The sequence below is a fragment of the Phoca vitulina genome, unplaced genomic scaffold (assembly GCF_004348235.1).
Source record: "Phoca vitulina isolate PV1807 unplaced genomic scaffold, GSC_HSeal_1.0 scaffold19, whole genome shotgun sequence".
In the NCBI taxonomy this organism is placed as follows: Eukaryota; Metazoa; Chordata; class Mammalia; order Carnivora; family Phocidae; genus Phoca; species Phoca vitulina.
The window spans coordinates 4094875-4239053 of record NW_022589722.1 but is presented as its reverse complement, the minus strand read 5'-3'; the positions used below and the strand labels follow the sequence as shown (position 1 = coordinate 4239053).

The 144179-nt window shown below is 37.8% G+C and overlaps 1 protein-coding gene across 6 annotated transcripts; it reads left to right on the top strand.

Moving 5' to 3' along the window:
• The first annotated feature begins 24081 nt into the window (after window positions 1-24081).
• KITLG (KIT ligand) lies at window positions 24082-106151 on the top strand. 6 transcript variants are annotated; one of them, XM_032416238.1, is made up of 13 exons: window positions 24082-24680; window positions 29992-30047; window positions 35568-35694; window positions 53321-53367; window positions 57845-57958; window positions 69384-69446; window positions 83714-83884; window positions 86259-86418; window positions 87119-87202; window positions 96557-96666; window positions 97354-97421; window positions 98484-98560; window positions 105463-106151. In XM_032416238.1, exons 4-12 carry the CDS (start codon window positions 53338-53340, stop codon window positions 98521-98523), a joined length of 840 nt encoding a protein of 279 aa, XP_032272129.1. In that variant the 5' UTR covers window positions 24082-24680; window positions 29992-30047; window positions 35568-35694; window positions 53321-53337; the 3' UTR covers window positions 98524-98560; window positions 105463-106151. The 6 variants fall into 6 exon arrangements, with proteins under 6 accessions (XP_032272129.1, XP_032272130.1, XP_032272133.1 ...); XM_032416240.1 differs by lacking the exon at window positions 24082-24680 and adding an exon at window positions 25261-29643; XM_032416239.1 differs by lacking the exon at window positions 29992-30047.
• The last annotated feature ends 38028 nt before the right edge of the window (window positions 106152-144179 follow it).

The following is a 144179-nucleotide window of genomic DNA, read 5'->3' as shown; positions in this document are numbered from 1 at the left end:
TTACACAAAGACAGGAGGTGAGAAAGATCATACCCACACTAAAGGAAACTTAGAATTTCAATAACCTCCAACATTGAGAAAATAAACTTCTTTACATTTACAGCACTCCCTTCATTACTTGTGCTTCCCCAGCCAACCCCATCGTCTGCCCCAGTCACTTTACAGACATTTTACATCTAAATATTTACAAATCAGGACGAATAATAGAAATTTTAATGACTGCTGTATTATCACATTGGCAAGGATTCCTCCCATGACTGACACCCGTGACCACTAGCAGCAGGAATTCCTAATCTGTCCCAGATAAGCATCTGAAGGTTTGATAATCTCAGATTTTAAAAATTTGAAACAATAAACACAATTTCACTAAAAGCATCTTCCTTGGTAGGACCAGGCACAAATATAAACATGGTAACAAAAAGATTTATTTATAGGTAAGTTTCTCCTTCACAGCCTCATGTCATGCTTACAATCAGACATATCACAGAATCCCAGAACTGGGAGGGAATGCCAATTGTCAGAAGAGAAAGTGAATATCAAAGAAGACAAACCATTTGTGCAAGGCCACCTAAATGGTAACTATTAGGACTAAAACTTGGGCCCACAGATTCCCAAGTTAGTACTCTTCTTTATGTACCAATGATCCTCAAATGTCGGTATACATGAGAACTGCCAAAAGTGTTCTTTAAAAATGCAAGCTCCCAGGTTTGACCCTCAGAGCATCCTATCTGGTAGATCAAGAGCAGGACTTGGGAATCTGTATTTCTACTGCGTACCCCCTTGTGATTCACATGCAAGAGGACTACACTCTGGGAAAGTATATTGTACCATTTGGCTGCTGAAAAGAACACCAAAATTTGGCTAACTATATCTATCTATCTATCTATCTGTCTGTCTGTCTATTATCTATCTAGCTACCTGTCAATTACCTATCTATCTATCTATCTATCTATCTATCTATCTATCTATCTATATTACCCTTGGTTAGCCTTGCTCACATTTTTCCCTTCACCAATAAGCTCATGATTATGACTAACCTGTCAAACAAGTAGATGTTTAAACCCTCAATGCGTTATATACTCTGTTTAGTATTTTGTGTGTGGTAGTTGTGGAAGAGAGTCTTCACACAAGGAGATACTACTTCTTTTAAAGAACTGTACAAGTAATGCCTCTGGGTGTTGTATGTAAGTGATGAATCACTGAATTTTACTCCAGAAACTGCACGGTATGTTAACTAAAATTTAAATTAAAAAAAAAAGAATTGTGTAAGTAATGCATGAATAGATGTTGATTGAAAATTTTATATAGTGCAAGAGAATATAAAGTAAAAAGTACAGTTCTACCTTTGTCCCTTCTTTAATCTCACTCCCCTACCCAAAGTTACTCACTAATAACTACTGGTTGCATACTCTTCAGATTTTTCTATGCATTTACACACACAGATACCTAGGTATGTGTGTTCTTTCTGTCCTTTTGTTTTTGGACAAAAATTCTGCTTATAAAATGATCTCAGCAATTTTTTTCATGACATAGGTGACTGAGGCTACTATCATCAGCTCAGAAGCAATTAAATGTACATCAAGGACACCTCAGATAGGTTACTGCTATTGGTAATCAGAGCATCTACCCTTGATTTTTTCAGAAATGAAGACTTCCTCACTCACTTCCTCAAACACATTTTGTTCAGTAAGTGGTATTCCTCAGTCATAAAAAGTATCTGTGAGGGTGCTAAAGGAAAAGGAAAGGATTCCCAGTTACATTGTATAACTTGTGAATACTATTATAGAGTTCTCATGTGAGTACAAGGTACTAAATTAATTCAATTGTTTTTTTTTTTTTTTTAAGATTTTATTTATTTATTTGACAGACACAGACACAGAGAGAGAGGGAACACAAGCATGGGGAGCGGGAGTGGGAGAAGCAGGCTTCCCACAGAGCAGGGAGCCTGACGCGGGGCTCGATCCCAGGACCCTGGGATCATGACCTGAGCCTGAAGGCAGACACTTAAGGACTGAGCCACCCAGGTGCCCCTAAATTAATTCAGTTGTAAGCCCTTCATGACAGCGAATCTGTTTTTGTGGAAAGCGTTACATGGAGAGGGGCCAAGGGTGCAATAGGGGATGCTGCTATGCATTCATATAAAACGCAGAGCATTCACATTGCTTTCTCACCTTCTAGACCTCACAACCCAGCTGTCACCTCCAGCACCCAACTGAAATGTCTCTTTTTAAGGCCGCCCAAAACTCTTAATTGTTCATTCTCTTGACTTTTGCAGCAGTTTTTGGTTGATGATTCTTCCTTCTGCAAAGATTTCCCCTCCCTTCTCTTTCCTCTGGTTCTGGTGAAACCGAGTATTTATTTTCCATCTTTACCAGTTCCTCTTAAATACTCATGTACCTCAGAATTCCATCCAAGGAGTGCTTTTATTCTTGCTTTGTAACTTCTATCTGATGGCATTCATAAAATCCTATAGCCTCAGCAATGACACCCAAATCTTCCTCTACAGCCCCATTTTACACTGAGCCCAGGGGTCATCTTCCTAATAGCATCTGGCAACTCAAACATGACAAGTCTAATAGCAAACTGGTGTCTCCCTCCCCAACTTCCCACCAAGCCTGTTCCCTCTACTCCATGTATTAATCATGAGTTAAAGATAAAACAATATATAAGTTCCCTGAATTAGAAACTTTGCCATCCCTTATTCTGCTCTTCAAATCCTATGGATTCCACCTCCAAAATATTTATGTACTCTAATACCTCCTCTCTGCTCCCATTGCTATCACCCCATCATCTTCACTTGGACCAAAGTCATGGCTCCCTACCAGGCATCATCTCTATATGCAATCTCCTTCCTCCTCCATTCCCAAACATTTTGCACCAAAACTGTTCCTGTTTCTGAAACATATAAAATACATGTCACTCCTCACCTAATAACATTAAGTAGTTTCCCATTACCTAGAGGATACAAATTTAAAATTCTTAAGATACTTTCTAATCCTGCCCCAACCTACATTCCCAATCTCTGGTCACAAATAACTTGGCAATTCTCCCGGAAATGATTTATTCTTCCTCATTCATATTTTTGACCATTTAGTTCCCTCAGTTCAGAGTGACCACTGCCAACAACTCCTTTGGTATATAAAATAAATGATTTTTCCTCAGTAAATCCATGTCTGCTGAGATCTCTTCACAACCTCCTTAAAGGCACTCACAGCTTCTTTGCCCCCTGCTTTACACATACCTCTATCAGGATGCTTATTCTAGCATTCATTCATATATTCCTTCAGCCAGCATGAAGTAAGCATCCATGCAGTATATCATAATAACACACATCATTTCTGAACCCTACTTACCCTAGCAAACCTATTAACCTGGAACTCTGCACCAACTTCCAGCATATAGAAAAATGCCTTTATGCAAAATGTTCTCAACAAATGTTTGTTCTTAAGTGAACAGATGAATGAATGAAGCATATATTTACCATAAATAATAGCCACGCTTGGAAATTATGTTCATCTTATTTCTTATGAAGCTGGCCACTAGAAAGCCACAGTTTTGACCCTATTACCAGCTCTGAACCCTACCTTCCAGAGTTTATTCATTCATTCTTGTATTTATTCATGCATTCAAGAACTGTCTAGTACCTACTTGTGCACAGGCATGGCCCTAGGTGCCAGGGATACAACAGTAAACAACACAGAAATAACCCCTGATCTTCTGAAATTTACATTCTAGTGGAATAAAAAAAACAAATTATAGACAAATATAGAAGTAGAATATAAGGCATTCCAGTCAGTGATGAATATTAGGGAGGGAAATAGAGCAGGAAAGGGGATAGGGAGTATATGGAGCATGGTTAAAGGTTTGAGGGAAGGCAATTCTTAACAGAAAAGCCAAGAAATGGCTTAGGGTAACATAATACTAGTTTATACTCCAGGGGCGGCTTCTCACAAAATTCAAGGGAAATGGGATACCAAACCTACCTCCCAAGCTCTTCTCAGGAAAAAGAAAAGGGGGGGTGGGATAAACAGTATATAATGCTGTGGTAAACAAAGAACCTTACAACTCACAATGAGGCCTATAGCATGCCACCATAGTCTGCGGATTCATAAGGAGCAGGATAGAAATGTTGTTGACCAGGCCTACAGCTGTAAATTCATACTTCTCTTGGAAGAGCCTCTGGACTTTACAAGGGGGAGAAAGCTTGAAGCCCTAGTGCCTTGGGAAGGACTTTGGAGAAGCGGCTCAGGTACATTATCAGAGACAGGCTTGGACTTGAACTCTTCAGCCAGGTGGAGAAAGGCTTGGTAGCATGGAAAAGCAGTAACGCAGGGTTAAGAGTTATGGAACGAAAAATGAAATGGGCAGTAGGCTTGGGCAGGGTGCCTTTTAAATTAATATTTTAAAATTTTGTTTATTTATCTCTTTTTTTCCTTCACAGGAGACAGAGAACCCAACCACAAACTACTTCCAATTCCACAACTTCTAATGATTTTACATAATTAATTGTATATATACCATTTCTTTAAATTGAGTCAAAAATTTTTATGGTATAAGGCGGATGTGTATCTTTGGAAAACACTATTTCCACAACTATTTGCATAATAATATTTAGTTCAACTAACAAAAAACATTTGAAAGGAAAAGGGAATATTCTAATTAAGAAATTTTTAGTTTTAATCTTTAACAAAATTTGGATCCTTTAAATACCATATTTAATTGTTTTATTGACATTCTGGAAGGCTTCTCTGGGCTTCCCTAAACTTCTAACAAATTGGCAGACATTATCAATGGGAATACTATTACTAAAACTGTATGCAAAGGCCAAACTCATAAAAAATATTGGTATGTTAAGGACAGTTATTTTTAAAACACTTACAGAGTGATGAAAACTATAGTCACCAGGTCATTTCAGAATTCTTTTTATTATTATTTAGGTTGTAAATTTCTTCTGGAAATAAAACAATGTCACAGATTTAAACCCTGAAACCTCCCATTCTAGAATGTGAGCTAAAGAATACTCTTGTAATACCGTATTTGTGAATGGTGTCACTTGGAATGATAGCTTGCTTTAAGCAAGGCAGAACATTTAGAGAGAGAGAGGCAGGCTGAAAGACTTTTGTACAAATTATCTCATTTATCTCATTTTAAAAAACTGGCTAGAAGCAGGCAACTCACTACCAAATGGAGAAATACTTATAGGCTTAAGAATGAAGCCTCTAATCAAAAGGAGGACCCTACTAATGATCCAGAAACCCATCGTAACTATCCAGGAGAAAGAAGACCGTGACTGCCGTAAGATGCTTCCTAGGCCCCTGCTCACAACTCAGGCAGATATTCCAATTTGCCTCCACCCACCTCTGACCTACCCCCACAGAGATTGAAGAAAAGAACAGGAGGCCATGGTTCATATAATTTTCAGGAATATAGTCAGCTTTTTCCTGCTGATGATATTGGTATATACAACCCAGGTGCCTTGCCTGGATTCAGACAACGTCTTGCCCAGTCTGTTTGCCTACTTCCCCGATCTCTGGTCCCTTACCCCTGCCTGAGTTATAAATCTCTGTGGCAGTACTGTAGAGGGCGGGAGCTGGCCCATGCTGGCTCACAAAAATGGACTGTCTCAATTTCAAAAATTTTGTGTGCCTGTTGATCCCACTTCGGTAGCTTCAAACTGATTGTGGTAGGAGTATTTACACCAGGGAAATTGGCACATGCTAAAAATTCTCTCTTCTCCCAATCCCGCACCCCCCTCACCACCCCTCATGACTCCTTCTAATCCACTGCCTAGTTTAAATTTGCATGCTGATCCCAATTTTACCTAATTTCCACAGATGTATCATCATGCCTACCTGATCCTTTCTGTCTGCCAGGTTCATAGTCCTGTCTCTTAATTGACCCTGTCTTAGCATGGGAGTTATAATTAGCCAAAAGCTGCCCTAGTAGGGGAGATAAATATCCTTCTCATCCAGAGTATGACCTGGTATGCCAGTATGATCAGAGTATAAGTAAATCAGAGTCTACAGGTGGATTGTATAGTCACTAGCTATTCAACCTATCCTATTTCTAATAACTAACTCCTCTTTCTTGGCACCCCTAATAAAGGCAATATGTTATCTGCGTAAGAAAGTATCTTTTGGCAACATAGGTGACAACTTCAAAAATGAAAAACTACTTAGAGCAGAAAATTTTTTTTCCTCTTTCCTACAACTTCTCCTATGCTCTGTTGCCATATCATTTGCCTAAAATATAGATCTTATCATGACATGAAAATGCTCAACAACTTCGATGGTTCACTGTAGCTTACCAACTCAAGTCTAACCAAATAAGCAGTGTTTTAGATATGATCTAATCTCAATTTACCTCTCCAACTATACTCCAAGCACTGGCCCTCGTGCAGAAATATTCAAGCCAACCTGAACCAGTCAAAATTTTTTACAGGCATCTGGCATTTTTAGCCATCTGTTTTTGCATACATAGTTCCCTTCATTTGAAATATTCTTTCTCCAAACCAAATCCTAATGTTCAGATTCTATCTTGCCTTCAAATGCCAACTCAAACAACCTTTCTTCCATTGGACATCCCTGGTCTTTTCAGACATAAGTGATCTATAGGAATGTAATACCTATCCATTGAAAATGATGAGTTGCCCCAGGAATTAATCTGGGGGGTTTTTTGTTTTTGTTTTGGTAATTCTTCATTTTTTTAAATAATTATTTTTGTAATTATTTTTCTGTAATTCTTTAAAAGTATTTAGCCCTTTCTGTTATAGTTACATGAGTCTTCACCCCTTTATCTGATTTCAAACTTTCTCTGATTCTTTAAATTATCTCACTACCCACAACCTGTATCACAATGTGGTTCAAATATTTATGCTGAGTAATCAACTGGCATTAAATCAGGTTAGAAAACCACAGTTTTCAGCAAGACAGCAAACTGAATATTGCTGTAGCAATAAATTAACACTGGTTACACTTGAATTTTTAAATTATATATTATTACTCATTATGAGCATAGATGTATATTAATTGTTCAGATATACAGTTCAAATTAATGTAAAGTCATTATTTAAAAAACTCAAAAACTACATAATTATTAAAACTAGAAACTGAAATATTCATCGTGCCATTCAGTAGAGGCATAAAAATTGTGCCAAGAATTTAATAAAATGTCCACAGATACTGTACATATATTTTAAGTCTTAAAATTTTCTTTACATAGCTCTCGCAACCTTTTGTTTATTTTAAAGATTTTTATATTATTTTTAAAGCTATTTTGAGGTATATTTAGCACACAAAAAAGGACATATTTAATGTGTACATTTTGATAGGTATTAATATATGCGTATACTGATGGATCTATCAGACTAGTCAAGAATGAACATACTCATCACATCAAAAGTTTCCCATATACTTTTGTATCCCTCTCATCCACTCTCCACTTGTCCCTAGGCAAAAACTGATCTGGTTTTTGTCACTATAGATTATTTTGCACTTGTTAGAATTTTGATTAATGGAATCATATAGTGTGTACTCCTTTATTTGGTCTGACTTCTTTCACTCCATATGATATTTTAATAATAGAGACCCATCCATTTTTTTGTGTGTATCACTAGTTGGTTTTTATTGATTATTGAGCAGTATTTCATTGTATATATGTAAAATGGTTTATCCATTTACTTATTGGAAATTTGGGTTGTTTCATTGTTTGGCTACTACAAATAAAGAAGCTGTGAACATTTGTATCTAAGTCTTTGTATGGACATATGCCTTCATCTCTCTGAGGAGTGGAATGACTACATCATATGAAAAGTATATCCTTTTAAAAAATTTTGATGGGACTATATGTGGTTGATAAGGATCTTATAATTAATACTAAACTTTAGATCTCAATGGGAAAGAATAATTAGGACTATATAACAATAGACAAAATAATGCAAAACTCATTTGAAATCCAAAAGTACAAAATCTGGAGATTATTCACCCCTTTTAATTATTATTATCTTGTTCCCATTATTGATGATGATTGAGAATTAAATGTAATTCTACTGAGTTTGAAATCTTCCTACATTAAGGAATTGAACAACTAGAAATTACTCCAAAAACTTTCTTAACCATAGAGTCATATCAGGATCTTGTTAAAAAAGATTTTTTAACAAGGTAATTTCATGGTCATATACTGACTTGGTATAACCTCCCATTTTTTAATAAATGAAGTAACTGATCTAGAAAAGTAAAATATTCATAATTCATAACAGCCAACATATTAATGAACTTTTCGGTATGCTGTGCTGGCTTATGTCATACTTCAAGACAGTAAACAGATTCAAGATTCATAAGATATTACCTCCACAATAAAAACAGATGGCTATTCTCTACAGAATAGCAAACAAATGTATCAGATGAGAACATCAATATTTATCATATGGATCATTAAAAAGAAATTAAGCAAAATTTTGAACTACATGCAGCATTAAAAAATCAAACATATTTGAAGAACTTACCTAAAAATAGTCAAATAAGCAAATAAAAATAACTGTTATGTTGCCTTTGGGACCTGTTCTCAGCAGTCCCATAGTATCCCTTCTGCTATTTACTGAGGCAGGCATAAAGGCCCACCAAGTTTTAAAGATGAAGGTGGGAGACAGGCAGAGACACAGACTTCACCTCTTGACAGAACTGGCAAGAGTGTGGAATTGGAAACGTTGTCACAGCCACGTTTGGAAAATTCAATCCACAACAGCAAGGCTCTTGCTGAATGTACTTGAGATAACTTTTAACTGAGTACAACTGCATTTAATTTATTTTAGTCTATATAAATATATCCAAAAACCAGGCTTAATGTAACATGAATTTGTAAATTAATCTAAAAGAGAAACTTAGTCAAATGCATTTTTAAAAAAGAACGCATCTAGCATGGTGAAAATGTGTGATTTGGGTTATTCATTTGGTTACATCTAATTGGTTAATAAATGGATGCATACTTTTGGTTGTAAATGTGTGAGTGAATAAAAGGCAGCTATAACCATAGCTGTCTCTCTACCTGCCTGTGTATATGATATATGCACACACAGATATAATATATATTACTAAAGCTAATTCAGGAATGTCATTTTTTTTTTTGAAACTGTTTCTTTTTCATCAACCTCATTTCCATTTTCTGTTTAAGAGTGTGTGGAAGAAGGGCGCCTGGATGGCAGTCTATTAAGGGACCGACTCTTTGTTTCAGCTCGGGTCATGATCTCAGGGTCCTGATACTGAGCCTCACCACCGGCTCTGAGCTCAGCAAGGAGTCAGCTTGAGATTCTTCCTCTCCATCTGCCCCTCCCCCACCGTCTCAAATAAATAAAAACGTCTTTAAAAAAACAAAAACAATTTTAAATTAGCATTTAAAAAATAAGGAGTGCGTGTGGAAGAATAGCTTTAAGACCACTCGGTGGTTGTTCCTACCCGTTCAGTCGCTGGAACGGTGGTGCTGTGGTCCAGTGTTCCCGGGCAGGTTGGTCACTCCACTCCAGCAGAGAACCATGGAAGAGATGCAGAGGACACCTGCACGCCCTCACACCCGTCTGGGCCCTCAGGTTGAGTAAGAGTCAATTTGGGAGCCGGAGCAGTCCATTCACCCTGAAATTCTTCCTTGGTCCCAGCCATTTCGGCAGGGGTCTGCTCCTCCTTTCCAGTCCCTTCGGGTTCTGCGTAGAAGCAGAGACCAGGTGGGACCTCCCACGGGGGTTCACGGAAACGGTGCCCCGCATGCGCAGAACTTCCGGGGCATCCACCCCATCAGACCCTCTGAGGGAGATGACAGTGTCCGCCCCGTGCACAGGAGAGTCTGTGTTCTGCCGCCCCACGACGGCGCGTTAATCTACGAGGCCTCCGTGAGCGCCTGGCGCCCCGCCCTGGGATCGGGAACCACCGGAGGTCGTGGCTGAGGGAAGGTTCCAGGAGCCGAGTGGCTCCAGCAGCTGCGGCAAACTTCAGCTCGCTGGTCAGTGTTCCCCGGGGATATGGCACTGACTTCAGCTGGGTTTTCAGTGGCAACAAGGGCATGAGCTGCCAACAGAAGCTTCTCCCAGGTTCTCCTCACATTTATGAGATCATGCCATCGTTTTGTTTTGTTTTGTTTTTTTCTTTCGTAATGTACTGCGCTGTTTGGAAGTCAAGGTTGGTGCCGCCTCAGTGGGTTCCTGCTGCGAGGAAATTGAGCACGTCCTCCTCCTTCATTTGCAGGACATCTGGGGCTCCAGACATTGTGGAAATTTCACTTTAATTTATGAGGGGAACCCAGACACCGTAATAGGAACCCCACTCTGCATAGCAGAGAAAAGAAGGAATATAATTTTTAATAACTAAAGAAAAGCATATTAGTAAATTAGATTGTGCTCAATGTAGCTACAGTGAACATTTTGTAAAAGAGACATGAAATTCTAGATCTGTAAGAACTCAGCTCTTTGCAGCTAAAGGTCACTGTTAGGGGCTGACTTGTGTCTCCCCTCAAAATTCATATGTTGAAGCCCTGATCCCCAGTAGCTTGAATGTGATTTTATTTGAAGAGAGGACCTTTAAAGAGGTAATTAAGCAGGGGCGCCTGAGTGGCTCAGTCATTAAGCATCTGCCTTCCACTCAGGTCATGATCCCAGAGTCCTGGGATCCAGCCTCGCATTGGGCTCCCTGCTCAGTGGGGAACCTGCTTCTCCCTCTCCTCCCCACCTGTGCACTCTCTGTCACTCTCTCTCTCTCAAATAAATAAAATCTTAAAAAAAAAAAGAGGTAATTAAGCTAAAATGAGGCCAATAGAATGGACCCTAGTCCAATATGAGTGCTGTCCTTATAATAAGAAATTTGGACATGCAAAGAGATACCAGGGCATGCATGCACAGAGGGACAACCATGGGAAGACACACAACCAAGGAGAGGCCACAGAAGCAGCCAACTCTTCCAGCCTCCACAACTGTGAGCAAATAAATTTGTGTTGTTTAAGCCACCTAATCAGTGGTAGTTTGTTACGGCAGCCTAATAAACTAATACAGTCACTCAATCCCCTATTTGGAATTAGATATCTCTGTTTTTCTAAATATTCTATTAAGAGTTTTCTATCTGAAAACTAAATAAAATGGGGGCGGGGGTGGGGGGAGTCTATTCTTTTTAAAACTTCATGTTTCCCTCCTACCCTTTTGCCCCTCATGCACTCATGTCTGAGGCTCTCCGGCCTTGTGTGTTTGGGATCCTTTTATAAAAGACAGTTCTGAGTATATTCAAAGCATGCTATTACCACAATTCCCTAGGAAAAGCACAACGATGGTTTAAGAGGAGAAGTTTTATTACGAAGTCAACCTAAAATTTAAATATCATTTTGGTTAAATTTATCATACAAAGTGATCAAAGTGTAGTGATAGGGCTGGAGCATTTAAGACTTGAGTTAATGGCCATGAAAGGCGTTTGCAGTCCTCTGTGATCACCAACAGCATTGCCCTTTCCGTACAACAACGATGCTACCATCACACAGTCATTATTTAAGCACAAGCTGTTAGGAGAAACAACAGTAACAGCAAACACCTGTGTTTCAGTTAAAGAGGGGAAAATATATTCAGTTTTTCTTTTTAAGTTGCAATTGTTTGTGTCTACTTGCATAAGTAAGTTGTTTGTGTCTGCATATTTGTGTTAATATATGAATTAGGTGAATAAATTAAACCATTTAGGAACTGTGTATACCTGGATATATTCGTTAATCTAAGCCACTGTTCCCTTACCTATAAAATGGGGTTAATATATCTCCAAACGATGTTGTGGGGGGTATTAAATAAGAAAATATGTGCAAAACTCTTGGTGGAGTGGCTGATGCATGCAAGAGATCAATAAAAGTTAGTAACTATACGATTTTATTGTCATAAAGCTCAGACATTGAATTCTTCAGAGACCTTAGTTATCTTAGGGCCAGAATTATGCCCTAGAGAGTGGACTCTTTGAGTATTATAGGTTGAATTAAATTATTGTAGGTTGAACTGAACTAAAATAGATAGTATATTACATTTACCATTGCTTTTTATTTCTGATACTTTCTAGAAGTATTCTAATAATGCAAAGAAAAAAACTATCAAGTAGTAAAGTATTTGGCAGGGCAAAATAAACTACCTTAAGGAATCTAACTCAGTTTAGCCTTGATTCTTATAAGCCCAGTGCTTTTAAACAATATGTATTCAGTAACCATGTACTATAAGCAGACGTGTTTCAAAGAAAATTAAATAACTTTGTTGATACTCTAATTTTCTCTGTTGATCAAAATATTTTTCCTTAGCTATCTAAAGTTGATGAATTTGATTTGTGATCTTAAAAGCTTCAATCTTTGTTTCTGAAAAATGGCAAAACATTTTGCTAATTTTCAACTTTCAAGGGTCTGAAATCAGGTCAAGGCTCAAAATTGATAGTGGCACGAGTCCACTCAATTTAGCAAAAGTGTGTTCTCTCTGTTCCTCTCTAAATGTTACAGAGAATTCATTATCTCTTTTTTTACATTTAAAAAACAGTAAGCCAAGGATATCAACACATCATGAACTCATAATAGGAAAGCCTATTTTAATTATTTTTTTCTTGCTCTTACAGTTTACCATAACAGAGGATTTCTAGAAAGGTGTGCCAGACCCACAGAACGAAGAGAATGCAGTGTAGTGAGGAGATCACTAGGATGGAATTCAGGAATCCAGAATCCAAGTCTGACTTCCTACTTAAAGTTGTATCATCTCTGGTAAATATCACTAAATTTCTCTGGGAAGACAGGGAGTATGATGTATGTGTGCCCTTCTCTATGAGGATATGATTATGCTTTGGAAAAAATGGAGAACCCAATTTAAATATGAGCCTTCTTTTCTGGAAGATAGGGAGTATAATGTATGTGTGCCCTTCTCTATGAGGATATGATTATGCTTTGGAAAAAAATGGAGAACACAATTTAAATATGAGAACACAATTTAAATATGAGAAATTTAAACCATCTACTATGGCATATATATTTTTTTTTATGAAAGCAAGTATTGAGTAAGCCAATGCCACCTATGGATCTTGTGTGAATTTAATAATGTAGTTCTAATATTTACTGCATGCATATTATGCACTATCTAGTGCCTGGCTACCATAAACTAGGGATCTGAAATACATTACTATCTAATCTTTAAAGTGCCACTACTAGGTAGTCATTATTATTCTCGTTTGATGGAACAAAAGCTACCAAGAGTATCATTCCTATATGTTTGGTCCATATGTGCAGGGGAAAAGGTCTCAATTAGAGCCAGAAAACATTATTATTCCCATTTTAAAGATGGAGCTTCTGACGTTCAGGAGGGTGAGTTGACCAAAGTCAAAAATGGAAGATTAGTGACAGATACAGACTCCAACACTGCTGGGAGACAGATACTGGAAGCTCCATTTAACCTCTGGGAAAACTGAGGCTCGGAGAGATTAAAGAATCTGCTGTAAATTTCCCAGGTGGAAAATGGTGAAGCCAGGCTTTAAAGCCAGGTCTGTTTATTGAAAAGTTTATCTTCTTTCCACTAAAAAAATGAAGCACATTAGATAAGTAAAATATGCCTCCTCCTTTCATCTAACAAACAGCTGTAAATAAATCATTTTGTGTTTTACAGCTCCCTTGTTCACTTTCTTCTCCCTCCTTAGCTACAAAGCCTCTCTCTGCTCTTCCACCTGATTTAGCTGGTCTCCAAAAGTGAAACCTGTTCTATTTTCTTTCCAGAGAGAAAAGCTTGTGTAGCATTACACATTCTATTTTTTTCTTTTTTTTTTTTTTTGCTAGCATTGCTTATATTGCTAAGAGTTCTTAGGATTATCTTCCTTAATGATGACAGATCTTTGATATATTAGATTTAGGAGAACAGCTTCAGCATAAGCATGAACTGACAAAAACTCTTTATTGAAGTTCAGATAGGAAAACTTTGTACCACTGCAAATCAAGATTTTAGTCAACCCTCTTTGTTCGCAGTGTCCTATGGTGCCAATATTCTTTAGTGAGCCTTCTCCCTAGGAAGCCTTCCTTCTTCAACTACCTCCTTTAGATTCACTGTCAGGTGCTTTAATACTTTTACTACTTTATTTCTGCTCAATGCAAACTTTTTAGTTTCTCCTTTTCTAGTTAGCACCATTGGAAACCAGATGAAAGGCAGCTTCCCACTTTGCACTGATAGTTGATCAAGATAAACCGAGAAACACAAACGTTACAGAGATGATATTGTACAAACTATACTAAGGTCAGGTAACCAGAAACCCAATAACAAGGATTAGGGTAAAAATCAGCACAGATAATCTTCAGCTTCCAATGTTTGCCCTGAAAAGACTCAATGCTAGACTATTTCCTTTGCTCTACATAAAAGAACCTTGTTCTGCTTTCAGAGTCCTTCATTGTCATGAAATCAGTCATTTGAATCAGAGTCCTTAAGGACATTTTCCATGCTGAGAATACTCCTTTGAAAGGTGTCTAATTATCCTATGGTCCTGACAGCTACCCAGCATGCCCTAGGACTTGACAAGTTATTTTCCACCTTTTGACCACACAAGAAACTCTACAATGTAAATACTGCATTATCAGAAATATTTAACTCACTTCTTAGCTCATAAATTCTTCTATTTAACAAGAAAGAGTCATTAATGGATGCAGTAAGACATCATGATTAGAAGGATAGGTTTTTAGAGTCACTCAGGAACAAATTAAATCCAAGATTGGTCACTTTCTAGCTTTGTTACCTTCAGTAATCACTTAACTCCCTATGGCTCAATTTCCTAATCTGTAAAACAGGGTAATTGTACCCACCTTACAGGTGAATTTGATCATCTTGCTTCTCTTTATCCAAATAATGGCAATGATTAACAGCACCCTATACATAGATGGTTTACCAAATCCAAAAAGTAACAGTTGTGTTAGGAGTATTGCAAGGATTATTGTATAGATCACTATAAAGATTAAATAATATATGCAAAGTACTTAGCATTTGGTGAGTATTATAAACAATTATGAACTGACCTCAAGCCAATTTATTATGCACAACTTTTAGGTTATTTGTGGTATGTTATGTGGCCACCAGATCACACTGAATGCAAATCACAGACCAAATTCTGTAACACATATAGACCAGTATATTGACAAATAGATACAACTCGGGTCATACAACATATTCTTTTTTTTTTTTTTAAGATTTTATTTATTTATTTGACAGAGAGACAGTGAGAGAGGGAACACAAGCAGGGGGAGTGGGAGAGGGAGAAGCAGGCTTCCCGCGGAGCAGGGAGCCCGATGTGGGGCTCGATCCCAGGACTCTGGGATCATGACCTGAGCCGAAGGCAGATGCTTAACGACTGAGCCACCCAGGCTCAACATATTCTTTAAAGCTTGATAAAGTCCCAGCTTTTTGTACAGCTAAGTGCTCTCATTAACATCTTGCATGAAATAATTACTCAAGACAGACACATCATTAGAAATCCTCCCACACCAGTGACTAGAATCAGTCTCTTTATGGCTCAGGTGATGAGTATCATTACTTCCTTGAATTCTTATACCCTATTCCTGTCTATGCCTCTAAAACAGTTTTATCCAATCCATATATCCTGAAGAGCTTTAATATTACCAATGAGCTAAGCAACCCTTGTCCTGCCTAAAAAAAATTATTTTGCCATATAGTGTGCTGTTTATGAGTGCTATCTAACATCTTTATTTCTAACATATTTTCAACATCTATAAATAAGGTAGATTTGTATGGTATAGATATGGATAACAGAAGTAGTGGCATTAGTATTCTCTAGAGCATGGAACTTCTAGTTAGAAAGCTAGCCCTGGACTGAAATTCTTCAACAGAATGCTTACGGCACCTGGGGGATGTACCTTCAATTAAATCACACACACACACACACACACACACACACATACACACACGATACCATCCTATATATTTTAAGGTAAATGAAAGGTATCACAGCAATAATCAATCCAATTTAAGCATGCATTCTTTATAAGTGAAAAAGAAAGTACATATTTAAAAATTAATTGTTCTGACAGCAATGACTTTACTTTTATTTACTGTCTCACACTGTCTCACCTGGAGTGTGGTCTTCAGAATAAGAAAGTGGTATCTCCAATTTGCTGTAAGAGCCTTTATAGCATGGAATGGCAGCTTTGAATGGAAACCGAATAAAGAAAAGGAAGGTAGGTGAGGGTGGCTGGTGTATGTGGCTAATGATGACAATGTCCAGGGCTTAGTAGCCATTTTAAAGTTGGATCTCTAGATTCTGAAAGCCCTCTCTTTCCTCAAGGCCTCTGGAGAATAGGTTGAAAACTGGTCAAGATCCCCATAACCTCTAAAGATGGGGTCATTACAAACAGTCAGTTTCTAGCTAAGGGAAAACACAGACAATGAGGTACATTGTGAACAAATGTCTTTTATCCAAATTTGATAAGTGGTCTGATGACGCTGAGAGAGACATGAAAAATCTGCTACTTGTCTAATTAAGTTGCACATCCACCAAAAAAAAAAAAAAAAAAAAAAGTATCTACACTGCTTATTTCAGACTGTGGAACCCACAATAGTAAAGTTATCTGCTGCCTAGCCACCTTAATGTCAAACCCATTCTTTATCACCTAAAGACACTCCCCAAAAAAAGAAAGGAAAAAAATTCCAAATATGTGACAGCTTCTCTGACATTCCCTGTTTATAGTTCTTATAGAAAGAGATAACCAAGGGAGGTGCATTATATCTTGTCATAGAGCTTTACAAAGTAGTATATTTATCTATGTCTCTACACTCTTTATTAACAATGCCATTCAAAAGTTGTACAGAGGGGCGCCTGGGTGGCTCAGTCAGTTAAGCGTCTGCCTTCGGCTCAGGTCATGATCCTAGGGTCCTGGGACCGAGCCCCACATCGGGCTCTCTGCTTGGCGGGGAGTCTGTTTCTCCCTCTGCCCCTCACCCCACTTGTGCTCTCTCTCACTTTCTCTGTCTCTCTCTCAAATAAATAAAAATGTTAAAAAAAAAAGAATACTTTTTTCAGAAGTTGTACAGAACAAACTTGTCCATTAGGAAATAAGCCATGCTCTAGAAACTTCTCATTTAAGTGATTCATTAGAAAACACATTTCAAAAGAAGAATATAGAAAAGAACATTGCCACAGTTGGAGCCACAAATCTCTTTTAAAATCAGATAACTGAAGAGGGTAACATCACTGCCAAAAACAGCAACATAAATTAATTAATTTATCTAAGACACATAAAAGTTATGAGACATACATGAAAGTCATAACCAGGAAAATTATGCAAAAATGTACAATTAGACAATATATTTTTAAAATGTCATGGAGCAAAGGGACCTCTGGTAAAATATATAAAATTTGTAACATTTCATGGTATTTGAACATCTAAAATATATATATGTTCAATAGTGTCCAATATTCTGGGAATACAGACTATAGAGAAGCATATTCCCAGAATATACATATCATTTAGAAAATCAATTTCAACTTTTCTTCTTTGCTAGAAATCCTTTTCTGAATAATCTTTAAATCATTTTCTTATTAATAATAAATCACTCTTTACTATAAACAAGGGTGGAATATTTACTCTTGGATCTTGATTCCTTAGAGGTAGTGCTTCTGGACTAGTGTTTCATAAGTCAGTTCCGGAGATGTGGATTCTGCCCTTCATTCAAATTATCCATTTGTGGCCTCAGTTTCTTCATCTGTGGATTAACTATGAAAACTACATTTATCAAAATTGTCTTCTAGTTTTAAAAACTACATGTTGGGGCGCCTGGGTGGCTCAGTCGGTTAAGCGTCTGCCTTCAGCTCAGGTCATGATCCCTGGGTCCTGGGATAGAGCCCTACATGGGGCTCAGCAGGGAGTTTGCTTCTCCCTCTGCCTTCCACTCCCCCTGCTTGTGCTTGCTCTCTCCCTCTCTCTCTGTCACATAAATAAAATCTTAAAAAATAAAAACTACATGTTCATGAAATAAGTTTCTGAAATCTCAAAGGATTAGAAAAAGACAAGTAAAATGTTTATATAAGTTAATCAAAATACCTTCTTTATTATAAAATAAATTTGAGTCAAAAAATATTTGTTAAACTTTTAGTAGCAAACATAATGACATGAAAACATAGTTGTTTTATGAAGCCCTATTTCCTGTTCTCTCTCTAGAATGTTCCCATCAAATTCCCACAGCTCACTTTACTCTTTTACTCATCACATTTTGAACAATATCCTTTTCTCCTTCACTGAGGATTCATGTATTATAAATTAATTTTCCCATTAATTATAAACCTAATTAAGGTTATAAAGAATGAACAGACACTCTGCTTCAAAGAGGAAGTGTTATTTGAACCAGGATTTGAATGATGAAAAGGAGATTTCAGGCAGAAAATAGAGAAAAAGCTATTGCATGCTAAAGGAACAATGTGAACACAAGAACAAAGGCGTCAAAGAGAAAATGTTAAGAGGTCTGATATGGCTAGTTGGATGGAAGTGGCTGGTATAGCAAATGAACGTAGGGAGCTACAAATATTGTGGCCAAATTGTGAGGAACTTTGGATTTCATTCTCTAGGTACTGAGAATCAAAATACATTTATAGACAGTGAGGTGCTGTGACTAGATTTTTACAGATGCTACTGAAATGTTGGCAGTGAAGTTGAAATGGACTGGAATAAAAAAAGACCAGGGACAGGAGGACCACTGGTGGATCTGATGAAATAGTTTAAGTGAGATTCATAAGCCTCTGAAGTAGGGCAGTGGATAATGGAAATGGATATTGTCTTTTAAAGGAAATTATTAGTCATCTGGAGGTATTCAAAAATATTTGTCAAATTGATTAATGAATAAATGATATGAATTATTTCTATAAGGTTAAATTAATAATTTTAAATATGCCAAGAAATTCCTTCATGAAGATCCTTTGGATTTCTTTTCTCTCATATTCCTACTAGAATATTTAAATAAGTTTATTCCTTTAGAATTTCTTGATAATATCACTTTTTCTTTGGGCCATAATAGCTAATATCTTCTTGACTATTTGATAGATATAGATAGATCTATCTTGATATGGATAGATCATTTTCTATCTGTATTACAATTATCTCCATGAAACACTAATTCTTTTATTTTGTCAATCAAACTCCATTTGATATATGATCAATATTTATTGATAACACTAAATAGAACATTCTGAGCTAATATTACTAACATTTCTAGAATTTCACAAAAGAGTTTAAACAATTTTTTTTAAAAATCCCTCTGATTTGGTATTATCCAGGTTCAACTTTTTTCAGAAATGTTAATTATTTACTGTTGGTTTTTAAATTGGGCCTATGGTTAATTTTTAGCCACAAAAGAAAAAGAAGGCCAACTACCAATAATTTAAGTATTTAGTATCCAATAATTTAAGTATTTGCTAATCTTTTTTCCATAACCAAGAAAAAAATGAACTAAACAAATGGGTTTGATGATACTCTCTGAATATGGGTTATTCAAAGAATACTCCATAAACTGATGTTTTTTTCATCATTTTTAAGGCTGGTAAAATCACACACCTATAAGGATAAAGGAAGATTCACATTTTTGTAGTTTGGCAACTCCACAGGAAAGAGGTAATCTTTCCAATTAACTTTAGCAGATAAGTCCCACAGTGGATTCTGATGGGTCCATCTTGGGTGATGTACTCCAACCTCACCAACTCCTACGTGGGGCTGCAGGGGGGTGGGGGGGGAGGGCCCACGAAGAGCCTTGTGAATTACAATCCCTCATGAAATACATGAAATCCACTGTGAATTCTACTGGAAGGAAGTGGGGGTGCTGATAGCAGAGAAGAAGAATAAGAAAGTGTGTTGGGCAGATAATAAATGCTTACCATAGTCTATATGCCTGGATTAAAGCAATGCTCTTTCTACTTACTGTTTGAAGGACATTTAAAAAACTACTTTATCTTGTTGGTTCTCAGTTTCCTTATTTATCAAATAGAAAAATTATCTCTCTCACATAATTGTTGTGAGAAGTTAGTGACATAGTATAAACTAAGGGCCTAGCACAATCCCTGCCTCATGTCTGGCATCAGTAACTTAGAGCAGTATTAAGAGATTCACTATGGGGTTCTAGAGGGGAGGGGGGTGGGAGGATGGGTTAGCCTGGTGATGGGTATTAAAGAGGGCACATTCTGCATGGAGCACTGGGTGTTATGCACAAACAATGAATCATGGAACACTACATCAGAAACTAATGATGTAATGTATGGTGACTAACATAACAATAAAAAATTTAAAAAAAAAGATTCACTATGTTCTGCTCACTGGACTTGACACTGATGATAAAATAATGAGTGAGGACAGTCATAGTCAATGACTTTAATCAAATACTCACCCAGACAAATGTTAAACTGTAGCTGCTTTGTTAAGTGCTACACAAGAGAAGGAATTCATACTTGAGTTTATATTAAGAAGGGAGTTGACCGAATCAGAGGTTAGAGAAAGCCTGCCTAAGGAAGAGAATATAGAGAATATTGAGTTGAGAGCTAATGAGGATGAGAAGATATTTACTAGTCAAAGAGAAAAGGGTTGAGCAAAGTGGTGTAAGTGGAGGCAAAAGGAAGGAGATATGCAAAGGCTCTGAAATGGGAAGAAATTATGAGGAACAGAAAGAAGGCCCTTGTCTGAGCAGGGGAGCACAAAATGAATTGACTTGGAAAGGCAGCAAGAGGCCAGACCCTGGAAGCTGTGAAGCCTTTGCTAAAGTATCTATTTCTTTATCCCAAGAGCAAATGACAAGCCACCAAAGAGTTTTCAGCAGAGGAAGTTACATAATCAAAATGTGATTCTCCATTTCCATCTCTCCCAAAGATGGGAATGGATGGCAACCCTCTGGTGTGGCCTGGTCAGACAATAACAGTTTTAGTTTGGGGTGCCTGTTTTTTAAAGAAAGGTATTGAAAACAACATGTGTGTCTAACACAGGGCAGTCACAAAATGGTAAATAAACAAGAGATGTTTCACATGCATGAGACAAGACTTACAAGACTTATTTACTAAATTAGACCTGTCTCGTAACAACAACAAATACTAAACTAAAAAACATAAACTGTTTCCAACAATTAATCAAAACAGCATGATGGACAAAGTAGCATTGAAAGAATGCAAGTAAAGATGAGATTATCATGGAGAGACTTTAAAAAATGTACCAAATGTTGAACTCCCTGAACCCTATAATGGGAGCCTACTATTTTTGCAAGAAAACATTCCCCATGTCCCCTATCCACTTGGGGCATAGCCCTGATACTTGTTCACTTTTAAGTAGCTCCTGGTTTTCTTCTGCTAAGGGACTGGATACTGGCCTGTGTCTCCTCCAAAGGTCTGCCTTCAAGGGAGATCTCAGTCTTTCTGACCCACTTTTGACCTCCCATGAGCTTGCTGGAGAATCTTTGAATTGCATATTAGCTCTTTCTAATCTCTTTGATATCTGCTTTTTATTCTCTTGACTTGATTTCAAATAATATGATTATGCAGCAAAACTGTGGTGAGCAATATGAAGGAAACAAAGGATATAGTTATGGATAAGAAAGTCAGTGATGATTTAAATGTAGCTAGAGCCATTGAGCTATGCAGGTGGGAGGAGGAGACAGAATTGAGAAGGGAAAAGGAGGGAGGAGGGGGGAGAGAGGGTGAGAGCACACTGTAGAAGATGAATATATTTGAGTACTGAGATGAATGACTTAGTTGAATAAAAAGAAATTCACCTGAATTTCTGAGAGGTTCACCTCCTGGTTTCTTTAAACCTGGCCTAATTTATTAGCCCTTCCTTTCTATTAGTTTCATAAAATTAGTATGGTTAGATTGATGTTTGCCAAGTTTTTGTAATTCTACCAACTTCATGATTTTTGTCACATATGCCTTCCCTTAGTACTAGTTATTATTTAATATTATACACTAAACTGTCTTTAAATTGACCCTTTAATTTTTTTTCTAAGAAACAACTTGGAATCATCTGTTTGATGTGATATATATGCATATTATATAAAAATATATACATTTTAATTCATACTCATTTGATAAAATAAACAAAAATATTAATCTGTGCACCACCTAAAATCATCCTGGGAACCTTTACAGCTATGCATGTCACACTGCTATACCCATGATTTGAGGCAACGTCATAGAGCCTGCAGCAGAATCTGAAACAATCTTTTTCATACTCATTTCCCTTTCTATTATAGTAATACATTTCAGGAGTGTAGATCCTTTATGCATTATATATATATATAATGTGATATACACACACACACACACACACACACACACATATATATATATATATATATATATATATATAAAGTGTTTGGAAGATTTTGGCATAGCAAAATTACCCCCAAGGGCTGGTTAAAATTGGGATTACCTGGGTGGAGTCATTAATTAAATGATTTTCTAATGCTGTCATACTTACTTCTGTTTTCAGGCTTCTTTCCACTTCTGCTTAAAGTGGTTTGCAGCACCATTCTGATTGAAAGTAAAAACAATCGTTTAATACTGTGAACTTTTCTTGTGGTTCTTTTTTTCAAACATTTATTTTCATTAACTATGGACAGGGAAGTGGTCTTCTAGTTGGGAGCTCCAGCCACGTGGAGCAAAGCACTTGCTGAAGGATGCACAGTGACATACCAAGTCCCCAAATTTGTTTGCTATTAAGTGAATGTGGCAAAAAGAATAATGACCCTCCAAAGATGTCAACATCCTAATCCCTGGAACCTGTGAATATGCTATGTTACATGGCAAAGGGGAATTAAGATTGCAGATGGAGTTATTATTGTAAACCAGCTAACTTTAAAATAGGCAGATTTTCCCAGATTATCCGCAAGGCCCTTAGAAGTAGAAGAGGGAGATGGAAAGGAAAGTCAGAGTGGTTTGAGGCCAGAAGAACTCAACTCACCTTTACCAACTTTGAAGATGAAGGAGGCCATGAGCCAAAGAATGTGGACAGCTTCTAGAAGCTGAAACAGGCAAGACAAGGAAGTCTCCCCTAGAGCTTCTATAAGGCATGCAGCACTACCACCAACACTTAGCCCAGTGAAATCCATCTTGGACTCCCAATCTCCAAACTGTAAGATAATACAGTTGTGTTGTTTTAAGCCATTAAATTTGTGGTTATTTGTTACAGCAGCCATAGAAAACTAACCCAGTGAACTTCAAATTTTACCTAGTTTCTGCTCTCATGGTTATAAGTTGGGCATATTTATTTTTTAACAAAGGCACACTGAACTAATTAATGCAAATTTGGAATCCTACTCTCATTAAAATACCTAATTCCTAAATTTATACATTATTCTTGTTCCCAAAAATTATTGATGTTATGTCTGGTTAACATTTTCTTTTAAAAAATTAACACAATTCTTTTTAATGGTCTCCAGTTACAAGAACGAAAATAGAAGGGTTTTGGAGAGGCAATAAAATACTTGTTCTAAGTATTTTTTTAAAGGCTATATAGCCAGAGGGCTCCGAATTCAAATTAAGTTGTACCATTTACTAGCTGTGGTTTGGGAAAATTGACCTAAGCCTCTGTTTCATCATCCATAAAAATGGGAATAAAAATGATAGGACCTATGCAATAGATTTGAGGAAAAGATTTACTAAAAGAATCTACCAAAAGTCCTATGCATGACACCTGGTATGTAATTAAGTGCATCACATAATGGTGTTAGCTATTATCACTGTTTTTTCATTATCTTTCTAATTTCGAATATATCTCTAACAAAAAAGTACAACTTTCAAACACTTGCTGTTATGACCTGCACATTTAATAATCTATGGCTTCTCTTTTAATGTTAATTTCTAAAGAAGCAGCAGTAAACCATTCTGAAAATAGCATCTCCCTTAGCAATACTTAACCCCGAGTCAACAATTTTTTAATTATAAATATTCATTGACTAAATTATTAAAAAAGAAAATAGAGGAGATAAGACAATGGCCTAACTACAGATTCAGATTCCAGTTAAGCTCCCCCACCCCACCCCCGCCCCCAAGGCGGGGCGGGCTGAATTCTTTGCTAGGCACCCAGTGAACTCTTCTAGCGAACCGCCCCAGTGTAAAAGGGGGGAGCTCCCAGCTCTCGCTAGCGCGCGTCTGTCCCCGGGCGGTGCCAGGTGAACCCCGGCGGAGCTGAGAGGCCGAGCTGGGACTCGCTGCACCCGGCACGCGGCGCTAGAGGCGGCTGCAGGTTAAGCTTCACCCTCGGCGCCCCCGTGGCTTCTCTCTGGTGTGCGCCCGCGGCAGCCAGGCGAGGGGAAGCGCTTGGCCTGATTTGTTCAACTTCGGGGGCATTGGCCGCGCTCTGGCTGCCCTCTCGGGTCTCCCCCCCCGCGCCCCTGCCCCGTCTCGCTTCCCAGGGCTCCGGAAGGGAAGGAGGCGTGTCCGGAGCAGGCGGGAGGGACCGGTATAAAAGTGTTGGCGGCGCGCCGGCCCAGGCTTCACTTGCCGCCTTGTGCCGGGACGAGGAGCGCCGCGGGCAGCACGGGCCGTGGAGAGGGCGCTGCGCTCGGGCTACCCAATGCGTGGACTAGCTGCAGCCGCTGCTCGTGCAATATGCTGGAGCTCCAGAACATCTAAACGGAGTCGCCACACCGCTGCCTGGGCTGGATCACCGCGCTGCCTTTCCTTATGAAGAAGACACAAGTGAGTAGGGCGCGCCGGGAGCTTGCCGCCTCTCCTAGAAAATCGCGCCCGGAGCCTGGGAGAGGCCGGCTGGTCTCGGCACCGGCTGCCGGGGCGTGTGGGGCTGTGCCCGCGGGACGAGCCAAGAGGTTGAGAGGGAGGCGGGCGTGGCGTGCGAGTCGGAGCCGCCCTGGCCGGTGAGCCAGAGAGAAGGAGTGGGAGCGATGAGAGGGAGCTGGTGTCAAGTTTGGAGCCGCTGCCGTTAAGTTTGGAGCTGTCAGTCGGGAACCGCAGTTCCTGTAAAATGGAAGGATCTGCTCTTTGGCCGGAGAGTTAAGTTACCACGAGAAGGCATTTCTTTGCACGGGAGATATTTTCCCGTGCATTCCGGGAGATTACAAAACAGCTCCCAGCGCACCACGCTCGCTCACTCTCGAACCCAGGTTTTTGTGCAGCCCCGAGGTGGGCGCGGGGCTCGTGCGGACTCGGGTGCAGTCGCTCCTTAGCAGCGGCGCTCCGCAGGGCGGAGAACCTGCCCGGCCAGCCCGGGAAACTTGGCTCTGCGCCGTCTTTGCCAGGTTTGCGGCTGTGGGTGAGTTTCCAGGGAGCCATAGATGGGGGGTAATACCACCACATTGCACCCACCTTCTTCCAGTACAGAAGAGAAAAAAGTTTGTTGTGATTTTGTTTTGTTTTTTTAAATAGGCACCTCTAATGATAGTTATTGAGGTAATTTCCCAGGGCAGCTAAATTGTGCATTATACGTAAACACTGTGAGTAAAGCACCGCCCAGGGGTACAATTAGAATTTTTTTTTCCCCCTTGAAGCAGATATCTGGCTTACAGTTTGGAAAGGGCTGCCATGGTACTCCCACTCAGAGTTCCTTTCTCCATGGCAGTTCTTACCTCTTCCCACTTCTCCCCTTAGGAATTTATCTGTGTATCTGCCCCGAGTTGGGTAAAGCTGCCCTTTCACCCCCCAAGAGGATCTATCAGAGATTGCAATTCCGAGGGGCTGGAAGTGGTGGGGATAAAAGGAAATTGAGAATTTGTCCAAATCGTCTGTTTAGAATGAAGGTATCCATGTGCTGAAAATGCTTTACTGAATGAATTGGTTCCTATCCTATTTTAAATTGATGTGTGGGCCTGGGAAATGTACACATTCAGAAGGAAGTAGGAAGAATGGAGCCCAATGCACAGGTGGAAAGGGCAGGGGGAAGGGACGTTTCCTGGCAGAAAGGTTTGTGCAGTCTGGAGGGCAGCTGCCCAAGACTAAGGAGGGGAGCACATGTTCCTGGGGCAAGCAGGTTAGTTTATAGGCAAAGCATTGAACACCACACCCAGGATCACCACACTGTGCTGTTGAAATGTGAATGTTAGAGACTGGCACCAAAAGAAAAAGTTGTAATGTAATTATTTGACTTGTACAAGCTTTTTGCTTTGTGGAATAATAAGGGCAGGGGACCAATTCTTGTTACAGTAGCATCTCACCTGAATGGTAGTGGTGAGAGCCGGTGGAGAAACCGCTACCTTCTAGTTCAGGAAAAAAAAAAAAGCCTAAACCTTCTTATTTAAACAAGAACACAGGAGACAGATCAGGTTAATGTCCAACACTCCAAAGGGAGACGATGTACTACCATGTCACTTTGAGAGTCAGGAGGATTGATGATCCTTGCACCCTTGCTTTGCAAAACAAATGTGAGCTCTGTAATCTCCTTTCTCGCTTTGATTAAATGGCTGTGTAAATCGGATTACATGGAATAATTCCATTGAAAACTAGAAAGAGGTTGATCTAGCCTGAAACGCTGTGGCGTTAGTGACTCAGTGCTGCCGACCAGGGACATTTGAGACTAAGTATTTTAGAAATGTGACCTGCTCCAACCAAGTTAAAGTGCAAGCCCTTGGGGGATCTTGCTGATGTTAAAGGATTTGCAGGCAAAGGAGGGCAGTGCCCTTGTTGAATGAAGGCATTCATTGCCTGGGATCTAATGACCTTCAAGGTTTCCTTTAAGGATACTTCTAGCAATTCCACATTCTTGCCACTGCAAAGGAAGACACTTGGAAATAGTAGGAAATAAATAAAATCATGGAAATAGGGGAGGGGGATTAGATCCTCCTTCAAATTGTTAAATTTCCTAATCCAAAAGTTAGAAAGAAATTTTCTGTGCAATTTCTATGTGGATGGAGAATAGCATAAGGAAATTAGACATTAGTAAGTAAGGTCATTTGTTCTACTGCATCTAATGTTATCCTTGCCAGGGAGGAATGTCTATTAATGTTCAACAGTTTAAGTAATCATTTATGAATATGGCATCAATACCAGAGTTCTATCATAAGGCAATGATTCTGTACGTTTCCGTTACCCAAGATACAAAATGAGAATTTAATAATAGCAATATGAATAATAAGTTTTAACTTGAATTGTAATTTCTCCAAGAATCCCAGAGACACACAGGCATTCTGGCTTTTCACTCAAGCCAAGTAGGTGTGGAAATTCCATCAACAACCACTTGGGGTTTGATAAATGATTCTGTCATTTATTTAGCTTGGGTGATGGACTTTAGTATTTGGAAAAGAATTAAACGGGCAATAGTCCTTAGGAGCAATTGTAACAATAAATTGAGTCAGGAGCCTACAGAAATGAATGTGCTTTGCATCTTTCTGATTGTATTTTATTCATATTGTGTGGTTTTACAGTTTCTGAAGAGAATTGTGGCACTGGTTTAGAGAGAACATCTATTTCAGTATGTAGTTGTTTTTTTCAATGTAATGCTCTGATATACTGGTATATTAAATAACAATTGTGCAGCATATTTGGCAAGACCAATTAGAAAAGAGCTGTCAGTTTAATGGGCCTCACGCCATGTTTATCAATGTTGTACTTATATTTTAGTTTTGAGATGGTTTGTGAGAGTTTTCATGACTGCTGTCAGTTTTAGAAATACTAAAACAGGAAAAATTCATCTTGCAAACAGTGTAGAAAGGCCATTTTAGGCACACATTAATTCTCAGAAGAGAAACAAATAGAATGCTTGTTAGTTTATGTTATTCCAAAGAAAATTGGAATATGTCTTTTTTTGTCTTCATGAAATTTGTCATCTATGTGATGATGCAAGTTTTTAGAAAAAAATTAACATTTATGAAAAGAGCATTTTTAAATTTTGTCCTTAAAGTCACTCAATTTGGAATGCATGCTTTGAATAATTCTAATTTATATACTTTTAATTGATACATTCTGCCAAGACTTTAAAAGTGCTAAGTCAGTTACATTTAATAGAAAACAAGGAAAGTAACCATATGGAAATCTGAGGGCCTGAGCCAAACCAGTTAAAATTGCTAAATTTTATTTATGTCTAACTACCAATTTGAAGATAGCAATTGTGTCACATTTTTTTCTTTAATTATAAATGACTGAAATTCTTCCATCACTATAAATAACATAAAAAAAAAAAAATTCCTGCCTAAATAGCTAGTCAGAATATTGGAGGAAAGTTTCTTGCATGGTCCATTGAACCCCATTGCATGTGCCTTCCCCATCCGTGTCTAGGGAGTACCTAAGCTATAATGGAAAGATCCTAGGCTCTTGCTTTTGAAGACTTAAATTCTGATTTCTGTTTTACCACTGGTAAAACAAATGACCCTCAGGCAAATGGTTAAACTTCTTAGGATTTACAGTTTATAATCTGTATGATGATTATCAAGTAGTTATAAAGATTCTTCTCATGTGATGATTGTAAAGAATTAAACAAAATTTTATATAGGTCTTTATCCCAGCACAGTGGCTTACTGTAGTTACAATCAGAATTTATTGCCCCTGAGAAGAGAATCGCCTTGCCGGCAACTTAATAAGCCAGTGAAAAACTGGCTATTGCGTCTAAATGATGCTTAACCAGCAAAGCAGAGAGACCAAGTTTTTATAAAATCTGGACCTATGGATTCAGTGCCTCCCATTATAGGTTGTTATCTGTTTACAGACTGTGATTAACACACATCAAACTAGGATTGTGTGAAAACAAAGGCACTATGTGGCATGAGCGATGTTTAACCTTTCAAGTTTTTCTTTAAAGGTAAAACTAAATAAGAGCATTAGAATTGAAAATAAAAGTAGAAACTGGAAATATTGTTACCATATCTGATTCAGTTCCATACTTCCAGACTCTTGCTTTCTAAGTTGCCTCCGTATGATTCTGAGAGTTTATTGTAGACTAAAGATACTTGCTTTCCTGAGGGAGGCCACGCATTCATTTCTGCAGGGTGTCCTTAACCTGGCAACATGCAGTAACTTTTTTTTTTTCATTATGCAAGTTTGTAAGATTTTTTTTTTGCCTTTCTCGATTACCTTAATGCTCCCCTTTGTAAATTAGGGTGTAAAGCATTTGGATATAAATCTGAGGACTGATCTTTTGTTTTCCAGTACATGAATCATGAGCAGCTGCAAGAGACTCTTGGTGTTAGTCACCTGTGTAATCAGAACAGTTTATAAAACAAATTGAGGGAACACCAGGATGCTTTTATAATCTATGCTGTTTTCAGAGTTATTTTGTATAGACTTCATTTCATAGAAACCATTGACTATAGCCTTACCAATTTATAGATGCAGCAAGATGTTTTTGCCTTTTCACTTAAGTATGTGTATACTAAAAACTGTTTACAAAGGTTAAGAGTTTGAGAAAATTGTCATTATTTCATCTCTACCTATTTCCTTCCGTCCAGAAAAAAGGAGATGGGTGGGGGTGGGTGATTTTCTTATAATTAGGCCTCATGGTTCTTTTTTTAAAATCACAATGTATGTCATCTAAAGAAAGACTGTTCTTTATGTAGCTCTCTTTCTCTTTTGGCTACATTTTACTATTTTTCTAGGTTGCCACATTGACTTGGATATTAGGGGATGGAGTTCTTTTACTAGCCCAGATACTAAGTTGTATGACTTGGGAAGGCCTTTTAATCTCTTCCAACTTGGATTTCCTCAACTGTAATGTGAGAAGGTAGGAGTAGGTGATTTCTAAGCACCTTCCAGTTCTAAAATTTTCGATTTCTAAGATACTAGTAAAAGAGGTTTGAACCACATGGCATTTAAGCTTCCTTTGATTTGGAGATTTATGTAGCCATTGCTTTGGTTTGGTGTGAATGCAAATTATAACCATTGTTTTATAATTATGAACCGGTCAATGGGGAGAAATGAAAGAGATTTAAGTTATAGGACGTTGTACTTTTAGCCATTTCACCTACTACTTGATAATTCTCTATAATAAGAATGATATTTATACTTCCTATTTTAGCAATATCCATAGTTGAAGAGGATCTTTCTCTCTTCTTACCTTTAAATTCTCTAGGGGAAGAAGAATCCTAAGGCAAGGTCAGACAGCCAGAGGAGGTACGCTTACAAAAGGTAATGAATGCCTCCCAGTATTTGCTTCTCTTTGCTGCCCCTGCAGTCTCCAGCATCTATGTGCAGGGAGTGGAAAATGGAGAGAATCTGGTCATGCAGGAGAAGTTTTAGTGGGCAGAATCAGAGGAATGGGTCCTATTCAGTGCAGATCTGGCTCCAGTCTTGCCCAAGTCTTGGGCAAGTCTTGGGCAAGTCATGGGCAAGTCACAGGCAAGTCTCTGAGTGGTAGTAGTATTACTGTGAATCGCACCCTAGAGTTAATCCTGAGAAGATAGTGAAGAGGAGGCGTCTGTAACTGGATGCACAGAAGCTGAAAAAAGAGGGAGTAGCCCTTTTGCTTGAGGGAAAAGACAGTTTCCGTGGATGACCCTTGGCCGAGTCTTTCCTTGCCCTGGCTTTTTGCAGATCTACTACAGTCTTTGGAACACCTCTCGCCTGCCCGCCTGCCTTCTTTCCTTAGCTTCTCTCTAAAACTGACATTAGCTGAGGTTTGGGGCAAACCTAGTAGCCAGCAAGAGGTTTTCCTTAGCAGTCAGGAGCCATGACAGTCCTTTTCTTGTTGTTGACATGAGAATATTAGAAGATCAGTTGGACCTCTCCTCCAGACAACGGACCATGGATTCCTCAGAAAATATGGTCATGACAATGACAGTAGGCTCTTCTACTCTAAATGCCTGCAGAGTCAAGTGAGCTCTACCTACTAAAACAGACAAAACAAAAGGCAGAGATCCAGAGAGTTAAACATATAGCAGTAGCTATATACCAGCAACCTGGATGCAGTAATTCAGCACTTGACTTTGTAGGTGTAGCTATTGCTTTGGGGCTTTGAGTGCTGAGGATTAGAATGCGGTCTTGATGGGGGCAGTTAGGGTTCCTTTTCTTTGTTCCTGGTGCCCAGACCGGCAGCTCAAAAATCCAGCAGTCGCCTTGCAAAGAATGCCTTGCTCCTGTGGAAAAGGGCAAGAACAAGAGCAAACCCACTGCCAGTGCTCACTTGAAAAAGCAAGCCTTGGTCTCTTTCACCTTTACAGAAAGGGCGGTCCCCACTGCATAATGTGCCTCCCCCTGCAGACTTGGGAGGCAAGAGCACAGCCCAGAGGGGGCCCTTGTGTTTGTCTTGTATACACACACTCTGTCGCCCTTTCCGGAGCAAAAGTTCATCTTCTGAACAAAAGCCCCGTAGGTGCTGAGAATTTTTCCCTCTTTTTTTTTTTTTTTTTTTTACCTTGACATAAAATCTCTGAAGCCAATGACCTTTCCATTTTAAGTGCCTTGACTAAACTCCAGGACGGAGACTCCTCTCATAATTGGCTTGTTTCTCCTCATGTAAGCGTTTGAACGGTATAGTAACCAGCTCACCTATAGAAATGACAATTTAATAGTGGCTGTCTATCGTAAGGGTCCCTCTTGTGCAGTTTTCCACTGCTTCTTGGGGTCCCTTTCTCAATGCCCTCCTAAGCAACTGCCTTGTGAAAACACACAGATTCCTTGATTTCCAAGAAGAGTGTTGAAGAGAAAGTGGGTTGTGTTATAAAGGCCTTGCGCCCCTCCTGGGATGTGTTGTCCATGTGGATGGCTATCAAAATTTATATTCACTGCAGACCTTCAGATGAGAGCAGAGGGAGGAAGGGTGGCAAGGTTTCATATGAAATGGTTTCTAATGTGATCTCGAAAACCCAAGGATTACAAAACAAGCCTTGGCAGTCACACATCATTATTTAGGGTTCTGTGTCAACCTACATTTTAATGCTTCTGAAATAGTCAACACATTAGGGATTTACGTTTTTGATGATCAACTAAAGCTTCCTGTGATTGCTTTAGTTTGGATCTTCTGGTGATTTTAGAAAACTGCTCTATTTATTTGGCCCTGCCCAGACATCTCTGATGTGTTGTTCCATTAAGTAGAGGACGGACCAACACGTTATTTGACTGCTTGTTAGAAAGATAAATTATCATAGTAGAGGAGGGTGGCTGGTGCTTTCTGCCTCCAGGTGGTCTAAAATGGGCACTTAACTGCAGGAATAAAAAGGGAGCTTGAAAACATTCGCAAAAAATGAAAAGCAGGTTATTAGCATGTTTTTAATATTAGATGAAATAAATTCTATGTAGAAAAGCCACAGGGCCACAAAACAGGGTTTCTATAATTCTTGTTTTGGCAATAATTGTAACAGGTTTTTTTTTTTTTTTTAAGTTTTAAAATTTTTCATTTTTTTAACCCCTGCCCAGGAAAATATTTTTAAGATTTTAGTACATTTGTTTATAATGTTCCATGACCATAGTACTATGTCTTAACAATATTTAGAAAATAGTAGACATCCCCCCACTATTTGAAACTTGGATCTTTTTTACTCCTAAACATTTCAATACACTTTTAAATCCCAAACTGATTTGACCATTATTTGTACTTCTGTACAAATGTCACACACAAATGATTCAGCCTGAAGAAAGGAAATTTACTGTAGTTCTGTGTCAAGTGTTTGACATTTAAATGTGTGGCTGTTTTAAATAGTTTCCGTCACTGTTTTATAAAATCAAATCACCCTCATACTAAGTTCATGCCAAATGGCACTTAGTAGAAAACTGTTCCAAGATCAATTAATTCATAGAACTTTTCTTCTGGGAGGTAGGTACTATTTTTTCAAATCCCATTTCACAGATGAGGAAACTGAGATAAGGTCTTTCTTCTGCCAACTCCAAGTGGTTATTGCCAAGACTAACACCCAAAGAGATTCAGCTGGCCCAACCACAGTGAATCCATGAGGCTTATTCAGTACCCCAAAGATATACATTCTGTTTATAGAAACATTGAATCAAAAAAGAAAAGCAGTTCAGATATTAAAACAGCTGCCAATGATATTAATTTGGACAACAGGGGCGCCCGGGTGGCTCGGTCATTAAGCGTCTGCCTTCGGCTCAGGTCATGATCCCAGGGTCCTGGGATCGAGCCCCGCATCGGGCTCCCTGCTCAGCGGAAGCCTGCTTCTCCCTCTCCCACTTCCCCTGCTTGTGTTCCTGCTCTCACTATCTGTCAAATAAATAAATAAAATCTTTAAAAAAAAAATTTGGACAACAAAAATTTCATGATTCTAGTTGCCTAGCAGAGTGGCTTATATATAGTAGATGCTTAGTAAATACATATTGAATGTTGTGGAATGAGTAGATACCTGATTCAGGTTGTTCAGTGCTGATATATTTTTAAGAAGCTTTTTTTTTTTTTTAACAGAAGGCAAATTTTAATTACCATACTGAGTCTATTATACAAACATGTGTTTGGTTGATGATTGGAAGGGCTAGTTGGTTCACCATTTGCAGCATTAATTTTCAGTGAATATGCAATATCATTTACTAACCAAAACAGGAGACCATGCAAGAAAATAGAAAACATTGGATTGAGTTCTACATCAAATATATTCTTGGTTCTGCCACTTATTATCTGTATGACTTGTAGTAAGTGTTTTTCTCTGAACTTTACTTTCCTGATCTTTAAAATGGGTGCAGAAATAACTACCTATCATAGTATTGATGTGATGATTAAGTAAGATAGTGTCTAACAGTACAATGACTTGCACTTAGTAAATAATCATTTCATTCTCTGCTAGATTAGTGAATCATGGAGCATTACCGCAAATCCACATGCTATAGGGAATAAATTCATTATTAGTAATACCTGGCTTTGGCTATAAGACTTGCATTCTGAATAAATGAATTAAAATAATCCTTAGAGATTAATGCCTTAACTGCCTTATTTATATATTATCTACTTTATTTATTTAACACTCATAAGCACTCTTAGTAAATTCAACAAAATTTTCCCCCAATTTGATCTCCTTTACCTTTCTTCCCTTTCTGAGAAAGGAAACAGTTGTACAAAATAGGCCAAAAGACAAGTTGCTTAACAAGAGAAAGAATAGCTTATTGAATAAGGAAATGATATGACTAGTTAATAAGTTAGTATCTGGCTGCTCACCATGGATGAGGCACCATGCCACAGACGGCACAGGTATCTCATTTGATTCTAGTAAAAAGAAAAAAAAAGAAAGAAAATGTTAAGAAGGAGATATTGATTTTTTTAAACAAATACAGAAACTAAAGTTCAGAGATATTAAGAAAATTTGCCCAAGATTAAAAGGAAAAAAAATGCAAGTAAGTGGAAGAGCTTGGTTTACAAACCAAGCCTGTCTAATTCTAAAGACTAGATTACTCCTAACCACTGCAATAGAATGCACCCATATTTAAGTGTAAATGTACGTATCCATGCGATCTGAAAGACCTGAGCTTGTGTGTGTGTAGATGATGTCTTTTAATCTTATATGGGCAAGACTGAGAACAGGCAAAGTTGAGTGTCTGCATGAGGGACCAGTGCTTCTGACCACCACCTCCTCAGCACTACCCAGGAGCGTAAATGGTTGTGATGAGCAACAAGACTCCCACAAGTCAGGGAGCCTGGGCTTGGTCACCAGCCTCTTCCACCCCTGTGTCCTTAGCCATCAAATGCAGGCCTCATCTGTTGTGAGGGAGGCCCCCCCTTAGAAACTTTAAAAATGCCTTTTACTTTATGGAATTAAGAATTACTGCCAAATCCTTCGTGTCTTTCAAAGAAAATGATACTGTTTTTGGCAGAGGGCAGATTTTAAAATATTTTAAAATTGTGTTTCAAAAAATTTCTTGGGGGGAAAAAAGTGATGCATCAGGGATTACTTTAATCAGTTTGCTCTGACCCTCTTTCATGCTATTTTTGAAGACAATTTTAAGTGGCTGTGATCATATTAGAAAACTATTTAATAATAATGTCCTTATGCTTATGTCTGGCTTTTAAAACCATCAGCCATCTAAGTTGTGACCTTTGCTTTGTAATTCCTTGTCAGTTCAGTCCAAGTGCATGAACAGTAAAAATCATTTTCTACCCTGATGTTTTGATTGTTTAAACAAATGACTGTCTGAGTACCCTTATGAGCGGTATCACTATGTAACTTAGTAATACTCTATTGGAAATGAAAGTGTTAGCTAGAAGGAATCATTTGAGAGCAGGTGAAGGAGACAACAGAACAGAGGTGTGATGGACCAAACAGACACCAGTTAGATGGCCTGCTTTGGTTGGCTAAGCACGTAATCCTGAGCCTCAGTTTCCCCAACTGCTGAACAGGCAGACCAATAGTACCTTTCTCAAAGGTGGTTATGAAGATTAAATGAAATAATCCACAAAAATCCCTTAGTCCAGTGCCTGGCACATTGGAAATACTAAATCAAACATTTGCTATTATAATGAGCATTAAACAAATGGTAAGTTTATCAATATCAATGACTTCTCTTAATTGCAAAGTCTCCACTGTCAGCATGAAAGGGAAAGTTGAAGCCGTTCATCCAGATAAGTCAGGCTTCAGATTCACTTTAGTCCTGAATAATTTGATTGTTTTCATTCCCTACTTTAACAAAAATGGAAAAAGAGCTAAATGTGCATAATTATAATTGCAAGATAGTTTACCTAAGAGCAAAGTTACTTCTTTCTATCATGTGCCCAAGGTCACAGAGCTAATACGAGGTAGAGCTGCTTTATGAACCAGGCGGTCTGGAACCAGAGTCTGCATTCCTAAACTCTGTGCTACACCTGGAACTGGAGGGACAGAACATGAGTCCTTTCCATGAATTGGTGAGTGATTTCCTATTTTCCCTATCTGGGAGGAGAAGTCATTTTCAGCATCAGCAGAAATACAGCCACTTGTCAAGGGAAAGTGAAAAGAGTTTTTGTGTCAGAGCTCCTAAAGCTTTCCCTCTGGCTTTTGATTCTAGCTTGCTGAGGGATCTTAGGTAAATTATTCAACTTTGCTTTACCTTTTCTTACCCAGACTTTTCTCTTCCATAAAATAATAATTCTTAGCAGCTTTCCTTCCTGCCTCTCTCGTCTCTTTTCCTCCCTCCAACCCCATCCTTTCCTTGTTTTCCCCCTTCCTTACTTTTTTAACTTAGAAATAGTATGTTGTGTACCTGCTTTGTGATTGTCACTCGCAGAATTACACTATTATAAATAATTTTCAGGCTTAACACATTTTCCTACTATATTGTTAAGCACAAAATTATATGTTTGTGCAAAAGTGCTTGACTCATTGGCCTCAAAGATACTTGAAAGAGCACAGACTTTGGGGTTAGAAGAAGGCCCAAGTCCTAGCTCTGTTATTCACCAAGATTGTGTGCATGTTATTAACATTCTTTCTTTAGGTCTTGATGTTCTCATATGTATAATGGAGTATTATGGGTAATAGTATGCAGTTGGAAGAATACAAAGATTAAATGAGATAATATATGGAAGTTCGCTGACCCAGAACTGATGTTTGATAGGTGGTATCCGTAATCTTTTGGGCTGTATTTTACCAGCAAAAGATTAGTATACATCAGACTATGTACTGTTTTGGTTTGTTCCATTTGTGTGGTGGCTATAATAATTTAAAAATCTGTTGTCATTGAAAAGCAGAGATTATGGGTGATTATGGGAAATGGGATTATGAAATGGTAAACTGAGATTAGTAAGGGGTCTGGATCAGGGTCAGCACCCTCCTTTGTAACTACGGATGCTGACATAGGTCTTGACTACCTCACAAGCTTGTGTGTGTGTGAGAGAGAGGTAATTACTAGAGTAGTGCTCTGTAGACTGTGCTGTTTTACTCAGGGGCTTAGGGTCATATTATTATTCTAAGCCTTGAGTGATAAAAAAAATTCAAACTTTCCAAATCCTTAAAAGCTTTGTGTTTATTAATGTCTTCCAGAATAAGCCTGAAACAACTTTATGTATAGTGTGTAGTGATAGCTTTGGAGACTCCTGGATCTGCAGTCACCTTTTCAGATTGGATGACTTTGAGTCACTTAATTCTTGTAACATTCTGATTATCTCATTTGTAAAATGAAGTTTATAATAGTGTCTAATTCCTCAGATGGTTGTGAGGATTAAATGAGCCAAATACCCAGGCAAATGCTAGTTGCTTTCAAGCAAAATGCATTTTTGCGTTCAAAACATTTTTTTCCTGTGTTTAATTTAATACTGTGTCAGAATCAACAGTTTGGGAGTGTTTTCAGTATGAATTCAGGTTTTATTTTCTTGTAGGTAATTGTGTTTCAAGAGTAAGGGCTTGATTGTCCAGGTTAATCTTCAAGTAAGTTTTGTGTCAATCAAGACAGATCTTCAGGTAAACAAGCATTACATTCTTTGACAGAACATGAAACCATTATGTTCCTTTGATGGAGTGCTGACTTGTTTAAGCATTTGTGAAAGACTAAAAACAGCTCCTGTTTTCTGACAGTGTATAATTTTAAGGCAGTTTCTAGAGGTTTCTTGACTGAATCTTTGATCATCGCTACCTCTGTGATTAAATAACCAATCTAGAAATGTGTGAAGTAATTTTGGGTTCAGTTCAGAGTAGATCTAACACAGAAACTTGAACCAAGACTGTGAAACCAAGGAGCAAAATTTCTTTTAAATGCTAATATATACAACGTCCATTATTTTCAAACTCAAAGGAGAACAGGATGGAATCACTGACATACATTATTTTTGTTAAGTGATTTAGGAGGAGAGCTGGAGTACAAGGGATCTTGTACTTGCATCTTTCTCTGAAAATCTGTGTCCTGGCATTTGAGGGGTTCTGCAGGAACATCAGAACAAGAATTTGCTAACACTGAAGATCATGTCTTGGTTTTAACTATGTGGCATTGGTGTTTTAGTCCCTCCAAGGGTGTCCATTTCATTATCTAACAAAACAAATGGTGATTTCTGTCATTTCAAAAGTTCTAATGCACACAATCTAGAGTGATTAGAGGAAGTCTCACTATGTAACTACTCTGGTTAAAATCCTCCCCTGACTTTTCATTATGAGCAGGATAAAGTCCAAACCCTCAATGCACTACACAGAGTTCTCTGATTTGGTTGTTGCTTATTTCCACCGCTCTGAGTGGTGCATTTTATTACAGTGTCATCTAATAACGTACAGTGGTACGGTGATGTACCTACCACACTGCACTTGGTCTTGAAGGTGCTGTGGGCCCTTCCTCATCCATCTGCCGTTTGTCTAGCTGAGACAATCTCTCTTCTCAGAAGCCCTCTGTGATGTTTGTTTGCCCTTATTCTTCACTCCCACTTCCCTTGTGTTTAGTGATCTTACCCTGTACTTCCATAGCATTAAAAAAAAAAAATGGGGGCGCCTATGTGGCTCAGTTGGTTAAGCATCTGACTCTTGGTTTCGGCTTAGGTTGTGATCTCAGGGTCATGAGATCAAACCCCGCATCCTGCTCTATGTGAAGCAGGGAGTCTGCTTGAAATTCTTTCTCTCCCTCTCCCTTTGCCCCTCCCCCCAACTCACATGCTTGCGCACTCTCTCTCTCTCTCTCTAAAATAAATAAATCTTCTAAAAAAATCATACTGGACACCTGGGTGGCTCAGTCAGTTAAGTGTCTGCCTTTGGCTCAGGTCATGATCTCAGGGTCCTGGATTAAGCCCCACATTGGGCTCCCTGCTTGGTGAGGAGTCTGTTTCTCCCTCTGCCCACCCCCACTTGTACTTTCTTTCTCTCTCTCTCTGTCTCAAATAAATAAATAAAAAATCTTTAAAAAAATAAATAAAATCATATAGTGTGAAAACACTGTACTGAAATTATCTTCTTACTTACCTGTCTACCTGGCTAAATTGCCTCATAATTGGTATCTCCAGTTAGTGGCTCAGCACCAAAATCTTGGTAAAGATTTTCTGAACCAAAGTGTGATTAGATGTAGCATTCCGAACACCTATCAGTATTCTAAGAGTGGATCTGGGTATTTATCATCTTTATGCCTGCTGACCTCAGTTGATGTCTGACCTCAGTTGATATAAGGAGAGTGATTTGGAAGGTAGGAAGAACTTTAGAACATTACTATTATGCATTGATGTCAATAAGAAATACATATAATGTACCCTCAGCACTGGCCCACACAAACATACATTGTTCAAACCTAATTCTGTTTGGAGAGAGAAATGGGCCACTTAGGTTTGTTAGAAGAGCATGGAGACCATGGATTTAAAAAAAAAAAAAAAAAAAGGAGGGTGGGCAAGTTGCTGGCCATCTTTAAGGAAATAATACAATAGGTTGAATGGCAAGTGCCAGTGAGTGTCTGCTAATTCAAGATGTATAGAAGGTTTAAGAGCCAGAAAAGATGTTAGACGTAATGCTGTTGCTGATGAAGAAAATACACACTTTATCTTCCCCCAATTCTCGCCATCTATGAGAGTGGTAGTGTGGATATTCCTCTTTGCAGAAGAAGAATATGAGCTTGGGGAGATTGAGCAACTTACTCCACATCTTAACATCTCGTCAGTCTTCAGACCTGGTGTGTTCGCTCCTAAGCCTTTGCTTCATACTGGTCTTTGTCATCTTGTATTGCCTAGATAGGGTGTTTTTCTTGATATATAATAATAGTAAGACTGTTGTAAATAGAGTAAACAGATTCTTCTTCCACAGCTTACCCGCATTCAAGATGCTTCCTTTTAGATTTTCTTTTCATAGTCTGTGCTAGTTAATAGTCAGTGCAGTAGACAAGGACAGGGTGTCCTATAGATTCAGACACTGATGTGTATAATCTCTATCTAGGAAAGTGAGGGAAGACAAATATGACAATAGAAGCTTTAGATGGTTCAATTTGAGTAGTTAAGAATTTAAGATGGGGTGGTTAAGGAATTTAGCAAAAAATGATGTTTCAGTACTTAAGATCAAAGATCTATTTACGTGTGGAGGAAGGTCGGAGAAGGAGTAATAAAAAGTGATGTTTTCACGTTTTTTCTGTGACGAGAATCCACCATGTTAGTGACCCAGAGAGGTAATATAACTGCTGTACAGTGCTGGAGTAGCAATATATAGTGTACTTTAAAAACTTCCTAAAACTCTTTTGATGCCAAGTTTTCCAAGTTCTGAAGTTTGAAAGGTGGGTAAACTTGTAGCGTGGTCTATTTCTTTTTCTTTTTTTCTTTTAATCAGGTTAGCTCAGTTTGGGGCATAGAACGAAAAAGTTAACAGTTCTGGACCCTATAAAACTTCTCAGATTTTAAGTAATTACTATATCACAAAGAGCAAAGTCTACCTCCTGCCCTAATTTGCAAGTGAAAGCTCCAAAAAGTACCCTAAATGAGAGCTAACACACAAAAATTAAACAATGAAGTAGATGTGCAAAATTATTTGTGCAGATTTGGCACTTAAATCCTACAGCAGCTGAAGCATATCTTTTAAATTTCACTTAGCTGGATGCACTGCTCACACAGGCCTCTCTTCACTTCCTGAGGAAGTAGATCCCCATTTTCCCCCCTATGGTGAGAGAGTCTCTGTGCTACCCAAGCAGTCCCCCTGTTTACATTTATTCCCCCATCCTCCTTTGATTCCCCAGCAAAGCAGCTGCTTTGAAAAGAAGCCCAAAGGATTATCTTGCAATTGGCTACCCACTCACCCTCTTTCCTGACCCAAGAAAAAGTTCCTTTTTTTTTTTTCTCCCGGCATTATTTAGAGTAAGAACTTGAGGGTTTAAAGAATATTTTTTCATATTCTTTTTTTTTTTTTAACTAGGGAATATTATCAAGTAAGCTTCCAAATCCAACTTGAGGGAGAATTTTAGAACACAAAATAGTTTACAGTTTACATTTCTTTTGAAGATGAACTCAGAATCCTTTTAAAAATTTTAAAAATCTGTGATGCCAATACTTACATCCTGTTACATTGGAAAAGATCTTCTTTTTAATTTCTGTTGTACATCTTCCTTTCTCTACTGGATTTGGAGTCTCCTTCTACATAGTGGTATTATGGAAAATGCTAAGTATAATTTCATGAACATCATGGTGAAAAATCACAATAAAAGAGCCTGCCACTTATTATTGCATTTTCACACTAATAGGTACACCTAAAGCCTGTTTGGGGGGGGGGGGGCAGAGAGTGTCATTTGAGTCAGCTGATGAGTCCTCTGGCATGCAACTTTCTGTTTCTTACATCCAGGTCATGTGAGAGAGGAGCAGTAATAGTATGCCTCAGTTACTCTGAAGAAAGGTACCATTTTTACTCTTAAGTCAAACTAGGAATGGATCTGGATGACAAAAAAAAACCACATTCAGTTCTATGAAGTTTTTTTGGCCTGCTTTAGTAGGTATAAGTCAACCATTGCTTTGGGAAGCCATAAGATTAGCATTTAAAAGCTGAACCTAATGTCATCACTTCTGAACATGTCTTCTCCCAAGTGAAGTCCTTTTCTCCGCATGTGTTCCCAGTGCAGAATCCCCATGAATATATATATATATATATTTTATTGGCTGCTTTAGAAATTTTGATCCATTGCAACTCATTGGGGAGACAGGGAGAAATTTATAGTTACCATATTCTGAATTCTAACTGAAGTACAGAGTTGTAGAATTCTCAGAGACTTCCATTGAACTTACTACAGCAAAGTACCTACATTCCAGATCTGTGGGGAGTTTTTTGTTGTGGTTTCGTTTTAATACCTGTTGGGTCAATAAGGGAAAGTAACTCCAAAATTGAACTTACCTAGTTCCTTTAGAGGGGGGATTCTGGGGACTTTACAGGAAGGTCAGCACTTTGGTCTATTATCCTACTTTGGCCACATCTGCTGGGAAAGGCATTTTTCTACTAGTTGTTCATTAAAAATTGTTTATTTAGCCCACATTGGGCTCTATGCTCAGCAGGGAGTCTGCTGGAGATTCACTCCCTCTGCCCCTCTCCCGCTTTGTGTGTGAGCTCTCTCTCTCTCTCTCAATTTTTTTTAAAGATTTATTTAGTATTTTTACTGCAAGACACTGTGCTAGAGGCTAGAAATATAATAGCAAAAATTATCTTGTTGCTGGGCTTCATGGAGCTTACAGTCTACCTTTGGTTTTATATCCTAATTTACCATTTTCATGGAGCTAGAGAAGTATTTAAAGGCACAGAGAAAATGACTTGAAGTTCAAACCAAAAAGCCTTTAGCTGATGTCCCATTTTGAATAATTAAGACAATGTCACAACATTACTCAAACTTGTCGTTATGATTTAGCAGTTATTGGACCCTAGAGGGAGAAGTGCAGCAGTGGTTTATGGCCAACTGATGAGTAAAACTCTTCTGTTTATCCTGTACTCATTCAACTAAAAAATATTTATGAGAGTCTTCTCTGTACTCAGCCCTGCTCTACCCACTCTGGACAAAACAGTGAGGCACTGAAAAGTACTGGCCTTATCGTGCTCCAACTCAAGTGCAGGAGACAAATTATAAGCAAAACTGGTGGGTGATGTTGCAATTCTGTTGTGTGAATGTGGACACCATCTGCTGAGAATTGAATCCTACATTATCCAGACCTCATCTGTGCCCCAGTTCCTAAACCCAAGCTTGTACTGTAACCATCATGGCCTGTTCTATAGAAGAGAGGATTTGAACTTTGTGGGTACTTCAGTGGCAATTTGCACTGCATGCAATCCACAAATGTGAAGGAGCATGCACTATGAGTGAGGGGCAGCTCAAGGTACTGGAGATAAAAGTGAAGAACAAGAATAATACAATTCTCATCCTCACACCATTGACATTCTTTTCAGTAGGGACAGGTGATCAAAAAGTCCACTAATTGGATAATGAAGATAATGTCCGATGAAAAGTGCTTCAGTGGAAATAAAACTGTGATATGAGAACGTTTGGGGCTACTTAAGATAGGTCACCTGGGAAGGTTTCTCTGAGCAGGTGGTGTTCACACTGAATCCTGAATGATGAGAAGGACTTGCCTTTGCAGAGCCCAAGAGGAGAAAGCTCACAGCAGCAAGTGCAAAGGGCCTATGGCAGGAATATATTTCAGGTGTTTCAGGGACAGAAAGGAGGCCGGTGTGGCTGTTGGGTCTGGTGGGGAGAGAAAGGGTTGTGTGCTAAGATATGAGCACGGAGGTAGGCAAGTTTACGTTAAATAGGGCCTGATAGGCCTTGATCAGCAGCTTGCATGTTGCTGTAAATGGAATAGAAGGGTATTCCGAGATTTTAAGCAGGCAGCAAGTGCTGTTTTATATTCCCAGAGAACCACGCTATTGTTAAGTAGCAAGCATGCAAGCAAAGGAGGCTAATTTAGCAGCCTTTGAAAGCCTCCTGGGCAGGAGTGGAGCTCGTACTCTAGCAGTACAGGAGGAGATGGAGAAAGGTGAATGTTGCAAGATTTATTTTGCTGGTAGAACTAGGACGTAACAGCCTGGCTGTGGAAATAGGGGAACAGGAAGAATCAAGGATGGGGCCCAGGGTTTTGGCTTGAACCACCGTGCTTCGTGCTTCGAGTTTGGGGATGCTTGTGCTAAGTGTGGTTGGAAAGATTGCAACAATAATAACCATGGAAGAATGGATAGGGGTGTACAATTTGTCTGGTACTATACCAAGTGCTTTCCAACTAGAACTCCTTTTTGCCCTCAACAAGCCTGGGAAGTAGGTTCTACGATTAGGCCCATCTTGCCGGTGAGGAAACCAAAGCAGAGAAAGATGAAGTGACTTTTCAGGGGCCACAAGGCTGGTCAGTAGCAGAGTAGAGATTCAAAGTTGGGCTTCTCTGTGCATAAGTAAACACGAATGTTTTCTAAAACTGTCTTGAATTTATTACTGAAGCTCTAGTTGACTTTTGAAACTCTGCTGTTTAGGTTAACATTCACCCATTACCCAAACAGTTCAGCCTCACTTTTATACCGGGTCAAGATGGGCCTGCGTGCTTTGGGAGAGCTGATCCAAATCCAAGCCCTGGGGGAATTTCACAACCTCTTTATCCTCTTCCTGTGCTGATCTTTAATCTACAGGGAGCAGAACATACATGGAATGTGACCTTCACTATTAATACAACTTTTAGTTTTGACTTCAACATCTAAAGGATTAGTAATAATGATTAAATAACTATGGCAGTCATGTCATGATCTGTCAGTACCAGGCATCTTGTGGGTGCTTTACATAACACTGTCTTATTTAATCGTTTCAAAAACCCAAAGAAATGCTATCCCTAAGAGAAGACTGAGGCTCACAGAGCTTACAGCATGTCAGTGATGGAATTAGGATTAGAATCCATGTCTTTGCTGATGTTCTTCTGCTCTAAACATCAGCTCCATCAACAATGAACTTTCAGTTGGAATTGTCTTGTTACCAAAGGAACATGTCCTGGGCATGTCAAGGATAAATGCTTTGTTGTGCTTTAGGTAGCAGAATTACATTAACATTCTCATGGATTGCCAATCAAAAAATTGCTTTTTTTTTTTTTAAAGTTTAAAATGATGCTTATCTTACAATTTGAATTTTGGAACACTAATGCAAAATTCCTAAGGAAAGTTTAGACTAAGCTTTATGAGAAATAATTGCTTAATAACTTGGGTTCTTTTCTCCTAGTATTACTTAGGGTTTAGGTACATGTGGTATAATCCATTCTAGCTAAACAGAAGGGGAGATATAATGAAATGTATTTGATGGCTTATAAAACCACTGGAGGGGCCAGAAGAGGAGGCTGAGCTTCCAGAATCCTTTGGTCACCTAGAACCCAGTTAAGTCCACTGCTTCCTTTAAAACTGTTACAGCTAGTGCAGGAAGCTGTTACTGCTCCTGACTGAAGGGACTCTTTGCTCCCACTACCATCCGAGTGAGCAAAATGCATGCCCAGCATCCAGCTCTTTTCTCAAAAATATCCTTCCCATATCAGTCTTGCAGGGTTGTACCTGATTGGCCGAGTCACCTCTGCAACTGTAGCTAATTGCAAAGGAGCAGAAGTGGAGAATATGCTAGGAGAGGGTTGGAGTGGAATTTGAAAGAGCCAATCCACAGTATCCTCTACACTCACTACTCCTATACTGTTCATTACATTTCACTTTTCTTCTTTCAAGTTGATCTAAATCAGGAGCTTCTAATATGTAGCCCTTGAACCAAATGCAACTTTGTATACCTTATTAGACCTTTCTGTTTTCCCTAATGATACAGTACCCCTGAGCTAGGACAGCCTAAAATAGCCTGTTTCAGACTTTAGAGGATACCTAAAAATCACATGGAGGGCTTGTTAAAAGTGTACATTCCTGAGATGTACAGAAATTTAGATTCTGTATGATGCTCAGGAATCTACAATCTCAGTAAACACCCCCAGATGATTACACACTTTCATCTAAAGGAAAGACAGCTGACTCCCTGTTTCAGTTAGAGCACTTTGAGTGAAAGTGGGGGGGACATTTCAACAGTTTATTCAACTTAACCAAAGGCAGTTGGTGTGTCCAGCACACACTGAGCAATCAGGAATGCTTAGGCCATGACCTTTGCAAATCAGGCTTGCCATCTGATGTGATGTAGAAAATGATCAAGATTGTGAGTGTGCTTTAGCTCATGCCTTTAATCCCCACTGGTTCTGATGCTGTTTGGAAGCGGAGTACGAAGATTTAGTTTATTTTAATGTAGTAAAAAAAAGCCTAGGTGGGGAAAAAAACTTTGGCGATTTCCTGAGCTTGCTTCCTCAGATTAAGTTTTCTTAAAACTTAAAAGGCCCTGAGAAACCAAACTTGTCAGACTCCTGGTAGCTGATCTGACAAGACATCTGAGTACATTTAATTGCAACCATAGGAGAACAAAAAACACAAGAAGTTCTAGGAACTTCAGTCCTTCAGTCCAGATTCAGTACATGGGATCAGATAGCAACTGGAACCTACATTCATTTTTCCATCTCTCAGTTGTTCAGAATGCACAAGATATTGCAGATTTTGAAAAATTGCAGAGCTTTTTGATTTACCTGAGATTACACTTTCAGAAGTGAGTCATGTAGTTGAAAGAGTATAAATTAGAATTTGTTTTTATACCCTTTTTTTTTTTGGAAAGCTACAACGCTCAAGAGTACATATTGTGGTTTAATTTTAAGAGCAACTAACTGACATAATAGTGAACAACGCCATCCAAAAAGAACAAGGGCCTGTGGAGTACTGAAGGTGCGTTTCAGAACTGTCATGATTTTTTTTTTTTTTTTGCTATGTTTCTATACTTTGGCCAATTTGGGGGGCCTATCTCCTATTTCCTTGAAAATATATTTACTCGCAAAGAGAATTGGCAACAAATATGTAAATCTAGGTTCAACATTAAACTAGCACCCACCAATTTTCCAGAGTAGTTTGGTTTGTTACATATCCTCCTCATAAAATTGATTAGAATTAGTCATCAGTATCTCCCTAGAATACAGTGGATTATACTGTTCAGGGGAAGTCTCTCCTTGCGTTTTTATAGAACTGCTATATTTTTTTTTTTTTTTTTTTTAAATGATCAATTTTTTTTTTTTTTTTTTTAAGATTTTATTTATTTATTTGACAGAGAGAGAGACAGCGAGAGAGGGAACACAAGCAGGGGGAGTGGGAGAGGGAGAAGCAGGCTTCCCGCCGAGCAGGGAGCCCGATGTGGGGCTCGATCCCAGGACCCTGGGATCATGACCTGAGCCGAAGGCAGACGCTTAACGACTGAGCCACCCAGGCGCCCCATAACTGCTATATTTTTGAAGAGCTAATGACCTGTATTACCCTTGTTTCTAATGAAATAAGGTCTGCTGCTGGCATAAATACTTCTTCTGTCATGTAAGTGTTTTACAAAATAGGAATAACAAAACTTGAACACCTAGGCCCTAGATTCTAGCCTGAGGTAGTTCGTTGCATGGGTTTTCACACAGTGGTGAAGCCTCTGAGCTCACCTGGCTTTCAGTAGCCACAGGTGAGTTGTTCCCAGGCACAGACCATTTAAGAAAGAGGAAGGCTGAGCTTATCACGATAGCTCCACTGTTCTTGAGCTGCCTTCTTTTCTACTAAGACCAAAGTTAATACTCTAGCCTTTCCGAATTACCTGCTCTCCTTCCTTTTCAAGCTTTCCTGGTATATCCTTGAGATTCCCCACACTCATTTATCCCTGTGAACCCACGGTGGATGGATTCCAATTCTATCAGTCCTACAGAAATGATCCTTGTCAGTGTCAACTCCATGAGGTGTTTTTCGGCAACCGTCAGGTTGACATCTTTATTTTTATTTTTTTTAAGATTTTATTTATTTATTTGTCAGAGAGAGAGCACAAGCAGGGGGAGTGCAGGGGGAGCGGCAGGCGGTGGGGAGGGGGAGGCGCGGGTAGAAAGCAGGCTCCCCACTGAGCAAGGAGCCCAATGTGGGACTTGATCCCAGGACCCTGGGATCATGAACTGAGCTGAAGGCAGACGCTTAACCAACTGAGCCCCCAGGCACCCCAAGGCTGACATCTTTTAGTGCTTGTTTTGTTGCTCATACTTGCCCTTTTGTGCTTTCTTTTTACAGTGGCTGCAGATCCCACAGTCAACTGATTTGCCTCTCCTGTGCTTGGCTTCTCATTGTCGCATCTATGCAGATAGTTCTTCTTCCTCCTTAGATGTGGTATCTGTCCTGCAGGGTTTTGGGTGATAACTTCCAATCTCCAGCTGCCACTTCTCTTACATATCCTGGCTCAGTGAAAAGCACTACTTCTTACCCAGTCACCTAAACTGGAACTTGAGGTCATTTGTGACTCCTCCCCTTTTTACCCCACACACTTTGTCAGTCACCCATGTCCCAGTCTACTTCCATATCCTCTTGAACTTATCCATTTCCCTCCACTCCCACTGCCTCTGCCCCAGTTGATGACTTCAGTGACCTCCATGCCCCCCAGTCTATCCTTCATGCTGATGCTTGATAAGCCTTTCAAAAATAAATCTGATCTTGATACTCCTCTGCTTAAAGTCCTTCCAGAGCGCCCCATGTCTCTAAGATAAAATCCAAATCAATTATCAGAATTGGGAGGACCTCTGCCTATCTCTCTAGCTATGTCTATTTTATTGTTTATTCCTTGAAACTCATTTTCCAGTCATATCATCAATGTGAAGTTCTATGAAAATGCCTTGTTTTCTCACTTCTGTGGGCACCTGCTCTTTCCTCTGTCAGGGGTCTTCACCCCTGCTCTCTTTGATTGGGTTAACTTCACCTTTGAAGAATAGGTCCTCTCCCAGGAGCTCTCTCTGAGCCCCTCCTTCAGTTCCCCTTTCCCGAAGTCAGGTTTAGCTGTCCCTCCTGGGACCCTCCCCTCTCTGCCTGTCTCCCTGCTGTGTTCCCTAGTAGTTTGAGCTTCCAGAGGCCAAAATCAATATCTTCTGTCTTTATCTTATACACTTATATACTTATCAGGTGTTCCATAAATGTTTGTTAAATGTATAGGTAGCTCTTCTTAGAAGTCTGAAAAGTACTCAATTTTGTTTTTACCAGAAGGAACAACTTACACATTTGTTTCTTGTTTTTCCTCTCCCTCTAGCTATGAAAATTTTTAAAAAGCTATAGTGAAGTATAGCTTGATTTACCTGTACTACTTGTTTACCCAGCCTAGTAATAATTTGACACTGTGACTTCAATCAAAAACTGATTCAGCCAAATGGACCTATATGCCATCCACTGCATAGGTATTTTAAATAAAATTGAATAGTTCATTAAATATAAATAAAGTCAGTTTTATTATCTGACTGGCCTGGTATTTTTCTTCCTAATATATAGTATAGGTCTTGGTTTAAACCCACTGAAGCATGTCTTACTCACCTGCAAACTCTGGTTGGTGGGAAGGTTACATGTAATAATATCTGCAAACTGCTCCTCCTATGTGTGGCCCTTAGTTAGACGTCAGTGTATGTGAGTCATTTTCCCTTTAAATAGCATTTACATTTAGAGTAAGGACTGACCATCAAGGGTAATTTTTCTCATTTTTTTCCCATTGAAATTCTTGAATTTACTGTTTACATTAAAGCTGTTGCCTATCTTTTTATATTAAACAATTTATTTCTAGGTTGTTCAGTTTTCGTTAGTAGAGCATATTCACCACAGATTTTAGTGATCATCCATATTTTAGGATATTTTCATTTCACCTCACAAAAGGATCTACATGGAGAGATGCGGACTTGTATCTTCACAAGATTTTAGTGCACCAGTTTGGACTCGAAGAAGCTGGTTTGAGTTTCACTTAGCTATCCTGTTAACAATCTCCTGGTAGCAGATTTATTTTTTCTCAACTTTACTATTACATGTTTCCTTTGCCCCTTTGAGCTTATTGGACAACCACTAGAGAAGAATTTGAGCCTGTGTAGGGATGATTAGGTATTTTCTCTATAATGTGTAACGGTATATTTTTTAAAAATTAAACATCTGAAGGAAGAAGTCACGTAGAATTAAATGGTTCTTCCCTGAACCAGAATCTGTTGTTGGTTTACATTAAGGTTATTTTTGAAGGATGTTGTTCATATGACCTCAAAAGACCTGAACTCAAGACTAATTACTATACCTGTATCTTGGTAACTTGCTTTCCTGGTTCTGGGTAGCGAAGCCAGTTGGCCCGCTTCCAGAGCACATTTGGGCTACAAGGGAACTAACTGCTTGCTTTGCTAGCTGGCATTCAAGATTAAAGCGAAGATGAATGTTGTTTTTGGCAGCAGCTGCTGTTTTGTTCGGGGCAGACCTAATACCACTCTGTAGGTCTGTGCATAAAGAAAACAAGCTACACAGACACTCCACTACCTCTCCAACTTTGGGAAGTGTGTAATGTGGGCCCTGGCAATGCATATTTTTAAAATCGCTTCTCAAGTTCACAGAGAGAAAAGTTTGGTTTTTGTCATTGTTGTTGTTTTCCTCCAAGTTTAGAAGCTTGGAATTTTCTGATTTCTCAAACAGCATTTGTTACCCTGATGTACTTGGGCTACCTGCATGTCCGTTTGTACTAAAGGAAAGAAGTGTGCAAAGCAACTTCTGTGATAACACACACATGTTCAGATCAAGTAAATAGTTTGCTTTAGAGGGACTTTGAAGCTCCTTTTCCTGGCATGTGGCTTTTTATTGTAAGGAAGGTTCTTAGGTTCAGAAAGAATTGATGATTGGGTGAATTTCACACCGGGGTCTGCCGAGACTGGTTCTCAACAAACATGAGCCATCGGTAAGACCTTTGCCTTTCAGGGTCTCCAGCCTCATCTTCCTGTAGCTTTCCCCCATCTTCTTCAAAGTATCTTTTCAGTACTATCTGCCACTGTTAAAACCTCCCAGAAAAAGATCTGCTGTATCTGTCATTCATAATGGAGTATGAATGTTTGTCACTTTTCTTCCCTCTACCAAAACTGTTTCTTTCATGTGGCTTAGTTCTAACAACACAACCACATTTCTTAGTCTTTTTTTTTTTCATCATGTAAATAATGTAAAGGCAATTTTTAGCAGTGAAAGGGTTATTGGAATTGTGTGTGATGTGGGGAGTATGTGGGGGACACTTTTGACGCATGCCTCTAAATAAAAACATCTAGAACTGCCGACAATAAGATTAGTTCAGTGTGTCTGTGCAATGAAAGGTTATCATGAAATGAGAGGTTATCACACAATGAGTGTGACCTAGAGAGAAAAGTTGTACGATGCTAAAACAAAGTAGCCAAAGAAAAATGTCATAGGCAGAAGCAGAGAATGTTAGAGGAAAAAAAAAAAAAAAACAGTGAGATGATTGCCCAAACTGAAAAGATACATTTTAGAGCAGAAGTCACAAACACAGGGACATTTTGCTTCAGCATTCTATCTCCGATAGGGTGTGTGCGCGAGCACACCCCCCCACATTTAGGCACCTGTATACCCTTGTTGGAGTTTCCAAAAATTAGAGAAAGAGGAAGAGAGAGAAAACAAAGATAAGTATTTTGGTGCTACACAGAAATACCTCACTTAACTGGAAGTCATTTGTTAACTGACACTACTCTAAACACAGTTGAGAACAGAGAAATAAATTGAAAAAAGCTTCTGAATCCAAAATCAGTGTCAAAATATCTGTATACTAAAGGTCATACTCTTTGTTCATGGAAGATTGACTCTATAAAGTCCTCTTCCCTATTCAGTTTGAAAAGTCCTTGTTTCCCTGGTTTCCTTGACAATCCAAAACCCATAAACCACACAACAAATAATTGCACAGCACCTGTAGTTTGAAAAGTTTTCATTTGATCCTCACCATTGCTCCATGAAGTAGGTAAGGCAAAAATTATTCTTATTCTCATCTTCTACACTGATAAACAGATGCTTCGAAAGACTAATTGGCTTCTTTGAGGTCACACGGTAAAGGGCTCAAGAGGTTTCCGGGATCCACGTTCTGCTCTCTGCTACCACCGGTTTTCAAAAGCATGTGTTTTCTTTTTTCTTTCTTGCCCATGGAAACCTTTGTTCAAATAAAATCTTACCCAGAAGCATGAACAAATAAAACAGAAAAAAACCAAGCTGCTTTGCTTAAAGCAGGGGTTGGGGGCCCAGAATACTGACAGGGGCAGTTTATTTTCCTTACCAGGAAAGCTTGGACATCACAATACTATGCCATTCATCCATTAATTCATTCAAAATTTCTTGAGCTCTTAGTTTTCTATTGCTGCTGTAACAAATTACCACAAACTTAGTGACTTACGAAACAATAGAAATTTATTAGGTTACAGTTTTGGGGATTCAGAAATCCAAAGTTGGTGGGCTTACTGAGCTAAAATCAAGGTGTCCGTGGGACTATGTTCCTTCCTGAAGGCTCTAAGGTAGACTTTGGTCCTTGACTTTTTCAGCTTCTGGAAGCCACTGGCATTCCTGGACTCCTGGCCCCTTCCCAGCAATGGCAAGTAAAGTCCTTATCATGTCACATCTTACCCCTTCTTCCCTTATTGCATTTCTCTAGCCAGAGCTAGAAAAGGTTCTATTTGTAAGGAGCCATAGGATTCTTTTGAACCCAGGGAATCCAGGGTAGTCTCTCCACCTCAAGGTCCTGAGCTAAATCACATCTGTAGAGTCCATTCTGCCATACAAGGAAAAAATTCACAAGTTCCAAGAATTAGGGCCTGGCCATCTTTATGCCATTACTCTGCCTATCAAATCCACCCCCATCAAATCCACAACACATGTGTTGTGTGTTGCTATTGAGACTACAGGAGGCTAGAAATAGGCATACTAGCAGTAAAATATGTTGCAGATATTGACCTGACAGCCTGGGAGAAACAGGTAAAGTGAGAAACCAACAAAAAATAAAATCTGAAAAACAGTCTTTCAAACAAATACTGTACTTTGGAGCTACTTAGAGAAAGGCGGTCACAACTACATACTTGAAATGCTTTCTCCCCCTACCCACCTTTATTGAGGTATGACTGACAAAAATCGTATATATTCAAGGTATACAGTGTGATGTTTGATATACGTATACATCACAAACTGACTACAATCCAACTATCACCTCATAGTTACCCTTTTCTTCTGTGTGTGGTGAGAACACTTGAGATCTACTCTCAGCAAACTTCAAGTATATAATATAGTCTTATTAACTATAGTCCCTGTGTTGTACATTAAGTCCACAGAACTTATTCATCTTATAACTGAAAGTTTGTACCCTTTGATCTAGGTCTTCCCCAGCCTCTCGTAACCCCCACTCTATTCTACCCTGTTACCATGAATTTGACTTTTTCTTTTCTTTTCTCTTCTCTTCTTTAATTTTCTTTTCTTTTTCCTTTCCCTTTCTTTTTTTCTTTTTTTTTTTTTAGATTCTACATGTAAGTGAGATCATACAATATCTGTCTATGTCTGGCTTATTTCACGTAGTCTTTTATTTCATGAACCTGAATCATCAAAAAAAGTAAGGTTTAATACTTCTACCCACTGTTTAAGAAATAAAGGAAATGTGTGTACTATATATTAGAAAAATGTCTATAATCTATATAGACTAATACTGAAAAATTACTTTTCTTTTTTTTTTTTTTTTTAAGATTTTATTTATTTAAGAGAGAGAGAATGAAAGACAGAGAGCATGAGAGGGAGGAGGGTCGGAGGGAGAAGCAGACTCCCTGCTGAGCAGGGAGCCTGATGTGGGACTCAATCCCGGGACTCCCGGATCATGACCTGAGCCGAAGGCAGTCGCTTAACCAACTGAGCCACCCAGGCGCCCGAAAAATTACTTTTCTATATAAAGAAGTAAGCTCTGCATTTCAGCCCTCTCCTCTCACGTGAATACTGATGAGGGACATTACTCCCATGACTCCTCCTCTGTTCTAATGTTTAGTTATGCCAGAGTGAATTGTTGCTACAAAAGGCGAATATCCCATACTACTAGCTAAGTATATACAAAAATAAATTACAAGTTTATGTAACAGCTTTAAATGAAGTGCTTCAAGAAATAGTTTGTCAGAGATGTGTGACTGTATTAACAGATTTAATTTTAGCCCTAGCCAAATAGATTCCTATAAAATGAGCAAAATCCTATCTTTACAGGTGTTTGTATATAACTGATGCAAAAAAAGGATATGGAGGCTACCCTGGTGAGATTATTTTGCAATTATTATAGATGTCTGTATTAGAATATTTGTTAAAACTGTGATAGAACATATATTAAAAATTATGGTATCCTGAAAAATGCAGACTATTCTGCTGTGGCATGGATTATGGAACATACTTGTCTCCATATGCTTGATATCTGAAAAATCACTGAAGTTTTGGAGCTGTGCTATTTGGAGCCCTGACCAGTGATCTGACTTCTTTGTGGGAATGCTGTGACAGTATGGGATGGAGGACAGGATTTAGAATTGGACAGATCTGTTTTTTATCACTTAGAAGTCCAAATCTCTCTGTAGCTCAATTTCTTCATCTTTAAAGTGACAATATTTGAATAAAATCTTTAAAAATTTTTTTTTTTTTAGAAAAGGGCACCTAGGTGGCTCAGTGGGTTAAGCGTCTGCCTTCAGCCCAGGTCATGATCCTGGGGTCCTGGGATCGAGCCCCACATTGGGCTCCCTGCTCAGAGGGGAGTCTGCTTCTCCCTCTACCCTTCCACCTGCTCATGATCTCTGTCTCTCTCTCACTCTCTCAAATAAATAAATAAAATCTTAAAAAAAAATTTAAAATAAAAAAATAAAATTAGGATATATGAAACTTAAAGTTTGTGATAAGATATACAAAATGTTTGGTACATAATAAATGTTCAGTAAATGGTAGCCATTATTCACTGTATTGTTGAAACAACACCAGCATCTGCACTCACATTTTTCAACATCCTGTCTGATAGCACTGATGAACTGTCCATGCTCTTATTTAAAGCCAGGCCCTGTGATTGACAGCTAGATCTTACCCCTTCTTGCCTTTTCAAGAACGTTGCTCAAGAAGTTGCCTCTCTTCTAATCCACGTTGCCAGTTACACCCACCTGCTGCGTCATCCACACAGGCATATGGACAACCTGATGTTTCTACCGGCTTACAGAGAGAACTCGCCCCTCGCCCCAAGTCCTTGCCAATTGCTACCCCACTTTGTTTTTATTTATTTATTCGTTTGTCTGTTTGCTCTCCTTTGAAGGACAACTCTTTAAAAGAGCTGTCTACATTCATGGTTTCTAATTACTCTCTTATGTTCTCTTAAACTCATTCCAGACTGGCTTTTCCATAACTGCCTCAGTAAAAATGTTCTTATTAATGTCACCAGTGAGCTGTATCCTGCCAAGTCCAGGGGTCAGTTCTCGGTTCTCCTCTTACTTGACCTATTATGAGTATTTGACATAGTTTGACCTCCTCCTCCAGGTAATTTTTCTTTTTTTAAACTTGGCTTCCTCCTACTCCTTTGGCTTCTCTCTCAAGCTCCCCAGCTCTTTTGTGAGTTCTAAATCTTCTCTCAGACCTCTTCTAGTTAGAGCACCATAGGACTCAATTCTTTGTTCTTGTTTCTGTCTGTCCTCACTCCCTGGATGGGTTCATCCACTCTTTTGAATGATGAATAAATTCCATTTATACATCAAAGGCTATCATTTATATATCTAGCCCAAACTTCCCTTCTAAATCCAGATTCAAATATCATGACCTCTAATATCCTCCCTAAGGTATCTCAAAGACATTTCAAATTTAGCACACTCAAAATTCAGCTCCTGATCTCCCCTCCAGGCCTTCTCTACCCTGAGCCTTCCCTATATCAGTTGATGGCAACACCATCCTTCCATTTGCTCAAGCCAAAATCCTTGGAGTCCTCTCTGACTCTTTCAAATCACATTCCAACTATCAGGAAATCTTATTGGCTGAGCCTACAGGGGACACGGAATCTAACCACTTCTGGTCAGTGCATTGCTACAACCCTTTCTTGCTTGGGTTGTAACAAGAGCCCCTAACTGGTCTGTTTCTACCTATTGCTGCCCTAAAGTTGGTTCTCACCACAGCAATCAAAGTGATTTTTTAAAAAAATATTTATTTATTTGAGAGAAAGAAAGAGACCGAGATAGCGACAGAGAGCACGAGTGGGAGGAGAGGGAGGAGCAGGCTCCTGCTGATCAGGGAGCCCAACGTGGGGCTCGATTCTAAGACCCCAGGATCATGACCTGAGCCGAAGGCAGATGCTTAATGGACTGAGCCACCCAGGTGCCCCCAACGTGACTTTTTTTTAAAGCCTTTTTTTTTTTTAAACAGTTTTAGGTTCACAGCAAAATTGAGAGGAAAGTACAGAGATTTCCCCTATGCTTCCTGACCCTACACGTGTACAGAGTGGTATATTTGTTACAATTGATAAATCTACACAGATACATCTTAATCATCCAAAGTCCATAGTTTACACTGGGTTTACTCTTGGTGTTGTACCTTCTATGAGTTTGGACACATGTACAATGACATACCTACCATTATACAGAGTATTTTCAGTGCCCTAAAAATCCTGTATTCCACCTTTTCATGCCTCCCCCTACAACCTCTGGCAACCACTAATCTTTTTGCTACCTTTTCCAGTATGTCATAATAGTTGAATCGTAGAGTATGTAGCCTTTTTGGATTGGCTTCTTTCATTTAATAATATACATTGAAGTTTCCTCCATGTCTTTTCATGGCTTGATAGATGGTTTCTTTTTACTACTGAATAATATTCCATTGTCCAATATACCACAGTTTATTTACCACCTACCAAAGAACATCCTGGTTGCTTCCAAGAAATCATTTGCACAATTTAGTCTTCATTTAAGTCCAAGGGAGACAGTGCTATGAAGAGTGTGACCCCACAGTGCTGAAAGGAGCTTTAACCAAACTTAAACCAGGATTACTACTAAAATAGAAGATCACATTGGTAAAACAATAAAAAAGTTTGAATTTTGTTTACAAGCCACTATTATCTATGTAGGTAGCATTGTAGTCTCAGAAATTTCAGTAAATGATAATCATCATTTGGTCCAGTATAATATCTAGTTAGCATGCAGGTATTAGTGGAAAATAATCCGTTTTTTTTGTTGTTGTTGTTGTTTTGTTTTTTTAAAGATTTTATTTGTTTGACAGAGGGAGACACAGCGAGAGAGGGAACACAAGGAGAGGGAGTGGGAGAGGGAGAAGCAGGCTTCCCGCCAAGCAGGGAGCCCGATGCCGGGCTCGATCCCAGGACCCTGGGATCATGACCTGAGCTGAAGGCAGACACTCAACGACTGAGCCACCCAGGCGCCCCGGTTTTTTTTTTTTTTAATACATGGCAGCTACATAAATAGGGAAGATTTCTAGCCATGCGCAGATGGACTTTGTGTAATTTTAAGATGCCATAAATGAATGTTAACTCATAAAAGAACTCTGACATTTTAAAATATCTTCACATCTCCATGCCTCTGCTCATGCTGTTTGTCTTTCCTGGAATTTTCATCCCTTCCTTGTCAACTCTTACAAACTCCTCCTTATCCTCCAAAAGCCAGCCAGAGTCACATTTTCTCTCTGGCTTTTCTTGGCATGGTCTTCCTGCCAAGGGTTCTCCTCCCTAAGGTTAATTGATTAATTGCTTCCTCCTTTGTGTTCCCAAAGCATTTATCGCAGAGTATGCATTTTATTTATGTACCTGCCTCTGAGTTTAAAGGGCACCTTCATCACCTTTGTTTCTCTAGTGACTGTCACAGTCCCTATCTCATAATATCTGCTCAATAAAATGGATTTGAATTTGAAGCATTAGACCATTTTTACCTTCGTCACTGATTCATCCAGCGAATATTTATTAAGAACTTTTAATATGCAAGGTGCTGTGTTATGGGCTCTCAAGTTACTAAAAAAAGAGAATTGGATGCCCGATTTCTTAAAAACCTCAAATATAATATAATAAGAAAAAACAAGTCCTGCATAAAAGTAACTATAAAACATGGTTGTGTTATTTTCAAGGAGAGGTATGTGTAAGCGCACGTGTGTAGGTGATTACGTCACGCTAGGGTTCAAGAATTTCTTCCTATTCACTAAGGAAATGTTCTTCCATAGCAAATGGTTAAAAAGCTGTGATTAAAAACTGATTCATTTGATGTCTCATAAAAGGTTAAATTCTCTGCTAGATCTAAAAATACATGTCTCTCCCTCACTTTGGTGTACTGTCCTACACTATTAGATTTAAAGCACTGCTCAGGTTTGCTGCTACTTGCCAAACAGTCTACACTTAAAGTAGAGAAAGTTTCTTTTGGTGCCTTGAGGTATGAATTTTATGCATTCCTAATTTTTAGAAAATCACCTCAAGTGGTAGATCCTTTATGTGTTGCTGCACGTTCATTCCTAATTCCCATTAAGAAATTGGCTCTAGAATGCTTGGACAAAAGTTAACAGTAATGTCATAGAAATGAAAAACCCAAACCACATTTTAAGGACAATTTTTTAAAAATTTGGTGAGCATACTTCAATTACTCAACACTGAATTGTATTTAAGCCAGTAGCATTTTTTTTTTAAAATGTAGATTGTCTTTTCCACATTATGATATAAGATGTAAGAGCTTGCTTGATTGCAGATGTTAACTGGTCATCACCAGCAATTTTTCTGTTTTCATTTAGACTTGGATTATCACTTGCATTTATCTTCAACTACTCCTATTTAATCCTCTGGTCAAAACTAAAGGGATCTGCAGGAACCGTGTAACTGATGATGTGAAAGACGTTACAAAATTGGTAAGTAAGGAATGCTTTCAATAGCTGTGGGGTTTTTTTCCTTGTGTTTTTTTGAAAAGATTTCATTTTTTTCTTGTCCCAAGTTAGTATTTTTCCAAGACAAAGAAAGAAATCAATGAGTTATTCTAAAGGGTGTATAGAGAGCAAGTAGGGAGATATTACGATGAAGGAGAATCTGTTGGTAAAATTGGTAATATCGCTGCAGTGACTTTGTTTCTTTGCTCATTTTTTTTGTCTCGGTCACAGGCAGCGAAGGACACTGGAGAGTTCTCTGTGTGCTGATGTGGTAGCACTAACTTGTTCCCCATTATCTCTGTAGTGGGTTCCTCAGTGTGTCTTTTGTCCCCTCCATGCCTTCCTTCTCTTCTCTAACAAGCCTAACAAAAAAAACCTGAGATAGCCATTCTCCCGTTTCCAACAGCATGAAGACCCCGTCACATGTGGGTGGGTATGTGCTCCCTCTGGGAACATAGCTGGAGAAGTGATTCGTTACCCAAATGTTGAACAGACTCATCTCCCACATTTGTCACATTGGAACTCATCCCTCAGCAAAAGCCATTTTACACCAGTGCCCCTTGGTCATGGCTAGCTTCATGCCATGATTCTCTTAAAATGCATACCAAGGAGAGAGAGATAATAGAGCATCTGGAATGCATTCTACCCAGCTCTCCTGATCTAGGGGAGATTTTACATGCCCATTTGAGCTACAATGTGTGACTTCAGGATGAGCAAACTTTGAGAAGCATTTTTTGTAAGTGCCTGGTTCAAAATTGCCAAGTGGCATTCTGTTATTTGAAAATTGTCTAGAGAACAGATGATACGAGCATAGGGAAGAAATAAGGGTCATGAAATGGAGAAAAGAAAGAAAATTATATTTGTTGAGATACTTGTTTTCCCTACTCTTGATATATATTTCCTGGTTTATGTTTTATTTGGGGTTTATAGCCAAATTTCAAAACAGAAGTTTAATTCTATGGTCAGAGTCTTTCTGGCTTAGCCTCAATGCAGTTAGTAACATACATACACACACACACACACACACACACACACACACAGTTTATGTGGATTCCTTAGAAGGATGTCTACAGGGTCCAGGTTTAAAAATTATTCTCTGATGCAGTAGCTGAAGATATATCAACACGTTTTATTTGAGGGGCTGGTGATCAAAGCAATGTAGCATTTGCCTGCTATGTGCCCATCTAAGTATTAAGGATGAGGTAAGGAAAGTTTTTGTTTTTTTTCAAAGATTTTATTTATTTATTTAAGAAGCAAGCACAAGCACAGGGAGGGACAGAGGGAGAGGCAGAGAATCTCAAGCAGACTCCGCATTAAGCACAGAGCCCGATGCGGGACTCAGAACCTGAAATCATGACCTGAGCTGAAACCAAGAGTCAGGCACTCAATCAACTGAGCCACCCAGTCACCCCTGTTTTGTTTTGTTTTTTTCAAAGACCATAAAGCATAGACCTCTTCCTCAAGTTGCTTGTTAATCTGTGACCCAAGAAACTATACTAAAAAGAAAATATATGCTTATATTATAAATTTTATGTTGGTAAAAGGCACTCATTGGTAAAAAAATGTTCGTTCAGTGAATGAAGACCTAATGTGCTTCACTGTGGTAAACATCATGATCTCCTGTGGTGCTTATTAAAATTACAGGTGTCTGGACTGCACTCTAAGAAACGGATACAATGATAGGTCTGAAGAAGGGCTCTGGGCATCTCATTTTAAAGAAATTTCTGAAGGGAGATTTAAGAATTACTGCTCTAGATGGTCTGTTCAGTCAAAATTTGGAGACCAAAGTGTCTTGATCCTAATTCAGTCCCAATTCTTATTATGACTAGTTTTATCTATGTTACATAAATTTATATGGATGTCAGATTAACATGAGTCTCAAAAATATGATGCTTAAAGTAGTTCACAACTGGGAAATTACAGCTCTCATGGGGCTTGACTGTGGAGCTGAGGATGATCAGTGGAGATCTGCAGTGGTCCTAAGGAGCAAATATCAAATATATTGGCAATGAATCATAGTTGGAAGATGATGGATGGTATATTTGACCACAGGCCAAGCATATCCAAAATTAACATGGTATTAAAGAAAAACTACTTAGGGGCGCCTGGGTGGCTCAGTTGGTTGGGCGACTGCCTTTGGCTCAGGTCATGATCCTGGAGTCCCGGGATCGAGTCCCATATCGGGCTCCCTGTTCGGCGGGGAGTCTGCTTCTCCCTCTGACCCTCCCCCCTCTCGTGCTCGCTCACTCTCTCTCTCTCTGTCTCTCAAATAAATAAATAAAATCTTAAAAAAAAAAAAAAAGAAAGAAAAATTACTTATATGCATTATTACTTGCTAAGTGTTTAAGGAAAACTACTTAATGAGCATTACTTCCTGTGAAATATCGAACCTGTTTTTTCAAGTGGTGTAAGTAGGTATTACAAGCACCTTCCAAGATTATCCATCCTTGTCTTTGACCATCTGTTTATTTTCAGTCTGGTCCCTATCTGCTGATACAATGAAAAATGGCAAGAAGCATCACTGAGAAAGAAGAGCCTGGAAAAGAGATATTTATTAATATTGACACTAAAAGATAAATCCTCACCCCAAGAAAGCAAATGTAAAATCATTAGACTGAAAAAAGAGGGTTTTTTTCTCCCTTCCAGCAAATGACTCAGGGAAATTTTTTAATTTCAAGAGTTGATCTAGTGAAATTAGTGTGTTTAATTTGGATTATTGAGAAAAAAAATCAAGTTAGTAAAAAATAGGACTCAGGGGTGACTGAGAGGCTTAGTCGGTTAGGTGTCCAACTCTTGTTTTCAGCTCAGGTCTTGATCTCAGAGTTGTGAGATCGAGTCCCATGTTGGGCTCCACACTGGGTGTGGATCCTGCTTAAGAGTCTCTCTCCCTCTCTCTATGCCTCCCCCTTTCTCTTTCTCTCTCCCCCCCCCAAAAAATAGGACTCAGATTACTTCTAACTGAATAAAGACCTACATAATTCACAACCCATATTTCATAGAGTAGGAAATAGAAGAATAATCCCTGACCTCAAAATGTTCATGATCTAGTTTGGGAGATAAATTATCTCCATAAAAATATGAATGCATATCATTAATACCACAGTAATAACACATACATGGATGCCATTTAAAAGATTTCATGTAGGACCACCCTGTGCCAATATATTGGTTAAGGAATGGATTTTGGAATTTGGTAGACCTGCATTTAAATCCCAGCTTTTTGACCTTAAATAACTACCTTTCTAGATCTGTTTCTACTTCTCAATTTTATCTTATAGATTAAATAAGAGAATGTATATGTAAATTTATTTTTATCACAGTTATTGTCCTATAACTTCTTTGGGCCTCAGTTTCCTTATCAGTATTAAGATTAATAGTACTTCATAGAGTGATTATAAGGATTGAATCAGTAGAACAGTGTTAGGAACACAGCAAGTGCCTGCTAAATATTAGCTATTAGAAGTGGTAGTAGTGGTTGTGGGATCAGAGGATACTGGAGCTGAAAGGGAATTTAGAGACTGAGGGACGCCTGGGCAGCTCAGTCGGTTAAACCTCTGCCTTTGGCTCAGGTCATGATCCCAGGGTCCTGGGATCGAGCCCCATGTCAGGCTCCTTGCTCAGCGGGGAGCTTGCTTCTCCCTCTGCCTGCCGCTCCCCCTGTTTGTGCTCACTTGCTCTTGCACTCTCTCTCTCTCTCTCTGACAAAAATCTTTAAAAAATAAATAAATAAATAAGGAAACTGAGACCCAGAAATGGTGAGGCCCAGCTCTGGGTCCCGTTACCAGCACTGTGCCTTCTACAACAGTAGTTTTCAAAGTGGCTCCTAGCGTCCACACAGCCACTCTGCCTTCATTTGTGTATCTGGATGTCCAAATAAGACTTGATGTGGAAAAAAGAATCGAGCTGAAAAAATGTTGGAAGTCACTGCTATAAACCAGCATTTGTAGGATATCATTTGAGAATCATTCAATTACCACGTTTTAGGATACTTATGAAAAGTACAGCTGCCAGGGCTCCCACTGCGGAAATACTGAGTCTCAGCTTGTGAGGATGGGGTGTTTCCAACTAGCATCGTAGGTGATAGGGATTTGCATGGAAGTGCCAGAACTGCTTAGGCGATCATACTTCTAATGTTGACATTTTTTCATTTTGGGGGGAAAAAAAAAAAAAGAACAAAAACAAAACTGTGTTCTTATCCTTAGCCTAAAACTCATTAATTTGACTAATTCAGACAGCAACGTGAGGGACTTCAGAGTTATATAGATACAGAGAATCACGGCCTCTCTCTGAAGTACAGTGGGGCAATTCCATAATGATACTTTGTCAGGTTGCACCTGTTAGAATAATTCAGCAATGCCCTGCCTCAAGGAGGTTACATAGAACAGAGGGATTTGCTTTACAGGCACAACCTTGGTACATTCGATTGGAGAGAAAAAAAGTAAGTTGACAGTACCACTTTTCTTACCTTGTGATCCCAGTAATCTCTTTGACTGAAATCATTTCTTTGCAGTCTCTACCGGTTCCTCCTCTGCATGAGGTGCAACTGGTACTGTGCCCACTGATCTGAAGTCTGTTTCCTTGGGATGGTTCTCATGTCACAGAAGCACATGATTTATGACCTTACGGTCATTTTTTTTTTTTTTTTAATTTCTTCTTGGACACTTTGTGCTGCCCCTATAGTCCCCATGGTTTTCATTTGAAATCCTTCTGGCATGTTTGCTCAGCAGAATAGTTCATCTATTTACAGAACATTTTGCTTTGTTTCTAAAAAATGTTGCAAGACTTGTTTTAAATGACAAACTCAGACCTACCTAAGGAAAGGGTCAAGTATATGGGAAGAGGATGAAACAAACTTTAAACACTTGTATCTCTGGGACAATTAGGCTGCAGCTTTTAACAGTTGTGTTCTAGAAGGAGGCATCCAAATATTGAAATAGTTCAAATTGGTTTCCTCTTTTGTTCTTCGTACTGTTCCCTTCATTTGTGATCATAGTTTTCTTTCATTTGGGGGAATTTAAATGTGACTATGTTGCTTTTTAAAAACTTTTTTGTTTTAAAATATCTACTAAGTAATTATTTGTCTTCCTCAAAATGTTCAAGGCAGGTTGCTTCCCAGCTCCATCTTATAAAGGTGAAATTACTCTGTCTTTCCCAGGTCAGTCTACAAATCAGAATAGAATTAAAACTCAGGAATTCATGGTTTTTGTGGTCTTATGATAGGCACTTATTTTAACACATGACTCTTAGAGTGTAACGTAATGGGAGTTTATAAAAATATCTCAGATAAATTTCACTTTGGACAGTTTTGAATAATCCTGATTTTTATTCTTCTTCAAGTACAATGTTTTTCAAATAGAATTACTACTGCATTAAAATAAAGTTTTGGAGTCTCTGAGTCTTTCCATTTCTAGATGAATTCTGAGCTTTTCTAAGTATATCTTCTCTTTAAAAGCAGAAATCTCAGGGGTGCCTGGGTGGCTCAGTTGGTTAAGTGGCTCAGGTCATGATCCCAGGACCCTGTGTCAGGCTCCCTGCTCAGTGGGGAGTCTGCTTCTCCCTCTGCCTCTCCTCCTTGCTCATGCTCTCTCTCTCTCTCTCTCTCTCTCAAATAAATAAATAAAAATTTTAAAACATCTTTTAGTAAAAAAAATAATAAAAAAATAAAAGCAGAGATCTCAGAGGCACCTGGGTGGCTCAGTCAATTAAGCCTCCTACTCTTGATTTTAGCTGAGGTAATGATCTCAAGGTCATGAGATTGAGTCCCTTACATCTGGCTCCGCCCTTGACAGATTCTCTCTCTCCTCCTCTCCCACTTACCTCACTCGTGTTTTCTCTCTCTCAATATATCTTTAAAAATAAAAAAATAAAATAAAAGCAGAGATCTCATGGGGGCGCCTGGGTGGCTCAGTTGGTTAAACATCCAACTCTTGATTTCGGTTCAGGTCATGATCTCAGGGTCTTGAGATTGAGCCCTGTGTCAGGCTCCAGGCTGAGCATAGAATAGAACCTGCTTAAGGTTCTCTCTCCCTCTGCCCACACCCCCGCACTGTGCCTGCATGCTCTCTCTCTTTCTCTCTCTCTCTCTCTCTCAAAAAAATAAATAAATAAATAAAATAAATGAAAGCAGAGATCTCCTACAGTCTTTTGGGGTTGGGTTTTCCTTTTTCTATTTTGGACCTTTGAAGAACAATGGTTTGGCAGCTGGATAATTTTTAAAGTTTATTTTTATTAGTTTGCTACACTTAGCATTTTAATTTCTTCTCCTGCAGGCGGTAGAAATTTCCTCTTCTATTTAAAACTAAATTTTGGACTAGCAGTATTCAAAGAAAGGACAGAAGTGTATTGGAAAGAATATTTGTAAAAACTGACAAATGCCCTGCTATATTACCAAATGTGGCAGTCTTATTGTGAAGAAAAAAATCATTCTTCCTTTATAGAATGAACCACTTAGGTACTATAGCTCTTGTTCCTTGACTTTTTAAAGCAAGTTATTGTGTGAGTATCCAGCAACCATGCAAAGCATTTTATTTGGATGCTGTCCTTTAATCATTACAAACCTAGGAGGTAATTATTTTTACCCCCAGTTTATTGATTAGGAAGCTGAGACCTAGTGATAACTAACTTGACCATCCTTACCTGGAAATAGAAAACTGAGTGGAGAAGTTCAAACCCATAACTACCTGTCTCTGGAACACATGAACCTAGTTCATAATTTACAATGTCTTAATTTAAGATTTAAATATCAACTGCAGTTTAAGAATTATCATTGTAACCTCTTGAATTTTATTTCCTAGGTAGTAGTCACCTTATGATTAAGAAGTGGTCCTATTGTAGATCTTCTTTTAATCTCTCTTTTAAAATTTTTTTTTTATTTTTTATTATTTTTTGGAGGGAGATGAGTCCTCTAACTATTTAGGTATTTTTCACTGAGAAAAGAGGACTCAGAAAAGTCTTGTAAAGTTGTCATCTTATTTTTTTTTTTTAAGCTCTGAGTTATTATCGAAAAACAAATACCTTTGAAAACTAAAGACAGTTCTCCTGGTGGGTTTAATTGTTAGTATTAACAGGGGATGACTTATAAGGAAAAATAAAAAAGCAAAAAGCTTTCTCCTGTGTTATTTCTGAAAACCAGCATTATACTAAGCTGCTATACATGAGTGAGTTGGGATATTTAAATATAAGCATAGATTTCCCCCCCTCTGTAGCAGTGATTCTTAAACTTCTCTGGGTCTGATGAGACTCTGGAAACTGTGAACTCTTTCTCCAGAGACATTCACTTATGCACAACATTTTATGTACAGTACCAAGGGAATCAGGAGTTACCACTACTGCATTTTGATTCTTAACCTTGCACCAGGGAGAAACAACTGAGACAAGGAAGTGTTTCAGCAAAGATGTCCAAGAAGCCACTGATTTCATGAGCTTTAGAGACCTCGATGACATTTGAATCATGAGATCCAAAGATTTTAGATTAGTGATCTAGAGAGGGCATTAAGCGTTCTAACTATGAGTTCTTTTTTCTTCTGAGTCCAAATACCTTTAGGACCTGGTATGCAGCCAGTGCTTGTTGGCATAAAAAGACTTTTTCTTGGCTGAGTTTTCAGCGTTTTCTCATGATGTTCCCTTATGCGTTTGGTTTTGTTTTTGTGTTTCCCAGTGTCACTGAGTAGGGTCAATCCTAAAGACACCCAATGGGGCCCATCTAGTAGAGCAAGCCCATCATAAAGTGACTTGTTTTTGCAGTTTTATGCATTTTACAAGTCCTGGACTTATTTTACTAGAATTGATTTGTTTTCAAAATCTATAGTTTTGATTACTCATCCATTTAACCCTATCATCAGGCTACTTCCCTGGAATCTAAACCTCATTTCTGGTTTTTTCATCTTCCAATCTCTATATAAATATTTAATACACATTCAGCACTTTTCTAGTGGTCTTCTAAACTTTTCCTGGTCTCCGTTCTATCCTTAGTCCAATCCATACCTTCCAAACCTGTCTTCCTGAATTTACTATCCTGATCCCTCCTTGTTTGGATGCCCGGTGTAGCACCACTACTTCCATGAGAAACTTAGATCTGACTACATTTTTAGTAATTACCTAGTACCCTTTATTTTGCAGACAAGTGGTAGAAGTTCTGTGGAGAGGAAATGAGGCAGAAGTGACTTGCTTGTAGGGTTTGGTGGTAGAGCATGTCCTACTGAATGTCACTGCCTCCCATTGGGCCTCCTTAGCCCAACAGTAAAGTCCTTCTCTAATGTGGCTTTCTTGGCATATTTCCTTTCTCTTACCTGCTGGAGCCTGATTTATCTGTCCGTGGTCTCCCGAACATACCTGTGCTTTCCCATTTCCTTTTCTTTGCATATGACCCCTCCTCCATCTAGAATGTCCCACTCTCTTGCAATTAATAGAAACTCATCTTCGTGTACATACCATGCTTAAGCACTAGGTGTTTTAAATGAGTTATTTAGTCCTTATTTAGTCTTTAGAAATTCACTAGCTAGATTTTTGTTATGATTCCCATTTTACACATGTCAAAATTAAAGCAGATTAAGTAACTTGCCTAAGATCTGAGTTAACACGCAGGAGGCCCTGGATCCAACAGTGTGTCCCCAGAACCTGTGCCATGACTCCTCCATTAAACTAACATCTTCTAAATTCCAGGCCAGAGGCTCCCTCCCTCTGCACTGTCAGACTTTCTATAATGATCAATGTATATCAAAGAAGCTGAATTTATCACAAAAATATCTGTGTTCTCTGAGTGCTCTTCAACACACTCCCAAGTGCTTAGAAAGTCATATAATAATTCATGAAGCAACCATAAAAATCTACACCTTGACTTCCCAAGTTCTCTTCCAAATGTAATTGGAAAAGAACCAATGTCAGCCAAGAGAGTAATAAAGGGAGACTGCTTTGTAGAGGATGGTGCTGAGCAAAGCATGGAGGGCTGGGTTTGTATCCTCCCTCCATCAAGAACTCCTGATGCCTGCTACCTGGAGATACCAGTTAGCCCCCCGGAGCCTCCATGTCTTCATCTATAAAACAGGCTTAATAGTATATATCTCATGAGATCATGGCAAAGGCTGTATATGAAAACTTGTTATAAATTGCAAAGCATTTTTCAAAAATAGAATTTTCATCCCATCGGAAATTAAATCTCCGTAAATCAGTTTAAGACAGAAATTATTACTATAGACCGCCTCCAAGTAGTAAGGTATGGAGATTTCAGTGTGTTTCAGTAAGGTTTCTTTGACTTCTTTCAACTGATTCTTATATATAAATTACTAATAAAATGGAATTGGCCATATCCCTTACATTTTTTTCTGCTCATTAGGTTTATGTATATACTCCGGTCCTAAGCTTTCTGAATACTAATTCTGTCAATTTTATATAGGTAGATAGATACAGATAATGTGAATTATTCTTAAGGAGGGGCTAGAATGTCAAGCAGGTTGTGTTCAGAACACCTGCCACTTCTTGTCATGTTTCTCCATCTGGAATGGCTTTAATTGACATGGTTGGTTCATAACATAGTAAAATGTTGCTGCTCAGTCTAATTCCAGTGTTTCTACCTGCAAAAGTGTCAGCTGTGTCTTTGCTAGCAGAGCTTACATAAAATGGGTCATTTTGCTCTTCAAAAATGGGCATGAAGATCCAAAGACAAAAGAAATTTTAGAAGCCTGGTGGGAAATTTGACCGAGAGGAAGGAAGTACCCAGGACAGATGTGCAGAGAGTGGATGAAATGTGTAGTACAACCACAGTGGCGAGGGAGGCTTGACTGTCAGAGAGCTGAGTTTTAGTCCATACTTGACACCCAGTAACTGTGCGACCTTGGTCTAGTTACTTGATCTCTTTGAGCCTCAAGCTCTTTGTCTGTTCAATAGAGATAATATGTCACAGGGATCAGAAGAGTGGATGTGATCCTGCAACATAAGCCCTGATTGAGCACAGTACCTGGCACATACTGAGAAAATATCAGCCTCGAGACTGAGATGAGTGTGAGGTGGTACCATTAGAGGGATCAGTTCCTACCTTGGCTCCCTTCTGACTCACTTAGGCCTTTGCCTATATTCCTTTCTCACCAAATTTTTCTCAGATTCTAGAAGCTTTTGGCATGGCCAGGAAGAAACCTACAGATTGTGTTATGGGAGACTTGTCAGAGGTGACCTAGTCCAGCAAACATGAGCAAGATCCTACCTTAATATGGGGAAGAGCAAAGATTTCAGAGAAAGGATGAAGGGGAAAATCTGCAAAAGTAAGGTAGACCTACTAAAGATGTAATAGTGCAAAACCACTTTTTTACACCGTATATTGTCTTAAGACTCATGGTCTAAATCAGTTGTTGGCTGTATTTAGCTGGAAATTGTAATCATGGTGGTATGACAGAGCTGGTGCTGTATGTAGGAAAGGAGATAAGAGAACCTAGAACTCTAGAAATCTAGAACCTAGAACTCTGATAAGAGAACCTAGAACCCCAGGATCCATACCTGGGAAGTCAGTTGCCAATATATCCCTCAGTATAGAATATGGATTGTTTATGATGTGTTTGGCACATTCAGTTATCACAGTTCATAAATTGGCTATTTGACATGGGTACTTTCATCTCCATTTTATAGATGAGAGAAAGAAACCAAAGTACAGAATTTGATTTGGTTACAAATCAGGTGTTTGTTCAACACATGCCACAGTGACTGATGGAGATGAGTTAGATATTTTTTAAAAGCCTTTAAAAGAAGCTAGGCAGACATTTGACACATTTCCAATGTTCAGGCCTATGTAAGCAGATTAAGTTATCTCACAGAACTGAATCTCTACAAATTATTTAATTGGAAACCATTTGCATTTCATGAGTAGTAGCGTTCTTTTGAGTTTCACTGACATTTTTTCTAGGATCAACAAGTTCTCAAACTTGCATCAAAATCACCTGGAGGACTTAAGTAAGATTCAGTAGGGCTGATGTGGCCTGAGAATTTGCATTTTTAGCAGTTCCCTGGTGATGTTGACACATCACTTTGAGAACGATTGACTAAAAAAACCAAAACAGAACATTGTATTACTGATTCTTTGGTGAAACAGTACGAAAACAGTCCTGGAAGGGATTCCAAGACCACAGATAGAAATTGAAATTTAGATGTTTCCAAAACTCACTGGATTATACTTATACTCATTACTGAATGTGAAGTCTAAAAGACTTGTATTATTACTGTATTTTTGGAGAGTGCTTTTGATTACAAAAGGAAATCAAGAATGGAAAATCACTATGTAAATATTGAAATGCAATGGTAACTTAAAAACACTATAACAGGTTTGTATGTATTTTTTTCCCACTAAAAACAGTATGATTAATTGCTGTGTGTGAATTTTCTCATGGATTTTTTTCCCTTTTTTTTCTTCTTTTTTTGGTCTCTGTAGGTGGCAAATCTTCCAAAAGACTATAAGATAGCCCTCAAATATGTCCCCGGGATGGATGTTTTGGTAAGTAAACTGTACATTTCTGAGTTCCTTTTTAGTAGCTGACAAAAGAGATGGGATCATTCTATTGAGACAGGAAATTACCAGCCATTTAGGAGTTAGCTAATTGTCAGTATTTGAAGAAAGTATCCTTGGAATTCAATTTGGATGGTTTTGTTTTTGTTTTATCCTCAAGTGACTGCTAAACTTTACTTAAGGGTAAGCATTTCAGCACGTGTCTTAGACCTGTTAATTCTAAAGTGAAAAAGATCATCTTCCTTAGAGCTAGCCACAGATTTCTCTTTCCTTTAGCTTCCTCCTAAAAAATGCTTGAGTGTAAAATTGGGCACATTTTTTGCTTATTCTGAAAAGGTCCTTTATAAGTCTCTTTCCTATTTAATTTGAGACCACCATGTATTTTATCTCAGAATTTATTAGTCAAAAGATTCTGAGAAACTTACAATATAAATATGAGGTTATGATTATAAATACACCTTTATTACTGCAACCAAGAAATTTTAATTATTTTCCCGATTACAAGTTATCAGAATTCACACATGAAGAAATCTTGCAAGCATAGAGATGCCTATGTACCCACCGCATAGCTTGTTAAACCTTACCATGGTGCAATATTTGCTTCAAATATATTTTTTAATGAAACATTATAAATATTACTAAAGACCCCTGTATTGCCTCCTTCTTGTCTCCACTGGTCCCCACTTTGTCTCTTACAGACAATTTGACTATTAGGAACAAGTCTTCTGTGCTGGAATTTTTCATTCCACTGCATGTTTTCAAGGCTTGGCATGGGGATAGCATCCCTTGGGGTTGTGTCGAGTGCAACAACCCATAGTAACGCTGCCTGCTCTTTTCCATTTACTGCAAATCTGTACTAACACATAAGTTACTGTATTTTTTGCAGACTTAATAGCATTATACTGTATATACCACTTTGCACCTTGCTTATGTTTTGTAACACACATTTGACATGTGCTGATCCATGTTGATTCATTTTAACTGCTGTATTGTGTTCCTTGAGTTAATTTAAAATCATTTGGGTGACTCCGCAAGTAGACATCTTTCCATGATTTATGAAGTACTTATTACAGATCTACTTTGTGTAAGCTGTCTTAGGCTTTGAGTACTTTTTGTGGGTTAGTCAATCAAAATTATTACCAGTTTCAGTGTGCTAACACGTCACTAAGTGCTTGTGCTTAAAAAGTCTTTCAAAGACTGACTCTAATGTTATCATTTCAAGAGAATGCCAAAGGCCTATTTCTTTTCATTAGGAAAGTAAGCATTTTAGTTAGCATGAACTATCTAAAGTTCCTTAGAACATTTCTCTTCATGTTGAACCAGATATCCTCAAATCTAGGTCAGTGTCTGTCCCATTGAATTAGGGGGAGTTCTCTGGAAATAGGAATGTAAAATCATAGCAGACTGGAAGTTAATTAATCATTCAATTACTCAGGGAACAAGTACAGTATTTGTTTAGGAAAAAATATGGAGCCAGCACCTTACCAGATACTTTAAGAAACAAACACATCACGTAGCCTTATGTGCAAAAGACTTTAATAATAACTAGGTGTGGGGGGATGATTGGGCCTTTATATAATGCTTTTTTTTTTTTTAATTTTCAAAATGATTTCACATATTTATCTCCTTGGATGATTAGAAAAACCCTTCCAGGAAGGCAAGATAGCTACTGTGATTTGTGTGATTTCTGTTTTACAAATGACACAAACTGAGGTTTACAAGTATTTACCCAAGGTTATACAACTAAAATGTGACAGTCTTAAAAAGAAACCTTAGGTCATCTGACATTTAACCTTGGGTTATAGAATGTGAGTATCTAAATAATTACAATAGCAAGGGAAGGTTTTCGTCTTTTTTTTTTTTTTTTTAGATTTTTTATTTATTTGAGAGAGAGGGAGAGCAGAGGGAGAGTGAGAAAGGGAGAAGCACACTCCCTGCTGAGGAGGGAGCTAGATATGGGGCTCAATCCCAAGACCCTGAGATCATGACCTGAGCTGAAGGCAGACACTTAACCGACTGAGCCACCCAGGCGCCCCAAAGGAAGGTGTTCTAAGTGAAACATTCAAGTAATAAAGATGTATCCTGACCCTGACTGGAGAAGCATTTAGGTGTGTGATTGCCAAACTGACTCAAAGAAATCATGCAGCTCTTAATGTTAAACTGAAAATAACAAAATAGATTAGTTTGTGCTGGTATAATCATAGATTGTGCTAAATCACAGATCTCAGTATGGGCTGGTGGTAGCAAGAGCCAAACTTGTAAAAATAAAGCTGATTCATTGCCACATTTTTTTTCGTGTTTCTGTAATTGAGAAAAGTCCACTATTATTTGATCTTGGCATACTGTCCTGGCACAACTGGAGAAACTTTGTTCTTGGCTACCACAATTGGCAAGAAAAATAAGCCCGTGCAGAAGGCTTTGGGCAGAAACTGGTCGTAGGCTTTGTTTTACCTTTATTTTAAAATGTGAGTTTCTGCCAAGACCAGAGGAGTTTCCCAGTGGAGAGGCCAGTGATGATTTGTCAGTGGTCAGAATCCCAGCTGCCTTATCTTTTGTTTCTAAACAATAGAGGGCGGAGTAGAAATCAGAATGGGTACCAGAAAGATTCTTTGGGGCCAAAGCAATAAAATTCTGCTTGAGGCACCAGGCAGAAAAAGGCTCTAGAATAGAATACAGTTCATTGTCATGCTTTTGCTTTAAAAATCTGCTAAATACTCCTGGGTGGGGTGGGGGGGGGGGCACTATTCTAAGAGACCTCCTAGAAAATTACCTAGCAGATTCTCTCTCACAAATAGCAGGATGTGACCAACCAGTTGGTACTTAAATCTGATGATAATTACCAATTCTATTTTAAACTCTTGAAACTATAATATTGCCAGACTGTTAGGGTTTTAAGTCACTAACCATAAAAATCCTAAACATTTCTGATCCTTCTGTTTACCAGTAATGTTACCACAGGAAGACCAAAAATTGGGTTGCTGAATTTGTGCCACAGATCTAGTCATTCTAATGTTTATAAAATGATATAAACTATGACTTGCTTGTAGTATTTAAGAAAGACATTTCAGTTTTAATTAGATTCATCAGTTTTAACTTTTTATTCAGAAATAATTTCAAATTTACAGAAAAGTTATGAGTTCTAAGAACACTCACAAACTCTTTAATCCATATTCATCTATTTTTAACACTTTGCCTCATTTGCTTTACTAAATGCTTGCTTTCTGTGCACAGGCTGTTATTTTTCTAAACTCACTGAGTCACTTGTATACTTAATGGCTGTTTACCCCTAAATACTTAAGTGTTTATTTCCTAAGTAAAAGATTTTCTCTTATGTAACCACAGTATGGTTGTCAGTTTCAATAAATTTATCAGTAACCCAAATATTTAAATCTATTGGCTGTATTTCAGTTTTATCAAAATTTATCTTTTTTTTTTTTTTTTAAGTATTTCTTTTCCTCCAGTACAAGATCCAGTCTAGGATAATGGTTTTTGCATTTTTGATATTACGTGTGATAGAATAATGGCTCCCCAAAGATGTGCTACACTGTGAATATATCACCTTACATGGTAAAAGGGACTTGCAAATGTAATTAAGGATTTGGGGATGGGGAGTTTATCTGGGATTATCCAGATGGGCATGATCTAATCTTGTGAATCCTTGTAAGAGGGAAGCAGGAGTGTGAGAGCCAGAGAGAACGATTAAAAGATGTTGCACTGTTGGCTTTGAAAATGGGGCAAGGGGCCACAGGGCAAGGGATGCAGGTGGTCTCCAAAAGCTGGAAAAGGCAGGGCGCCTAGGTGGCTCAGTTAAGTGTCTCCCTTCAGCTCAGGTATGATCCCAGGGTCCTGGGATTGAGCCTGGGCTCCCTGCTTAGCAGGGAGTCTGCTTCTCCCTCTCCCTCTGCCCCTCTCCCAGCCCATGCTCTCTTTCGCTCTCTCTCAAATAAATAAATAAAATCTTAAATAAAATAAAATAAAAGCTGGAAAAGGCAAGGAAAGCAATTCTCCTGTAGAGCCCCTAAAAGAAACCTAGCCCGTGTGAACACCTTGATTTGAGCCTAGTAAGACCTGTGTTAGATTTCTGACCTCAGGAAGGGTAAAATAATAAATTGGCACTGTTTTAAGCCCACTAAGTTTGTGTAAACTAATATCTCATGTCTCTTTAGTCTACTTTAAGAGTTCCTCAGATTATGTATTTCAAGCCATGGTGCTGCGTAAATGATGAAGCATCCTCAGGTTATCACACCTAGAGGCACACAGTGACCATCTTCCCCTTGAGGTGCTTAAACAGATCCCCTGGTTAAGGTGTTCCACTAGTTCTGTGTATTTACTTGTTAGCAACTCTCAAGCAATATTTGAGGGAGATGTCTTAAGACCATGTACAGTTCCTCATCAAAGTTTCTCTTAAAAATTTAGCATCCATTGATGATTCTTACCTAAATCATTCTTTACTGTATGTCACATCAGTTTTTAATTATTTTTAAAGGCAAGGTTGAACAAAGAAGTCATTGGGAATATGGGATATCATTCTAAGCATCATCCTGCGGGCCGCCTTCCCTGAGCAGCACCCTTCCCTGGGTCTGCAGGATTCCAGTTCTCAATTCTTCCCGCCTTCTTTTGCTGGGTCCTGCTGCCTCTGGGCTCCTCCCATTTCCCTTGCCATTCCAGCACTTCCCATTTGAGGTTTTGACTCTTTTTGAGTAGACAGAGTGATTAAACAAACACATACCTAATTATTTTACCCCTCCTTCTTCATATGCTTTGAATGTCTGTATGCCTGTAGCTCTTAGGAAACAGAAAAAAGGAGCTCCTGAAACAAGGCCCCCGAGACCCTCATGATGTGGCACCTTTCCAAATCCTTTTCCAGCCCCACGTCCCCATGTGCTCCCTGTGGCCCCTGTTCCTCTGTGCGCAGCTTCCTTTGTACCTAATCAGACCTTTGATTCCAGTAACTCCAGACTGCTGGTTTCATTTTCACTTGTGTAAGGGAACCTTCCCTTTCCTCCTTGATGAAACCAAATCCTCTGGTTGGAAAACACTCTTTGTGACCTTCTTCGAAGTAGCAGTTTTCCGTTTGTGGATTTATTTAATTGATAACCTTCCACTTAAACCTGTCAACGTCATGAGGGCAGGCATTGTCTCTGTTTGCTCTGTTTTATATCGTCAGTGCCTAATGACTGATAGGCACTTCATGAATATCTGCTGAGAGAAAGTGAAGAAGGAAGGAGAAAAGTTCTTATGTAATGTCTTGTTGTTTCCCTGAGGCACAAATTTGACCTGAATAGAGTCCACAAGATTATTGTATTGATTGAGTGCCTGTAACTCCTCAAATAATATCTGCACAACATTATTGCTGTCTTTTTTTTAGATATATGTACATTTTATTAAAAATCTTATGTATAAAGTATTATGCAATTTTTAGGAATCATGGTTTCCTTGAGGCGCCTGTTAAACTACTTTCATTGAGTCATTTCCGTATTTAAGGACTTTCTCATTGTTCCAGTGACTAAAGGCTGAATGCCAAATTCCTGAATCTGATGTTCATGACTCTTCATAATCTTGCCTCATCCTAACCAGCTCATCTTAATATCTATTACTCCCCAACACAAACCCACCACCCCAGCAAGATGCATCCCTGCCTCCTAAAATTACCGTGCTTATTCTCAACTCCAAGACTTTGCTCAGTGCTACTTCCCTTTGCCACGAATGCCCTTTCCTCTTCCATCCACTCATTCCATTTCTACCTGCAGAATCATGCAATATCTTGTAGCTGAAGGCAACCTCATGGTCTTCTCATCCAAGGTCAGGATGAGATCCCACTTTCTCCCCAGGCCCATTTCCTACCGTTCAAGACTATGCTCTCTTCCCTGTATCATTTGGCCAGTAAAAACTGGCATTACCCCTGCTCCGCTTGGTTCGGGAGACATGGTGGTCAATAACCACCAACATGGTATCTGATCTGTGGACCTTACCTTTTAGCTCATCATCTCTGAATTTTTATAGAATTTGTCCAGAAGCTATTCCTTTTGGGTACCTGATCATATATTGCTTACAGAGCTCTTTAAAACTGTATATGTTATATATTTGTCTCAAAGTGTTGTGAGAAATAATTAAGATCAGAAAAGCCCAAGATATAGAATATATACATTTGTCAGATGTTATCATTATTTTGTTATGTTTTCTCTTTTTACTGTATCTTATTTATCTAAAGATTAGGGATCAAATCTTTCACTTCTCTGTATTCTTCGCCATTCAAGCAGGTAGGTGTTACTCAAAAACTGCTTACCAGTAAACATTTAACTGTTAGCAAAAAATGTCCTGATTTCCAAATCTTGAAGGAGTCCATCTTATTTGTTTAGAGTTCTTTGGTTCTCACTAACAGTGATGAATTGAAACTTAATTTAAAGAAGGAAAGAAAGAAAAAAAAAGAAAGAAAGAAAAATTCCAGTTATAAGAATGCTGAAGAACAACATTCTAGTAAAAAAGCGAGGATGTGGCCAGGCTTCATGAAGGGACTCCGCCAGGATTGGAAAACTACCAGGTTTTCCTTTTCCTCTCTCTGAGTCTCTGCATCTCTGCCTTATTCTGTTTTGTCTGTGCAGAATTTCTTTGTGTTCCAGTCACCTGGTGAAATGTAGCTACCCCAGACTCCCAGCTTTATATATTTGCAGTTGTAGAGCTGCTCAGAGACTGTTTAGTTTCTATTACCTTACAGGTTTGGGTGGGGGAGACTTCCCGACTGGTCCAACTGGCTGAGGGATCTGCCATTATCCAATCAGTTAGGGCCACAGGGCAAGTTCATAGGATCCATACCTAAGGCTCAACCCTTACGATTAGAAGTACTTCCTATAGAAATAGATTAAATCAGCCAAGTAGACACTGTATTTATCTACTTCTACCTCCTATAGTATGTATTTAAAATGAGTAAGTATAAAATGTTGTATGTATTTAAAGTATGTATTTAAAATGAGTAAGTATAAAATGTTAAATGAATAAAATAGAATATTAAATACTATTTTTAAGTGGCTCTTTTGTGTACTGAAAGTACAGGGCCCATCTTAATAAGTGATTATATTAAGACACTCTTCAGAATATCTAGACCATTACTCTCTGATAGAAACATAATGGAAACCATATATGTAATCTTAAAAATTGTTCAGTAACCACATTTAAAAAAAAAGTAAAAAGGGGCGCCTGGGTGGCTCAGTTGGTTAAGCGACTGCCTTCGGCTCAGGTCATGATCCTGGAGTCCCGGGATTGAGTCCCACATCGGGCTCCCTGCTCGGCAGGGAGTCTGCTTCTCCCTCTGACCCTCCTCCCTCTCATGCTCTCTGTCTCTCATTCTCTCTCTCGCAAATAAATAAAATCTTAAAAAAAAAAATTAAAAATTTAAAAAAAAATAAAAAAATAAAAAAAAAATAAAAAAAAGTAAAAAGGAACATGGGAATAAGTAAAATAGTTTTTATTGCAGTATATCCAAAATAACATTCTACCTTATCAAAATAAATTAATGGAATATTTTAAATTTTTTCATATTCAAAATCCACTGTGTATTTCATACCTATAGCATACTTCTGTGCAGACATTAAATTTTCATCAGAAATATTTACTCCATATTTAGATTTTCATAAAATTTACGATTGATAGTGCAGATTCATATACCTAAGTTTTTTCCAAATACACTTAAAAGTTTTCCAGGCATGGGCAGCTGGGTAGCTCAGTAGGTTGAGCATCTGACTCTTGATTTGGGCTCCAGTGGTGATCTCAGGGCTGTGAGATCGAGCCCCTGTGGAGCTCCATGCTTAGCACAGTGTCTGCTTGAGATTTTCTCTCTCCCCTCCCTCTGCCCCTCCTCCTGCTTGCATGTGCTCTCTAAATAAATAAAATCTTCTTTAAAAAAACCTTTCTCCAGTCACTGAATCATAAGTAAAATTAAAATTTTAGTGCTTTAGTCATGCTAGCCACATTTTGAGTGATAAGTAGCCACAGGGGCTAATAGCCCCTGTATTAGCTAGCACAGATTAGATAGACCCCATTATTTTCTGGAGAAACATGAAGCTCTGAATAGATTAAGTGACTTGACTAAAATCACAAAGTGTGTTAACAGTTGGGACTAGACACTGAGCTTCTAGTTCATCATTTCTGCCCTTACCTACCATGCTATTCCTTCCTCACTGTGCTATTTTGTGTCTGGCTCAGGGACCATTTATAGGCCTGCCCTGGGAAACAACATATATTTATAGTGTTTGGGCTGATTACCATCTTAATCAGATTGAGGTTTCTACATCACTTTAATTCAAGCAAGAAAATGAAAGTTAGATGCCTAAAGTGAATACTGAAGACCCAAATTAATTGTTTAGGGAGAAGACCAAAATAAATCATGACAAAACCCAGCTCCTCCAAAAGGGAGGTAAGATTTTAGAGATTCCACACCAGGATTGTGAGCACACACTGTTTTGCAAAGTGCTTTTATAGAAATGTTTGAAATTTGCCTGCCGTGGAATGTTTGAAAGTAGCAGGGGAGTGTCTGTTCTCCAGCCCTAAGAGTAAATACTAGAAGGAGAATAAAGGAAGTCCACTAAAGGCAGTTGGCATTTGCTGTTTGGTTGTGACAATTGGCTCAGAGAAATTTATTTTCATCAGTATGACTCTGAATTCACTGAAGTAACACAGAAAGAGTCAGTTTTGTTCCCCAGAGCTCTTAGTTGAGTCTAAGGACCAATATGCCTGGTCCAGATGTGAGACCACAAGACTCATGGCCAACTTGGCAGAAAAAATACTGCAGCTGCATGTGCTTTGTACCACTGGTAAAAGAACTAGGTGAGTCTTGGTTTGGTGTTCTAATGTTTCTGTTTTAAATTTATTGTACAACCTTGAACAAACCACTTCCCTGCTCTAGGTCTTGGTTTTCTCATTTATGAAATTGTTGGGACTGGAGCAGGTGGTCTTCAGTATTCCTTCCACATCTAAACTATTGTGATTCTCAATGGCATGGCTCTAGGTTCTTTTGATTTCTCAGCCAGGAGGTAAATGCTGGAAGCACAAGAGGAAAGAAAGGAATGCTTTGTGCCCTGGGCATTCATACCTCTAATTCTGGCTAGACTTGGTTTTGACACACACACATCAAAGAAAACAAAAACAATCTAACTGGGCAGTAATGCTGGTAATTAGATTAGTTGGATTAGAAGACAGGGTGCATGCTTGTGAATATTCCTCAGAGGGCTCATGGTTTTATGAGTCAGTGCTTTTCTCCCTGAAAATCTCTAATGGATACATTATCCCAACTCCTTTGTAGGGAACTCTCACAATGGAGATACCTACCTGGGACCCACTAAGGAAGCACAGAGGTATCTCTATACTTACAGCTACCAAATGGAGAGTAGCGCCAAGTGTGTGCGTGAAGAAATGTTATTGTCGTTTTGTCCAGTTTCAGCCTCTAATTCCATAAAGCTAATGGTACCTGCTCTTAGAGACTCCTTCTGCATCTAAGACTGATGCAGAATATTGTGTCAAATTCTTTCAGCTAATAAACCAGAACAATTTCTTGAATGAAGCAGGGGATAGAAGAAGAGAAAAGCATGCTAGACTGAGCAAGTCCCCAGGATGTTTGTAAAGTACACAGTTTCAGCCAGGGTCTCAAATGTATCAGTTCTGGGACTGCAGAGGTGTTATATCACATATCATATATTATGTATTTTATATACTCGTATATGACCTATTTTAAATTTATGTGTGGTTTTAAAATGTGCAAAGATATTTTTATTATTGGTCTTCGGAAGCAGTCCTATTCTAGTTATGTTTAGAATGCTTTTAAGTATAGGAGTTTTTATATCTTTTATTTAATCATTTAGTTAAATCATTAACTTGGTCATGGTGCTTTAAAATCCCTTAGGAAATTTACAGCTTTTAAACAAATCTTTAATGGTGGTGGCATGGTGGCAGGTCAAGAATTACCGATGCATTAATTCAGTTAGCATTCTAGAATGATACATGTTACATAGGAATTGAAAGCATGTTTTTCCAGTAGTCTTAGCCAGAGTTGCTGTAATTAACCCAGAAAATGTAAGATGGAGGCTACCAAGAAAGAAGATAAGAAATTGAGAGTCTGGAGTTAAGGAAAACCCAGACAGATTTTCCCTTTCAAAGCAAGGAGTATATTTTGTTTTGTAGGTATATATAGGTGAATGGAAAATTAAATTGTATGTACTTCAAAAATTTGAGAGGTACCTCTTACCTCACTTCTTTGGCCTCCTGTGTGGTTTTATCAACTTTCCTAATTCTTCACATTCTTCTGCTAGTAAAATAGAGAACATTATTTGTATCTTACATTCTTCTGATGAATGTTGTGAGTTGATACTTATACAGAACTATTTAAGCTTAAAATGGTCTCTAAAAGCTAAGGAATAGTGATAATAATGCCTATTATGAAGGCAAAAGGAAAAATTATATTTGGGAAACTTAGAGCCTTCAATCATCCGTTTCCTAATCATCATCTTGGAGGAGTCAAGAAGCAGATCTATCATCTCACAAATGAAATACTGAGTTTCCTGTGTTTCATTCTCTTTGCAAATCATTGACTATATTTAATTAAAAGGAAGATATGAAACTGCTTGATGATCTAGTCAAAACTGGTTTTCTCTCTTGCAGACAGGTCAAAACTGGCTGATATTTAATTGTTTTTTCAGCCTTAGATCTATCTTTAATAAGTCCAAGAATCCTAAAAAGCTAACATGTAACTCTTTAAGCAAATTAATGAGAAGATAGAACTCTGAACTGATTATATCGTTTTTTCCAAGGAAATTTGGCAAGAATGAATAATGCATGAAATATAATTTACAAGATGTTTAGAAATGTGTTTTTCAGCAGTGTAGTAGCTCGTATCAGCTAGCAATGAATTCTTCATAATTTTTAAAGGGCAAATTTTGGGCTAGGATTAGATGGTGAGATTTCCAGGATCTAACTGTAAGAAATTAGAAGTTTAGGCTTGAGAACTTTGCTGGGAAATGTTGATTGCTTCAGCTGTTGATTAGGTGTATGGAAGTTGGGGACCGTGGGGGACCATGGGTGGCTGTGAGGGAGTCGTCATAGCTAAATAAGAACTTGAATACGGGGCACCTGGGTGGCTCAGTTATTAAGTGTCTGCCTTCCACTCGGGTCATGGTCCCGGGGTCCTGGGATCGAGCCCCGCATTGGTCTCCTTGCTCGGCGGGGAGCCTGCTTCTCCCTCTCCCGCTCCCCCTGCTTGTGTTCCCTCTCTCGCTATCTCTCTCTGTCAAATAAATAAAATCTTTAAAAAAAAAAAAAAAGAACTTGAATACAGAATGCAAACATAAGAGTTCAGCTGAAAATAGAGATAAACAGAAGTGGTGGTAGTAAAGCACCCCAGAGTTGCCTGGTTAAAAATAAACCTATAAACAAAATCGTTTCTACTTTAACCACAAAAAAGGAAAAAGAAAAAACCTGCTCACTTAAGGTGCCAAGACTGCAGAAGCTAAAGGAGTACCTTAGTTCAGAATAAGGGAATTTGATTTTGGTTCCTCTATATCAGAAGATCTGAGGAAAGGATAGGCAAGCATATTTATAAAGTGGAGTGAAGACAGAATTTAAAGAGACTGACACCTAGAATCAGCTTGCCACAGAAAAATTTGCACCATTACAACAGAATGAATTAATTGGGGAAGGCTGCCCTCCCGTATAAATACTCTTCAAACAGTATTTGCAGTATGTGCTGTATCCCAGATTCTAGGAAATCTGCCCCTTGCTGACAGGGCTGACTATCTAAAAGGGAATTATCACTGTTTAAATGGATGGAGACTTGGAGAGCGATTCAGTCCCAAAGGAAAGACTGACATTTTGGAAAGAGACCTGTGAATGATGCAAATGTGAACTTACATGTGCTTGAGATAAGCACTGATTAAACAAAACAAAGAATCCATTCTGAACATACTTTGGAAACACATAGTCTTTGAGAACTTGGTTGATGAGTTGAGTGAAATGGCCTAATTGAACTAATTCCCATTTGGGGGTTTGTTTGTTATACTTTTCTGAAGCCGGAGCCAACACTCCTGAAAGTTTTGAATGACATTTAGTGCTTCCAGGAATTGGGGCTTACCAATTTGTAGATAAACCCGTTTCCTTTTTGGCTGTGTTGTATTAATTAAAACTGTTCTGTTAAATGAATAGAAGGTGGCCCCCTTGTATAATTTAGGATAAATCACTTGGCCTTCCCCCATAGAGATATTCTGCTAGTAAGAAGAGAAATCAAGTTTAGTGGTTTGATTCATTTTACATGGCATCAGGTACTCCCTATGATTATAATTTTTTTTAAGATTTTATTTATTTATTTGAGAGAGAGAATGAGATAGAGAGAGAGCATGAGAGGGGGGAGGGTCAGAGGGAGAAGCAGACTCCCTGCTGAACAGGGAGCCCGATGCGGGACTCGATCCTGGGACTCCAGGATCATGACCTGAGCCGAAGGCAGTCGCTTAACCAACTGAGCCACCCAGGCGCCCTGATTATAATATTTTTATTACAGCAGAAGTTATTTTAAATTATTTAGTATCTTATACACCATGGCAATTATAGCTATCCCCAATCTTATTTTTCTCACTTGTTACATTTTAGACAAGTTTAAAAAAAAAAAATCAGAGATTCTACTTAAAAGATGTTTATGTAAGAAAACATAATGTTAAAGTATACAAAGTATATGAACTTATTTTAAGTAATTATTTTAAGTAATGTTACACTAATTTAAAAAATAGAATGGATTTTAATAATACATCAAGGAGATCTTTTTCCTGATAATCTAAACCTTTATTGGCCCAGAGCCATGTATAACAGAGGCTGGTAAACTATACCCTGTAGGCCAGATCTAATCCACTGCCTGATTTTATATGGCCAGCCAGCTGAGATTGGTTTTTACAGATGAACATTTGTAGTCTGTCTGATAATCGAGAATACTTTGAAACCCAGCTAAACAAAATGTTGACCCAAAATAAAGAATTCCATTCTTATTGGTAGACCTATATTCCAAAAGATTAAATTTGATTATTCTGCAAAAGACATTATATTCAATTATTATTACTACATTTTAATTTTATAATAAAAGTTTTGTAGAAATTTGTTTTCTCTGTATAAATGCACCTACATAATACCCTTTATTTCTGCCTCTTGGCATGCAAAACCTAAAATATTATCTAGCCCTTTACAGAAAGTGTAGACCCCTGACACAGAGTATTTTTTTCTCATTCATTTTTTATTCACTCATGCATTTGTTCAACAAATAGTTTCTGAGCAACTTTCACATGCCAGAGACACTGTTCTAGGCCATATTTAAAAAAAAAAAATAGTGCCTTCATAAAACTTACATTCAAATTATGTACATTATCTCCTCACAACTACCTTGTTCTATTATCCCCATTCTATAGAGAGATTCAGAGAATTTATGCAGGTGTCTGGAGTTTCTTAGCCAGAATCGAACCCAGTTATACCTGAGTGTACAGATTTGAGCTTCTAACCAATGGGCAGGGCTAGCTTCATGGGCAAGGTTCCGTGCTTGGTTTAATACTCTGCTGTTACCATCTTGTAATCATTCATTCTTGGACAAATTTTTGAACAGTGAATATGTTATCATTTTGCACTTGGCTCCACAAATTATGTAGCTGGTCCCGCTGCTAAGGCAAAAATGCTTCTCTCTGAGACCACATTCCTGCCAGGGCTATTGTTTGTTTGTTTGTTTTTTAAACATACACATGAATTTATCTATGAAGAAGCCTTGAAATCTATCAAGCACCTCGGAAAAATAAGCTATTTTAATCCATTGTTTCATATTCCAGTTCACCAAAAGACTGCGAGTCCTTGAGGGCTAGGACTCTCTCCTACAATAATGTTGTTTTTTGGGGGGTTTTTTGGGGTTTTTTTTGGTAACTCCCTCTGCATAAAGCTTTTCTAAAAACACTGTGAGTAAAGTAAGTAAACCTTGTCAAGGGTAAGACTTGGCTTCGTCTTTAATTTACTTCCATGGAAGAGCAACATTCTTTACCAGCAATACTTTGTTCAGGTCTTTATTCATTTGCAAATTTTGAAGCAGATGTTAAATCTAAGTTAAACAAAACACAAGAACTGACCTGTTCTGATATAAGGAAATTCTTTGTCCAGCAGTGACTGAAACATTGATGTCTTTGAAGAAGGGTACTCCCAAGTTTACTGTATTTACAATAGATGCCTTTATCTTCCTTTCTTTCACTTTCTTGCAGCCTAGTCATTGTTGGATAAGCGTGATGGTGGAACAGTTGTCAGTCAGCTTAACTGATCTTCTGGACAAGTTTTCAAATATTTCTGAAGGCTTGAGTAATTACTCTATCATAGACAAACTTGTGAAAATAGTGGATGACCTTGTGGAGTGCATGGAAGAACACTTATTTGAGGTAACTTTGTATTCTTTGGGATTGCTTCTTACTACTCTTCCCCAAGACCTATGCTGACCTCGGCAAGGGTGACAATATCTTTATTTGTGAAATTTTTAATTTATATATTTTTAATTAAAAATCTTTTTTAAGGTGAGCACAGAAAATAGGTGGTTGTAGTCACTGCAATACTGAAACATACATAAAGGCTTAGATGTCATTTAATATAAAAATTAAATTTATTCCGTCTAAACATAAAAAAAAATAGACCTTTATTTCGTGCGTGAAGTCCTCATAACCCACCTTTTAGGTTACAAAAGTTCATTTACATTTAAATGGAAAATTGTCTATAATGAACACTTAGACCTCCTATCCATAGTAATCATGTCACAACAATGAAGTGCATTTTAACATCTCCAGGTCATTTGATGATTAGTTGTCACCAGCTTCAGAATGTGGGCATGGCAGTGCTGTGAGATTGAAGTTTATTGACAAGGCAGTGTATAGAGATTAAGAATGAGGTGTTAGGGTTCAAATCCTGACTCTGTCACTAGTTACCTTTGTGAACTTAACCTCTCTGTGTTCACATTCTTTATGCCTAAAATGAGGATAATGACAGGATCCATCTCATGGAGTTGACATTAGATAATTTGCGATTAATGCCTTAGTACCATGTCTGGCAAAATAAATCCTAATTAACATTTTTATTATTATTTTAGAATACCACATCTATAATAAAATAGATCTTGGGAGACCTGCTTTGGCATAGAGTTCACAATTCAGGGTCTACCCTACAGGCCTTCTAGATGTTTAAACCTAAGGTTTTAAATATCATTCTGTACTTTTAAATACTTCCTTCTCATTCAAATTCCAATTTCTCTTTAAGACCCAATATCCGTCCCATTTGTGTTCAAACTCAGAATTCTTACCGTACTAAGAGCCTCCTCACTACATTTCATCACTTCTATTACTTTACTTTTTAATTTCTAAATTGGTGTGTCTTACAGTCTATGACATCTTAGAGTTAACATGTCTTTTTATATCATGTTAGTACAAATAGTGTTCTGATGGCAAGAGGTCACAAAAAGTAGGGCATATGAGGAACAGTGTCATGAAGGAAATAATCCACCCATTGGGGCTTGAAAGATGAGTTAAGTGTTAGGTAAATGGCGATGTCGAGAAGAGCATCCCAAATACTGAAGAGTATACATTTACTAATCATGGTACTGTGGCTAGAACCCAGGTGGTATTTCTTTGTTGTTTTGGGGGTGGAGTTAATATGTATAAAGCACTTAGTGTAGTGCATAGCAAATGCTACATAGGTGTTATTATTACCTACTTTTATTTATAGATAATCATGCATGTATGAATTTCTAAAATATAGTCTGGTTTGCTTTCTTGGGGAATTTCTAGAAATTAATCATACTCTTTATTCTTTTATAACTTGGTTCTTTTGCTCAGCACTATGCTTATAAGATATATCCACTTTGAGGCATATAGCTGAAATTAAGTTTTTCCTGCTTATAGAGTGGACTTAATATACCAATATTTATTAAACCACTCTTCTTTCTTTTTCTTCATTTAAATTCAATTGACCAACATATAGTACAACATTAGTTTCAAAAGTAGAGTTCAGTTATTCATCAGTTGCTTGTAACACCCAGTGCTCATCACATCATGTGCCCTCCTTAATGCCCACCACCCAGTTACCCCATCCTCACCCACTTTCCCTCCAGCAACCCTCAGTTGGTTTCCTATAGTTAAGAGTCTCTCATGATTTAACCACTCTTCTGTTGTTTGATGTAAGTGTTATATAACACTGTTGCTAAGAACTTTCTTGTATGTCTCCTGGTGCATATGTGCAATACTCTAGAATTCTCTAGAGTATTCACCTAAAAGTGGAATTTCTGGGTTACAAAACGGGCACATGTCCAGCCTTACCAGATGATACCAAATTGCCAATTTATATCATTCCACCAGTATGTAAGAGTCCCCTTTGTTCCATATTCTTGCCAATATTTAGTATCATCAGACTTTTTAATTTTGGGCTGTTTGGAGCATGTGTTACAGAGGGGTATTTTTTTTTTAATGAATAATTATTTTAATGAGCATCTCTAAAGAACAGTGTCTCTAATTTCTTGCTAACATTATTTTGTTTTGATGTTCTATTCACCTTACCCCCTCCACCACTCCATTCCTTTATCTGGAGTTGAGCCCCAGACCAGACTGGATGGGATCACTATCTTGTAGTACCAATTTGAATTATGGGTGTTAAAACAGTTGTCTAAAAGTATTAGTTTTACTTGAATCTTTGGGGAATGTATTTATAGCCTATTACCTTGACATCAGTTAAATCTGTAAACTATCTGAAAAATATAAACCTGTTTTCTTCTAGAACGTAAAAAAAACACCTAAGAGCCCAGAACTCAGGCATTTTACCCCTGAAGAATTCTTCAGGATTTTTAATAGATCCATTGATGCCCTCAAGGACTTGGAGACCGTGGCATCTAAAACTAGTGAATGTGTGGTTTCTTCAACATTAAGTCCTGAAAAAGGTAAGATATATAAGAATTTCCAATTTAAATGCCAAAAGCAAGCTTGAATCTTGTATGTGTAGGTAAGAATCTACCTCTGACTCAAATATATTTGTAGCTAGAGAAAGATGTATGTGTATATGTCTAATACAAAGACATATATCAATGGCATGAAAGAAGTGATCAGTTGATTTGTTGGTTTTCAAACCAAAGCAACACTCATCATTTCCAAATATAAGAATTTTGTGTGGGTAAACAATATGGGATATAGTGAATTTGCTAGTATTGTGTAGTATATGTTATTCTTCATCTTCAGTTTTCTTAATGTCCCCTTTTCAAATCTTTTCCTTAAGGTCTACCTCTGAGTCATGAATTCTGATCTTCACCAGTTAATCTGTATTGAGACCTTTTTTCCCACTGGGTCCCTGTAGTACAAAATCTACTTCCATTGCTTTTTTTTTTTAAGACTAATTACCAACAACTTGTGTTACTTAGATTTATTAACATATGTAGGCAACGAATCTTTGTACTATAAGGTGACTGTGATGAATTTCTTAATAAAAATAGAACAGGACCCAGTAAGAAATAAATAGGATCTGAATAATCAAAATTGGGGAGGCAGACCTTGAAAGTACTCTGGTATTGCACTTCAACCTTTTGCACACTCTGTAATTTATGTAAATCATCATACAACACTGACACATTATTGCTTTCTATTTAGATTCCAGAGTCAGTGTCACAAAACCATTTATGTTACCCCCTGTTGCAGCCAGCTCCCTTAGGAATGACAGCAGTAGCAGTAATAGTAAGTACATACATCTGATTTAATGCATGCATGGCTCCAATTAGCACCTATGGGAGTATTGCATGGGCTTTAAAGGAAATTTCTGCAGTTATTACTATTAATACTGTTCTGTTACTGTTCTTCCTGTTATGGTCTTCTTGAGAATTATTAGGTTTGTATGTAAGTGATGAATTACTAAATTCTACTCCTGAAATCAATATTACACTAGATGTTAACTAACTAGAGTTTAAATAAAAATTTGGGGGTGCCTGGGTAGCTCAGTTTCTTAAGCGTCTAACTCTTGGTTTGGCTCAGCTCCTTATCTCAGGGTTGTGAGAGCAAGCCCCACATGGGTTCCTCACTCAGCTCGAAGTCTGCTTGAGATTCTCTATCCCTCTGCCCCTCCCGCTTGTGTGCTCTGTCTCTCTCTAAAATAAATAAATAAATCTTCCTTAAATATTTTTTTAAATAAATAAATATTAGCTTTGTAGAAATGGGTTTCCCTACAACTCAAGATGATCTTTAGAAAATTGGGTCAAAATCTGCTAAGATTATTTTAAATAAGTCATATAATTACTTTTAGAAATATGATTTAAGCTTTATTCATTGTCAACTTAATATATTTGTTGTGGAATTTGCCTGACAAAAATGGAATTTTAAAATTGAAACTGTAGATATCCGTTATATAGAATTCCAAGGATATTTTTCAGTTTTGTATATATCAGTATTTACTATTATGTGTTTGTATGTCTGATGATTTTATTTACTATATAGAGGAGAATATGCTTCTTTGCCTGAAATTTCTGTCTTCTTTGACTAAGAACCCAATTTCCTGGAAGTCTCATGTCCTCTTTTCAAATACAGGCAAGGTCATTATAAAGGTCATCGGATTTTACTAAATATTCTGATCCTCTAGTTTCATGGAAGCTGTAGAAGGAAAATAAATTCATCCTATGATCTTAGCTAAGAATGTCATCCCTGAAGACTTAGTAATTGGGCACTGTCATATGTTCAGGGACATAGAGGACCTACCTATAAAAAGGAGTAATCAATTTAGTACAAATCCACAATAGCAATTCTGCAATTCAGAAATTTTTTAAAAACCTCTAAAATCCATTTGTTTTGGAATTTTTGCCACCAAAACCTGACTTGACCTAAACTGAGATAAGGCTATTTGTAGTCTTTTTCCTTCTAAAAGTGAATATTTATAGATTTCACTACAGAAATATTGTGTTTGATTACAGCGTGCTACCTAGACTTCACTGAGGATATTATATAGAATATCTGTAAGACAGAACCTTCTAAAATCTGAAATTCTGAATTACAAAACACATCAGATCTGAAAAGTTTTAAAAAAGGACTGTGTGTTAGCCAGTTAAGGTCTTTCTTATTAACTACTGATTTTATTTTATTAATCTTTTCAAAGATGCAACTTTTGGCTTCTTAATTTATATTTCATTGATTTCTAATCTTTATTATTTCCTTCTTTTTACTTTGGGTTTAGTTTGTTCAGCTAAGTTGTAGCTGAAGTTCTTAAGGTAGAAAAATTTAATTAGTGATTTAAACCATTCTAATTTTCTGATATAAGCTCTTAAAGTTACAAATTTTCTTGTAAGCAACTTTAGTTGCATCCCACATACTTTGATATGTTGTGTTTCCATTATCATTTCTTTAAAAATATTTTTTAATTCTCCATGTGATTTCTTCTTTGATTCATGGGTAATATAAAAGTGGGTTATTTAATGTCTAAAAATATTTGGTTTTTCTAGATATCTTATTGGTTTCTAAATTCTATTATCAGAAAATATGCACTGTAATCTTTCAAAATTTATTGAAACTTATGTGTATCATTCAAATATCGAGTGTAGCATTCTCAAATTTGATCAAAATGGCTGATAGTGTTCAGATCTTCTATATGCTTATTAAATTTTTTGTCTAAGTTTTTATCAATTACTAAGAGAGGAGCATTAAAAATCTTTGCTTGTGGATTTGGCCATTTCTCCTTTTGATTATGAGTTTTCACTTTATATATTTTGAAGCTGTATTATAAGGTGGTTATAGATTGATTACTGTTATGGGTTCCCTGATTAACAGACCTTTATATTGTTAGTGAAATATTTGTCATTACCTCTGCTAGAATTCTTTGTCTTGAAGTGTATTTTGTCTACAATAGTGGAGCCAGTTTTTCTTATGCTTACTGTTTTCATGGTATACCTTTCTTCTTTTCAACCTACTATCTTTATTTTTAAAGAACATCTCTGGTAGGCAGTATATAGTTGGGCCTTGCTATTTTAGCTAGGCTGTCTTTGACTTTTAATTAGAGTGTTTTATCCATTTATATTTAATATAGTTATTGGTATGGTTGGATTTGGGCCTACCATTTTGTTTCCTATTTGCCTCATTTGCGTATTTATCCTTTCCAGGTTGATTTTGGATTAATTTTTTTATTATTATTTTATTTTCAACAGATCTCTTTGCATTGTTTTATGGTTGTTTTAGGAATTACAATATACATCTTGCAATGGTCTACTTAATATTGTAGCACTTAAGAAAAAATGTGAGAATCATCTTTTGTGCTATGTTGACATATAGTCTAGGTTATAAGCCTCATGATAGCCTTATAATTATTGCTTTAAACTATCCTATGTCTTTTTTAAAAAGCAAAAGAATATAGTTGTTTTCTATATTTACCCATATATTATTTCTTAAACTCTGCATTCCCTCTTGTAAACCCAACTTTCCACCTAGTATTAATTCCTTTCAGACTGAAGAACTTCTTTTAGTATTTCTTGTAGTGTAAATCTACTGGCAACATCTTTTTTTTTTTTCTTTTAATTAAAAAATGTCTTCAGGGGCACCTGGGTGGCTCAGTCTGTTAAGCGGCCAACCCTTGATCTCAGCTCAGGTATTGATCTCCTGGTCATGAGTTCGGGCCCCACATTGGGCTCTGTGCTGGGTGTGGAGCCTACATAAGGAAAAAAAAAAAAAATGTCTTCAGTATTACAGGTGCTTTTTACTAGATATGGAATTCTGGGTTCACAGAATTTTTTTTCGGTTCTTTAAAGGTGTCACTCAATTGTCTTCCTGCTTTTATTCTTTCTGACAAAAAGGCATTCAGAGTTTATATTTGTTCTAATATGTGCTGGGTCATTTTTTCCCTCTGCCTTTCAAAATTTTCTTCTGTGTAGTAGTTTGACTAAGGTGTACCTAGGACTGGGTTTTTTTCTATTTTTTTCTTTTGCTTTTTGTCAAGCTTCTTTGATATATAAGTGTATTGACCCCAAAATTTGGGGAAAATTTTTCTGTAACTTTTTCAAATATTTTTTCTTCATTTTCTCTCCTCTCAAAAGAATCACACGTAGTATATTTAATCACACACATACCAATCACACATATATTAGGTAGTTTGATATTTTCTCACAGTTCATAGAGGTTTTGTTCAGATTTTTTTCCCTCTCCCCAATCTCTCTGTTCACCAAAACGCATAATTTTTACTTATTTATTTTCAAGTTTCCTGGCTCTTCTGCCATCTGTAAGCTGTTGAACTTTTCATCCATACATTTTTTTTTTTTTTTTTGCTGTTTTTAATTTTTTTTTTTTTTTTGACCAGTTTATGGTTCATAGCAAAATTGAGGGAAGGGTACAGAGATTTCCCACACACACCCTGCCCACACCCATGTGCATCCTCTCCTGTTATCAGCATCCCCCACAGAGAGGTACGTTTGTTAAAATTGATAAACCTTCATGTACACATCATAGCCATTCAAAGTACCTGTTTTACATAGGGTTCACTCTTGGTGATGTATATTCTATGGGTTTGGATCTAGTACATTTTTTCATTGCTAAGTTTGTATTTTGTATTCTAGAATTTGCATTTAATTCTTTTTATATTTTCCTGCTGAGATTTTCCATCTGCATATTCATTATGATAATATTTTCTTTTTTGGCCCCTGGATATACAGTTGACCTTTGAACAACAAGGGCTTGAACCATGTGGGTCCACTTATAAACAGATTTTTACAGTACTATAAATGTATTTTCTCACGGTTTTCTTAACATTTTCTTTAGATTATTTTAAGAATACAGTGTATATAATAGATATACATACAAAATATGTTCTAATTGTTTGTTATTGGTAAGGCTTCCAGTCAACAGTAGGCTATTAGTAGTTAAGTTTTAGGGGAGTCAAAGTTATATGTAGATTTCAACTTTGCAAGAGCTTGGTGCCCCTAACCTCTGCATTGTTCAAGGGTCAACGGTAGTTCTAAAGCTCTGAAGTTCTTGTCTCCTAATCTGAACATCTAGGTTGTCTCAGGGTTGGTGTGTATTGACTGCTTTTTTCCCCCTGATTTTGGGTCACATTTCCTTTACATGGCTAGTAATTTTTGAATACATGCTGGATGTTGTGGATACTATGTTTATGAGAATGCAGATTTTGTAGCATTACTTTAGAGACTTTTGAGTTTTGTACAGATAGGCAGTTCAGTTAGTGGCAGATTATTTTCCTTCCCAGTCTTGTTTTTAAGCTTGCTTAGAGGAAAGGGGGAGAATAGGCTTATTTCGAAGGTATGGAATTTCTGAGATACCTCTTGAATGCCTAGAAAATCTCCCCATTCTTGCTTGTCAGAGACCCTTTGTCTCTGATTGACTGTCAAGTCATAGCTTCCCAGGTATTGTTTATTACCAGGTTTTATGAAGTCTCTTCCTTCGGATGTACAGCTTATTTTTTTAACCAATGACAAGGATATTCCTCCAGAGATTTCTGGTGCTCCTTTTCTGCATAGCTCCTTTTCTGCACAGCACCAGTAACCCTGCCCTACAAACTCCAGCCACACCTGGAGACCCTGAACTTCAGTCTCTGATTCCCTATCTCAGTGAGACCACTGAACCCTAATTGGCTTCTATCTTCCATACCTCCCAGCCAGAAAGTGAAGACAATCATGGGCCTCACCATGTGTTTTTACTCTCTTAGGGATTACATTTTTGAGCTACCTGTTGTCTAGTGTATGAAAATAACTGCCTCAAATAATTTGTCTAGTATAATAATTATTTAGGTTGGGGAGGGTAATCTGCTATTATCATGGTTGGAAGCAAAAGTCTTTTCTACTTACCTCAAAAGACAATTGAATATAAAACACATATTCATTTTTTTTATTACAAAATGAATGGTCAGCCTTCTTTTTTCTTTGTTTTGCTTTCCTTTTTTTTTTTTCCTTTTTGTAGAAAAGTATGGGTCTTGCATAATTTGCTGCTTTTTGTCAGGAGACATCACTCATCAATATGGCACTTAGATACCCATGCGCAAAGACTAGCTCTTGTAGAGCTTATGTTCTTGTAAGAGAAACAGTCCCTGTATTTTATCATATGTATTGTGTATATATTACAATATGTATTTTAATAGAAGCATGTAAATGTTTTTAGTTGTAGCATAAAGGAGGTAAGGTTTTTTGGGGGAATATGGGCAGAGAAATTTGAAGTGACCAGGCTGGTTTGCAGGATAAAATCCCAAAAAGTGGCCATGCTAGGTGGAGGACCACTGTATATGAAGGAGTCCTGAGATATGAGTGTCCTCTCCGTATCTTATATTATCCCATGAATCTCCCTTATAAAAGTGTTCAAGTTATCCACTAAAGGAGTTGTGCTTTCAAAATAATAGTAATTTCCTTTATACCACACTAAAAGAATGTTTAAGATCCTTGCAAACAGTATTTAAATGTTACGGAAGAAGTCCTTACTTTGACATTACATACATCTAAAAAGACAGTCTATGACTCAGACTGCTTGGGCTTCTATACCAGTGTTAGCCCTTGGATAACTGTGTGACCTTGAGTGAGTTACTTAATCTCTCTGGACCTGCCAGTCAAATGAAGGATGATAGTACCTCCTTCATAGAGTTTTCTGAGTTTGAAATGTGTTAACACGCTTGAATGTGGAGCCATGCCTTATGTATAATATGTGTTCGTCATTATTAGATCAAATAGGTGCACCAAGGCTGTGGGTCAGTACTTGTGGCAAGCCTACAATGAGCTTTGAATCTGAATTAAGGAGGAGTACTGAGTTGAAGGTTTTCTAAGCACCAAGAGGTCTATGTTCACAGGCATGGTGATGCCTATAAGCAAAATCATTCAAAAAAGAGTTCAGCAAAATTGTAGCACAGTTTTACATGTTCTGTATTTGAACAGATGTTGGGTATTCGTCAAACCAAACAAGTGAGTGCCCACGAATTTTGGGCATTCATAATAATGAGATACAATTACAACAACAACCCAGGGATTTGGGATTGCTCAAATCCTGTCCAGATGTGCTCCCTCACCCTACAAGTTTTCCGTGGCAATCTTTACATAAAAGCAAAGCCTTGTACTAGATTGGGCATCCACACCAAATACCCACCACTTGGGCCTTGAGGCACACAGTTTAAATCTCATTGATCCCTGATAGATAGCAGCAGTAGAAACTCTTGGGAGTCATGCCCTGGAGGTCTGAATAGGCCTTTTCTGATAACATCCTTTTTCTCTCTCTGCGAGAGGGATGGCAGTATCACTGGAGAGAATTGAAGGCTGGCTATTAAAACTCTTTGCATTAATGAGAAATAACAAAAGCAAGCTAACATTGACCCCTCAAGAAGGTGAAGCTCAGTTCCTCTGGTCCCTTTCCCCTTCTGTCTTTATCAGGCCCCTCCCTCTCTGTCTCCTGCAGGTGGACTGCTGTAGTGTGTTAGTCAGATTCTAGGACTTTGGGGCCATAGTCCTGGGAATGGAACTTTTAAAGTGGTTAAAAAGTCACTACTCTGGAAGAGTGCGGTGAGTTCTCTTTAGTTAGTCTCTCATCCAGCATGGATTTGTTTGGAACACCTTCTTTAGGGGCTGTCCTACCTGAGAAAGATTGTGAGTGGGGAATCCCAGAATATCTCACTCTCTAGTAAGCCAATTCTGCTTGTTGCTAATGGGCCTGTCTTTCCTGTGGTCTGAATGGTTCAAGTCAAGATTTGGCTTTTGGAAAGAACAGGAAGAATAGGGTGTTGGCCGCCTTGATTCCAGGGCATCTGGCTATCCAAACATATGTAATAGAATTCTCCATAGCATCATCGTAGCTCATTCATTTTCCATTGGAGTCTGGGGACAAAAATATCAATAGCTTCCTTTGTTTTCTCTGTATGCCTCCAGGAGGTGACCTGGTCAAATCTATCCCATAACCACACAGCAGTCCCAATAGACGCTGTGGGCTGTAGTGTTGCAGGATTTTTTTCTCTGTGCCCACGGTTCTTGGTCACGCCACTTCAAAGAAGAGGTAGACCAGACAGAGTGGTGGGCAGCAAAGCAAGCTTTACTGAGTGGTAGCAAAGTGATAGTACAAAGCTCCCAAGGAGGGAGGGGACCCAAAGGGGTTGCCACCAGAGTTTCTAAGTCTAGGGATTTTTATGGGCTTGTTGACAGGCTGTTTTAATCTGATTAACCCTCCCTGTGCCTGTCATCCAATCAGGTTTTGGTCACATGGGAAAGGGGGGAGGGCTCCTTCCAGGGCAGTGTAAAATCCTTTTAAGGGTGGTTTCCTCTTGGGGCAAGTCCCTACCTGCCCGCCTTCCAATTATCCTTCATCAATATAGCCAGTGGCCATGAAGGAGAATTCAAACTTGCTACTGGAATACAACCGCAAAGAGCCAAGTTATGTACAGATAGTGGTATTAAAACTCCCAAAATGGCAAGAATTGTTTATAATTCTGAATCCATTTTCTGAGAGAAAACACTTTTATAAATGGTAGTTAAATCCCAGACTAGTATACACAATCTTATATAACCCTTAAAATAGCTATATTATTACAATAATTTTAGTACCACTTAAGTTATACTAAATCCCATGTTATAACTCTGCTTTATTTTGATGAAAGAATTCATGTTGAATTCTACTTTAAAATGCCTAAAACTTATTTCCCACGAGGCTGTAGGATGGGGGGTGGATCAGAAGATACGCTAATCTAGTCTCAAGGAAGTGATTCATAGTTATATGAATGGAAGACCCCACTTCCATCCCCATCGCCCTTCCTTAAGTGTAAGGGGCACCCATGACTCACCCTCCACCCAACACATACACACAAACTTCCTATTAGAGCCCTTTGGAAATAGGAGTCCTGGAATTAGTGAATTTCCTGCTCCCAGTTTACAAATGGTGGGGAAATAGCCAATTCCTGTTCTCTCTGCAGTAGATAAGATTTGTTTCTTGCCTCTCAGGTTAAATCTAAGTTCATGTTCTCCCTGTAAATGTTTATACACATACAGTGGTTTGTTTTTTTTATATTATGTACTTTAGGTACTTAATATGTTAAATAGGTGACTATAGGCTGACACAGTATCCCAAATATTGCAAAATATTATAGCCCAAAACAGTCACTTTACCTTGGATTAGTTTACATTTTGATCCTATAATTGCTGGAAATGTATAATTTCTAAATGTATTCCTTCATCAAAAGAAAACTGAAGATTTTCAGTTCTTTTTGTACAGGTTGGCACATGAGTCCGTGTCTCTAATAAACAACCAGGTTGTTCCTTGTAAGGAGACAGAGAGAAGAGACCCTTGTGGTAGATGTGTTTTGTTTAATTCATGAATCATTCTGCTGCTCACGGAGGAGCTGAGCAAGATCAAAAGGAGTCCCAAGTTCATCTCACATGTTTTTTCCCCTCTCTCTGTCTGTCTCTGTCTTTGTCTCTCGCTATTAAAGTAAGCAATGAGAAGATACCAGTGCTTGCAGCCATTCTTTAGTGTTTAATGGTCTCAGGCTTTCCAACATAAAAGGTCTGAAAAATCAAATCTTTAGTCCTTAGCACAGAGCTGGGCACTCTCTGGCATCCAGTGAACGTATACTGCAGATGTGATGAGGAAACGCCATGACTCTAAGCATGAGGTACCTAAAAATACTTCAACCACTAAGTACACTTAATGACTTATTATTTGCGGCAGGCAGAACAGCTTAATGCATACCGACCTGGATCCAGGTTGCAAAATGCCCTCTTTACAATTTCTTGGCAAAGGGTGAAGAGTGAGGAAACAAAAGGGTTTTAAAGTCATAGAAAATGGATTTGCTTGAGAGTATAAATCACTTTTAGGAATATGTCCTCTGTGTTCCGTATGTGTCAACATCAGCCATGTCCGATATCCTTCTGTGGGTTTTCTTTTATTTTTCAACTTAACATATTTTGGAGACGACATGGACTTGTATTGCTGTCCCAAAACAATACTCAGCAGAAAAATCAGCATTTCAAATATTTTAAACAGAGCTAGGTCAAGAATACATTATGGAAACAGTTGGGAACAACCACAGCATAAGAGGACAACCTCAAGCAGGGATATGCTGTGTTCACCACTATACTGTTTTAATTACAGGGAAGGCCTCAAACCCCATTGGAGACTCCAACTTACAATGGGCCGCCATGGCATTGCCAGCATTCTTCTCTCTTGTAATTGGGTTTGCTTTTGGAGCCTTATACTGGAAGGTAAGGGTTGCTATTCCTTTTTTTTTTTTTTTTCTTGATCAAAACTTCGTGAACTTTAGGTATTTATTTGTGCATACTATATTTACATAAACGATTACCACACTGCCCTTTTCTGAGAAAAGGTCCTACCTTAACTTAGTCTCAGCAGACTCTAAATCTTAAGGTTTTCCCCTGATTCCTTATCATGCTTAGGAGACAACCCCTCGCACTGAAAATGCACACTTAAGAAATGGGAACTGGTTTTAATAGCCTGCACTAAATATAAAAAGGAAGAAATATGCTGCAAATCATATGATGTGCTTAAAGCCAAATAGAAATGCCATTTGTATTATCTGCTATTTTGGATTTCTGTTCTTATGTTCTCTTCTCACAGAGACCTGTCTAAAATTCTGAAATGTGCTAAATCATTGTGATTCAACTTTTTGAAATGTCTTTTGAATTTGATTACCATTTAAATCTTTCAGTTTCTTTATTACTTTTTCACCTCCAGCCCCCTAAAAATGTTGAGTCAGTAATACGGTGCATTATTCATATTTTTTATTGCAAAAGTATTTTATATGCTGCATGCTGGAAAAAAGGAAAACCCTGATATTGGAGTTATTGACATAAAAGTAGAGACCATTAACCTCTTGAATATTATACCATTTATTGATATTTTTATAACATGTATCCTTGTTCTTTTCCCAGAAGAGACAACCAAATCTCACAAGGACAGTTGAAAATATACAGATTAATGAAGAGGATAATGAAATAAGGTACTTTGTTTTGCTCAGTATGTGCATAAGTAAGCTTGACGTTGCCAATTCACTGACCGTGCACATGCTCGTATGTCTTTAAGAAGTTGTTTGCTCTCCATGGCAGCTCCCAACACATATGGATGGTCTTTATCCACATTTCCTGCCTCTCACACTTGCTTCCATCCCACATCTCCACTTACCTGTAGAAGACCTTCACACTGGTGTCTTCGTGACCCATCTTAAGGTATCACTAGAGGTTTTCTCAGCTCCATTTCTATAAGCAGCAGCATCTTGCTTAGACGCCCAGTCATGGGGCTCTGGAGGCATGTCTGCATATTCTCCTTCCTTTCCATGCTACCAACAGGATATACTGAGTCCTCCTCTCTGTGTCTCTTAGCTCTTCGGCAATAGTCAACATCTTCATATCTTTATGATATCTTGGCTGAGCTGCCACAGGATCTTGCTTTTCCTTTCCCCCTCTAAACTGTACCTTTGTCTCATTCTCCCTTAAAACCCAGTTCATAAGGTTACTTCCTAGTCAGGATACTTGCAGTGACTTTCTCTTGCATATTTGATGTATTTGACTTCACTCTAGTTTTTGGAGCCCTTAACTATTCTCAATCTGTTTAGTATTTTCTCCAAAGCCAAACACAAAAATTGTTTTTAAGGTAACTTTCCATTTACTATAGCTGATGCTGATCACTTTTTACCTTACCGCATATTGCCTGAACACTAATATTTGGATTTACCTCCAGTTATAGTTTCATTTGGCATGTTACTTTCTCTTCTGTCATGCCTTTGTATATAAATATACACATATTAAGTACAGATAGGCATTTTTAGTATGTGTATATGCATATGCAGAGAGAATTTTTACACTACTTGGGAAGACTATATTGAAGCAGATAACGTCTTTCTTCTTCTCTTTAGTATTGCTTATGAAGGTAAGCTTTCCACTCAATTCTGCCATCTTTTTTTTACTGTATTTACAGAAAAACTGCCTTATACAATGTCCAGATGACGGTGTACTTCAGAATCTCTGTCCAAAAGCAAATAAGTGTTTTTCTTGTTGTTTTTCAGTATGTTGCAAGAAAAAGAGAGAGAGTTTCAAGAGGTGTAATTGTGGCTTATATCAACACTGTTACTTTCGTATCTTGGTAAGTTTTTAGAATTCAAGATGAAAGATTTTTAAAAAATGATACAGCATCTTAGATGCCAAAATTTAGAAATAAAATTTATTAAGTTGACTATTAAATTGATGTCAGTATGCTAACTGAAACTGTTACAGTGAATTAGATATGCATAATTCAATTATGTGTGTTCTGACATTTTGAAAGGCCAAGCAATGATTAGTGGTCCTGATTAGTGGATTCATCTTGTATGGGAGGTATACAAAAAATTAACAGTGGAGTGTTTACAATTCTGAGGCCAGAAAAAAATTAGACAAGGGGAAAGAACAAATTAGGACTAAAATAAAATAATATCAATAGAGGAAGAGTAAATAAAACCCCTTTCAGTTAGGTGTGACTACTATAACATAATAGAAAAAGTATCTCAATTGTTAGATGCTGAAACAAGTGAATGGCAAAAATGTTTCCTTGCTATTTTAAGGAAAAAGAGAAAGGACCAAAATATCTTAGAAATCAGGAGAAGAAAGTTGTCAAGGTAAAGTGCCACCTGCCACATGACTGGTAATAATTGTGCCTCATCACAGTCCAGAGCCCAGGATGCAGTAAACATAAACCAGAAACAGATAGTGTGGGTCTGTGGAGGGCTTGTGGGAGAAAAGAGAGCAAGAAACCACGGCCCGGAGGCACTGATGCTCCTATTTCCTCTCCTGTCTACTTTCTCAGGGGCCAAGCTGCAGACGCCAGATTAGCGGGGGGGGGGGGGGGGGGGGGGGGGCTGGGGAGCACCCGGAATGGCGCTAACTTGACCCCGCATCAGTTCCTGCTCTGCTCATTTCCACTTCAGCTGCCAACTGGCTGTTCGTTTTTTTATGGCCATGGGCTCTCAAGTGCATTTATTACAGTGGAACATGAATGTCCTCTCATCTTCCTCGGTCTTCAGTTCATTCCCTGCATTCCCTCATTGTCAGAAGATCATTTACTCTCCGGGGTTATTAGATAGATGGTCTGTCGTGAGCTTTGCCTTTTCTTTATAGGTCACTGTCCTTCCAGCTTCATTTTTGTCCCAGATTCAGAGATTTATCTCCAGACTGAACCATCCCCAGGGAAGCTGGGTCAGAGAGCTTTTTAACTCCTCCAGGGCTTCACTTTGGTAGTTGGAAAACATTTTTCAACAGCCCCAAGTAACATGATATAATAATTATGTCACATAGTTCTCTAACACTTTAACTATGCTATTTACACGGACTTCATTTAGGCCTTTAATCATGCCCTTGATCATATCCAGAGCATAAATAGCACTTTTTTTTTTTTCCTGCTCACCATCTTACCTTCTCTCTAAGCTCATGTCAAATAATGTTAACAAATAGACCTTTCACTTGATACTTTTTATTTTCTGGAGCAATACTCTGCAAGCTGAAACTATAGGTTTCTAGGAAAAATAATTTCTCTGCCCTTCAATCCCAACATGAGCCTCACTGTTGCTTCTCTGCCATTTCAGTTCCCTTAAGCTAGACATCTACAAACCACACACTACATGGTTAATGGAGTCTTAAAGTCTCAAGTAATGTCTTCTGTTTGGTTTTGGACTGCACTGATTGCTGGGATCCTGTTTTGGCACACAGGTCTTTAATCATGTGGTTTTTAATTGTGGCATTTGTCCTATGACATTTGGAAAATGGATTATGCTGGGAAAACTCAGGGCACCTGTTTAGGAGGGAAAACAATTGCATTTTAAGGCAACCATAGTCAAGCAACTTAGGCGTAGTTATATGTTGTCAGGGAACAGTCAGGGACAGGAACTGAGCCTGGCTGGTTCTTACTGTGTCTCCTTCACAAGCAACTCACTTGTTGCCTATGTGTTGCAGACCCTCACTAAATGCTTGTTGAATGAGTGTGACAGAGTGGATAAACCCTGAATGAAAGTTTAACCACTGGTAAGGAAGACAGTCCTTCTGAAGTAGGGTTTTTATTAGTTTGCAAGATGAATAAGTGCTAGAGACCTGCTGTGAAACATTACACCCATAGTCAACAGTGCTATATTGTGTACTTAAATATGTGGAAAGAGGGTAAGATCTCTTACCTCAAAAAAATAAATTTTTAAAAATCTTTAAGAAAGTGAAGTTGGGTTTATTTTCATCGTGCGTGTGTTTGTGTGCACGCACACGTAATTTGCTGAATTGGGTCAATAGGAAAGTAAAGCGTCCAAAGCAAGGAGAAAGAGAGTCATGGGAAATGACTGTTTTTCTTAAAATGTGAAATATTGTTCATGTTTACAATGAATCAACTTAGGTTTAAAAAGAAGCTCGGGATTATTTAGAAATAAACTCCTCACACATTAATGAGTAGTCAGTGTGAAATGGATAAGTAATATGAAGTGGCTTTCTCCTTCATAAAGTACCTTACTCATCATGTCTGCAAGGGTCTCCCTCTCAAGGCTCAGCTCAGATACCACGACCTCCAAAAAGCTGACTTCCCAAATTTATGGCCCTCTAATTATATTTCATGTTACATTTCATGTGAAATGTAATACACATTAATAAGACTTCACAAATACTTTTATAGACATTTTGTGTCCTCTGCTAAACCATAAGCTCTTACAGGACAGGATTTGTTTCTGAATTTCATTTTGGAGTCCCATCAAACTATATAGCTTATACCTTGTTCATGCAGATGATGAATAAATATTTGTTGGGAAAAAAATGGAGAAGAATCTCAGAATTGCATTAACAAGAGAATAAAATTTATGAAAATAAAAACAAAAATAGACATGGGAAGGATAGGAAAAAGGAAGACAAAAGATCCAGCTCGTCATCATGAATCTACAGACCCCAAAGTCAAAATATATAGGTATCATTTGTAGTCATTTACTGAGTACCAGTTGTGTAGAGTAAAGCCTTTTGCTTGTCCCTATACCAACAGAGATTTAAAACCTGCCAAGGAACTTGAAGTATAATTTGGGGAGAGGGGTGTGATAAAGAAAAAGGTTTGGGAGAGCAGAATATGACATGGTAGGAGAGGAAATTTGCCAAGAAATAAAATAGTATTAAAAAGTACCAAGATGGAAATGTAATGTGCAGTTGTTATTATATATTTTAAAAATTAGATATAATTTGGATTATAGCCATTTTTTTTTTTTTGGTTTACAAGGAAGGGGAAAGTTCAGGGAATGACTCAGATTTATGGCAGGGATTTCTCCCTGAAGTGTAAGTTTCACCAACTAAAATTAAGACAAATATTGGAATACTAGAATAGAAAATGGAATAGTTAGTTCTTCAAATGAAATAACCCATAATTGGAAAATGAAGAGAAGGATGGTTTGATATTTTAAAAACAAGAAAAGAAGATGGAAGGATTACAAAGTAATGAGCTAGAAACAAAAGAAATTGGCTCTAAGTGAAAATATACTAGAGTGGTGTTTATTTAACACCAAACATGAAAATATCTATACAAAAAGTTACAAATTGATTTAATCAACGAGCTGATGCCAAGTATTCATAGCTGGCATCCCACAAGAATTTTTTTCATTTATTAGCTTGTATGTAGCAGTTTGAGAAAGAAATAAAATATTTATAGAAAAATTTTGCTTTTCATTCTTCCTACAAATGTGGTTCCAACACGCTGTAGTAGGTAGATTGTTAGATGCAGAGCTTAATATAACCTAGTTGTGTCCTCAAATTGCTTATAACCTACAAAAGGAAATAAGGCATATGCATAATAACCTATTTTTAAAAGGAAACCAGAAGTTTATGAAGTTAAAAAAGCAATGAAAGGAGCTTACAAGGCAAATGCAATAAGAGATCAAAGGCAAGACCATTGCTTATGGTTGTGCAGGATGTGTCCTCAACATAGGTGTGGTATGGATGGACCATACACAGTTGCCTTATCTGAAGGGAGAGAAATCACTAGCAACAGAAGAAAGTCTTCATCACAATGTAGGTGATGGAGGTGGCATACTGAGCCAGATCTTGGATGATTGGTAAAATTTTAATAGCAATAGGGAAGGAGTAATCCGGATACTGCAGATGGCATAAACTGAGTCAGGGAGGCCAAAAGTGCAGAGTGTGAGTTCAAGAGTCCATTTGTACAGTTGGACTCCAGTGGAAGGTCATACATGAGGGGATAAAAGGCTGAGAAACAAGGGTGTGGGCATCGGTTTGAAAAATTCCAAGTATAGGACGTATACTGTATTGAGTAATGTAAAGAGATGTTGGAGGGCTTAGAAAAGATGTGAGTGATACAATCAAAGCCAAGGTTTAGGAAAGTAATGAGATGTTGGTGTGGCCAGACCACATGGATAGGAGCAGTGAACTGGAGTCAGGGAGTTCCACTTAGGAGGCCAATCTTCCAAACAGGATGACCTGTACTAGGGTCACAGCCATGGAAATAGGAAAGTATGAACCACTTTGGAGATATGCAGTAAAAGAATCAACACATTCTGGTTACTGTGGAATGTGAGGCTTGACATCACAGGTAGTACTCAAGGATGATTTAGAGCCTATGGGACTAACCAGGTGGTGGTGCCATTTAAAAAAAAATAAGGGAAGGAGCTGTTAGGAAATACCAGTGACCAAATACATTAGACTGGAAATTCAAAGAACAGTCAGGGCTGGAAATAATAGATTTGGGGTTTGGGAGTCAGCTACAAAGAATTTAAATTGAAACCTTGGGAGAAGGACTGCATCGTCACGGAGAGGGCCCAGTTTGTTTGACCGTAAATAGCATGAGTTTGTAGACACTAGGACTGACACACCCCAGCATGGGTAAGTGTTAAAAATAATAATAAATAAATATATTATTTAATAATTCTTATTACAATTAGGCTGGTGGAGAGATTCACAAAAGAAACACAACCTGGACATTTCCTGCAGACCTGAGCTAAGACAGAAGATAATAGATCTTAGAGTTGGAATATGGATGACCTTGAGTCAAGTTTGGTCACTGAGCACACACACAGAACTGGGCAAGATCTGTGACTCTTTACTAGATGTTTCCTAAGAATTTCTGGAGCTTCGGAGGATTTGTCTTTGAACTCCTTCTGTAGGCACATTATAATATAGAGGATTAGAAGGGATTAGACTTGGGTTCAGGCCGTGGCTCTGCAACTAGTTAAGCTGTATGTTCCTGGATGAGTCCGTTGTCTTTTAATCCCTGGTTTTTCACAGATAATAAGGGGATAATATGACTCACCCTGCTCATTTCATGAGGTTGTTACTAGGACCTAGGGTATCATTATAAAAATTGTAGCTTTTGTTTTATGGGAAAACAGTTGTCAAACCTTCAAGTTTATTTTCTTTGCTAAGAGACCTGGGGACAAAACTAGAAATAGATTTCCAGTCTTGCTTCTCTACTTAAGTTTAGAATTTTAAGCTATTACTAGCTTTTTAAAAAATATATCCTTTTGCTTTCTTTTTGTGATTCCCTTTTGCTTTTTTAATCAAGCTTTATTTTAAAATATCTGCTCTATATTTTGGATTTCTGAAGTTTTATTAATGTTTCTTAATTTTTCTTTCAGGATTTAATTCTCCTTTCCCAAATGTAGGTTCTCTAGTTTCTAGAGTTCTCTGTTTGGTAAATTGTCATGTAATATGGTTTTTGGTATATTCATTTAGAGAGACTGGAAAAAATACTGCACTTATCACATATACTATGGAATTTTACACAATTTATATTTAACCTCTGCATTGATCTCAAATATTTAAAAACTGAGACTCTGGAATTGATAAGGACAAAGAGAAAGAGTATTGAGTAGGGAAGAAAAAGCAACATACACATTTATTTAGGGGTTGTGACTGAAAAAAACAGTTAAGGAAGTATAGATACTTGACTTGAAAGTTGAAAATCCTAAAGCCGAGTCCAAAACTCAGTGGATTAACACTAGCTCTGAAGAAATGAAACAGTGTCTGGCTTTCGTGTTTCAACAAGTACAAGAAGCTATGTTAGGCCAAATGAACCTCCCCAGGGGCTTCGTCAGGATGCTGTGCCAGGATTTCTGTCTTTCTTTTCTTGGCTGACAGTATTGAAAGCGATCTTGTTGCAGCTATTCCTCAGTTGGGAGAAGTGATGGCTTGAACCTGGCTAGGCAGTCAAGACTCTGGCATTGCTCAGTGGCCAGAAGGCTGCTATTTGTTGGTGGTGATCAACTTCCCCACTGGTTATCTCCTTCATGCTACTCCATTTCTCTCTAGACACTGCCTTTGTCTTTCAAAGCCTCTCCCCTTACCACTTACCCACCACCTTTTCATAGCCTGGTTAGAGAAATTCAAGGCTACAAGATAACCCTCTTACCACAAATGGAAACAATCTGTGGTATGCAAACGGGTGTGAAAGCCACCGTATGCATTCATCCATCCTTATGTTCAAGGAATATTTACTGAGTATCTCCTTTGTGTCAGGCACTGTTCTAGGTGTTGGAGTTCAGCAGTAAAAAAGATAAAAGGAGTGCCTGGGTGGCTCAGTCAGTTAAGTGTCTGCCTTAGGCTTAGTTCATGATCCTGGGGTCCTGGGATGGAGCCCCACATAGGGCTCCCTGCTCAGCCGGCAGTATGCTTCTCCCTCTGCCCCTCCCCCCTGCTCGCTCTCTAAATAAATAAATAAATAAATAAATAAATAAATAAATAAATAAATAAATAAAATCTTCAAAAAAAAAAGGTGGACAAAGCTGTGTCCTCATGGAGCATACATTCTAATGGGAGGAGAGACTCAAACAGTAAGATCATTTCAGATAATGTTAAATATTACCAGAAAGATCAGAGAGGGAGTGACTAGCCATTGCATCTAGGAAAAGATTTGTCAAGTTCTTTTAGGCTGTGTAAGTGAAGTGTTTATTTTAAGTCTATTACTCAATCTGTAGTCCTATGAATTCAGCTATCGAGAATGAAAAGAGCAGAAAGCAGATACACCATAACCTCTCTCTTTTCTTTCCTCTCTAGGCGGGTAACAGTTCATGTTTGCTTCATAAATGAAGCAGCTTTAAACAAATTCATTATCTGTCTGGAGTGACAGACTGCATTTTTATCTGTTCTTGCTACCCATGACTCTATATGGATGATTCACGAATTGGAACAAAGTGTTTTACTGTGAAACTGGCACTGAATTAATCATCTATAAAGAAGAACTTGCATGGAGCAGGACTCTATTTTAAGGACCTGGGGGACTTGTGGTCTCATTTAGAACTTGCAACTGATGTTGGGAGAGAAAGCACGTGTCCCAGACTGCATGCACCATTTTGCATGCCTCCAGAAATGTCTAATTGCTGAAAAGCCACATAGCTTTATTTTCAGTTACAACCTGCAGTTCATAGTTATCTTGGTCTCTGCAAGTAGATTTCATCCTGAATAGTGGGGGGTAATAATTAATTTTTCTCAAAGGGATCTAGAAAAAATTTTAAAAACAAAAACTCAGTAGCATCAGCAACTCTACGTACAGAAAGCAGTGGAAACAAAATAATTGGAGTAGGGCGACATGTCAGCCTTGTAGATGCTAATTAATGGTCTGGGTCTGATCTCAGTCTCTTCTCAACATAAACCTATATCCCACTAGACAAATGGACATGGTTAGCTGGATCTAATCATGCCTGGGAGCCAGTATTGAATTAGAACAATGATGTCATCAACAAAATGAAAAACAACCTACTGAATGGGAGAAAATGATTTCAAATCATATATCTGATAAGGGGCTAATATCTAAAATCTACAAAGAACTCATACAACTCAATAGAAAAAAAAACATCTAATTTAAAAATGGGCAGAAGATCTGAATAGACATTTTTCCAAAGAAGACCTACAGATGAGAAGATGCTCAACATCAATCACCAGAGCAATGCAAATCAAAACCACAATGAGATATCACCTCACACTGTCAGAATGGCTAAAATCAAAAAGACAAGAAATAAGTATTGGTGAGGATGTGGAGAAAAGGGAACCCTTGTGCACTGTTGGTGGGAATGTATATTGGTGTAGTCACTATGGAAAATTTTGAGTTCTCAAAAAAGTTAAAATAGAACTGCCATATTGTCCAGGAATTCTACTTCTGAGTATTTATCCAAGGAAAATGAAAACACTAATTCTAAAAGAAGTATAAATCCTATGTTCTTTGCATTATTTATAGTAACCAAGATATGGAAACAATGTAAGTGTCCATCAATGGATGAATGGATAAAGAAGATGTGGTATATGTACACACACACACACACACACACACACACACACACACACTGGATTATCATTCAGCTCTAAAAATGAAATCTTGCCATTTGTGACAATATGAATGGATCTTGAGGGCATTATCCTGAGTGAAATAAGTCAGAACAACAAATACCATATGATCTCTCTTATATGTGGAATCTAAAAAAAATTAAAAATACCAAGCTCACAGATACAAAGGAAAGATTGGTGGTTGCAAAGGATGGGGTGGGGGAATAAATGGATGAACTAGGTTTTTTGTTTTTTAGTTTAAGTTGAATAAAAAGGTAAAAAAAGATAATAAGCCCCCCCCCCAAAAAAAAACCCAAAATATTGATGCCTTTGCAGAGAGGAGACTTTCCAAAAGACTTATGGCCCAAAGCTATGAACACTGAACAGCAAGACAGTCACTGAGGAGCACATTCGACACCCTTTTCCCCTGCCACTGTAAGGGTGTATAAATTGTGCTTCCAAAATATATTATGAAATGGTTATATTCTAAAACTACTACAGAGTTATGTAAAGGGACTTAAGAGAAATTGCTGAATATATGTCGGTCCCATTTTCAATTTACATCATGAGAGAAAGTAAAAATAAATGATATTTAGTATCTAAAATTAGAAAACCACACCCACATGGTAATATGGGTATTGAAAACTAGGTTACTTGGCTTTTATAAGGCAGCAAGGAATCAGGAAATTTTAGTTATTTCTCGTATAATCACCATTATCAGTTTAAAGGATCCATTTATTTAAAATCAGGCACTGTATATTCATTAATGTTTATGAATTAAAAATAGCGAGCTTTATGTAGTTATGCATGTCAGTTTGCTATTTAAAATGTGTAACTGCGTTTGTCCTATTAAGAGTGAATTTGGTAAGAATTCCCAAGATGGACATCATGCTTTTAAACTAAAACTTGTTAAGACATTATGTGAATTTCCATTACCAATTTTTTTATAGGCAAAGAAACATCTGACTAAAATGATTTCTTGTGGTTTATTTTGATGAAGATTCTTTTACTATATCATGAACACATACATAAAGGAACCCAAAGCTTTCTATTATAACTTAATTCTTGTTATAACATTATTGTTATGCTCTACCCCCTCAGATGACAATTTTCAGTGTCGTGATTTAAAAAAAAGGGAGGGCATGAAAAACTGTGAGCTTTCCTTTGATTTCAAAAGTCCAAGAATTTCTAGCATAGTTGGATTTTAGATTATGTTCAAAGCAGATCCAAATAAAACTCGAGTGAAGTGGCCTTTGCTCTTTTTTTGTACCAAAGAGCCCAGATGATTTCTATGATCCTTCTTTCTCTAAAGTGCTGGGGTTCCTTAAAAGGTAGTCATTTCTCTAAGATACAACCCAGGTGCTTTGGGAAGCTGCATTGACTTATTCAGGCCCTTAAATATCCCCTGATACAATCGACTAGTAATAAAATCAGAGGTCAGTTTAATTGCTGAAAGGACCTGTCTTAGTGTGTGACATTGTTTTGAGGAAAATAGATATAAATTAGTATGAGTTATGTGTGCAGGTCAGGTGTAGATTGAGAAGATTGATACTTCTCAATTTAATAATTTGATTTATTTCACCAATGGTTTCGATTCTCTTAGGCATGAGAAAATGCTGTTTAATGAGCTTGAGAGTACAATAAATGCACTTTTGTTCTCAAAGCTAGGAGCTGGGTTTTAACACTCAAGGACATGGTTCTAATCAATAGAGTTAAAGAAACAAATTCAGCAAGTTATGAAATATGGCATAATAGGTGAGGGGCAATATATTCTGCCTAATTAAATGTATTGGTTCATTGAGAGTTATGTGAATTACCAATTTTTAAAACACTAAAGTTCGATAAAATGCATGAACAGTAGAAAAAGGCTGAACATTATTTTGGATGCTAGGTGCTTGGGAATTGTCATATCTGCTTTGAGATAAATAGATATAGATATATATAGATATATATATCTTTGCTTTATTTTATCCAATATGTGTCCTAAATATCCTTTAGAAATCATGGAAAACTCACAAATGATACTATAAACCATGAAATCACCTTTTCAATTGGTGCCATGTATCTGATAGTTATCTTGTGTAACATTTCAAAATTACCTTTTAAAATGATCTCAGAAGTCTGCAGATTCTAAATTATACTAAAAGCTTTGCACGTCTTTGGTAGAACACAAGCCTATAAAGAAACTGGCTCTGTGATAAATGGTGCCTGCTCAGTGATACTGAAGTGTTGCTGGATTTTGTGTTATAATCTTATGTGCTTACCACACTGCCACTTTTTAATGAGTCAGAGACAAATTGATTTTTTTCAATATGATAATAGAATAAGTACCCTATTCTCTTTAAAAAGGATTAAGTATGTGAAGAATGAAAATGTATGAGAAAGTATGTGTTTATAATGCAATGTTTGCTTTTAGTAAGAATTAAACACATTTAATTGAGTATTAAAGTACTTTGGGGAAACTCTGTGGCATATTTTGGTATTCTAATTCAACTGAGGTTTGAAAGTAACAGAAAAATCCATTCAGAATTCATTGATATCTCTTAATGTTTTTGTGCAGCTAGGTTTTGGTTTCAAAATGTAATTCCAACATGAGGCATTTAGCCATTCCCATTCCCACCTATTCTTTAAGAAATATTTTTCAAAAAGACAGTTTGGCATAGCAAGGTGGATGTGGGGGAAAATTGTCAGAAGCCTCCACTCTGCTGTTAACTAATATTGGTAAGTCACTTCCTCTCTTTGGATCTCAATTTTTTATTCACCTTTATGGTGAAGTTGGAGGTCACATCTCCTTAGGTGTGAAACCTATTGATATATGACTGACAAACACAATAAAATAGATCTGAAATTATTCCATATAAAATATTGAACTCTGATCTCTGTGAATAAGCAATTTGAACATAAAAAGTCATTGCTGTTCTTGTTTGTAATGTAAATAGGATCCGTTAGTAAAAGTAAAATTAAATCTCATGTAGGGTGAATTGGATAACCATTTACACAAGAGATGGCTTTTTCCTTTGCTTAAGTAAACATTTTTGGATCGCCTCTGAAGAATGAAAACCACAAGTACATTTTAGAAAGAGATACTATAAGATATGTGTAACTTTTGGAAATGCACCAAATTAAGCTTATTTAAATGCTTTCATTTTATTAAAAGCTTAGAGCATAAAATGTAAGATGCTCAAAGTTTTTGAGTGCCAAAAGATAATTTATAATCCATTTGGAAAGGGGTCATCCATAAATTACATATTAAAATTAGAAAGTGGGATAAGAATTTTAATTAAGCCAGCTTGTCTTTGAAACAGTATTATTTTGTGAAATTGGCATTAAAATATAAACATTCAAATTGAAATTCTAGTAATTTATGGTGTTTGATCACACGGTTTATGGTGTTGCTGCTTTCCATTAACAAGTCTGGAAATGCCTTTGTTACAGATAAAATAATGGTACTTTAATTTCCTAAAAGATGTTTTAGAAGTAATTTATATTAAAGTAGATATTCATAATCCTAAAATGTTTCCTAAGCACTGTAAATTTATAACTGCCATCTCCAACTACATCCTTATGATGTTATTTTTAAAAATAAAATTAAGATAATTGTTTAACCTAAAAACCATAGTATTTTCAATTACTTGATTTCTCAGTTATAAGACTCAAGAACTTTCAATAAGAATATCCTATTCTATATTCTAAGGATTAATGTGTGATTATAGTGTCCACTTGTCACTATTTTTTAAATTGATGGACTTGAAAAGTATTCAGACATTTAGATGGATGCATAGATATATTGCTAGTTCAGTCATAGATTGGAGTTTGCATATTGTAATGTAAATGTATGTCAACACTATTCTAGTTTATTATGACTGAAGTGTAATTAAATAAAAAAGGTTGTAAAATGTGATGTGTATGTGTATATACTATATGTGTACTTTTTAAACTAGGTATATGTCCTGACCCCTTTTTATACAGGTTGAATTTGAAATTACATTATATATACATATACTTTATTGTTCTAAATAAAGAATTTTATGCACTCTCAGAAGTTTGCCCTGTCATTTGATATCTCAAGATTATCACACATATTTAAAACATGGTTGAGGGGGCCCCTGGCTGGCGCAATCGGCAGGATATCTGACTCTTGGTTTCAGCTCAGGTCGTGAAATTGAGCCCACGCTCAGCAAGGAGTCTGCTTGAGATTTTCTCTCCCTCCCCCTCATGCTCCTGCTCTCTAAAATAAATAAATCTTTAAAAAAAAATGGTGGGGCGCCTGGGTGGCTCAGTTGGTTAAGCGACTGCCTTCAGCTCAGGTCATGATCCTGGAGTCCCTGGATCGAGTCGCGCATCGGGCTCCCTGCTCAGCAAGGAGCCTGCTTCTCCCTCTAACCCTCCCCCCGTCATGTACTCTCTCTCTCTCATTCTTGCTCTCTCAAATAAATAAATCTTTAAAAAAAAAAAATGGTTGAGCAATTAAGCTAAAATCAAATTTTTCTATAGAAATTCATTAATCTAGATTTTGTTGTCATATGGACATGAGATAAATCATTTTAATTCAATAAATATTCACTGGTTACTAAAATTGTCTTTGATTACCTGACCTATTGTTAACACTGATCTCAAGAGGTTTCTAATGGGGAAAAGATAAGAAAACCACTGTACTATGCATAAAACCACACTGAAGTAATTACCTAAGTGCAAAGCTTAGAGCATGTCCTTAAAGCATGCAAGAAGGAGAAATGGATATAGACTAGGTGAGATTATGAAGGAGTTGGTATTTGGGCTAAGACTTACAAGGGTGAGAGAAATTTTGACGGGAGAATTATACCCAGTTTGAGCAACACTTTCCAAAGCAAGAAGCAATAAAATTTCTTAGCTTATTCTATCGGAACAAACCAACGTGCTCTGAGCATATAATACAAAAAGAGATAGAGAGAGAAGAGAGCACAGCCTTCTTGAATGCCACAAGAAGGGTAGATTTTTTTTTTTTTTTTTAAGATTTTTATTTATTTGAGAGAGAGCGAGCACAAGCGGGCAGAGAGGCAGAGGGAGAAGCAGGCTTTCTGCTGAGCAGGGAGCCCCATGCGGGGCTCCATCCCAGGACTCTGAGATCTGACTTGAGCGAAGGCTGTCGCTTAAACAACTGAGCCACCCAGGCGCCCTGAGCGTAGATATTCTTAGGGGCCATGGGAAAATTCCCATTGCGTGTTTCTGAGAAGAAGAATGGCAAGATCAAACACCATGGTGGCTCATGTGATTTAGGCAATAAATTGTTATCTTGCTTAACCTCTGTTTGGTTTTTGACTCTTGAGACCACATCCGCTAGCTTTATAACACAATATTTATTCACCCATTTCTTTTCAACTTTGCTGTTTCTGCCTCCTCTGCTCAATGTTTATGCTGCAAACTTTTACCAATATAAGCCTAGACAACTATAATCTTCTAACTGATCACACATCACTAACCCTTTTTCAATCAGTTCCTTAAGTTAGAGCGAATAATATGGAGACATGTGATGTTATTTTTCTCTTGTTAAAACACCTAAATGGTTTCTCGTTATTTTCAGAAGAAAACCCAAAGGCCTTACCATGGCTTACGAGGCCCTCCTTGGCCCATCTCATAATTTTTTTGGGGGGGGGGATTAGTAATTGATTTCTTTCCCCTTTAAGCCATGACCAATGTGAGGTATAGGACCATGAATATTTATACAGCTGTATTCCCCAAATTTAATACAAATAATAAGGTGTGTAATTGAAACAAAATTTGAACTGAACAGATATTACCTAATGTATGATAAGTTATTTTCTATAATGTTTTATTATGAAAACTTTGAAATATATATAATAGTGGGCAGAGTAGTATAATGAAACCCCATATAAGCATAACTTAGCTTCAACTTGACTCCACTACTGAATGATTTTGTTTTATCTAAGTCTCCTATCTATACTCCTTCTCCACTCCCCTTTTCATATTATTTGTAGGTCAATACCTAAAAATATTTGACCTGTAAATATTTATGTGTGTATTTATAAATTATAACTTTTTAAAACATAACCATAGTACACTTGTCACACCAAAGAAAAATGAACAATTCCTTAATATTAAAGAGTCAGTAAGTATTCACATGTCAATTGTCTCACATCATTGTACATTTCAGTATTGCACTACAGCAGGGTATAAAATAATGGCAAAAGTCTCCCTTTAACATTGAATTTTTGTTCCCCCAGAGATCAACACCACTAACTACTTTGTGTTAACTTCCAGAACTTTTTGGCATGAGCAAATCATATATGTATATGTGTCTATGTATGTATATGTGTATATAAATATAATATGTATAATACTATTCTCTAACCTTACCTTTTCCATTTATTAGAAGAATGTGTAACACTCTGGATCAGCCCAGATAAGCCTTTATCCACTGTGCCATTAGGGCCAGGAAATTATAGATGGACATTGAGATTGTAATAAAATGTGTGCCCTTTGGAATTTCAGTCCATACTTAGCAAAATCCAATGTACTTTCAGAACTTTTCCTTCATCATCTTACTCAAAATGAGGATCTCTTCTGAGGATATATCTACCTCTTCAGCCCTCTCAGTTAGTGGCTGTTTTTCCTCCATAACTGTCACTGGGTCCAGAAGTGGGTACTCTGCTCTTCATTACTGCTTCTGTTTTATTTTCTCCTCCCTAAGCCCTCCCAGATTTCAATCTCATATTATTAGACTATATATCCACTGCCACTCACTGTTGCTTCCATGTATAACTCCCAGGTTCCACTCCCTCATTTCTTGATGGTGTTAGGCCTGGGTTCACTGTCACTCAATTCATTTATATTCTGGTCTTAATTCTTGGGATTTTGATATGCACATAAGTGATCCTTTCAACATCTTGTCTTTTCAGGTCCTTGAACTTTTCTCCTAATGAACCAGTTCTCAACACCACCCTAGCCACTTAGTCTGATGGTGTTCCTATAGACTTTATCATTTCCATTAAGTGTAACGCATTCATATCTCAATTCCATATATTCCATCTCTGACCATCACTTTGTATCTTTCCAATTTACTCCCTTTGATCCAGTGGGCCTGTCAATTTATGATTCTACCATTTTCCACTAACTGTTAATCTTTGATGTCCTCTCTCCTTAAATGGGTTAAAATCCACCGTCCAACATTATAATCATTCTCTTGCATATACTTTCTTCTTGATCCCTCTCAGTTCCTAATATTTGCCTGGTAAATGACACCCTGCTCAAATACAGTTCTCCATCCACTCTTTATCTGTGCTTGTATGGCTAAACATGACTGGTATACAATACACTATCATGCCTACTAGTTTCTCTATAGATTCCTTCCTGTCAAGTAGGTCTTAATGCTGCTCCAACAATTATATTTCTAGTCTATTGCTCTTCTCTAGTCTTTTTTGCTTTTTCATTCTCATAGCTATTTTATACATTATTTTGTCTCCCAAACCCCCCACTGCATTCCCCATTCTCACTCTTAGCTCATAATCTTGATTGCTATTTTACCTTGAAAATTGAAAAAAAAAAATTAAATAAATAAAAGAGACTTCCAAAGGCTCCTAACACCTGGAGGCTGAGTTTCTGTGAAGCTAAAGAAACTTAAATTTCTGGTCCTCACACATTGTAGGTCTTTTATACATCATAGGAAGGAGCTAGCAATGTATTCATGTAGTAATATATTGTTGTAAAATTTGCAGCCACTTCCATTTATCCTTAAGGTATTAGTGTTCTGGTGTGGGAATGGCTTCTAGAAACACTCCCACTGACCACTGTACCAATTCACTAGGATACCATGACCCAAAATTGTGTGAGCAGAGGCTGTATCAGGATGCCCTAGTAAATGTGTCTTATGAACCTGGTACCAGAAGTATGTGGGTGATGGATGAGGAACAAGGTTTGAAATGAATGGAGGCAGAAGCCAGTTTGTGGAAAATTCTCACAATCATCACAATCACCTGATGTGTAAAATTATAAGTGGAAGAACCAGGTTTCATTAATGCCTGGTCAAGGCTTGGTAGCTTTCCCCAACCAGAAAATGCTCAGTAATATAAGTATAAACAAAACCATACATTTTTTTCCTCTTAATTATGAGGAAATACAATAGAATTTAATAAAATTGCTATGTTTCTTTTTAAAGATTTTATTTATTTGACAGAGAGAGACACAGTGAGAGAGGGAACACAAGCAGGGGGAGTGGGAGAAGGAGAAGCAGGCCTCCTGCAGAGCAGGGAGCCTGATGCGGGGCTTGACCCCAGGACCCTGGGATCATGACCTGAGCCGAAGGCAGACGCTTAATGACTGAGCCACCCAGGCGCCCCTAAAATTGCTATGTTTATAGAACCAGGAAATCTGTATATGAGGACACATGTTTTAGGCTTCTCAATGTACTGGTCTTGACAAATGTGTAGTGTTGTACACCCACCATTATAGAACATACAGAATTGCTTAATTGCCCTAAAAAATCGCTTGTGCTTTATGTATTCAACATTCCTACCCTCCCCTGTACCTCTAGAAACCACTGATTTTTTATTTTCTTTACAGTTTTCACGTTTTCCAGAGTGTCATATAATTGAAATTCTACAATATGTAGTCTTTTCAGACTAGCTTTTTTCAATTAGCAATATGCATTTAATGTTCATCTATATTTTTCACTGCTTTATAGCTCATTTCTTTTTATCATAAAATAATATTGCATTGTCTGGATGTGTCATAGTTTGGTTATCCATTTACTATTAAGAACATCTTTAGTTGTTTCCAGTTTTTTGGTGATTATGAATTAAGCTGCTATAAACATTTATTTTTGGGGAGACATAAGTTTTCAAATCAGTTGGGTAAATGCCTAGGAGCATTATTGCTGGGCTATATGGTACAACTATGTTTAGGTTTGTAAAAAACACAAAACTGTCTTCTAAAGTGGCTGTACCACTTTGCACTCCCAGCAGCTATGAATGAGAAGTCCTGCTGCTCCACATCCTCTCCAACAATTTTTATTGTCAGTTTGTTGGATTTTAGCCATTCTAATAGATAGGGAATAGTGTATCATTATTGTTTTAATTTGTAGTTCCCTAATGACAAATGATGGTGAGCATCTTTTCATAAGCTTACTTGCCATCTGTTTATCTGCTTTGGTGAGATGTCTTTTCAAATCTTTTGTCCATTTTTAAATTGGGTTGTTTCTTTACTATTGGATTTTAAAAGGTTGTATATTTTCAATGCAAATCTTATGTCAGATACGTGTTCTGCACATATTTGCTACAGTTTGTGGTTTATCTTTTCATTCTCCTAATAATGTCTTTCACAGAGCAGCTTCAAGCATTTCTTTAAACATACTATAAAATGTTCTAAAGAGGTTTTGTGTAACAAGATGGTCTCCCCAACATAAGGCTTTTGGAAAATAATGACATTTTAAGGACTTCTGACTTTTAAGGACACCTAACATATAGTTTTAAAAACTCAAAAAATCAAAACACATTAGAACAAAGAAGTGATAAAACTCAGACATATTATTTAACTCCAATCTGGAAAAATGTTTTGGAATAGCTCATAAAAACAACTGAGAAATTGTAAACTCCTAATTCAAATATATTAAATGGATATAAAGATTCTGTAATCTTTATATTTATTTATTAAAAACCTAGGAGTTTTAAGAAGATGGTGGAGTAGGAGAATCCTGAGTTCACCTTGTCCCATGGACACACATACATCACAGCTACATCCATGCAACTAACTCTGAAAACCACCTGAAGAATGGCAGAACAGACCTTTCACAGCTAATCATAGAGAGGAAGCCACATCAAAAAGGGTAGGAGGGATAGAGACATAGCTGGGAACCAAATGCCTGGCAAGACTGACCACAAACAAGAAGGATATCATGAGTATGGAAAAACAAGAGGATCAGACCCCACAATGAGCACCCCTGGCATTGGGGACCTGCACTGGAAATACAGTTCCCATAACATCTAGTTTTGAAAAACAGTGGGGCTTAATTCTGAGAACTTTAAAAATCAGTGGGGCGTAACGCCAACAGCTTTAAAAACCAGCAGGTTTAACTCCAGGAGAGCCAGAGGGTGGTAGAAAACTGAGTCACTGCCCTTAAAAAGTCAGCACACTAAATAATTTGGCCCAAGACACACAGTTCAGAAGCAGCAGTTTGAAAAGCGCCTGGGGTATATGTGAAGGAGATTCATTGAATAATCTTAGAACATTTGCTGGAGGTGCAAGGATCTGCAGGAGATTTCTCCAGGAACAAAAGTGCTGGTGGAAGCCATTTGTTTTCCCATTCCCCAACCAAGATAGCTAGGCACTTTCTGGAACCAGTGCTAACACCCTCCAGAACCTGTTAGAACCACGTGACCTGCCCCAGTATTCCCCTATGAACCCACTGCATCTAACCTGCCTGCCTCAACAGGCATCCCTCCAAATCAGCTTCTGACCCACTGCACCTGGCAGGCAGCCCCAGCCATGACTGGCACCACACCAGAGTGACTCATGCCCTGGTGAGGGTGCAGGAAGATAACCCCACACACCAGTGCACCTCTAGTTCCTACAGCTAGTCCTCTTGTTGGCCTAGCAGGGAGCAAGCCCTGCCTTGGTGCACCTTCTGCTGTGACAGAGAGGCTAATTGCAGAGAACTAGGGTGAGCACCTGCTCCACCCACCAATGAGCCCAAATGGGCCACAGAGAGGTCTCTCAATTAAGTCGGGGAGCAACCCCTGCCCAGTGTGCCCACAGCAAGCAAAGGAGATCACTGCAGCTAACTGGGCTGAAGGCAACCACAGCTCAGCCACAACAGGAGGGTGCATGCAGCCCACATAGGGGAAACCCTTGAAGTGCCTGGTTCTGTTGACCAGAAGACATTGTGCTACAGGGCATCACACGACCTCTTCTACATAAGGTCACTACTTTCAAGACCAGGAGACATAACTGACCTACCTAATACATAGAAAAAAACACAGAGAGAAAAAATGTTGATACAAAAGAATATGTCCCAAAAGAATGAACAAAATAAACATTATAGGTTAATGAAATGGAGATAAACAGTATGCTGGATAAAGAATTCAAAACAATGGTAATAAAGATACTCACTGGACTTAAGAGTGGATGAACTCATTGAGAACTTCAAAAAAGAGAAAATATTTAAAAAGATCCAGTTAGAGCTGAAGAATTCAATAACTGAAACAAAAATATACCAGAGGGAATCAACAGCAGATTAGAAAATGCAGAAGAACAAATTAGCATTCTGGACAATAGGATAATGGAAAGCAACCAAGCTGAACAGCAAAAAGAAAAAATAATAATAATAAATGAAAATACATTTAGGGAGCTCTGTGACATCATCAAGTATGATAACATCTGTATTATAGCAATCTCAAAAAGAGAAGAGAGAGAGAAGGCAGAAAACTTATATGAAGAATAATAGCTGAAAACATCCCAAATCTGGGAAAAGAAACAGACATCCAGGGCCAGCAAGGACAGAGAGCCCCTAAAAAGATGAACCCAAGCAGGTCCACACCAAAATATATAATAATTAAAATGGCAAAGAGTAATAATAATAAAGAGAGAGAACTTTTTAAAAGATTTTATTTATTTATTTTAGAGAGCACCAGGAGAGGAGCAGAGGGAGAGGGAAAAGCAGACTTTGCACCAAGTGTGGAGCCCAACACAGGGCTCAATCCCACAACCTTGAGATCATGACCTGAGCTGAAATTGAGAGTCAGACACCCAATTAACTGAGCCACTCAGGTGCCCCAATAAAGAGAGAATTTTAAAGGCACCAAGAGAAAACAGTTACATACAAGGAAAACCATATTAAGGTAATCAGCTGATTTTTTAAATATTTTTAAAGATTTTATTTATTTATTTGACAGAGAGAGATAGTGAGAGCGGAAACACAAGCAGGAGGAGTGGGAGAGGGAGAAGCAGGCTTCCCGCTGAGCAGGGAGCCCGATGTGGGGCTCTATCCCAGGAGCCTGGGATCATGACGTAAGCCGAAGGCAGACGCTTAATGACTGAGCCACCCAGGAGCCCCAATCAGCTGATTTTTTAGTAGAAACTTTTTGGGTCAGAAGAAAGTGGCATAATATATCCAAAATGCTGAAAAGAAAAAACTTATAACCAAGAATACTGTTATCATTCAGAATAGAAGAAGTGATAAAGAGTTTCCCAGACACACAAAAGTCAAAGGAATTTATCACTACTAAACTAGCCTTACAAGAAACGTTAAAGAGAATTCTTTAAGTGAGAAGAAAAGGTCATAACTAGAATAAATTATGAAAGGAAAAAATTTCACAGGTAAAAGCAAATATAAAGGTACTAATCGCTTATAAAGCCAGTATAGAAGGTAAAACACAAAAGTAGTAAAATCAACTATATCTACAAAAAATTAGTCAAGGATATACAAAATAAAAGATGTAAAATATGACATCAAATACATAAAACGTGAAGTGGAAAGTAAAAAATTAGTGCTTTTAGAATGTGTTCTAACTTAAGAGACTGTCAACTCAATACAGACTCTTATACATGTAAGATGTTATATTTGAACCCAAAGGTAACCACAAACCAAAAATCTATAATAAATACAAACACAAAAAAAGTAAAAGGAATCCAAAGCATAATACTAATGAAGGCAATCAAACCACAAAGGAAGAGAGCAAGAGAAGGGAAAAGAACAGATAAGAACTACAAAAGGGAATTAAGAGGTACAAACTTCCAGTTATAAAATAAGTCACAGGGATAAAAAGTACAGCATAGAGAATACGGTGTATAATATTGTAATAACATTGTTTGATGACAGATGGTGACTATACTTACTGTGATGAGCACTGTGTAATGTATAAAATTGTTGAATCATCATGTTGTACACATGAAACTAATATAACACTGTATGCTAATTATAATTCAATAAAAAGTAGCTACTTCTAAAAAAAAAAAACAACCCAAAACAGTTAACAAAATGGCACTAAGTACCTACCTATCAATAATTATTTTAAATGTAAATGGACTAAATGCTCCAATCAAAAGACATGGGGTGACTGCATGGATGAAAAACAAGAGCCATCCATATGCTGCTTACAAGAGACTCACTTCAGACCTAAAGACATACAGATTGAAAGTGAAGGGATAGAAAAACATACCATGCAAACAGAGCAAAAAAAGAAAGCTGGGGTAGCGATACTTGTATCAGACAAAATAGATGTTAAAACAAAGACTGTAGCAAGAGACAAAGAAAGGCATTACATAATGATAAAGGGATCAATCTAACAAAAGATTATAATAATTATAAATATCTATGCATCTAACACAGGAACACCTAAATATACAAAGCAAGTATTAACAGACGTAAAGGGATAAAAAAAAAAAAAAAAAACAGACGTAAAGGGAGAAATTGACAGTGATAAAATAATAGTAGGAGACTTTAACACCCCACTAACATCAATGAATTGATCATCCAGACAGAAAATCAACAAGAAAACAGTGGCTTTGAATAACACATTAGACCAGATGGACCTAACAAACATATAAAGAACATTCCATCCAAAAACAGCAGAATATACATTGTTTTCAAGGGCACATGGAACATTTTCCAGGATAATAAAACAAATCTTGATAAATTTAAGAGGATCGAAATCATATCAAGTATCTTTTTGTGACCACAATCGTATGAAATTAGAAATCAATTACAAAAAAAAAAAAAAAAAACCAAGAAAGAAAGAAACGGACACACATGGAGGCTAAATAACATGCTATTATAAGCCAATGAGTCAACAAAGAAGTAAAAGAAGAAATTTAAAAGTATATGGAGACTAATGAAAATGAAAACACAATAGTCCAAAATCTTTGAGATATAGCAAATGCAGTTCTAGGAGGGAAATGTGTACCGAGTGATACAGGCCAACATCAGGACATAAGAAAAATCTCAAATAAACCACCTAATCTTACACCTAAAGGAGCTAGAAAAAGAAGAACAAAGCCCAAAGTTAGTAGAAGGAAGGAAATATTAAAGATTAGAGCAGAAATAAATGAAATAGAGACTAAAAAGAGAACATAAAGATCATTGAAACCAAGAGCTAGTTCTTTAAAAAGATAAACAAAATTTATAAATCTTTAGCCAGACCTATTAAGAAAAAAAGAGAGGGCTCGAATAAATAAAATCAGAAATGGAGAAGAAATAACAACCAACACCACTGAAATACAAAGAATTATAAGAGATGATAAAAAATTATATTAAAAATTGGACAACCTAGAAGAAATGGATAAATCCCTAGAAACATACAATCTTCTAAAACTGAATCAGGAAGAAATAAAAAATTTGAACAAACCAATTACTAGTAATTAAATTGAATTGGTAATCAAAAAATTCCCAACGAACGAAAGTCCAGGACCAGATGGCTTCACAAAAATATTCTACCAAACATCTAAAGAAGAGTTAATACCTATTCTTCTCAAACTATGCCAAAAAATAGGAAAGGAAGGAAAACTTCCAAATTCATTCAACTAGGCCAGATTACCCTGATACCAAAACCAGGCGAAGATACTATAAACAAGAAAACTACAGGCCAATACCTCTAATGAAGATAGATGCAAAAATCCTCAACAAAATATTAGCAAACCAAATCCACAACAATACACTAAAAAAACATTTGCCACAATCAAGCGGGATTTGTTGCAGGGATATAAGTGTGGTTCGATATTCATAAATCAGTCAGTCACATTAACAAGAAGAAGAATAAAAACAATATGGTCATCTAAATAGATGCAGAAAAAGCATTTGACAAAGTACAACATCCATTCTTGATAAAAACTCTCAATAAAGTAAGTTTAGAGGGAACAGACCTAAACTTAAAAAATGACATATATAAAAAACCATAGCTAACATTATTCTCAATGGTGAAAAACTGAAAGCTTTTCCTCAAACATCAGAAACACAACAAAGATGTCCACTCTCACCACTTTTATTCAACACAGGAAGTCCTGGCTGTAGCAATCAGAGAAGAAAAAGAAATAAAAAGCATCCAAATGGGTAAGGATGAAGTAAACCTATGACTATTTGCAGTTGACATGATACCCTAAAGACTCCATCATAAAACTATTAGAACTGATAAATGAATTCAATAAAGTTGCAAGATACAAAATATATAGAAATTTGTTGCCTTTCTACACAATGATAATAAAGTAGCAGAAAGAGAAATTAAGAAAACAACCCCATTTACAATTCCAACAAAAAGAATCAAATACCTAGGAATAAATATAACCAAAGTGGTGAAAGACTTACACTCTGAAAACTGTAAAACACTGATGAAAGAAACTGAAGATGACACAAACAAATAGAAAGATATTCCATGCTCATGGATTGGAAAAACTAATATTGTTAAAAAGTCTATAGTACCCAAAGTAATCTACAGATTCAATGCAATCCCTTTCAAAATACCAATAGTATTTTTCACAGAACTAGGATAAATAATCCTAAAGTTTGTATGAAACCACAAAAGATCTGGAATAGCCAAAGCCATCTTGAGAAAGAAGAACAAAGTTGGATGTATCAAAATCCTTGATTTCAAGATATACTACAAAGCTATAGTAATCAAAACATTATGGTAGTGGAACAAAAAATAGACACAGATCAATGGAACAGGATGGGGGCCTAGAAATAAACTCACATCTATATGGTCAATTAAACTATGACAAAAAAAGCAAGAATATACAATGGAGAAAAGACAGCGTTTGCAATAAACAGTGCTGGGAAATGCGAACAGCTACATGTAAAAGAATGAAACTAGACTACTTTCTTGCACAATGAACAAAAATAAACTCAAAATGGATTAAAGACCTAAATCTGAGACCTGAGACCATAAAACTCCTAAAACACAACATAGCAATCTTTTAGACATTGGCCTTAGCAACGTATTTATGGATATGTCTCCTCAGGCACAGGAAGCAAAAGCAAAAATAAACTATCGGGACTACAAAAAATATGAAGCTTTTGCACATGAAGGAAACCATTGACAAAACAAAAAGACAACGTATTGAATGGGAGAATGTATTTGCAAACAATATATCCAATAAAAGTTAATATCCAAAATATATAAAGAACTTACACAACTTAACACACACAAAAAAAATAATCCAATTTAAAAATTGGCAGAGTACCTACATAGACATTTTTTTTCCCAAAGAAAACATACAGATGGACAACAGACAAATAAAAAGATGTTCAACATCACTCACCATCAGGGAACTGCAAATCAAAACCACAATGAGCTATTACCTTACACCTCTCAAAATGGCTAGAATCAGAAAGATAAGAAATAACAAGTGTCAATGAGGATGTGGAGAAAAGAGAAACCTTGTGCACTATTGGTGGGAATATAAATTGGTGCAGCCACTGTGGAAAACAGTATGAGGTTCCTCAAAAAAATTAAAATATAGAAATACCACATGATCCAGTAATTCCACTACTGGATATTTACCCAAAAGAAAATGAAATCACTAATTCAAAAAGATATATGCACCCCTGTGTTTATGGCAGCATTATTTACAATAATTAAGATATGGAAACAAATGTCCATCAGTAGATGAATGGATAAGAAGATGTGATATATCTATCTATATCTATATCTATATCTATATCTATATCTATATCTATATCTATCTATCTATCTATCATCTATCTATCTATCATCTATACCCCTTGAAAGGAAAAAGGAAGACACTTTTCAAAGAAGCTTTTCCAGAGAAGCTTCGTTGAATATGTTTGTTTTATACATCTGTCCTGGGAACAATTTTTGGGTCCTATTGCTCACAATCCAACAAGAAAAGTTTCTGAGGCAATTCAGGAAGTTAAAACTCAGGCTGGAAAATGGGTTATAAGCTTGCTTTTTTTCTTCTTATAGAGTGATAATGGTATTATCATTATATATTATATTCTTCATCTCATGTTGCCATAACAAAAGCATAGAATGGATGGCTTGAACAACACAAATTTATTTTTTCACATTTCTGGAGACTGGAAGTTTGAGATTGGGTTGTCACTGTGGTGAGATTCTGCAGAAGGCTCTCTTTCTGGCTTGTAGACAGCCGCCATCTTGCTATATGCTCATGTATCCTCTTTTCTGTGTTTGTATGGGAGGAGAGAGAACAAGCTCCCTGGTGTCTCTTGTTAGAAGGGCACTAATCCCATCATGAATACAGCACCCTCATGTCCTCACATTTACCCCTAAATACTTCCCAGGGTGCTTATCTCAAATACCATCACATTGGAATTTAGAGCTTCAACATATGAATTTTGGGGAGACATAAACATTCAGTCTGTGACATATTTTAAATAAGATTCTTTACCTTTTAATGATATATGCTGACATACTTACAGGTGAAAAATTATGACAATTCCTTAGAATAATTCAATGGTGGTAGAGCTGGATAGATAAAACAAAAGAGGGTTTATGAGTTAATGTTGATTGTTATCCTTGGGATATACATAGAAAGGTGTTCCTTTTTCTTTCTATCATGTCATTTTTTTTTTTAAGAGAGAGAGAGAGAGTGCACACAAGTGGAGGGGAGGGACAGAGGGAAAGAGGTGCTCCATGCTGTGCTCAATCTCACAACCTTGAGATCATGACCTGAATGAAATCAAGAGTCAGATGCATAACTGACTGACCCACCCAGTCACCCCTATTTTTCTAGTTTTGTGTATGTTTGAAATTGTCCATAATGAGAAATTTAAAAATATAAAATTCATGATATAATTTCATTATGTCATATGTTTCATTTAATTTTGATCTCATTGTCTTACCTCCTCATGTACCTGATTATTTTTTACCTCTTGTCAGATGTTGTATAAAACCAATTATATATGGGGGAGGAGCTAAGGAGTAGGAGGAGGACTCTAGGTTTGCCTTTTATCTTGAACACAACCAGAGAAATATCAAATCATCCTGAATACCTAAGAAATTAATCTGAGGACTGACAGAACAAACAGCACAACTAGAGGGAGAGAAGAGGTCACACTGCAGAAGATATGAGGTGCAGAAATATGGTTTGAGGGAGAAATGGATCACAGGTGTGGCAGTGGGGAGGGAGCCCTGGTCACAGAGAGAGGTGAGAGAGAGAGGAGTGCACAGGGGATTGCACAAGGAAACCACTTCCCCAAAGCCATTGGACAGGAAAATGTGAGGGGCTGATATTCGTGTGTTTTTACAACCAGTGGGGCTCAAAGACTGGAGTTTTAGAGGTCCGAAGCATGGCCAGTGTGGAGCCCTGAGGACACTGTGATGCTCCTGTAGAGAAGGAAGTATATGACCTCTTCTTTATAAAGCCATTACTCTCAGGAACAGGAAACATACAAGGCTTTCCTAACAAACAAAAGAAGACAGAGACCTAAACAAATTACCAAGACAGAGGAATTCATCCCAAAAGAAAGACAAGAAAAGGTCACGGCCAGGGATCTAACCAAAAGAGATATAAGAAATATGTCTGATCCAAATTTAAAGCAACAATCATAAGGATACTAGCTGGGCTTGTGAGAAGCAGAGAAGACACCATGGAGTCCTTTACCACTGAGATAAAAGACCTAAAAGCTAGTCAGGCTGAAATAAAAAATGCTAAAACTGAGATGAAAAACTGAATGGATGTAATGACCTCAAGGACAGAAGAAACACAGGAATGAATAAATGATATAGAAGATTAAATTGTGGAAAAATAATGAAGCTGAAAAGAAGAGGGAGAGAAAAATATTGGATCATGAAGGTAGACTTAGGGAACTCAGCAATTCCATAAAGCACAAAAACATTCATATCATAGGAGTCCCAGAAAAAGAAGAGAGAGGGAAAAATGGCAGAAGGTTTATTTGAGTAAATTATAGCTGAAAACTTCCCTAATCTGGGAAAAGAAAAAGACATCCAAATCCAGAAGCACAAATAAATAAAAGCAGGCCAACACCAAAACATACGGTAAATTTGCAAAATACAGAGATAAGGAAAAAATCCTAAAGCAACAAGGCAAAAGAAATCCCTAACTTACAAGGGAAGACAAATAAGGTTAGCAGATCTATCCACCGAAAATTGATAAGCCAGAAAAGATGGCATGATATATTCAACATGCTGAAACGGACAAATATGCAATGAAGAATACTTTATCCAGCAAAGCTGATATTCCAAATAGGAGAGATAAAAAATTTCCCAGACAGGGGCGCCTGGGTGACTCAGTCAGTCAAGTGTCTGACTCTTGACTTCCACTCAGGTCATGATCTAAGGGTCATGAGCATGAGGCCCATATTCAGGCTCTGCACTGGGCATGGAGCCAGCTTAAATTCTCACTCCCTCTGCCACCCCTCTCCCCCATTTCACATGCTCTCTCTCTCTCTCGCTCTCTCAAAAAAAAAAAAAAAAAATTGCTGAACAAAAGCTAAAGGAGTTCATGACCACTAAACCAGCCCCACAAGAAATATTGAAAGGGACTCCTTGAGTGGGAAAGAAAGACCAAAAGGAACAAGGACTAGAAAGAAACAGAGAAAATCTCCAGAAACAACAACTTTACAGGTAATACAATGGTGCAAAATTCATACCTACCAATAATCACTCTGAATGCAAATGGACTAAATGCTCCAATCAAAACACATAGGGGGTCAGAATGGATTAAAAAAAAGAACAAGACCCATCTTTATGCTGCTTACAACTCATTTTAGACCTAAAGACTACTGCAGATTGAAAGTGAGGGGATGGAGAACCATTTATCATGCTAATGGACATCAAAAAGAAAGCCAGAGGAGCCATACTCATATCAGACAAACTAGATTTTAAACCAAAGACTGTAACAAGAGATGAAGAAGGACACTATATCATAATAAAGGTGGTCTATCCAACAAGAAGCTCTAACAACCGCAAATATTTTAGGCCCCCATCTTGGGAACACCCAAATATATATATACCAATTAATAACCAATATAAAGAAACTCATTGATAACAATACAATAATAGTGGTGGACTTTAACACCCCACTTACAGCAATGGACAGATCATCTAAGCAGAAGATCAACAAGGAAACAATGGCTTTGAATGATACACTGGACCAGGTGGACTTAACAGATATATTCAGAACATTTCATCCTCAGGCAGCAGAATACGCATTCTTTTCGAGGGCACATGGGACATTCTCCAGAACAGATCGCATAGGAGGTCACAAGTCAGGCCTCAACAAGTACAAATAGATTGAGATCATACCATGCATATTTTCTGACCACAATGCTATGAAACTTGAAGTCAATCACAAGAAACAATTTGGAAAGACCACTAATCCATAGAGGTTAAAGCACATCCTACTAAAGAACAAACTGAGGGTTGCTGGAGTGGTGGGGGGTGGGAGGGCTGGGGTGGCTGGGTGATGGACATTGGGGGGGTATGTGCTATGGTGAGCACTGTGAATTGTGTAAAACTGATGAATCACAGACCTGTACCTCTGAAACAAATAATACATTATATGTTACTTAAAAAAAAAAAAGAATGAAAGGGTCAGCCAGGAAATTAAAGAAGAAATTTTAAAAAATGCATGGAAGCAAATGAAAATGAAAACATGACAGCCCAAGACCTTTGGGCTGCAGCAAAAGCTGTCCTAAGAGGGAAGTATATAGCAGTACAGGCTTACCTCAAGAAGCAAAAAAAATCTCCAATACACAACCTAACCTTCCACCTAAAGGAGCTAGAAAAAGAACAACAAATGAAGCCTAAAGCCAGCGGAAGAAGGGAAATAATGAAGATTAGAGCAGAAATAAATGATAGAAAAACAAACAAACAAACGAAAAACCCAGTAGAACAGATCAACCAAACTAAGAGCTGGTTCTTTGAAAGAATTAATAAAACTGATAAACTCCCTAGCCAGACTTATCAAAAAGAAAAGAGAAAGGACCCAAATAAATAAATTCACAATTGAAAGGGGTGAGATCAGAACCAACACCAAAGAAATGCAAACAATTATAAGAGAATATTATGAAAAATTATATACCAACAAATTGGGCCATCTGGAAGAAATGGGTAAATTCCTAGAAACCTATAAACTACCAAAACTGAAACAGGGAGAAATAGAAAACTTGAACACATAGACAATCATCAAAGAAATTGATTCAGTAATCAAAAATCTCCCAACAAACAAAAGGCCAGATGGCTTCCCAGGGGAATTCTATTAAACATTTTAAGAAGGGTTACTACCTATTCTCAAACTGTTCCAGAAAGTAGAAATGGAAGGAAAACTTCAAAACTCATTTTTCAAGGCCAGCATTACCTTGATTCCAAAACCAGACAAAGACCCCACTAAAAAGCAGTATTACAGGCCAATATTCCTGATAAACATGGATGCAAATTAAATCCAACAGTACATTAAAGAATCATTCACCACAGGGGCGCCTGGGTGGCTCAGTCAGTTGAGCGTCTGCCTTCGGCTCGGGTCATGAGGGTCCCGGAATCAAGCCCCACATCGGGCTCCCTGTTCAGCGAGGAGTCTGCTTCTCCCTCTGCCTCCCACCATGCTCTCGTGCTCTCTCTCTCACTCTCTCTCAAATGATTAAATAAAACCTTAAAAAAAAAAAGAATCATTCACCACAATCAAGTGGAATTTATTCCTGGGTTGCAAGGGTTGTTTGATATTGGCAAATCAATCAGTGTGAGACACCACATTAGTAAAAGAAAGGGTAAGAACCATATGATCCTCTCAATAGATAGAGAAATAACATTTGGCAAAATACAGTATCCATGCTTGATAAAAACCCTCAACAAAGTAGGGATAGAGGGAACATACCTCAACTTCATAATGGCCGTGTACAAAAGACCCACAGATAATATCATCCTCAATGAGGAAAAACTGAGAGCCTTTCCCCTATGGTCAGGAACAAGACAGGGATGTCCACTCTCACCATTACTATTCGACGTATTACTAGAAATCTTAGCTTCAGCAATTGGACAACAAAAAGAAATAAAATGCATCCAAATTGTCAAGGAAGAAGTCAAACTTTCACTATTTGCAGATGCCATGATACTTTATGTAGAAACCTGAAAGACTCCACCAAAAAATTGCTAGAACTAATACATGATTTCAGCAAAAGTGCAGGATATAAAATCAATATGCAGAAATCTGTTACATTTCTATATACACAAATAAGGAAGCAGCAGAAAAAGAAATCAAGGATTCGATCCCACTTACATTTGCACCAAAAACCATAAGACACTTAGGAATAAATCTAACCAAAGAGGTACAAGATCTGTACTCTGAAAACTATAGAACACTTACGAAAGAAATTGAAAAGGAAACAAAGAAATGGAAAAACATTTCATTCTCATGGATTAGCAGAATATTGTTAAAATGTCTGTACTTTCCAAAGCAATCTACACATTTAATGCAAGCCCTATCAAAATACCACCAGCATTTTTCACAGAGCTGGAACAAACAATCCTAAAATTTGTATGGAACCACAAAAGTCTCTGAATAGTCAAAGGAACCTTGAAAAAGAATACCAAAACTGAAGGCGTGCCCATTCTGGATTTCACGCTATATTATAAAGCTGTAATGATCAAGACAGTATGGTACTGGCACAAAAACAGACACATGGATCAGTGGAACAAAACAGAAAACCCAGAAATGGAGCCACAGCTATTGACTAATCTTCAGCAAAGCAGGAAAGAATATCCAATGGAAAAAAGTCTCTTCAATGAATGGTGATGAGAAACCTTGACAGCAACATGCAAAAGAATGAAACTGGATCACTTTCTTACACCATACACAAAAATAAATTCAAAATGGATGAAAGACCTAAATGTGAGACAGAAAACCATCAAAATCCTAGAGGAGAACACAAGAGCAACCTCTTTAACCTCAGCCATAGCAACTTCTTACTAGACACATCTCTGGAGTCAGGGGAACCAAAAGTAAAAATGAACTATTGGGACTTCATCAAGATAAAAAGCTCTGCACAGTGAAGCAAATAATCAACAAAACCAAAAGGCAGCCTACATAATGGGAGCAGATATTTGCAAATGACATACCTGACAATGGATTAGTATCCAAAATCTATAAAGAACTTATTGAACTCAACACCCAAAAAACAAGTAATCCAGTTTAGAAATGGGCAGAAGACATTAATAGATACTTTTCCAAAGAAGACATACAGATGGCTAATAGACACATGAAACGATGCTCAACATCACTCATCATCAGGGAAATACAGAGCAAAATCACAATGACATACCACCTCACACCAGTCAAAATGGCTAAAATTAATGACACAGGAAATACAGATGTTGGCGTGGATGCAGAGAAAGGGGAACCCTCTTGCCCTGTGGGTGGAAATGCAAACTGGTGCAGCCACTCTGGAAAATAGTATGGAGATTCCTCAAAAAATTAACCATAGGACTACCCTACAATCCAGGAATTACACTACTAAGTATTTACCTAAAGGATAAAAAAAAAAATACAGATTTGAAGGGATACACACACCCTGACGTTCATAACAACATTATCAACAGTAGGCAAACTATGGGAAGAGCCCAAATGTCCACTGACTGATGAATGGATAAAGAAGATGTGATATATATACACAATGGAATACTACTCAGCCATCAAAAAAATAAAATCTTGCCATTCGTCATGATATGGATGGAGTTAGACTGTATTACGGTAAGTGAAGTAAGTCAGTCAGAGAAAGACAAATACCATATGATTTCACTCATACGTGGAATTTAAGAAACCAAATAGGTGAACATATTGGAGGGTGGGGGAAGAAAAAAGAGAGGGGGAAACAAACCATAAGAGACTCCTAAAAATAGAGAACAAACTGACAGGTGATGGAGGGTGAGTGGGGGATAGGCTAGATGGGTGATGGGGATTAAGGAGGGCACTTGATGTGATGAACACTGGGTGTTGTATGTAAGTGATGAATCACTGACTTCTACTCCTGAATCCAACATTGCACTTAAATAGAATTTAAGTAAAAATTTGAAAAAAACAAAAAAATAAAAGAGAAAAAAAAAAACTTAAAAAATTAAAGAAAATAAGATGTTGTTGTAATAGCCTATGATAGGTTCAACTGAGGTAAAGAGAAAGAAACTTAATTGGAGAACTATTTTTCACATATTATCAATGTAACTTTAACATCAATCAACTGGATGATTGTTGGTAAGTAATTGAAAAGACAAAGACAAAGATGACTCTGAAGTCTATAATTTTTAGGACTGGAACATATGATGGTTTTCAACAGATACAAAGAGGAGCAGGATTCGAAGGGTTATATTGGAGAGGAAGGTTATGACTAAATACTACAAGGGATTGAATCAGAACCCAGTGGGAGAATTGGGAAAGAGTAGAACCAATTCTTTCTCAGAAGGATAGTGGATTTTTGTTGTGTTTTGATTGCTTAGCATTCATTTTTCCCTTCTTCATAGCATCCCAATTCCCTTTGGGGAAGTATCACTTCTCCAGTAGTTAGAGTCTGGTGGATGTGTAATTGAGAGTCCTGCTTCCACTTAGCTGAGAAGCAACTTCTGTAATACAAACTAAGCCACTTGGATGTTCTTTTCCCAGAAGTTTAATACTGGGCAGAGTAACAAGAGACTAGAAATAGCTGGATTCATCCCAGAGGTCAGGAGTGGAACACCAAACTATTTTTGCCATTCAAGAGAGTGCTTCATAATTTCCTCTGGGGCTTCCTTGGTTCTCAAAAATTTCCAAATCCACATTTCTAAGCTTCCTTTTGATAGTATTATCTGACACGTGGTATGACAATATGTTTCTGGTGAATTCCTTTTTTTTTTAGGAGAATCCATTTGTGTCACCCTAGCTGATACAGAAGGGAGAGAGAAAGATGATGAAAGAATAGCATGTTAGAAAGAGTAGAGAGTGAAATTGGGGATGTTCTTATAAATATACAAATTCTAGGCTTACATAAAAAGTAGGTTATTTTTATTAATCAGGGGCTTGAAAAAAACCATAAAGGTTTTTTGTTTTGTTTTGAACAGTTACTAAAAGGAATGTGTAAGGGATTGACTAAGAATGATTAAAAGAATTGCTTATCTCATTGAAGCTGAAAACTGTAAACATTAATGGAGCCCAACCAACATGATTATGCAATTTTCTTTAAGAGTATTTAAAAATCTTGGCTTTGTGAATCAGTAGGGTGATCCAGATTTGGCAATTAATGGAGTATAATCTCCACTAAACAGTCAAGAGAGTAAAAGAATGAAAAGGGTCTAATGAGTATATACACTTGACCTGATGAAGCCTGGGATTCCACCTGTGTAGGGGGCTATCTAGATCATACACATGGGGGAGGGTAGAATAACTAACAGCTTCACCTGTAAGGCTGTGGCAAAGCTAGGATTTAGGATTGAACAATTCCAGGGAAGATACTTATCCAGATGCCTATAGGCAACACAGACAAGGGAAAGCCCAGTCTATGATCCAAGAGGAAAAATATGGTTATAACACTAAATGCAGGGCTGAGCCACAAGCCTAGAGAGTAATAAAGTGCTATAAATGTGAAAATTAGTGATAAATTCAGAAATCTAGGGGAGTTGGAGTAGAATGAGGCATGTTATCCAATAAACTTGGAGGATGTTTATAGCATCAAGGAACAGGGGCATACTTTCTTGTTGAAAGGGGTTAAGCAGAAAATGAAGCTCAGATTCTAATAAACTGAAAGCTAATAATAAATAAATTGAGAATAGGGAAGATCACAACAAAAGCAAAAATCAATCTTACTGAAATTGAGGAAGTAGAAGAGGTGGAGTGCTCATTCAGAGAGAAAAATCTCAGGGTTTAAGATATTAGAGGTGTAGACAGACATGTGAGTGGTTAGAGGTAAAGATTATTAATGTAAAGATCAAGGAAATGGAACTAGGGTATTAAATGAGTCATAACCTTAAAAATTAATTATGGTTGTTGGAAAATTATTAGAAAGAAAGGTGAAAAAAAAGTGTCAACGTGTGCATTAAAAAAAAGTTACTGATAGATTAGTCAGTGCTGAAGGGACAGACTGAGAGATAATAGCCAAGAAGGAAATCAAACTGGATAGCATATAGGCTATTAGTGCAAAAGGACTGTACTAAGAAGAATCCTGCTTTTGTAGTAACTGTGTCTGTCCTCCGTCTTTCCTTCCCTTTACTGGGTCTTCAGATCAATTTCCAAAAGCAAACTAGCCTCCTGGAATTAAGCTATTACCGCAAAATTATAGGATACAGGGTATCTTAGTCTGTTGTGGCTGCTGTAACAAAATACCACAGACTGGTTGGCTAATTTCTTTTTTCTTTTTTTTTTTTTAAGATTTTATTTATTCACTTGAGAGAGAGAGAGAGAACAAGCAAGCACCAATGGGGGGAGAGGCAGAGGAAGATGGAGAAGCAGACTCCACGCTGATCAGGGAGCCCGATGCAGGGCTTGATCCCAGGACCCAGAGATCATGACCCGAGCCAAAGGCAGATGCTTAACCATCTGAGCCACCCAGGTGCCCCAAGGTGGCTAATTTCAACAGAGATTTATTTCGCATAGTTTTAGAGGCTGGGAAGTCCAAGATCAAAGCACCAACAAATTCAGTGTCTGGAAAGGGTCCACTTCCTGGCTGGTAGATATCCGTCTTCCTTTCTGCCCTTAAAAGAGGCAAGGGAGTACTCTGGGGTCTCTTTTATAAGAATTCTAATCCCTTTCATTATGGCTCTGCCTTCACAACCTAATCACGTCCCAAGGCCCCATCTCCTAATTCCATTCACTTTGGGAGTTAGATTTTGACATACGAACCTTGAGGAGACACAAACATTCTGTCTATAGCACAAGGCTGATATGCAAAAGTCAATCACTTTTCTATACACTAGCAATGAACAAGTAGAATTTGACAATAAAAACACAATAATATTTACATTAGCAATTAACAATTACATACTTAGGTATAAATCTAACAAGGTATGTACAAGATTTATATGAGGAAAAACTGCAAAACTCTGATGAAAGAAATAAAAGAACTAAATAAGGAGAGATAGTCTGTTCATATATAGGAAGACTCAACATTGTCAAAGGGTTCTTGACTTACTGATTCAGTGAAATCCCAATCAAAATCCCCACAAGTTATTTTGTGGATATGGACAAACTGATTCTAAAGTTTATATGGAGTCGCGGGGCACCTGGGTGTCTCAATTGGTTAAGCGTCTGCCTTTGGCTCAGGTCATTATCCCAGGGTTCTGGGATCGAGTCCCACATCAGGCTGCCTGCTCAGCGGAGAGCCTGCTTCTCCTTCTGCCTGCCGCTCCCCCTGTTTGTGCTCGCTCTCTCTCTCTCTCTGTCAAATAAATAAATAACATCTTTATATGGAGAGGCAAAGGACCCAGAATAACCAATTTGGTATTGAAGGAGAAGAGCAAAATGGGAAGACTAGAAGTACCTGACTTTCAGAATTTGCTACAGGTACAGTAATAAAGACAATGTGATATTGGTGAAAGAATAGACAAATCAGATTAGTGAAACAGAATGGAGAGCCAGGAAATAGACCCGCATAGATACAGCTGATACTTGACAAAGGAGCAAAGGCAATTCGATGGATTAAAGATTGTTTTTACAACAAATACTGCTGGAACAACTCATCATCCACATGCAAAAAATGAATCTAGATACAGGTCTTATACCCCTCACAAAAATTCACTCAAAATGGATCTCAGACCTAAATATAAAGCACAAAAACTATAAAGCTTCTGGAAGATAACATAGGAAAAACCCTAGATGATCTTGGGAATGGTGATGATTTTTTTAAAATACATCACCAAAGGCATGATCTATGAAAGAAAGAATTAGTAGTTAGACTTTGTTAAAATTAAGAACTCATGCTCTGTGAAATGCAATGTCAAGAAATTGAGAAGACAAGCCACAGACAGGGAACATATTTGCAAAAGACACATCTAAGAAGGGATTATTATCCAAAATGGGCCCAAGACATGAACAGACACCTTACCAAAGAAGATATATAGATGGTAAATAAGCATATGAAAAGATGTTCCAGGGGTGCCTGGGTGGCTCAGTCGGTTAAGCATCTGCCTTGGCAGGTCATGATCCCAGGGTCCTGGGATGGAACCCCGCATCAGGCTCCCTGCTCAGCGGAGAGCCTGCTTCTCCCTCTCTTGTTCCCCCTCCTGCTGTGTTCCCTCTCTCGCTGTCTCTCTCTGTCAGATAAATAAATAAAATCTTTAAAAAAAAGATGTTCCAATCATATGTCATTGGGGAAATACAAATTAAGACAGAAATAAGACACCACTATATACCCATTAGAATGGCCAAAATTCAAAACACTGGTAACTTCAAATACTGGTGAGAATGTGGATCAATAGGAGCTCTCATTCATTGCTGGTGGGAATGCAAAATGGTACAGCCACTTCAGAGGACAGTTTGGAAGTTTCTTAAAACATTAAGCATACTTTTACCATGCAATTCGGCAATCACGCCCTTTGGTATCTACCCACAGGAAAACTTATGTCCACATGAGCGTTTGCACACAGATGTTTATAGCAGCTTATTTATAATTGGCAAATCTTGGAAGCAACCAAGATGTCCCTAAGTAGGTAAATGGATAAACTGTGGTATATTCAGACAATGGAATATTATTCAACACTTAAAAAAATGAGCTATCAAGCCAAGAAAAGATATGGAGGAAACTTAAATGCATATTGCTAAGTGAAAAGTTGATCTAAAAAGATTACACAATGTGTGGTTCCCAACTATGATATTAAGGGAAAAGAAACATTATGGAGACAATAAAAAGATAAGTATTTGCCATCACTTTGAGGGGAGAGGGAGAGATGAATAGGCAGAACACAGAGGAATTTTAGGGCAGTGAAACTACTTTGTGTGATACTATAATAGTGGATATATTATATTGCAAATTTGTCCAATTGCATAGGATGTAAAACTCCAAGAGTGAACCCCAATGTAAACTACAGACTTTTGACGATAATGATGTGTCAGTGTAGGTTCATCAGTGGTAACAAATGTACCAGTCTTGTGGGGGATGTTGATAATGAGGAGTATTGCATCATCGGGGTAGGGAATATGTAAGAAATCTCCATACCTTCTGCTCAATTGATTGATATGAACCTTAAACTGCTCTAAAATTAAGGTCAATTAAAAATAAACAACAAGGCAGATAAAATATTCAGGAAATAATTTTCTTGATTTAATAAGAATTGGATATTTGAGATCAGATGACTCTGTTATTTATAACCTCATCACATCGACTAAAAGAGCCTATTGCTTAAGTAAATTCAAATTTACTAGAGATGTTGAAAATAGTTGTACCCTCTTTAAAGATCAAATTTAAGTGACCTATTTCCAAATGCACACATTTTTGATATGTGACTTTCATATTTCCAATCCTCATGACCATAAAGTGCTTGACATACCAATACTCCTCAGAGACTTTTTGCTCACATATGACAGTTTTCCACTGCAAAGTTTTAGAAATAATCTAAATTATTCAACTGGATGCATATCATAGATTTTGGAAAATAAACTTCCTGAATACTAATTAATAAAACATTAGCATGCAAAAAAAATGGACTCAACAGTTCTCAGAACCACTACTAGCTAGTACTTATTTAGCAATTATTCTGTGCCAAGTAGTATGCAGCATATTTTATGTAAGTTTTATTTAAATATCCTAACAATTTAGGAGATAGCTACTACCATCATCGTTATTTTACAGATGAGGAATGGAGAAATAATTATTTAAACTAATGTAACTAGTAGGTGAATGTACTGGGTTGAACAGTGTTGCTCCAAAATTCATCTCCACTCAGAATCTCAGGATATGACCTTATTTGCAAAGAGAGTCTTTATAGATGCAATTGTAGAGTGGGCTCTGAATCCAATGGCTAAAAAAAAAAAAAAAAAGGCCATATGAAGACACAGAGGCACAAAGGGAAGAAAGCCATGTGACAATGGAGGTAGAGGTTCGAATGATGCATCTATAAGCCAAAAGACATCAAAGACTGTCAGAGCCATAGAAACTAGGAGAGGCATGGAACAGATACTCCCTCAAAACCTCCAGAAGGATGGGGCGCCTGGGTGGCTCAGTCATTAAGCGGCTGCCTTCAGCTCAAGTCCTGGTCATGGTCCTGGGATCGGGCCCCGCATCGGGCTCCCTGCTCAGCTGGAAGCCTGCTTCTCCCTCTCCCACTCCCCTTGCTCGTGTTCCCTCTCTTGGTGTGTCTCTCTGTGTCAAATAAATAAATAAAATATTTAAAAAAAAAAACCTCCAGAAGGAAACAACCCTGCTGATACTTTGATTTCAGATTTCTGGTTTCCAAACCAAAAGAATAAATTTATCTTGTTTTAAGCCACCTGGTGTGTGGTAATCTATTATAGCAGCCCTAGGAAAGTAATACAGCAAAGAACTATCTTAAATCCAGGTCTAACTGACTTTAAAGGCTAAGCTTTTAGTCACTTTATTGCATTAATGTCAGAAGGTCTTGCACAAATGTCTATTATAGCACTAATTCCTCTTCATGGCTATTATCTATAACTAAGGGGAGAGACTATGTCTCATTCATCTTTTTACTCCCAGGCCTAGCATAAGGCCTGGCATGTAGCACATATTACTGGTTGTGAAAAGAAAAATGAGTATCTATTCCTATAAACAAACAATTCCTTCCTTTGTGCTTCTCTCATTTCTAACACATAACAGGGAAATGCTTTGGTTAATATCAACAACAATGAAGAATACTGTAAGTAAATTATGTTGTTAAAATACATTTCTATAGTTTATAACTTTATTTGTAAGTTAATCCTTTACTCTTAAAGTCATGTTCTGCCTGTGAATGATCTTATATTTGGGTTTCTATTTCATTCTTAAGATTATGCCTTGTTATAGGCAGAATTTATTTATTTATTTTTAAAGATTTTATTTATTTATTTATTTATTAGAGAGAGAGAATGAGAGAGAGAGCATGAGAGCGGGGAGGGTCAGAGGGAGAAGTAGACTCCCCGCCGAGCAGGGAGCCCGATGTGGGACTCGATCCCGAGACTCCAGGATCATGACCTGAGCCGAAGGCAGTCGCCCAACCAACTGAGCCACCCAGGCGCCCCTATAGGCAGAATTTAAAGCGATTATTCCATTACAGTGCAATAAAATAAATTAGCATGAAATAATTGCATATAAAAGTGGGACAAAGCATAGAAGAAAAGTTAACATGAAGACAAGAGTGACATTTGAAAAATAAATATACATAGAGTAGGTTCTCTAGCTTGCTAGAGATGAGTCACAGATTTGATGCTAAGGATTGTAACAGGAATCTCAGAATAAAAAGATATACTCAGAGTATCCTCAAGTTAAAAACATACCATTTGCTCATAAGACTCTTAAAAAGTTATTCCTGGCTAGAGACCAGGAAGGATAGTTCTCCTAGTAGGCCTGTACATAAAGAAGGTAATTTCATGCATTGGATCTTAAGCTGTGCAGTCTTGTTGGGGAATAGGACGCTATTATCCAAAGAACACAAATTTCAGAATCATACAAAACTGAGTTCAAATCTGGGCTCTACCATTTACCAACTATATGATCTTGGAGAAGTGCTTGAATCGGTTCCATTTTTGTTCCATTGGGGATAATAAAAGTTACTTCATGCAACTTTTATGAGGCTTAAAGAAGTAAGATCTGTAAAACACCTGGCAGGGAGGAGATGTTCCTCATCAGTTCTCTTCTCCTAATAAATGGTCACCTCTCACCATAGACCTCTAGGCAGTCATTTACTCGCTAGTTGCTTATTACCCTTTCTCATTCCGGATCTAAACTGATACTCATTTCTAGCAACCCACGAACTATTGAGTTCTAATTCTGTATTTACATAGTCATATACACACTAATTTGTATTTAGCAGTGTACATAAGCTACACTGTATATATGCATTTTATTAAGAATAATTTTAAAAGAATAAAAGACTGAAAAATAACAATCCTGCACATCATTCTCTTCAATAAACACAGGCCTCAGACTGAATTTAAGGTGGGAGATTGGATGCTGGTGTTCAATCCTCAGAGTCTGCCTTGATTTCTGTCTCACCATGCATGGGCCTCACAACAATGAGTGTGATGCAAGTGTGCAAAGATAGCATTTGTTAACAATCATGGCCCCTAAACCAAAGACAATTGCTTCATCTAGTGCTAATCTGAGAAATCAGAAATTCGTTCTAATTTTGGAGGCAGAACTAGTTGCATTGGACTATGGTGATATAGCTGATTCCTAGTAGACTGTGAACCATAGTTTTGATTCTTTGTGATCATGGGTATAATCCTGAGGCAGATTTGAAAACCTAGTTTGTATGGAAGATAGGACTTCATTTTATATCCTATTGTGCCAGATAGAAAATAGGTGTTCAGTAAATACATGGAGGCAGGGGGAGACAAGTTTAGAGTTTTAATAGACTTGCTGGTTACATAAAACCAAACATTCATACCTGTTATTTCTCTCTCTGTTCATGACATAAGAATCTTTCAGCTCTGGTGCTCTCTTCCTAGCCAGAGGTTAGATTAGCCAGGAAATTTCTCTAGTTTCCTATCTCTTCTCTTTTCAACAAAAATCAAAACAACTCATTAGGCATTTCTTTTTCCAGATTATTGAACTGTCTCAGCCTCAGAAGGATACAGATAAAAGAAGACTGGATTGGGGTAAAGAGGTCTGAGATCAAGTTCTACCTCCCCTAACAATTGAGCAACCTCTGGCAACATGCCTAATCTTCTCTCTCTGGGCATCAGTCCTTTCTTATCTGCAAACAGGGAGCAAGACTAGATGATCTTTATAAGGTCATATTGATAAATAGTTTTTGGATTTATATTCTACTTATTTAAGGTCTTTCCCGATCACGAAGACAGAAACATTGTCCCCTGTGTTCCTCAAAGATTTTATATGGAATCTCATCTCTCTTACATAATGGAAAACTTTTCCTTCTTTCCAAGATTGAGAGTTTTTAATCACAAACTGGGACTAATTTAATAGATCTTAGCTCATCTTCAACAAGAAAAGGATTCTATGTGCTCCTATTTTATATTTGTATCTAAAAATATGCTAACAATATATAAAAAAAACTCTGTAGATCTCATAATTGCTTAAATCGTAGGCAGGTTAGAACCATATTTTACTAGTATATCTTAGGTTGATATTTTCAGAAGGATCTGGTGATAAATTGTTATGTTACATTTTAATGTAATTGACCAACAGTTGTGGCCATTTGTGACAGAAAACATCCATTGCCTACACACCTACATCTCCCCCTCCTCTTTCCTGCTAATAGAACCCTGGTGTGTTCAGCTAGCATATCAAGGATGGTCTTACTGAGAAAGCTGATCCCTGCCCCAGTTCTGGAAGATAAATCATAAGTGACCTGAATTAATTATAGTAATACCATCCTTCTTCCCACTTCTCCTGCCCCACAGTGATTTATCTCGGGGGCATTATGTGACTCAGTTCTGATCAAAGTGATATAGGAAAGGTCTGGGGGACAAAAGCTTCTGAGAAATTGTGCTCTCTTAAAAAAAATGAAAAGACAGACTCAGTTGGTGTGCTCTATAATCCCTGTTTGTGCTCCTCTCTTCATGCCTGTAGGGTCCTATAACCATCCTGTGGCAATGTGGCAATAAAAAGAATGGAAGCTAACATGCCTATGATTGTCCTTGCTGCCTTAGGCTGCCTACTTCTTTACTTCTTATTACCAGAGACAAATGGTTATAGCAAACTCTAGTTTTGCTTTGTGTTCCTTGTAGCTGAAGATTACAGCCCAGGTATTTTGTAGAATAGTCTAAGTTTGGGTTTTTCCAATGTTGCCTCATGATTAGAGTCAGGTTATGCATCTTTGGCAAGAATATTAGAGAAGAAACGCTGTGTTCTTCTCATTGCATCCTATCAGGTGATACACAATTCAATTTGTTCCCATGCTGATCATGTTCTCTGATCACCTGGCTAAGATAATAGCTGCCAGAATTCTCTGCTATAGAATTACTGATTTTCCCTTTGCCATTCATAAGCGTTCTATGAAGAGAGTTACTTTGAGACTGATGATATCCAAGAGTGTGGATTCACGATTTCCTACTTTATTCAAGATTTATACTGTTATTGGTATTTTATGTTCAAATTGTCCCCCATTTGGCCAGTGTGAGACCCTTCAAACTGGCTTTTCTCTCCTTTTAATATGTCCACATCACTCTGCCAGCACTTTTTTTCTGGAGAAAAAGATGTCCCAGAATCATTTTGTTCTCTTCCCTGCCCCAGCCTTGGAGTTAGTCATGTACTGGAGGGTGGTATTTAGAATTCAAAATCCAGCTGCTAGGTGTCTTTGAGCCTATTGAAACATCGTTGCTACTCAACCCTAGCAATACTCACACGTACATACACACTCACATTAAAATCTATGTATTTCTTTATCTACGTATGTTGAAAACCATGAGTTCACACTGATATATCTAATTCTAAACTAACAAGACAGAGTTCCTTCTAGCTTATTTCCTTTCCCATACTTGGAATTCCCCTCTGCAAAGGTGAGAAATGTGCTTCCCATTATCTTCATACATTTACTTATTTGTTCCATTCCTCAGTAAGTAATATCTCCCATTTTTTCTACCAGCCTCTTCCCTGCATGGATACACTCTTCACCCTTTTTAAGTTCTGATTCATTGTACTAGACCCCATCCCTGGGTGAGCACCCAACTCACCTGCCTGGGTTCTGATATCCCTCAGTAGGGAAGCTTCCTCACCTCGTTGGGCTGCAATACTTTCCTGTAAGGACATTCCCTCACCCTACTTAGGTCCTGACACCAGATCACCTGCATAGACACTCTCTATCATCTCTATTGGCTCCAATACCCCATGCCAGGCTGCCTCCACATGTAGACACCATTTTTGACCTCACCCAAGTTTTGATACACCTAAGTTGAGCTTCCCTACCACGTGGATGCCTTCCTTATCCCACCGAGGCTCTGACCACTTGCACCATGCTTGATGCTCCCATTTAGGCTCTAGTGTTCCATGCCTGAGCACTGCCCATGTGGACACCTCCTCAAATTGCTCATGTGCTGATACCCAACTCCGGGATGTCCTCCTGTGTGATATCCTCCTCACCCTGCTTGGGCTCTGGCACCTTGCATCAGGCTGTCTCTCCAAGAGGAAATCCTCCTCACTTTCTTGAACTTTGTGATACTGAGCCATTGTAGCCCCCCTCACTCTGGCATAGACATCACCTTGATCAACCCTACTTAATGGCTTTAGGACTGAACTTTTTGGGAAGGTAAGGAGAGGGAAGAAGAAGATGAAGAAGGAGAGATTCTTTCTCCAATAAAGATTGAAAAATCTTATTAGAAAGTCAATTCATAATATTGAAATATGCCTAACAACCTGAGAAGTGGCCATTTTCATCCTGAGCTGGGAAATGAGGAAAGTTTGGGGGAACACTTGGGAGTCTACACTATTTTCCTTACCATGATGGCAACACTGTTTTGTTCTGTTAGTTCTCACCATATATATCACATCTTTAATTTATATTTGAATAGAATAAGAGGACACTGTCTTCTAGAGCTGATTATTGCTTCTGGATACCACATAAGGTTGCTGCTTCAGACCCCTCTACCATGTTCACCTTTCCATTGCCGGAAATGCTCACCTGACGGTTTGGGTTCCTGCCCAGTGTTCAATGGTGTCTCGTATTGAACTTTCAGTTTATAGCCCTTTTAACTTTTTCCATAGTCAGCTATTACTGATCAAACTAAAACCATGGGTCCAGGGTAGTTGAGATTAAAGAAACTTCTAGTATTAGCTGTACACTATTCCAATTTGAATTTAAGAAAATCTGTTGGGGTGGACAAAGGCAATCCTAAATTAGGTCCAATTATAACTTGTGGCCATACAAAAGACCATGGCTCCAGAAATTTAAAAAAATAACCATGAGAGACTATGGACTCTGAGTAACAAACTGAGGGTTTTAGAGGGGAGGGGTGGGGGGATGGGTTAACCTGGTGATGGGTATTAAAGAGGGCACGTATTGCGTGGGGCACTGAGTGTTATAAGCAAACAATGAATCATGGAACACTACATCATAAACTAATGATGTACTGTATGGTGACAAACATAACATAATAAATAAAATAAAATAATTAAAAAAATAAAAGCAATAAACAGTAAGCACACACACACACACACACACACACACACACAACTTCAGGAAAGGGTGATTTTAGGCTACTTATGCAGACTCAATACAGAGACCTGTATATTCCCAGCCAAATAAACAAAAGTTAATGAAAGCTAAGGGGTCTTCTCTAAATCAGTGTTTTTCAATTTAAAAAAAATCCCTTTTTGATAAATTTAAGAATCTCAATTGCTCGCCAGTCTATATTTCATATTTCTAATTTTATAAGTATTTTTCCTTTCTAAAATATAACATTAAACTACACACTGAATATAATTTTTCAATCTTCTTAGTCTTCTGAAGATTCAGAGGCTCCTATGTTCTCCCCCAACCCCTGGTACTATTTCTCCTTCTGCTGAAAATCAATGCTCTGGTTATCAAATGGAAAGTAGAATTAGGGCACCTGGGTGGCTCAGTCAGTGAAGCATCTGCCTTCAGCCCAGGTCATGATCCCAGGGTCCTGGGATAGAGCCCCACCTTGGGCTCCCTGCTCAGTAGGGAGCCTGCTTCTCGCTCTGCCCCTCCCCATGCCCCCCACTCGTACTCTTTCTCTCTTTCAAATAAATAAATAAAATCTTAAAAAAAGAAAAAAGAATTAATTCCATTTTTCAGCAACCATAGCTATGTATTAATTGAAAGTTAATGAGTCTGACCATTTAACAAAGGTTAAGAATTCATGATGAAAATTACTCAGACACAAGTAAATTCCCTAAGAAGAACAAGTAGATATAATTTTAAATTAATGATGCTTTCTCAGATAAGCATGTGTAATAATTGCATGATTCCTAGTCACGCATGGCTTGTTGCCAAATGGTGCTTAGCCCTCACTTAATCCCTTATCTCCACCACAGGGTATTTTTTTTTTTCAATAATTCCTATTTACCCCTATTCTCACTCCTCATCGTAGCTATTCCAACTGTTATTCTCTTGATTACACCACTGCCTAATTTGTTCTCCAGGGATGCCTTAATCATTTATTTCACAATGAAAATAAAAGTTGTCAGGGCATTAACACTGTGGTAGGCAGAATAATGGCTCTCTAAAGATGACCGTACTCTTAACCCTACAACCTACAAGTATGTTACCTTACACAGCAAAAGGGACTTTGCAGATGCAAATATGAGTATAGACCTTGAGATGGAAAGATTATTCTGGATTATCTAGATGGGCCCAATTTAACCACTGTAGTCCTTAAAAGCAGAGAACCTTTCCAGCTACAGAGAGATGTGACGATAGAAGGTATAGGAGAGATTTGAAGCATGAGAA

Coding starts and splice junctions, on each gene's coding strand:
- KITLG (XM_032416239.1), top strand. CDS start 53,338: ATGCAAAAAAAGGATATGGAGGCTACCCTG. Junction 57,959..69,383: donor TGAAAGACGTTACAAAATTG/GTAAGTAAGGAA, acceptor TGGTCTCTGTAG/GTGGCAAATCTTCCAAAAGA. Junction 97,422..98,483: donor GAAGAGGATAATGAAATAAG/GTACTTTGTTTT, acceptor GTTGTTTTTCAG/TATGTTGCAAGAAAAAGAGA.